Source organism: Mytilus edulis, chromosome 2 (genome assembly GCF_963676685.1).
Source record: "Mytilus edulis chromosome 2, xbMytEdul2.2, whole genome shotgun sequence".
NCBI classification, from domain to species: domain Eukaryota; kingdom Metazoa; phylum Mollusca; class Bivalvia; order Mytilida; family Mytilidae; genus Mytilus; species Mytilus edulis.
In genome coordinates, this window is record NC_092345.1 from 32143825 (window position 1) to 32255168 (window position 111344).

A 111344-nucleotide genomic window follows, 5' to 3' on the forward strand; every position below is an offset into this window, starting at 1 on the left:
ATACAGAAATGTAGCATATTATCTTATATTTCTTTTATAACACAAATTCAAAAGTAAAGTCACGCAAGCATTATAATATGAAACAAACTATACAAGTAAACAACACAAAAGCAAATCACACATTGTAGCACACACATCAGAAGTCCACCGTATATTAGTCTATTAAAGTTTATTAATTTATTCAACGTGAATCGCTGCATCGCTGCATCGCCAAACTGTACTGTTGTTACTTCTTGGTGGGGTATTAATGCTGCATAGTGAATCATGGTTGAGGCCTAGATTCCTCATGTTTCAGTAGTTTTATTTGTTTAAAGTGTTTGGTCGAGGGTGCTGGAATGTTTCGTCGACTTGCTTTGCCATCCCTTTAGATGATGTGTAGTCTCAGTCCCAGTATTGTGTAAAGATCCCATCAGTATTTTGTTTCATAGTCAGTATAAAAGGGCATGCAGTCTAATTAGTTGTGTAATATTTTTATTTGTTGCTTTGGCCCTACGAGGAAGAAGGGGCCTGGTAATTTTTAGAAAACAATATTCTGACCCTGATTTTGACTTAAAAAATCTGCTGCCTCAATATTTTGCCATACGAAAAAAAAAAAATTTCCTGTATAAACTGTAAAACGGAAAAGCAGGCGGCATTGATAACATACCACCAGAAGCTATAAAAGTCTTGGATGATACATCTGTCCTCAGCCTGTTACAACTCCTAAATAAGATCTGGGAAGAAGAAGAAATCCCAGATGATTGGAGTAAAGGACTTTTGGTAAAAATCCCTAAGAAAGGTAACAAGTGGCTTTGCAAAAACTGGAGAGGTATCATTTTATTGTCCATACCTAGTAAACTGCTCTGTAGCACCATCCTTAGCAGAATGAAAAATGAAGTCGACAAGATACTTAGAGATGAACAAGCTGGCTTTAGACAAGAAAGATCATGTGTAGACCAAATAGCCACATTGAGAATTATTATAGAACAGACAATAGAATGGCAGACGACACTATACCTAAATTTGGTGGATTTCCAGAGAGCTTTTGATAGCATTGACCATCAGGTTCTATGGGACATTCTGGCACACTATAAAATCACGCAAAAGATCATCAAAATGATAAAACTGATTTACGACCAATTTTCCTGTCAAGTTATACATGGTGGAACTATGACCGAATCATTCCCTGTTACAACTGGGGTACGTCAAGGTTGTCTTCTCTCTCCTCTCCTTTTCCTAATTGTAGTTGACTGGGTTGGTAAATCAGCCTACAAAGACCCAAAAGGCATCGGATGGACCCTCACAACACGTCTTGAAGATCTCGAATTTGCTGATGACATTTGTGCACTATCCCATCGCTTTCAAGATGCACAACATCAGACCAAAAGTCTTGAAACAGTAGCAAAACAAACAGGCCAATACATCAACGCACAGAAAACTAAATCAATGAGACTAAATACAAACCAGAAAGATTGTCTTAAGATCGACGACACTACTGTTAAAGATGTTCAACAATTCACCTATCTTGGAAGTATTGTCAGTACATCAGGAGGCACAGATGAAGACATATCGGCAAGAAAAAAGAAAGCTCAACAGGTATTTTCCATGCTTAAACCTGTTTGGAGGAGTAATGCTTTAAGAACTAGCACAAAGCTAAGGATATTTACCACCAATGTCAAATCTGTACTCTTATACGGATCAGAAACCTGGAGAGAAACAGCTGCATCCATCAAATCTATCCAGACTTTTGTCAATAAATGTTTGAGAAACATCCTCTACATCAGATGGCCAAACAAAATATCCAACAATGAATTATGGAGAAGAACCAAACAACAGCCAACAACCCAGACAATAAGAGCAAGAAAGTGGAAGTGGATCGGGCATACCCTCAGAAAAAAAGACACACACATTACCAAGCAAGCCCTAGAATGGAACCCCCAAGGACATCGAAAAAGGGAAAGGCCAAAAAACACCTGGCGCAGGGGACTAACAACCGAGCTGAGTAAAATTGGGATGACCTTGAAAGAAACAAAACGAATAGCCATGGACAGGAAGAAATGGAGAGAAAGTGTAGTCGCCCTATGTCGAAGTGAAGTGGATTAAGTCAAGTAAGTCATAAACTGTAATAGAAAACAGAGAGAATGTGTCTATGAGACACAGATACCCCCGCCAAACAGGAAGTAGACAAATTACAGACCTGACAAGGGGAGACACGGTGCAATTCACCTTGATAAAGCTTCAGACCAAATATCAAACCAATCCGACATACACAAGCCGATATATATTTGACAAAAATGTTATAGACCGGACGTACAGACGTACAGACAAGGGTAAATCTTAATGCCCCATCGCCTAAAGGCGGGGGCATACAAATCTGACCAGCGAAGCGGTTATTAAAATATTCTGAGATATATAACTATATACCCCCCCCCCCTCTTTTCCCCTCCTGAAAATCAAGTGTTTCGTGCCTTAGCAGATGTGTGTTAGCACTAAGTTGTTCAATTAACGCGGTTAAGCAGAAATGTATGTGTATTTCGACAAAAATTGGTAAATTAACACCAGACATTCCTTCGTTTGATCGAAGAGTTTTCTTGCTTCAAGCTGAATAATTCACACCGTTCTACATGAAAAAAAAAGATTTAAAAACCAAAGTTCCGGCGGGCTTTTTCACGTCCTAAATTTCGAGACCTGACAATCCGGGACATTAAAATTCCACTTTACCAACAAAAAGATAATCCCAGCTTTATTTTTTGATAAAGGGTCTCTGGTAATAATGATACGAAGTCGGAATTAACTCAGGTTTTAAGAAAAACATACGTGTACATTCTGGATTTCAAAAGTAAGAATTTTTGAAAACATATTTGGCCTTGGATAGTGCCTATGTTCAGAAAAGAAGGTCAGATGTTAAACTAAGCTGCCTAATGGCAATCGTCTTGGTTGAGGATCGAAGTCGCTAGATTCAACGTTTGAAGGAGACTAATCAAGGGTAATTTCAGCAGATATGTCGAGGTTTGGAAAATAGCTTAAACTAGAGGCTCTAAAGAGCCTGTGTTGCTCACCTTGGTCTATGTGCATATTAAACAAAGGACACAAATGGATTCATGACAAAATTGTATTTTGGTGATGGTGATGTGTTTGAAGTTCTTTCTTTACTGAACGATGTTGCTTCTTACAATTATATCTATAATGAACTTTGCCCATTAGTAACAGAGAACTATATTTGGTAAAAAATTACATAAATTTACCAAATTAATGAAAATTGTTAAAAATTGACTATAAAGGGCAATAACTCCTTAAGGGGTCAACTGACCATTTTGGTCATGTTGACTTATTTGTAGATCTTACTTTGCTGAACATTATTGCTGTTTACAATTTATCTCTATCTATAATAATATTCAAGATAATAACCAAAAACAGCAAAATTTCCTCAAAATTACCAACTCAGGGGCAGCAACCCAACAACCGATTGACCGATTCATCTGAAAATTTCAGGGCAGATAGATCTTGACCTGATAAACATTTTTATTCCATGTCAGATTTCCTCAAAATGCTTTGGTTTTTGAGTTATAAGCCAAAAACTGCATTTTACCCCTATGTTCTATTTTTAGCGGTGGCGGCCATCTTGGTTGGTTGACCAGGTCATGCCACACATTTTTTAAACTAGATACCCCAAAGATGATTGTGGCCAAGTTTGGATTAATTTGGCCCAGTAGTTTCAGAGGAGAAGATTTTTGTAAAAGATTACTTTAATTTACGAAAAATGGTTAAAAATTGACTATAAAGGGCAATAACTCCTAAACGGGTCAACTGACCATTTTGGTCATGTTGACTTATTTGTAGATCTTACTTTGCTGAACATTATTGCTGTTTACAGTTTATCTCTATCTATAATAATATTCAAGATAATAACCAAAAACAGCAAAATTTCCTCAAAATTACCAATTCAGGGGCAGCAACCCAACAACCGATTGACCGATTCATCTGAAAATTTCAGGGCAGATAGATCTTGACCTGATAAACATTTTTATCCCATGTCAGATTTCCTCAAAATGCTTTGGTTTTTGAGTTATAAGCCAAAAACTGCATTTTACCCATTTGTTCTATTTTTAGCCGTGGCGGCCATCTTGGTTGGTTGACCAATTCATGCCACACATTTTTTAAACTAGATACCCCAAAGATGATTGTGGCCAAGTTTGGATTAATTCGGCCCAGTAGTTTCAGAGGAGAAGATTTTTGTAAAAGATTACTTTAATTAACGAAAAATGGTTAAAAATTGACTATAAAGGGCAATAACTCCTAAACGGGTCAACTGACCATTTTTGTCATGTTGACTTATTTGTAGATCTTACTTTGCTGAACATTATTGCTGTTTACAGTTTACCTCTATCTATAATAATATTCAAGATAACAACCAAAAACAGCAAAATTTCCTCAAAATTACCAATTCAGGGGCAGCAACCCAACAACCGATTGACCGATTCATCTGAAAATTTCAGGGCAGATAGATCTTGACCTGATAAACATTTTTACCCCCATGTCAGATTTGCTCTAAATGCTTTGGTTTTTGAGTTATAAGCCAAAAACTGCATTTTACCCCTATGTTCTATTTTTAGCTGTGGCGGCCATCTTGGTTGGTTGACCGGGTCACGCCACACATTTTTTAAACTAGATACCCCAATGATGATTGTGGCCAAGTTTGGTTTGATTTGGCCCAGTAGTTTCAGAGGAGAAGATTTTTGTAAAAGTTAACGACGACGGACGACGGACGACGGACGACGACGGACGCCGGACGCAAAGTGATGGGAATAGCTCACTTGGCCCTTCGGGCCAGGTGAGCTAAAAAGGACTTTTGCAAAATTTTATTTTAGCGTGGCGACCAAACATTTTCAAGAACTCATTGGAAACGATCAAGATTCTATCAAAATTTGGTTCCTATTTGATTAGTTGTTTTATTTACACAAGCACGGTGGGCCGTGGAAGTATAAATGCAAAATGTTCACACTTCTTTGTCAGCTATACTAGAGTACATTTTTCTTTAGAAATACAGCGTCTAAAATGAATTAGTAGTACTCGATATACAATGCATTGAATTATTCCAAACATTTAACAAGTATTCATATCTGCAAAATTTTTGTGCATGAAAATACCAAACTGTATACTATTATTGAGAGGACTGCACTTGTTTAATGAAATACATGTTTTTGTTTGTAGCCAAAACTTCCTAGATCAAAGACATGGCAGTGCGATCCCCTGACACCTGTTTTTAAGCAATGAAAATGTTTCGTTCTAACGATATAGCTTTGATTATACGAATGTAAAGTTTGGTCTCCCCCACATGTACAGCTTTCCCCAGCCAATGCCAGTTTTCGTTCTCGTTCCTATTCTTGCCAATGAAAATCTGGTGTCAGTTTGCAATGCTAAATATGATTCATAAAAGTACAAGACCTAAATTTAGTATGCAAGACTCGCGTTTCTTTTATTTAAAACTGATCAAGACTCGTCAGTGACGCTCGAATCAAGATAATTGAAAAGGTTTTCCTACTGGGTAAAGTTTTTTAAGGTGTATTTGGTGTATTTACTTTTGTGATATACAATTGCGTGCAGTCAAACCATCCATGTATAAATGGATATTCAGTTAGAAATGAAAAATATTTGTTAAACCATATTTCCTTACCAAAAAGCAGATTGGGTGAAATTCTGTGTGATTTTTATAGTTCGTCTGTTACTGCTTTTGTTTTCATGGATTTTTCCTTTGACCACTTGTTGGGGAGGGTTGGCATACCACTAAACTAGTTCAACTCCACCACATGCATCTTGATTGTAGTCCGAAAAAATAAAGGACTTCATTCCTATCAAACACCTTTTTAATTGTTTACCAGTATATTTCTTTTAGTTTTGGGTAAAATTGTAAAGGAAATAATACTATTAAGACGTCAATAAATTGTTTTTTTCTGTTCTGACTTTGAAGAAATGACCACTTTTCGCCCAATCGAAATGGTGCATGGACATATTTTGTTTCATATTATTAGAATTATTTTGTAATATTATCGGTATTAAACTTGATTATCGACACATGAAAGTTTGTCAGCATTGTCAATCTTTTTAACGTTAAAGTACCAATAGTTCGGTCACTACTCAATTAAGTTTGTCGATAACGTAGCTAATTTTGACGGTAAAGAAACATCAATTCGATCACTTCTCTGTTACGGGCTGTACATTACGCAACTCATTCGGTATTCAAGAGTTTTCAGTTGCTACTTATACTTTATAAAACGTTACCAGTGTCTGATCAGAGAGTTGATGAACCAGGGTTATGTGAAAGAACGCCTTGTTATTTAAAAAAAAAAGCATCGAAAGATATCAAGAACTTTTCGACAAATATTCCGCATCAACTTCACAAGTAATATATGCTGGTATATAGATTTTCGGTAGTAACATTGTTTTCATCTTAATTACATGATATAGTGTTTTTTTTTCATTTGTCTTTGCAAATTATTGACCTTTACTGTTTTGAGTTTGACTGTCCCTCTGGTGTCTTTCGTCACTCTTTTAGTCTACTTTTGGTAATATCCTTTTGTAGTGGCTAGGAATTTAACGTCTTATATATTTTGCTTATGTGCTTTGTCTATATACCATTTTGTTTTTTTTAGTTGACATATTTGTTTGTTTTTATAGTGACTAGGAATAGTACATAATGTTGACTGCTATCCCTATATTTTTGATAATTTTACCTTTTATGTCTTTTTGATTTGTTCACAAATTGTTGTAATTATAAGGAAATTTTATGTGGCTGTCATACAAGTGAGAGGTTTATCTAGCTATAAAGCCAGGTTTTTCCACCATTTTCTACACAAGGAAATGCCTGTACCAAATCAGGAATATGACAGTTGTTCCATTTGTTTTATGTGTTTGATGTGTTTGAGCTTTTGTTTCTGCATATCTACTATCGGTTTAGCAGAAACTTTTTTCAGTGGAACAAACTTCCATATAATGCCTTGCAAATTGAAAAAAAAACTTGAAAACGGTTAAACTGATGCATAAATGAAGTACTGATCACCTTAAAGAGATTTAAATGTATTGTGTTAGGACATTATTTTGCATCGAATATTTGTTACATAGTTACTAAGGGACCACTTTGTTATTTGTTCCACGCGATGCGATATATTTTTTGGGGAAACATCATACTGATAAGGTCATTATCCAATGAAAAATAAACCCAGAAAACATTTCTTATATTTCTATATAATAAACCAATCTGTTTCTACACAGCTAATTTTGCATAGGTACTATTTCTGTACCAAAAATATGTAGTACTGGGAATCTGCTTTTAATATTCAGTACTATTTTGTTACTTTAAAATTATTGTAATATTTAGGTACTTGTATTTTACATTACTTGATTTGTACTTGAAATTTGGGTACTACAGATTTTTTGTTACACGGTTACATTTTTAGCATTTTGAAAGTTTGTCTTTTTCAAATATCATAAAGTTATGATGTTTAAACATGGAAAACTGTGATCATTGTTGGTATTTTTTCTGACCAATATTTTAAGTACAAATCAAGTACTGTAAAATACAAGTACCTAACTATTATAATAATTTTAAAGTATAGAAATAGTACTAAATATTAAAAGTAAATTTCCAGTACTACAGATTTTAAGTACAGAAATAGTACCTATGCACAAGTAGCTGTGTATGTTGCATGCAACCATAAAGGTTTTTACAGTGTAAGGTTTCATTTAATGTTGCTTAAAACAATATAAACTATACAGTAAATTGAATCTGGGTATGTTTTTGTAGGTTTTCTTGATAAAATAGAAAATGATATTCATTTATGTTTTAGTTTTTATTGCCAGCTGCGGTCATTTTGGAAAGGTGACATCTAACGGAAATGGTAAATATTTTTAAAAGTTTATAACATTTAAACCACGTAATCAGTATCTATACAGTTAACCATTTGACTTTAAATTTATGATTACTTGGGTTTTTTTTACATGCATTTTTGATGGAGTTAAGTCAAATGATTTTTCATAGTGTGTCTTTTTATGTTGTAATGTTACACTACTGTCTCAGGTTAGGGTGGATGGTTGCTAACTAAACGAATTGAAAACAACTGTCATATTTCTGACTTGGCACAGGCAATGTCCGAAAAAAAGAAAGTTAAACCTATAAGTTAGTTAGTTAAACCTCCCATTTTTATAACATTTGTTTAATAATCCGTTATATTGGCAAATTTGGATGAACTACCTAAATCTACATAAATCAAAGAGATACAACACAACTGACTAAACAATTCAAATATACCAATCAATATGACAAAGACGCCAACATTTTTTAGTCGTTAATACATACAGCAAATATTAACATAATGCCGTACTAGTATTCACTTTCCCGATAAAGTAAACACTGTAAAAAAAATGTCCAAATCGCACCTCTGGACCCACCTGCACCATGCAGGAAAAGCCAAAGTAAAAAACCTGATCGATGGATGCACAGATCAACCCCAAATCATAACAACCGACAAAGACGGACAATATATCGCATTTCATCTCCAATTCCAACCTGATACTCTTGGTGCTTGAAGATAAATAGCAAATTTTAACAAAAATGTGATGGTATGTCCTGTAAATACAAATAGGTGACTTGGATGGTGAGTTGTCCCTTATCTATGTGACCGACATCAACAGAAGGAGAAAGAAAACTCTTCATCCAAGTCACATATCCATATTTACAAGACATATCACCTCATATATGTTTAGATTAGCTATTTATCTATTAATAGAAATTTGGACATTATATTAGCTACAAGAATATAAAAACGTCTAAAAGTATTTGGTATTCCAAAGGGAAAGACAGGTCTTTTCTTGTCTATGCAATAATCATCTTAAAAACATTTCGTTTTAAAGCTGTCTGAACATTGTATCTTATAAAGATATTTTTGGTATGTACTTTTCAATGTACTTGGTGACGTCATATCTACATTTTGTTTATAATATTAAGAAGAAAACACAACAACAACTCCATTTCGTCTTTAGAATTGAAAACAATGTCTAAGAATACAGGTGAACAGATGCATTACTGAAGTTCCGATCATACCACGGGAAAAAATCACAAAAATACTGAGTTCCGAGGAAAATTAAAAAAGGAATGTCCCTAATCAAATGGCAAAATCAAAAGCTCAAACACATCACATGAATAAATAACAATTGTCATTTTCCTGTGCTGTAACAGACATTTTCTTATGTAGAAAATGGTTGTTCAAACCTGGTTAAATAGCTAGATAAACCTCTCACTTGTATGACAGTCGCATCAAATTCCTTTATATTGACAAGTGTTGGAAAGTTATTTCAATAGATGTTTATATTTTATGGAAATTGATTTGAATTAAAAAAAAAAAAATCTTCCACTTTCTTCTTTATGATTTGTTTGGCCTAGAGCTTTTATGACCTATAGAGGTCAAGGAGGTACGTCGTCCAATTAAACAAGATTCAAAAGAATACACATGTAATACTAGTATTGCAGTTTTCGCAAGGTGTCAGCTAAAACAAAATCCGTATAATTTTAGAAAGTAATGATTGTGACAATTTCTGATACTTGTATTTCAATACAATGAACAATATGTTACTGTGTTGCATGCAACCAAAAGGACATGTTAAGTGTATGGTTTCCTTTTAATGATATTTGAAAATATAAATATAAATTATAAAAAAAAATGTGGATATGAAAGTGTTCCTAGTTAACATCAAAATGGTATCTATCTATTTATTACTGTGTATTGGTATTTGTGGTCAGTTTGGAAAGGTGACATCAAACGAAAATGGTAAATATTTTTCAAACTGTACACCATATAAACCATATAAACCTTCAGTCACCCAGTTATTATCAAATCGGTGATTTACTATTTAACACTGTATTGTGTAGCGAAATCTGAAGCGCGAATTATGTTTATACTAACATGAGCAACACGACGGGTGCAATATTTTGAAGCAGGATCTGCATACCCTTCCAGAACACCTGAGATCACTCCCAGTGTTTGGTGGGGTTCGTGTTGCTAAGTCTTTAATTTTCCATGTGTTTTAGGCATGGCATTGTAAGCTCATTTTCGATTCATGATTTTAAATATCTCTCTGGTATCTTTCGCCACTCTTTTAATTTCGCAACATTTACAAAATTGATAGCACAGCATGTATTAAAGCATGTATAATGAAAAAAAATCTTTCAAAATATTCGGTTCAAACATCCAGTCTTTACTTATTTTTTTTTTCATTCAGACATTTACTTTTGTCTATAAATCAAATGATTTCTTGTTTTAATATTTATCTGATTATGTTGTAGACAAGAAGATTTGTGTATCCGAAGAATTTATGAGAAAGATGATGAAAGGATACTGTAAAAACCCCGCGCCCGGTAAGAAACAGAAAAAAATCACTTGTTTGGTAAATTTTTACTGCATGTGCTCAAATGAAATGCATCGGGTGAAATAATTCAAAAACTACAAAGAAAAACATGGCTTCATTGAAGTCTGCAAAACTTTATAAAACTTTTATATAATAGTTCGTTTCTATGTATGGTGCATTGTAGTTTTTTGTTGAACTTCAGTGTCTCAACTGTTTCCTTATTTTCCTCTTATAGTTGATGTGTAAGCCCTTGGTTTAATTTGTAACCAGGATTTGTTTTCTCTAAATCGATTTATGACTTTTGAACAGCAGTATAATACACTTGCCTTTATCTTGACACCTTCTGTAGCGATTTTTTTTATCCGAAATCTACAAGAAGTTTTTATTCCGTCAAATGAAGCCTGATATTCTCTAAATGCATATGGGTCCACAGACTTTCAGTGTTGTAATATAATTCTTATATGATTTGCATATTAGGGAATACGTTGATATGAATAGTCGTCGAGAGGACTTCCAGTAGTTGATCTTGACGTTGGTTATTTTTCGATAGACGACGTTGACCGAACTTCTTTTCGTAACCAATATAAACAAGATGGTAGCGATTATAACACTAGTCTGTTTCCCGGCCGTTATTGAAATTCTTGTTAATATTTGTATATTCCGAAGGCATACTGAATGTTTTACGGAGGGGACCAACCTATTATAACACCGACGTTAACAAAATCTATTTTCACTTCACGTTAATCGTTAAATTAAACAATAAAAACAAAAACATTCGTTTAAATGATAATAAGAGTTTTTGCAGTCTATTTTTTTTTTTTTATCAGATAGCAAATTTCATTGAGTACATATTTTTGTGTTAACCCGGCAACAAATATATTCGTGCGCCAGACCTATTCAATGACATAAATATACAATTTACGTGTGATAGAGGTAACGAGTGTGAAAAGTATATTCCTTATCTCCAATTTTAAAGAATTATAAGTATTAAAAGCCTTTTTAAAGGAATTTATTGGTGTATAAACTGGACCAAGTCACTCATGATTCATAAAAGTCCTTCGGACTGGTATTTGTTTGTAAGTGAATTGGTCGAGTTTTATACACAAATAAATTCCTTTGAAAAGGCGTTTAATCCTATAATAACGGTAAACGTGGTACTCATTGGAGGAATGCAGTAAAGATAAACGCAAAGGTATATTTTCCACGTGCAGAAAATGAAAGAGGACGATCTTTCATTTAGTATACAACTGTAAAAGAGAGACGACGAAAGAAATCAGAGGGATAGTCAAACTCATAAATCGAAAATAAACTGACCACGACATGGCTAAAAATGAAAAAGACAAACAGACAAACAATAGTACACATGCCACAACATGGAAAACTAAAGACTAAGCAACACGAAGCCCACCAAAAACTGGGGATGATCCCAGGTGCTCCGGAAGGGTAAGCAGATGCTGCTCCAAATGTGGCACCCGTCGTGTACTCATGTTATACCAAATCCAATAAATAGTCTAATTCGGTAGGTCACATTCATGGGAGTGGGATTGTAACTCACATGGGCATTAATGCATACACATTTGTTCACTTAAAAATACTACTTCGCATTATAACTACAAATCGCACTTCAACGTCCCGTTTGCATTTCTGAGTCCTACAAATTCATTTTGTTTACACTTTGCAGCGAATAGCTGTCATGACGAGCGCACTGTTGAAAAACCAACTCTGCTTTTTAAATTAATCTTAAATCGTGTTCATTAATAGTTTGTTAAATTTATTATTTTATGAAACCAATTATACATGTATAAGCTTCTTTATATTTTGCAGCTCATAAAGAAAGACCTGTATTTTTTGCATCCTTGAAAACGCACCCGTTTACTCTAAATGGTATAAATGATGTATTAAAGTTCGATGACGTCAGGATAAACAGGGGTGATGGATATAATCCTTCAAATGGCGTCTTTGCCGCACCGCGCAGTGGAATATATCAGATATCATGTATGCTCCTTGGAGAGAAATCAAACCGTGTACAGTACCAACTTATGAAAAATAATTCAGTTTATACCTATGGGTATGTTGGCAACCAAGACCATGATTCCCAGAGTATAAGTTCAATACTTGACCTTAAGCAAGGGGATCGTGTTTTTATACAACACAGAGTGAATGGAGTACAGAAGATTTATGGTGGCAATTACTCTACCTTCTCTGGCTACTTTTTGCAAGAATAAAAATATTCATCTTGAATTTTTGTGTCTGTTTTTATTTCAGTGCTTTAAATAACTTCTGTTGCGTGTTGATAGTGTTTGCGAACCATAAATTGTTCACTCGATATGTGCAAAAATATTCAGGGAATAACATATATACAAACCAAGAAACGGTTAATCAATGCGTTAGGTACAATGAATTTCCATTTTACCTTTTTATGAATTTTGGGTCCTAGGTGCTCTTCGGCTTCGTACTATATTATGCCCTTTTTTTTAAATTCAATCCTGGCATCTATGATGATTTTATTTGAATTAGAACTTCAAAAAATATTTTAGCTTGATTGTAGATGAAACAATTTCTTTAAATGCTAGGAAAAAGTAAAATCACAAAAATACTGAACTCCGAGGAAAATTCAAAAACGAAAAGTCCTGAATCAAATGGCAAAATCAAAGTATAAAACACATCAAACGAATGGACAACGACTGTCATATTCCTGACTTGGCACAGGCATTTTCAAATGTAGAAAATGGTGGATTGAACCTTGTTTTATAGCGCTAAGCCTCTCACTTTTATGACAATCACATCAAATCCGTTATTTTTACAATGATGCGTGAACAAAACAGACATAATCGGTAGAAAAAAGTCAAAATAGGGCTAAAGCAACAGTAATAAAAAATACAGCACTATTACTGTTGGTCCACATCTCTTTTTTAGAAAGTCTTCAAATATGCACCGAAATACATTGTGGGAATTGAGTTGACTAAACAGTTTTAAAAATGCGGTAATCAAACGATATAAATGTGAATAAGACAGTGGAAATGACAAAATAATTTATGCACAGGTTACAATGCAGTCCTCAATTATTTGGTATATTCAGGACTGTTTATATAGCACTGATCCTGGCATGTAATAGGTACCGTTCTGTTAAATTCTTAGGATGCCAGTGGACAAAACGTTCGGCTTTACAACCATGACGATTTTGCTCGCAGTGGCGTGCTTTGCATAACCCAATTCGTAATTGAGAGTATCGGAATCATGAACATGTCCACAGCACATACGAAAAGCGCATACACTTTACAATTCGTCACTGCCAAGCTGCTGACCAATAATGAAGTTATTAATGAGAAAGGTGTGACGAAAACCGTTAAGTTCATCAAACATTTTAAAAATTCTCAAAGTATCAAAACTATCTGACAGACGTGCGTGTGACTAAAATATCTCTTGGGTAAACGAACGGACAGACAGACAGACGATGGGACAAAGTAAATATATATGTATATCCCAATTTTAGCGTTGGGTGATTTGTATATCTTGATATATGCATATGTCAAGATCAACAGTCAAAATGAACAATCACGTATCCCATGCATTATTCAACTTTTTTTAAAACTTTACAACTATCTTTACAAGAAACAAGAGTGCACACGCCGAAATGTCTCGCCTTCTGTACTATCAATTGATATTATGTTGATTGTCCTAAATATAAAGCTTTACTACATCTATCACATAAAATTAACATGATCCAAGAACTAGAGGTTCTCAAGAGCCTGTGTCGCTCACCTGTTACTGTATTTACTGATGTCGGCCATCTTGGTTGGTAAGCGGGGTCATTAGACACTTTTTTGAAATAGATACCCTAGTAAAGATTGTGGCCAAGTTTGGTTAAATTTGGCCCATAGTTTTAGAAAAGAAGATTTTTGTACAAGTTACAAAAATGACGAAAAGTTGTTCAATATTGACTATAAAGGACAATAACTCCTTAAGGGGTCCTCTAACAATTTTGATCATGTTGACTTATTTGTAGATCTTACTTTGCTGAACATTATTGCTGTTTACAGTTTATCTCTATCTATAATAGTATTCAAGATAACCAAAAACTGTTAAATTTCCTTAAAATTACCAATTTTAGGGCAGCAACCCAACAACAGGTTGTCGGATTCATCTGAAAATTTGTGAGGGGATAGATCTGATTCTGATGGACATTTAAATCTTAAAAGATTTTCCCTAAATGTCTTAGTTTCAAAGATATAAAGCAACTAGAGGCTCTAAAGAGCCTGTGTCGTTCACCTTGGTCTATGTGAATATTAAACAATGGACACAGATTGATTCATGACAAAATTGTGTTTTGGTGATGGTGATGTGTTTGTAGATCTTACTTTACTAAACATTCTTGCTGCTTACAATTCTCTCTATCTATAACAGTACTTTCTGTGGAAAATGTTATTGAAAATCTTCAAATTTTAAGAAAATTGTTAAAAATTGACTATGAAGGGCAATAACTCCTTAGGGGGTCAATTGACTATTTTGGTCATACTGACTTATTTTTAGTTCTTACTTTGCTGTACATTATTGATGTTTACAGTTTATCTCTATCTATAATAATATTCAAGATAATAACAAAAAAAGAGCAACCTAACAACCGATTATCCGATTCATCTGAAAATTCCAGGGCAGATAGATCGTGACCTGATCAACAATTTTACTTCCTGTCAGATTTGCTCTTAATGCTTTGGTTTTTGAGTTATAAGCCAAAAACTGCATTTTACCCCCATGTTCTATTTTTAGCCATGGCGGCCATCTTGGTTTGTTGGCCGAGTTACAGGGCACATGTTTTTAACTAGATACCCCAATGATGATTATGGCTAAGTTTGGTTAAATTTGGCACAGTAGTTTCAGTGAAGAAGATTTTTCTAAAAGATTACTAAGATTTACGAAAAATGGTAAAAAATTGACTATAAAGGGCAATAACTCCTTAAGGGGTTGACTGACAATTTTGGTCAAGTTGACTTATTTGTAGGTCTTATTTTGCTGAACATTATTGCTGTTTACAGTTTATCTCTATCTATAATAGTATTCAAGATAATAACCAAAAACTGCAAAATTTCCTTAAAATAACCAACTCAGGGGCAGCAACCCAACAACAAGTTGTCCGATTCATCTGAAAATTTCAGGGCAGATAGATCTTGACCTGATCAACAATTTTACCCCTGTCAGATTTGCTTAAATGCTTTGGTTTTAAAGATATAAGCCAAAATATACATGTTACCCCTGTGTTCTATTTTTAGCCATGGTGGCCATCTTGGTTTGATGGCCAGGTCATTGGACACATTTTTTAAACTAGATACCCCAAGGATGATTGTGGCCATGTTTAGTTAAATTTGGCCCAGTAGTTTCAGAGAAGAAGATTTTTGTACAAGTTTACGGACGACGGACGACGGACGCAGGACGCCAAGTGATGAGAAAAGCTCACGTGACCTTTCAGGTCAGGTGAGCTAAAAAGAGGTCAAGGTCAGATATATCAAACTGGAATTACATGTATATCTTACAATCAATCCATACACCAAATATTCTTTAAATATAGTTGACCTAGTGAACATCTAAGAAACAAACTTAATAAGGAAAACTAAACATTGGTTAAATATGTTTTCCCAATCTTTTGACTCATGTTGATCCTAATTCAGATTTAAAATCAATTGATGTGACAGTATGTTGACTTGGCATAATCTGTGCAGGTCTGTTTGTTTAGAATTATATGGTTATATTCTAAATTCAAAGCACTTCAGAAAACAAAATTGTTCATCACAAACAAGTTTCTTAACGTACACACAGGTCTTCAAGACTTTACCACACAAAAGTCACTGTAACTAACAGATACATTTATAAGCTTTTCTCGATTTGTTATGGTTTGAGAGCTGTCTTCTTTTATGCCAAACATGTTTTTGAATCAAAGTTAAATGTTTCATACAAGGTTGATCTAATTATTACCTTTCCATATTAATTTTTTGGGGGGTTCTACACATAGTATAAATTATTAATGAACATTACTGTACAGAATTTTAAAATGTGATGTTTTTATCTGGAAAGGATTCATAATGGCAGATTCAGGGGTTGGTGTTTAAATCAGAGGCATGAAAAGAACAGTTACAAATGAATATAAAGTTAATCCACCACTAAAATCTTATGTCTATCAACCCTAGTCTACATATACAGCAACTATTTGTACTGAGTATTTAATATCACCAACTCAGTCTGAAAAATAGGGTTGACATAGCAAAATTCTAGTTTAACTCATTATCTTTCGGACAATTCAGTACTTTTTTTGGTACTGATAAACAGATTGTATTTGCCTGCAAGCAATGTGTCTGAACAGTACTGACTTAACTGCAGTGAATAAGTAAGTCTGAAATTGACTGAAAAAACTGAAATGACTGATTGATTTATTATTCAGTCTTTTTAAGTGTGTTCAGATTAAAATGACAATTTCAGTTCAAAACTGATTTACTGGGGGTTTAACTTTCAAAATTTTCTTCCACTTTTGATGGTTTGATCATTTCATACCTTATTTTGTATGGAGTTCCACACTTAACTTCTAGGAAGAAAGCAATGTATAGTACACATGTTTTTATTTATTGACTCTTTTACATGTTCATTAAAACAATTGACATCATATATAAATAAAATTTAACAGTTTAAACATGAGAATAGGTCATTAAGATGGTACCCAACACTTTCACTAAAATCAATTTAGCTCGTTTAATTTTCATAAAATTTTGACAAAGTATTTACTTTAACCCTTTAACCAAAATATATAAATTTTAAAAATTTTGAACCAACCATTTTATCAGAAAAATTAGACTGGTTATATATATCAGTTTGACAAACACCAATTTTGATCATTGAGAAGCTTAATATTCCCTTTACAACACAACATAATTAAAACGTTTAGCTGATTTTACAGAGGTATCTCCCTGTAGTGTTAGGTACCACCTTAATATATCTTTTGTAAAGAAATAATCTAGTAGTTATTCATTGTTGAACCAGGACATACAATGAATTTTCTATGGAATTTTGAAATATGTAAACCAAACGTGTCTACTCAGTTCATCAGGCATTTGGTTTCAAATTAATATGAAATATAGTTTTCTCATGGTTTTATCACATTTTGCAATCAAAACACACACAAAGAAGTGTATATTTAAAAAAAATGTTATTTGCCTTTTTAAGTTTTTAAATAAATGATCCCAAATTTAACACAATGATTTAGAAAAAAAATAATTTTGAGAACATTGAACTATCTTTAAACTGATAAATCAACCTCAGTTGAATAATATTGACAGAAATCTTGCTTCCAAGAATGAAGTTTTTGTTAAACTATGTGAAAATATGGGTATTCAGTCCTTCAGTGGCTTTTGATAAAAAAAAAAAAAAAAAAAAAAAAAGCCTGCAGATACAAACTGAATTTCTTTCTCACATGATTTTAAACAACAACAATGAAAACATTTCATTGCGTTTGAATTTAAATGAATGTTGATGAAATGAACCATCTATGGTAATGTATATGCACATTTTGAAATCCCACATAACTTGTAAGAACTTTTGCTATACATTTGACACGGGGAAAATATGCCAGCTGTAAAACAAAGTTATTTCAAAGTATCTTCCAAAAATGATGGTCCACAATTATATCACATTCTCTCTTCCTCTCCCAAGATGAATAAATAAATGATAAATGTCCTCACTTCAGTAATGACCACTTGATCTGTTCCTTGGCACTCTGTAGAACCTATAAAACAAAAATATATTGAAAGCTGGTTAAAGGGGAATAACTCAAACTTGTAAATCAAAGAACATTATTTTGTATTATCATTTAATTCAACCATTTAGGTGAGCAATATCTCATGAATAGAGAAGTTGTTAAATTAAATTAAATGTTTCCTCTTTAGCAAAAATAAATGTCATATAGAACCTATGACACCATCATTTAAATTAAACCTCAACTTCTAATTCCACATAAATTTTGGAACCTGCTAAGGACACCTACACTTTTAAAATAAATCTAGAATGTGTCTGATGCCCCTCTTGCATCAAACATTTAAAAGGGACATTAGTCAAGAACAGGTAACATGACACAATCAAAATCTGAACCTGCTTTGTGTTTGTAGTAATAGGCTTTGTGCATAAGTTGCATAACAATTGATTGAGACAAACTAAAGTTAGAGACAGCAATCTCATTTTATTACCTATGGAAGAACAGACGGACAAGGGTAAAAATCCTTTAGGACCAGTTATATGTACATTGAAGCAAATTATTTTTATTAATTTGTGTCTGTTTTTGCTGACTTTTTCAAATGTTATATCTTAGAATATTTTAGATTCTAATTGTACACGGAGAGATGATTTGTGTTCCCCCTTCAATTCAACTGAGCAGGGATATGATCAAGCATGCATATTTCCACCAAACTACTGTAAATCCAGAAGTCATTGCAAGGTTTTTATTAATGGAAATAATGGGACAGAGTGAGTTTCAAATTCATCTAGAACTCGCATTCTGACATCTGATACATATATCTGTATGCAGATTTACCTAAAATCCCAACAATTAATCTCACATTTTTGTCCATTCTTTCTAAGTATTGAAACAATAAATGCATGCAATAATTTCTTAAATTACACCAATTATCCTAAACATTTCAAAATACTTTTAAAGGAAGGTTTTATGCAAACCATGTTCAGATGCCACATATAATCATCATGTCGTATATATCATTACAACGTTCTTTTTCTAATTATGAAAGATGAATTCTAAGCTCTAAGATATCCCACGCTGGCTACTGTGAAATCTTTTATGTTACAAGAAAAACAGTTGTGCTACTAAGTACAGAATCATTTATTTTGAACGAAAATAACAGCATCAGTGATGGCAATATATACATGTAGAGGTATATAAATTGATGATATTTTAATCTTTTGTTAAGACATGAATATTGATAACAAGACAAAGAAAATAAACTTCAGTTTCCTAACCATTCTATAGCTACTTATCAGACCACAGATGGATTTTCACCTAATTGTGATTGGTTAAATGCTGTCACGTGGTGACCCCCTATGAGACTGTAGGGGTTAGTAAGTTTCATAGGGGGTTCATGACACGTTAATGGTGACGTCATCTATTGCTGTTGTTGTGTTTCATTGTTTATTTTTCAACATAACGCAGCAGAAAAAGTCCAGCGTCTGATAAATTTTTTATTCGGTTTACTACTGACCCGCTACGGATCCATAGAGGGTGAATAAAATTCATAAAGGGATTCGGCCAGCAAACTATATAACTTATATTATCCTATTTATCATGACTACTAAAACAAATGTTTGCAATTTTTTAGTAAAGCACAATTTACATGATTTAGGTCCCATGCAATTCCCTATCTATTCAAGGTAAAAAATTATTCAAAATAAATTCATTTTACCATTATACACTATATTTTCTTCAAGGAGGTATGGAGCTAGTAAATATGTGTTTACTTGCATACAAAACAAAATTCTACTTCCAATATAACATCAAAAATGTGTTGTCAAAAATTTACTTTAAAAGGATAACAAACATGTATGGATCAACAGTGGGTTAACATGAAACCGCCCTTAATAAGCTCAAAGTTTTAAAATATGCTAATAAAGATAAAGTTTAAGTTGCGTTTAAGACTAGTATGCATGTTAAGTTCTTAAAATGTGTAGGCAATTTGCGATTTTGACATCTAATAATGCTAAAAAATTACATAAAAATGTCCTAGATGTGCCTTTTGAAAACTGAGCTGCTTACTTGTGAAGTGCAAAGTGAAATATGAAATAACATTATCAAATACTTCCAATCTACTTGAAAACCAACATTTTTTTTAAAAGCAAAATGCTCAAAATACTAATACATGATTTTGAAGTATTGTAAATAACTCAATATTTCTCAATTTTTAAAAAATTACACTAGTTTCACAACTGTTTTTATGACGACAAAAGATTTTCACAGTATTTCCCTCATTATTATACACCAATATACCAATATGTGTCATCTTACCTCTAATTTTTTAGATAAGTGCTTTAAGAAAACACAGATATTTAATATACTATTTGTTATTAATAACACACAAGCATAAATAAAAGGAAATCTAAGAGAAGTAGATACAGTTTCAAGGAAGATGATAATTAATGTGCTAATGAACGTTCAATGTCCAGTTTTTAACTGAATCTTACAAAAGGCATTCAAATATGTCATTTAGGTATTTTAAAAGCAGAATTACCCAACAAATTTGTTGTCATTTTATAATAAAGCCAACTTTAAATTAATCAAAGAAAGTGTTAACAAATAACAAAATTTCTCAATTTTCAAACATCATTTTTATTGAAAACAAGCATTGAAGATTATTCTAAATTTTCCAAAAAATTATCTCAATCTTCAAGATATCTTTATTTTTCAAATCACAAAAAGGAAAATACTAAATGAAACAGTATCGACTCCCCTTCAGCATGTGTAAGTCATACAACACTGAAGTATAAACTAATAAAAAAAATTTTAAGTGCATTAGTTGGGGCTGTTATTTGCTGAACATCATAAATACTAAATAATATATCTTCTTACATCTATTTTCATATTTCTCATTCTTGCAATCGCAATGTTAACCATAATTTCAAAGTTCCATTAAAATCAAAATTTCAATATCACTAGAATTTCATAATAACACAATTTTGCAATTGGAAAGTTAAAGTTAAATAAATGAAATATCCACTACTTTAATAAATTAATATTAATATATATTATTCATGATTTGTACTCAAAATAATATTAAAACCATATTCCAATTGGTAAGTGATGCAACCTTTAGCTATGCATACATGCATGGACAAACACCTTATGATGTATGGCATAACATAGAACATGGTACAAGGGAGGTAACTCAGATGTTAACTTACTTGTGCCATAGTCTGTTCACCTATATTGAGATCATCTGTTCGTAATGATACTTTCTGTACTATTGATGTTGCATCTGAATCTAAAATTATCCTGCAAGTAAAAAATATACATAGAGTGGGGTGCTCATTTTCGCCATATCTTTCCATGTTTTCTACAGTTTATGTTCAGGTCTATATGTTTTTGAAGTATACTGATATTTCTTTATGAAGATAACTTCAAATGCAAAACATTCCTTAGCTTGAAAACATGTTTGTTTGAAAATAATCATCTGTAAAGTTAGATTAAAGGGTGTTTGAAATTTCCTGATGTTTTGTCAATGGGGGACACATATTCGCCGTTTTTACACATCTATTTAAAACCAAATAACTGCAGCTTAATATAATATTTATCAAATAAATTTCATTATAGATGAACAGCAGACATTTCAAAGGTGTAAAAAACAGAAATTTAGGCCAATCAGTCAAAAAAATTACTAAGAAAAAGTTCTTTGAAAATCCTGTTTTTCATTCAGGAAATTGACCGAAAATCGTTGCCCTTTTTTCAGCCCTTTTGCAGTAAGTGCCGTAATTTTGTTTAAGTTTAAAAAATAATCATATTTGTTATAAAATCATAATTTATCGGCATATTTCTTCCATTTCAGCCATCCTTTGAAGTTTTTACACCCCAAAATCATAAAACGGCGAAATTGTGTCCACGGCTAATATGAGCCCCCCACTCTACAAAATATCAAATAAACTGTTGACTAGAGATATGTTGAGCCTTTATGTAATGTTGATAGTTTAATGCAATTCCTGAAATCAAAATCACCCCTGTCTCGTACTCTCATTGATATGTACCTGCTCTTTGACTGGTTTTTTTCCCATTTTTACTGGACTTTACATTTTTTTGTGAGTCAGTTCAAAGTGTAGTAATTTTTAAATTTTAAAAACTTCACCACTGATTTTTTCACAGATAATATAAATATGAAAGGCTGAATGTGTCTTTTAGAATTTGAAATTTTAATACACATGCCTACAGCTCTTGTTTAAATCCTTACAACATGCAAACTGTAGAAGGGAGATAATTCTAAAGTAAAGATCAATTGAAAAAGGGGGAGATAACAAAATAAATACAATCATTACCCTCCATCACATATTTCATCTACAGCTAAGAACACAGCATCCATATTATCTAACAAAGCTCTCTTTTCTACATTCTTTCTCAAGATTTGACTAACTGATTCATATAAAGCATTTAAAACACTGGCTAATATCAACTGAAATGAAAAATAAAAATTTGAAATTATATATAGAAAGCAGTAAGATGTGTTATGGTGGACAGAGAATTAAAATCCCTTTTTTTTATTATAAGTTATATATATTATATGTTTTAAAAGTTATAAATTTATCAGTTAATTTGTAAATTCTTAGTTTTTTGGTAGAGTACAATTCTTACATGAAAGCTATTAATTGGAAAATTTAGTTTTTTTGTTGTTATTTCTATTTTCCCAATACCATTCTCAGTTTAGCTTTCCATTTTTATTAAACAGCTGTGAGTAACAACCCGTTTAAATGCTGATGGAAAGCAGGCATCACAATCTTAAATTGCCTTTTGTTATGGAAGTGATGTAGTAAAATATATTTGTTTTATACACTTTATAATGTTGAAAACAGTATGCTGACCTCTGTATGACTTTTGGTTTTTACATGGTTGGACTGCTGACTCGCTATAAATGTTTACCTTTTCTAATTTTACATGTATTCCTATTTTGTTATCATAAACTATAAATTGTTTACTGTATTCATCTAATATCCAGGATTGAAGATGCAGATGGGTTGATCTATAGGAATACTTTTCTGCTTAAAATAGTGTAAGCAACTTTTTTTTGACAAGCTCAACAACTTTAAAAGGGTTTGTACCTTGTTTTTTTTGTGCTATTACTGTAAAAATAAAATAAAATGTAAAGAATGGAACAAACCTCATTTTCCTGTGAGCTACCAACAACATAGAAGAACAGATCTACATTACTTCTATATACACAGGTCAAACCTTCAAACATTATTATTTCAGCTGAAAAATAAATGTACACATGTTATTTCCATAATTTTTACAGATGAATGGATTGATTTATATGATTACCACTAGCATGTGTAACGAAGATGTCAACATTCTGTTAAAAAAATTACCAAGAGGTCTATAGCAATGCTGTGATTCTGTTTAATTCCCATTGTTTAATGTTTACCACACATTAACTAAATATACATGAAATATTTGTAACTGGACATTTAGAAAACAACGTTCAATCAATCTCAATGTTACTAATAGAAAGGAGAATTTGTTTTTAGGCATTAAGAGTTTGAAATCTTAAAGAAGTTGATTGTATTTTGATTTTGAAAATAATTTTACTCATTTGGAAAATAAAGGGTAATGTCCCGGAAAACTACAGCACATTTCACTTTGAGAAAAAAACATAGCCACAAATACAAATACATATCATGGAACAACATTTTTCTACATTTTCAAACAAGTACTTAGGCCAATTAAAATATATGTGTGGTTCCAGTAACCCTACCGTCCCTACTTTTTCGGCTGAAAAATAGCCTACCCTAAAGATTTTATTGTCATTTTTCATTAAGCACTGTTAAAGTCAGAATGTTGTTCTGATAGACCCTATGTAAAAAAAAACCAAACATAAAATAAAAAAAAATCCCTACCTACCTACCCTAACTTTTTTTCAGATGTAACTGGAACCACACGTACTTTTTTATTTGGCCTTAATATGTATATTATAACTAATATGTATGGAGTAACATTGTTTGTTAACAACAAAACTTAGTACAGTATTGAGATTAAGACTTAATCTTTCAGTGTCAACCTAATCTTTAGCTATTACGATATACTATTATAATTTGGTGGTGGAAAAAAAAACGCTCTATATAGTATAATTGTATAATTTGTTGTAACAAAAAGTAAAATCACAAAAATACTAACTGAACTTATCGGAAAATCAATTTGGAAAGTCCATAATCACATGGCAAAATCAAATAACAATATGCATCAAAAACGAATGGACAAGAACTGTCATATTCCTGACTTGGTACAGGCATTTTTAAATGTAGAAAATGTAACTAATTTAAAATTTTATCCTCAACATATTTTTAATGCAATTCCCTGTTTAAAATAAACAAAACAGTACAAAAAGTAAATTAATCTGCAGATTCACACTATACAGATACTCACAGTTAGCTTTATGTGTTTTATTGAACAAGTTTTTCTCAAAAGCCTTCTGTTCTTTTGAGGTAGGAAATTGATCATCATAATACTGAAAACAAATCAAGTTAAGTTTGAAAATAAAATAATAAAAAGAGAAAGAAAATAAGTTATCATGGCTTAGGAATTTCATAACTTTCTTTGTTTATTTTTTCAATAGTTCAAAGCAGTTTTTATCCATATTTGTTCTGGGTTTTTTTATACAGATTTGCTCTGACCTTTTCATCCATATTTGTTCTAAATTTTTGTGTCCAGATTTGATCTGTCATGTCTGGACTTTTTTAATCTAGACTTAGTTTTCTTGTTTGAATTGTTTTTCATTTGTGATTTCAAGGTCTTTTTATAGCTGACTATGCGGTGTGGGATCTGGTCAATGTTGAAGGCCGTACAGTAACCTATAGCTGTTAATTTCATTTAGTCTCTTGTGATGAGTTGTCTCCTTCGTAATCATAATCACATCTTCTTTATTTATTGTTCTTGCTTTTTTATAAAGATTTGTTCTGTGTTTTTCTCAGTTTTGTTTTGTAGTTTTTCAACATCATTAAATAAATTTTTTTCACCAGAAATCTACAAAAATCAGCTGTTTTGTCATTCATTGAACACAAACAAGAATGTTTTTAACTGAATCCTCTTGTGTTAACTTTAGATGTACAAGTTTTATGCTAGTTACGATGAATTTTCTATACCATGTTTACTTTGATTGAAAAAATGGCATGCATTATACTACATGATGGTAATTATTGTCAAAGTGCTAGTGTAAAAACAAAGAAAATTTATCATGTTTATACATGTATGGAAATCTTTTTTTGTTGCAGTTTTTCATGTTTATAAGGGTTTGATAAGTCATCCCTGTGTGAATATAATATTGTTTGATTGAAACTTTGGTTGATTATATATACCTTTGTTACTAAACGGTTTCCATCGTTGTCTAGTATGGCAACAGCTTTTACCATATACAGAGATGGCTCCTAAATTTAAGAATAAATAAAGAAAAAGAAACATTAGCCAAAATATTTAAAAATCTCTATAGACAGAATTAATTGTAAGAAGGCAGTGCATCCAGTTTCGTCAAGACAAATATACACAATGCAAATTCTTCAAGTAAATATAAATTACTTGCACAAGCATGACAAGTAGCTATATAGTACCCTGTCATTAAGAAAAAAAATAATAAACATGACAATCATAAAACAAAAGAGTACAAGCTGAGTTGAAGTGTATGTAGCTGAAGCATAGTATTACTAAGGACTTCACGAACTTTTTGTACAATTTGAATTATGGTCTGCAAATTGTCAAAAAATGTCATGAGGATCTAAGAGCTACTCTTCCACAGCTTAAGGACATGCTGCTTGTAACAAAGATACTGAAACAGAACATTGTTGATAATGAAAAAGTTATCAAAAAACATTTGATAAACAAAAGTCAAAGTATTATGATGCAAAAAATTATTACGTATATATCAATACACCTTATTGCTTTTTGTCTACCATTACTGGATATCACACAGGTTCCCGTAAAATTTTGACCTCATAAAACAAAACATCTGATGCCACAATGGAAAAGTGATTGTTGTATGAGTCAAAAGTTCAAGCGGCCGGGTCAGCCGGGATAAGCGATTATGTATCAACACAGTACAAAATCAGGGTTTATTTTCTATTCTCGGTTTAAACAAATATGTTAATCAATCACAATATCTACATTGTGTATATTAGTACAAAATAAAGAGGCCGAATCGACTATGCCATATTTTTTAGACTAATCACCGAAGAAATTATGTGTGGCTAAATAGTGTCGTTAGCAGCTGTTTCCTATTGGTGTTTGGGGTTTTCCCTCTTCATAAACATTTTAAAGTGTTCATTAAATCAATGTGTATATAAGTTAACTTTTTTTACCAATATTCCACCGTCCATTGCTATTTCTTAGACAATAAATCAACAAAAAAAGATTGCCGACAATTGACGTGGAAGTGATTCAATGTAAATAATCATTTTTGTTTTATACGTTAAAAAGGTACAACTCCAAACGCTCAAACGACGTTATCTTCAGATGAATCGATGACAAATCGACCCACGAGAAATCGCCACACACCTAGGGAACCACTAATGACAGGACGATTGCCCGGATAGTGACAGGACGGTTGACCGGACGACATATAAATAGTCATAACTTTTTTGTTATCCGATAGATTTGTTTAATATTTGTAAACCTGAAAGATATTAAACTATATTTTATGAATATAAAAAAAAAAGAGGAAAAATAATTATTTTTGAGCAAAAAAAGTTGACCGGACGGTATTCACACTCGCCAATATACGCTAAATATATATTCAACTGGTTGACGACAAGTGTTAATATCTCTTTTGTTTTACAATATTTGTCCATGAAACTCAGGAATCTGTGAGATTTATAAATATATTATACGAAAATATAAACTTGATTGCAAAAACACGTGTTTTTCTCATAAAAAAGTTGACCGGACGGTATTCACCCTCGCTGATATACGCTATATAAAAATTGAAATGGTCGACGACAAGTGTTAATATCTCTTTTGTTTTACAATATTTGTCCATGAAAATCAGGAACCTGTGAGATTGAATAGTATATTACACGAAAATATAAACTTTAAAGTAAAAAAGAAAAAAAATCTGCAAAAAAAGTTGACCGGACGGTATTCACCCTCGCCGATGTACGCGTTGATTATATTGAAATGAGCGACAAAAAATGTAAATATTTTTTTTTTGTAAACAATATTTTTTCATAAAACTGAGATATGTGCGAGATAAATAAATATATGATATGAAAATATAAACTCTATGATAAAAAAAATATTTTTCTTAAAAAAAAAGTTGACCGGACAGCTAACATTCGCCGATATATGCCTTAATAATAATAAATTGATTGACATAAGTGTTAATATTATTTTTTTTACCATATCTGTCCCTGAAATTTATGAACATTGGAGATGAATAAATATATTATACGAAAAATTAAACTATATATTTAAATAATAAAAAAAAATTAAAAAAAATTGACCGGACGGATTTTACATTCAATCGATATATGCCTTAAATATATTGAACTGATCGACACAAGACTAAAATATCTCTTCTTTGGTTATAATATTGTTAAAAGCAATATTTTATGAAAAAATAACCTTTATAGCAAGGATTTGTATAGTTAGAAATCCTTGTTTATAGTTAATAGTTTATATTACTATCGAATAAATGAAATTGTTCAAATGGTAAAAATTGGCGGCAACAAATTGTTCAAAAGCTGTTTTGTTTTTGAAGTTGGAAGTACCTCCATTAAAGCAAAATTCAAGCAAATTTGCTATGGAGTAAACCCCACATTTTGGTGTTGACATAGTCTTCTGTTTTGATGGAGTATTTAACTTGGCTGGTGTTTTCAGCTTGGCTGGTGTCTTTACTGGAGGTGGACTACCAGTAACAAGTATCTGATGATCTTGACTATTACCATTATCAGCAAACCTCAATCTCTTAGTAGATTTTGGTGTTGACAAAGCCTTCTGTTTTGATGGTGTATTTAACTTGGCTGGTGTTTTCAGCTTGGGTGTTCTTGGAGACTGAGGTACCAGAGGAGGCTCAATTAATTGAGCTTCCTCAGAATCTGGAGCTGGTAGTATCTCTATATCACCATCATTCGGTCTTGGTTTTTTTCTACCAGACTTTTTATCATTTCTCTTTAAGTTTCTCTTCGAAAGCGCTTTAAGGTTGACTACAGGTTTTGAATCATCTGTATCCCCAATGTATAGATGTTTCAGGTTTAGTTAAAATATCTACTATTTCTGTTTGATGTAATACATCTGTATGCATATAGACAATAGACCCACTGTCCATTTTGATATTTTGTCTACTGGTAAGTTGTACTACTGGTAAGTTGTACTAATATGATGGCTATACAACTGTCTTTAAAAAGACATGCCTTTAAATACAGCAATATATAGTAGCACTAATATCAATCTGTTTACTTTTGTATTTATAAATATATGTTTGACAACTGTTTGACAACTGTCTTTAAAAAGACATGCTTTTGAATAAAGCAATATATATAGTAACACAATTATCAATCTATCTATATCAATAGTTCAATAATGAATATATATTGAAAATTGTCTTTAAAAAGACATGCTAAAAGCAAAATATAGTAGAAATATAATTTGTGTGATCTGAACTGGTTGAAAGTCAGAGCATAAATGACTGAACAATTGAATAGTTATTATTAGGTGAGTTAAATATTAATCTGAAATCCTGAACTTCATAAAATTTCTTCTTTAATTGGATTTTAATTACCAACTGATTATAAGGTAATTCAATTAAATGTATTTGATGTCTCAGGTGTGAAAACTTTAATGACATGTTATTTGGCTTGATTGGTGATTACAACAAGTGTCAAAATTAGATTAATACCGTCCGGTCAACTTTTTTTTTAGAAAAACACGTTTTTTTGCAATCAAGTTTATATTTTCGTATAATATATTTATAAATCTCACAGATTCCTGAGTTTCATGGACAAATATTGTAAAACAAAAGAGATATTAACACTTGTCGTCAACCAGTTGAATATATATTTAGCGTATATTGGCGAGTGTGAATACCGTCCGGTCAACTTTTTTTGCTCAAAAATAATTATTTTTCCTCTTTTTTTTTTATATTCATAAAATATAGTTTAATATCTTTCAGGTTTACAAATATTAAACAAATCTATCGAATAACAAAAAAGTTATGACTATTTATATGTCGTCCGGTCAACCGTCCTGTCACTATCCGGGCAATCATCCTGTCATTAGTGCAACCCACACACCTAATCGCCCCAATTTAAAAAAATCGCCCACTCTTGTTGACCAACTCGCCCCACTAATGAAAAAGGGTAAATTCAATCCTTGTATCTATGATGAGTTTATTTCCAATTGAAAATAGGTTGGATAACTCGTCCCACTAATGACCAATTCACGGATAAAAGTCGGACCAGTTGGTGTAAAAGTGGGGCGATTTGGTGTGGGGCGATTTTTCAATGAGGCGATTTGTCCTACTTCTATCTAAACCGCAGTTAAAATTATTAAATAAAAACAAATAATGTAAATGAAAAGATCGTTGATATACTAATAAATTTCAAAGATAAATAATATTCTATAAATAATATTTTCATATTTTTTCAAATTCAAAAATATATTAATTTCACAAATTCACTGCATATCCACTAACGCTGCCGGAAAATGGCGTTGCAAAGAAAGAAAGACGGCTCGCCGAACGTTAAGTTTTTCGAAGCCGTAGAGACAATTGCACAGTTTGATTCAGTCAGAACCTGGTTAAACAAAAACCACAAAAAGGTGATAAATATAATCATAGAAATTAAACTCGCTGTGCAACCATTACTGTCCTGTAAATTGTCCTCTGGATACCATAATTTCTTTCTTTGTTCTGATAATTTATGCCTTTAATACAGTACTGTGCCTCAGTGTCTGTACGCTTTATGACGGAAGATTCCCAAAATAAGTTATTTTAAACCACTTGTCATGAAGATTCGTTTGTATCACTATCAAAATATGGCTTTGCATGTTTGTTTACATTCTTTCCTGTGACTGAGCTGGGTATGGGTCCATTCACCCTAAGAACATGTTCGCCCTTGGTCCGTTCGCCCGTAGAGTCTGTTTGCCCATCTAAAATAATATTCAGGTCATTGAAGCTGGATAAACTTATTTAGATATGTGTATGGTACCGTATATATACTTATGGAAAGAAATATTTAAAAGTTTATGGCTTTTTTAGGATTTTTAATTGTTCAATGACATAATAATTCTCACTGATTGTTGTGATACTTGTCTTTTGATGGATTAAGGTTCATGTGAACCCTATGGCCATGATTGCTAAAATGGACGTATTTTCACCTCCAAATTTACTCTGAGTACAGGCTAACCTGTGCATCTGGAAAAGTTTTAAGGCATAGCATGCCCATGCTCTAAACTGTATACGACACCTGTTGTGTTATTTCTTTGTTTAGTTCGGTAATCAGTCAAGGGTCTAACTTAAATAAGTTATTAGAGAAAAATAACATGCATGTGTTATTACAGACACTTTCATGAGTTGTCTACTCTTTTTTCCTTAATCTGTAGTAACATATGTTTGTTATCAGTTAAATATATCATAAATATTTTATCTTTTGTGGGCACTTGGGAATACTTTAAACTTTGCGCAGTGGCTTAAGGCCTAAAAAAAAAATGTTGTGTTTCCGGTCACCCGACCGACCGTCCTTCAGACCCCCGACTCAAAAGTTTTTAAAGCTGATGTGGGAAAAAAAATAATTTGTATACCTACCGACCGTTTTTTCTGAAAGAAAATAATAAATTCTAAGTCCCCAAAAGAAAACAACGCTAATTTTAAACTCGAGGCTTATTTTTAGAATGTACTGGAAAGTGGATTCTTCTTGGCTAATTATATATGCGGGAGCATGCGCAGTAGTTATTTTCGTTTGTCAGTGTTTGAACATGGCAACACAATGCGTGCTATTCAATGTTCAACACGGAAAGTGTGACCATTTAGCGGAGAAAAAAAATATTTCTAAATTCTACAGAAAGTAACACCTTTTTTGACATTAGCAATGAAATTCATCCAATGTCTAACATCGATGAAAAAAAATACACAACACAAATTTTGTGCTCGGCCACCGGCAAAAATGACCGGAGAAAAATGACTGGGGATTGATGACAATAACGTACACAACTGTTGGAACAATGCAATCTTTTGGAATTAAATTTATCAAATTTTCATGCCAGACCCTTCTTCAAAATGAACATGATATTAATCCATCTGAAACTGGTCAGCCAATCAACGCTTAAGACATTCTGATGAAAAGCCACAGATGCTTTGCCAAAAGAAAGTGTCCTGCCAGGAACAGTGTATATAATATATTTGTCTATCTGTAGGTTTGGGATGATGTTTGGTTCATGTTCCTATAAATGAATCTGCCCCACCTCTTCTCAATTTCTTTCTCTGACAATCCCAAACTTTTGGTCCTGAAATAGGGGAATTGGGTTTAAAAAGCTAATTTCATAGGGGAAGTGCTGCCCACATTTTTTTTAGTTTTGGACTTAGTTTTTTTTTCAGGGGTATTTTAAAAGGGGGTAAACTAAAAGTTATTTCAGGGGGATTTTAAAAGGGGTAAACTAAAAGTTATCTCGGGGAGATTTCTAAAGTGGGTAATCAATCTCTTTCTATTAAATCCCAAACTAGTGTCCATGCCTTTAAACAAAACCGAGACAGCAATGAAGCATAATATTATAAAAAAAAAAAAATAAAAAAAAAAAAAAAAATCCCTACCTACCGTCCCTTCAAAACTTCAACGGGGTGATCGGAAACACAACATTATTTTTTTTAGGCCTAATATATTACCTTGATAACTAATTTTCTTATAATTTTTCTAATTTAATACAATTTTGATCAACCATAGTTAATCAATGAGACAAGGCCTTTAAGGGAAAATTAAGCTGTAATAACAAGGCTTAGTTTAGTTCTGATCTTCATTTCTTACAATGAATTGAAATACATTGTGATATATGTCTGAGCAAAGTCTGTAAAGAGATTTAAAGAAGCTGTAATAACACCCTTTAGTTATTGCAGGAATATATTTTCTGTAATAACATAGGTGTGCTATGCATGATTGGTAAACTATGAACTGCTATATCTTTACAAAGTTTAGTATACACAAAGAAAATTATAATATCAATAGAACTTGTGAAAAATTTAACAAAATAAAGTTTGTATATTGTCCCTTTGAAACATGTAACATACATATGTTATTACAGTATTTTTATATTTTAGCCCACAATAACGACATGCATGTTATTTTTCTCTAATTAACTTATTTGAGTTAGACCCTTGACTGGTAATGATGGAAGGTTTTTATGACTGAGGAAGAATATCAGATATGATTTCTGTCACACTTTTGTCATAATGGCCAATCAGATCAATTAAAATCATCATGTTTGTCATAAATTTTGGTATTTCACCTACCATCAGTAGTCATTTTGAGAAAAAGGTCTAAATATGAAGCAGATTTATCTGTGTCGGTAGTATCTTTAATTTCATGTTCACTTGGATATATTAAATGACTAAATCTATCATTATTAAGAGACCGTACATGAAAGGCTCATAGATGTTTCTTTTGTATTATTCACGCCCCAACCGGAAGTCTGCCATTTTTACACGTGTTTGGTTGTAAAATAAACAATCATGATATGTTTTTAGTTAATTTTATTGCATTCTTGCATATTAGCAATAACAGATACTTGTGATAGAAATTCAGATGACAGAAATCTAGAAATTTAATTATTTTGATTCACAATCCTCAAAATTTGATCGTTTGAAAATTATTTTTCAGAAATGAAAAAAAAAAGTTCTAGGGTCGGTTGGGTTACTGGAACCACACATACAATTACATAATTTTTATTTGGCCAAATAAAAGATTTGAAAGGCTGACCAAAATAGGAGGAGACATAACACAAACTATTGAATAGTTTGCTTATATCCACTTCATTTGAACTTTGGTGGATAGTTGTCTCATTATATCCACTTCATTTGAACTTTGGTGGATAGCTGTCTCATTGGTAATCATAACACATCTCTTTACTTGTTTATTTACATTGACAAGCATACATGTCACAATGAACATCTTTGGTTTTATTTAAAATAAGTGTAAACTGAACCTTGGTTTCCGTTTTGAAAATATCGTAGGAGCATAAGATATATACGAGCTACAGTTCCCAAGCTTAGCCACAAAAAGCAAACGATTAAAAAATTTTGTAACATCTCTAGTCATAGATATATATTCTGTTTAACCAAAGCGAATTTGAATGTTGCATGACATTCTAACCTATTCATGGTTTCACTGCTTTGAAGTTGAACAATGCATTTGAAACAAATTACAGTAATTTAAATTAAATGTAAAACATATTTTATGTTAATGAAGCACATACATGTTCTTTACCCTTTATTGACACATATTTATTATTGTACATTGTAGTATATACAGGCAGATCCACCAACAAATAAAAGTTTATCAAGTCTTGTCATCCAGTTGTTACAGTTCCAGGAAGAAACTTTTGGTAAACATGTCAAAAATCCAGCAATAACCAAATTACCTGTAAGTACTTGAAGAGGATTCTCTCTAACGTAACGTTTGGGAATAAATAATGAAGATAACAGATAAATGTATATTTATTTATAAAAATTATTTAAAAAAGAATAATTAATTGTTCAGTAATGAAAAAAAAAGTTTAGGTACACATGGTACATGTATGTAGACAAAGGAAAGACATCAATTTTGGAGAAAAATTTGAAATCGAGGTTTCCATACATCACTAATAACTGAGTTCCAGGGCAAAATTTAGTACTGTAAAAAGGCTTGTAAAGTCCGCAGTTTTATTGTCCAAAATTGAACCTGCCAGCAGGGGTGTGGACTATAGATTACAATAAGCAAGAAATAAAAGACCATATTCAAATTTTGTGAGGTGGTTGTTTTTGTTCCGCCATCTTTGTTATTGATATTGTAGAGGGCGCTCTTATCATTTTTCAAACAAATAATTTTACTGAAACTATATTAATAAGTTATTAAATTAATATTGATAAATTTGAAAATTAAACGCTTCATAACAAATTTCTTGTTTCTTTTCAATGCATTGTTTATAAAACAAACTGGTATCTGCTTGAATGAAACTGTACAAAAAAGTAATAAGCCAACCGTAAACCAGCTTGTGATGTGTAAATTGCAAAACGTAATTGGTTGATATCTTGTATGTCAATGTATGTACAGATTTCAACTTTCACAGTTTTTTTCTCTTTTTATTATGCCCCACCTACGATAGTAGAGGGGCATTATGTTTTCTGGTCTGTGCGTCCGTTTGTCCGTTTATTCGTCTGTGCATCCGTTTGTCCCGCTTCAGGTTAAAGTTTTTTGTCAAGGTAGTTTTTGATGAAGTTGAAGTCCAATCAACTTAAAAATTAGTACACATGTTCCCTATGATATGATCTTTCTAATTTTAATGCCAAATTAAAGTATTGATCCCAATTTCACGGTCCACTAAACATGTAAAAGGATAGTGCGAGTGGGGCATCCGTGTACTATGGACACATTCTTGTTACACATGTTACACAGGCGTTTCAAACTTCAGGTTAAAACATAAACAAGTTTTTAAATTGTTATGCCCCACCTACGATAGTAGAGGGGCATTATGTTTTCTGGTCTGTGCGTCCGTCCGTCCGTCCGTCTGTCCGTTCGTTCGTCCGTCCGTCTGTCCCGCTTCAGGTTAAAGTTTTTGGTCAAGGTAGTTTTTGATGAAGTTGAAGTCCAATCGACTTCAAACTTAGTATACATGTTCCCTATGATATGATCTTTTTAATTTTAATGCCAAATTAGAGGGTTTACCCCAATTTCACGGTCCACTGAACATAGAAAATTATAGTGCGAGTGGGGCATTCGTGTACTGGGGACACATTCTTGTTTTTTGTTGTGTTTTAAATTTATTTTAACAATTGTGAAGGGTTTTGGAATCATTTACAAGCAGTTTCAGCTTTTGTTTGATGATACAAAATAGGTTTTATCAAGAAAAAAACTGCATACGACCACACACGATTTGAAATTACCAGGGTTTCATTAAACCTTTTCTAACAGTTACAAAAAGGGTTTTCACCAAAAATTTGTGAGGAGAAGGGGTTGCGGACTATGTACCAGTGCGAACTATACAAGCCCAATTATGGTATCATTTAAATGAAAAAACATAAAATCAAAGTTTGTTTTTAATCTTTTTCAGATGAAATGTTTCCTTGACTTTAAAGCAGGTGGATCCTTATGTCATATTATAGCAGCAGTGTATAAATTTAAAAGTGATCAAGGATGGTGAGTTACATGTTCATGTACAGTGCTTTATTTTGAATCTTTAACCTTTTCACCCATAGCTGCCCAGACAGAAGCTACTCGGAGACGATGGCTACTATTACTCAAGTGGGAGATCTTCATAATAAATGTCAATAAAAACTTGTCTGTAGTTATTTTGTGTCTTTATTTCATTCACTAACACCATGTTCACAGTTTTGTTCATGTTTTGATAATTTTTTCTTCATATAAAATTCAAATTTTCGGCATTACCTACATTTTGTAGGTGAAATTCTCAAAATTCTGCTCTTTGACCCAAAATCGTAATTTTTTAACCCAAAATGGCAAAACTTTGAAAAAATTTAATGAGGCTGTACAAATTTCTTTAACTGAATGATGTCCATTCCAAGTGTTTTGTACATAAAACGACATTTTAAGTAAAAAAGTATACTAGTTTAGCTTCAATTCTTCCATATTCTTTCAAAAAAAATGTTCCCTCATTTCAAATTCTCGTAAATCCCGTAAATTTACTCATGATTTTGACACAGTTTTCAACAAGCGGAAGTGCCATGTTTTCACTGTTGCACTTTCATCAGGGTATTCAACAAAGAAAGCTAACTCGTGATTGCACTGTTTTGAGCGGGAAATATAAAAGAGGAATTCTGATCCCGGTAAAATGGGACTCATCGTCAGGTGTCTGAAGCGTGAATCCCTGTAAACCGGGACTCATCGGCAAAAGGGTTAATAATTAGATTTTAGTTAAGTAATTTTTGCCAAACATTCAAACAAGAAATTTCTTAATTTTCATCATATAAACTGGAACAGGATCATGAGGGGAAATCTTCAGCATTTTGTGATAACCTTATTGCCTTTATAGTGAAAATAGTTTGTTGCTTGTCAATTTACAACTTGATGTTATTTTTAATTGAATGTCATTTAATTTTAAAAGAGTAAACGGAAGTTGTTGACCCAATATTATAAAATTTCAAATGAGTAAATGTATTATTTCTGATAAGACCAGTATCTCACAGAGTCCAAATAAAATGAATTTAATGCATATCATCAAACAATGAGCAAAAGGTCCTGAAATGCAACTCCACAGGCATTTATTTTGAGAAAAACTCAATAGACACACTGAAAACATGGTTATAATATGCAAATTCAATACATAATTTTCTTTATGTTTACAATGTCACAAATTGTAGGAGAAGATTCGATTTCCAATCTCCGTCGAGAATGGAGAGAAATGTGGAGATGTTTTTACAGATAGAAAGGTCATTGGTGGCCAACAAATGTCTGACAATGCCAAGTATTTTCTTGAGTCCAGAATTAGACAAACAAATGATAGGAAGACTAAAAGACATAGCCAAACGCCATCAGGGAACTGTCACGGATGATGAAGATGATGCCACCCATATTGTAAATCCTGTCACAGAAGATCCTTCAGAGGGTAAAATATTAATGCAACAATTTCTGTTTAGGGTAACCCAACTGATTAAATATTTTTTCCCAATAAAAAAAGTATTTTTGGCATTCCATGTAGGTAAATTTGTATGTCCACTAATCATGACAGTATAAGGATAAGGTGGTGTGGTATGATTGCCAGTGAGACTACTTTTTACCAAAAACCAAATTACATGGAAGTCAGCAACTTCAAGGTATATGCCACTGTACTGCTTTCAACCATTGGCAAAACATAAATAACAGATGTATAACAATTCAAACTTGAAATTAAAAAAGTAGCTACTCATCTCACTGGTATCTTACTTGTTACTGAACATACAAACAAAACAATGATACAACAATACTATCCAGCCAGATTGCAGATTTTAAACATTTTTTATTTTTTTAGAGGAATATGTTCGTCTTGTTTCAAAGAGAGATAAATATGCTATGGTCCATTGGCTTAACTTTCCTGACAGGTATATATTTTACTTTAGTTCTGCTATAATAGTGACCAGCGATGTCTACATGTCTTCCATGAAAAATTTATCTGCACTATGTATTGTATTAATCATGACAGCTGATTTCAATTTATTGATACTTTAAAACTGCAAGTGGCTAGACAGAATTCAACCAAATTTGCACAGATTTGTTCTCAGAACATGAAGTTGTGCACCAGCTATATAAATAAAAATCTAACTGATTTTTGGGGTTCCCATACCAATAAAAAAGACTTGGCCATTCTGCTGATGTGTTTGACATTTATAACATGAATTTGTCCCACTCCAACAGGTTTAATGAAATAAAAGTATTCCATTGTAATAACTTGTGAATTGCAGAAGCCATTAGATGAAAAGTAATTCAATTAATTGTCTGTTCATATTTTCTACCTTTCCTTGTTATATTGTAACCCCTCTGGAGTTTTGCTAGACTCTGTTTTTGTAATTTATTTATAACTATTTATTATCACTTAAATTATGCTATTTCTATTTTTGTTTTTGAATTAATTTCTTTTGATATACTTGATATATGTTTCAAATGAAAAATCTAGAGACAACCCTCCCCCTTAAAATCAAATTCATATTAAAAAAAAAATAATCAAAGTATTTTCCTTTTGTTCCAAAAATTTAATCAAATTTCATTTGATTTAAATATCTCCTAAAAAATTAAAGGTAACATTTAAGATTTTATTAATTTTTCTGTAATACAAAAAATCTAATTATGAAAATCAAAGAAGAAAATTACCTTAACAGTGAGTTCTACCATTGTACAATAACAGCAATTTGATTCTTTGGTTAACAGCTGTTTTCACCTTTACCATTATTGATTTTCCAATCAATATCATTTCACACCAGTGTATATCCCTTATATTACAGGTGTTTTGTTCATTATATCATACTGACTGATGTCAAGTAACTTTGTATTTGAGCATTTTTTTTTTTTCAAGTGTTATAATTCACTGTAACCTAATCTATAAAAAAAAATTGTAAAATATTTTAGCTATGATGTTTGGGTTGCTGATTTGAACTTGGATATAGAACCAGAACCTTTACAACACCACGGTGGAAGTTGGGAGGTAAGGTTATAACAATTATATCAATTAACTGACAGTTTGGTTAATTATTTTTTATGGATTTTTTCATTTCAATGTATTAGATATTCAATCAAAATAATTTTACCATATTACCCTGCAAAAAAATCTATAGAGTTTATATCAAGAAAGTCTATTTAATTCATTTTTGTTTTTTTTAATATCCAGAGAACTAAAAAAAAAAGAGAAGAATGACATCACTCTATTTTAAAAGAAATGAAAATTGATCAGTAGAATTATGCTTAATCTCAGATAAAACTAGAAAATTAAATATTGAGTGTTATTTAACTTAAATGTTGGGTATCTTGTTACTGTAAGTGTCTCAACTCTGTAATGTTTTATTGTTAATGACAATTACTTTAAAAAAAAAAAAAGTCAAATCTTTATATTGTTGTAATAAAATAGATCACAAATTATTTTAATCACAGTAATAGTTATTGTGTTTATTCACAACTTCATTAATCAAATGCTGGGTTAATGTAAATGAGACTAAGACCTTATTGCCTTCAACGGTTAACACAAACATTTCAACCTTTGGTTTTCATTAGAAGGTAATATTGCATGGTTAAAATACCAAATAGTGTTTTTGCATAGTTTTTGTGCAATGTTTCTAATTCACCAATGATTTTCATACATGGATACCTCTTTTTTATGCTCTAGGTTACAGCAAAGTGGTTGTTAGATCTGGAAGAATACAACGAGTGGATGAATGAAGAGGATTATCTTATGGAGGAAGAGGTATGGACATCACATTTAAAACCTTGAAAAAATTAATAAGATGTGGTATGATTGCCAATGAGATAACTCTCTATCGAAGTCACAATTTGTAAAAATTTAAAAAAGTCTTGATGATGCACTGTGTATGTCTGTCTGTTTAAATTTATAATAATTTAAAAGTTCTTTGTTGCGCAGAAAATGACCGAGATTGTAGATATATTGTCCAATTGCATATGCTTTTGAATTGATTACTCTTGCAAATGGTCTTTTACAAGATTTATGTTGGTGAATATCATAGAGAACCTAGTAATATGAGGCCATTGAAATCTGAATAAATTACTGAAGAAGCCTATACTAATGCCAGAGTAGATGATTTACATGTCCTAATGAAAATAACAATAAAATTCCAAAAATCTTAAATTATTTGTAAATAAAATTAAGTTGTCTCCTTTGATTTACATCCACTGTGAAAATATGTCATGACATAGTTATATAACAAACAAAAATCATGAATGAGCAACGTTTACAAATTTTAATAACAGACTGCAACAATTATAGTTGGAAGGACTCACTCTCAAGTCAAGGTATCTTCAGTTCTGATCGTTATGTTAATTGTTCTTGTTTATCAATCACATACAGCACAAGGCTTTGAATCTGTCTTCATTTTGCAGACAATAATTTATAATTATAAAAATTTGTATGGCACAAAACTAAATAGTTTTCATACTGACATTTAAAATTTAGGAACTCTGTTCATAATTGTCTTGTCACAGCACCTTGTATTGACGATTATATGTTGTTGATGAGCCAAATTCAATGAATTTCTTTTTCAAAGGTATGCAATTAAAACTGTGTGCTATAAATTAAATTGACACCAAAACATTGCCGTGTTTTTTTACACCAATTCAATGAAATAAAGAAAATTTTTATTTTTTAAAACACCAATTCAATGAAATTGAAGAAATTTTGATTGATATCTTTAAACTTTATTGTAGCTTTATAATATTATAGTATGGTTATTTACATTTTTTCTCTACAAAAAGAACTTTGAGAGTCCTACAAATATAATTTATCAATACATCAATTTTGATGCTGCATAGTTTTGTAAAAAAAAAGGCAAATTTAAATGGCCACTTTTTTTTTAATATTTGGCCATTTCTTGAGATTATTTCACTTTGATCATTTCAAAGTTGTCTTTTACAGTCAGTCAGTTATTTTTCCTCTCTTTGAAATTGATTATCATATATTTTGACCATTGTTTGAATAATATTTGATAGCTCATACTTTTTCACACATTTTGCATGTGAATACCAAATTCATGATTATGGTGATGGTAATAACTTTAATTTCATGGTCTCAAATACACATTATGAAAAATAAATGAGAGTATGAAATGTTATAAGTGGATATACTTTCTGTGTAAGGTGAAATATGACTTCATAAATATCTTATTAACAAGAAGGAAAGATTCTTCATAAGCATTCTTAAAGATTATTTGATTTTTGCATTGTGTCTTGGGAGACTAGAAATTTTGTTAACAGAATCAGTGAGTACAGAATTTGTCTTGTTAATTGTGGTTATAAACGTGTTATTTTGGGGTTGCTGTTTTATTTCATGACAGTTTATCCAAATTTCCTTTTATTAATATACAGGTAATATTTTTTGTGATAACATCAAACACATAAATATACAATATTAGGTCAATGAAAGAAAAATATAAACTTTTTTGTAAGAGGCTGAGAAACTGGGGAAGAGCAAGGTTCTACCGAGCCCTTTCCCAGTTTTGCGCCGAGTACAAAAAAGTTTTTATTTTTATGACATTGACCTAATATTGTTTTTATACTGTAATATAAACAAATACATTGAGAACTTTTTAAATCGTAACACATGTCAAACTTATTTTCGTCCCTTAATAAACCTCTGATTGTTAGGGCCCCGCCTTTAGACGGGTCGCCCTATAGTGATCAGTCTGTCCGTCTGTCCGTAACACTTTAAATATGTGTCCGCTCCATATCTAGAGAACCATTATGATTTCATACTTTATACTTTACATGTTTATTAACCACCACCAGAGGGCGTGTCATGATGTATGTACAACTTCCTAGGTCAAAGGTCAAGGTAAAAAAACTTTGGTTTCAGTTGACAACCCTGTGTCCTGTGGTGAAGATCGTGTCCGCTCTATATCTTGAGAACCGTTACGATTTAAAAGTTTATACCTGACATCCATTTTAACCAACACCAGAGGGTGTGTTATGATGTATGTACAACTTCCTAGGTCAAAGGTCAAGGTCAAAAACTTTGGTTTCAGTTGACAACCCTGTGTCCTGTTGTGAAGATCGTGTCCGCTCCATATCTAGATAACCATTATGATTTTATACTTAATACTTAACATGTGTATTAACGAACACCAGATGGTGTGTCATGATGTATGTACAACTTCCTAGGTCAAAGGTCAAGGTCAAAAACTTTGGTTTCAGTTGACAACCCCGTGTCCTGTGGTGAAGATGTGTCCGCTCCATATCTAGATAACCGTTTTTATTTCAAAGTTATACTTGACATCCATTTTAACCACCACCAGAGGGCGTGTCATGATGTATGTACAACTTCCTAGGTCAAAGGTCAAGGTAAAAAAACTTTGGTTTCAGTTGACAACCCTGTGTCCTGTGGTGAAGATCGTGTCCACACTATATCTTGAGAACCGTTATGATTTCAAAGTTTATACTTGACATCAATTTTAACCACCACTAGAGAGCGTGTCATGATGTATGTACAACTTCCTAGGTCAAAGGTCAAGGTAAAAAAACTGGTTTCAGTTGACAACCCCATGTCCAATGATAAAGATACAAATTTTTTACCACACATTATTATCAGCGGGGCCCACAGAGATGGCTCCCATCGCAATGATATCTAGTTGAGAAAGTGTTCCATGATGAAATTGACATTATACAAAATATAGCTATGTTACTATATTTATGAAATAAACACAACTAGTTGCAGTATAAATATTGCTGAGTAGTTTGTTACAAATAATTCTATTTTCAGTATGAATCTAAGAAAGGAAAGAAACCTAAAAGTGTTAGGATGACAGTAGATGAGGTAAGAGCTAAGAATTTAATGACTGCAATCTTCACGATAAACTTTGAATCCACAAGTCTGAAGCTCAATTTTACGAAACTTTAATTAGGATTCTGTTGGCTTATACAGAAGAATTTAACAAACCAGAAAGCAATTTAACAAGCCTGGGCTGGTGGTTTTGTTGTTAAAGATAAAGACTGGACTTTTAATTTTAATGTTCCATTAACAGTGATCTGACACTTTGTTACATTCCAACTAAAAGTGTAGCGACTCAAATTGTTCAAAGTATTTTTATTATAAAATGTATAGAAAAAAAAGAGACTAAAGATAACAAAAAACTGATTAAATTCATAAATCCAAGTAAAAAACTGAAAGTGCCATTTAAAAGAACAGTCTCAAAACACATGTACAACTTAGAAAACAAGAAATGTAATAAATAAAAGTATTCTGTTCAATTTTCATGTTTGCCTTTGCCATTATTTCATTTTCTCTTACATTCTACTTGTTTGATATTCCCATCCCTTATCTTTGTGGCTGTACATTAACATAATTAAACATCCATGATCTTTCTTTATAATTTTCATTTCTGTTTACAGATGCTGGCCAACAATGATTCAGATAAGAAAGACAAGAAGGATAAGAAGAGTAAACGTAAGAGATCACCATCTCCCCCACCTGTTACAGAGAAGTTAAAGAAGAGAAAGAGGTATAAAACTGGATATATGCAATACATCCAAAATTTTTCTTTTTCATAAAAATATTTTTTTCATTTTTTTCATAACATAACTACCAATAGTATCTTTTACTGTAAGAATTGTTTTTCTACTACAAAACAGTTAAGTTTGTGTTAAAATTTTCAGCCTTGGAGAAAAAGGATGTAACTGATACAAGGATTTAAAATTGTAAAGACTTTAGAATGTTTTTTTTTTAGGTGTATACTTACAAAATGGTATCTATCAACTTTCGACTCTGCACTTTTTCAAAAATTGTCATGGTTTAATTTTCCATCAGAATTAATTTCTTATTCTGTTTAAGCAGAAATTTTTGTGGAGGATTTTATTTCGTTATTTCATGGAAAGATTATATCAACTAAATTAAAACCCCAATGAAAATGTAACCTTCATATGATATCACTTCTGTTTACTGGAAACCATGAAATTAAATCCCCATGATATCTTATATAGAGACAAAACCACAAAATTTTAACCCAACAAAAATTAATGTTTCCACAGTTTATAAACTATGATACTTTTCGTATATATATGTAATAATTGTATTCTATTTGTGTAGTGGTAGAAACTCCACAGCCCCTGGTTCCTCCAGTAAGAAACGTCCAAACAGAGATGAGGACGAAGATGACCTGACCAAAGATATGGATGATCCTTCTCCTGAGACGAATATTACTGAAGTTCAACTCTCAAAACAATGTAAGTTGGGTCAACACAACATTTGTAGAAGCTTGTCCTTTTTTTTTTTAATCAAAACTACTTTACATGGTACTTTAAAAAATATAAATTGCCATATATATTGTAAAGGTATTTTCTATTTTGTGGACGTAATGGTTAAAAATTTAAAAATTGAATCTGAAAAAATCCACAAAAACAACAACCTATCTAATTGTGCATCTATAAATGAAAGACTGTTCAAGGTATCTAAGAAAATCATATAAACAAAGAACTTTTTGTTATGAAAGACTTTAAACCAAGTTATTTGTTTGTTATATCTTTTTTAAATGGAACAAGTTTGTCATTGCACAGATAGATTGAAATCTTATATTTCTTGTATATTAAGTTGAGTTGAATTGCACAATTTTTAAGGATTTTTTTTGTTGCTTGTTAATGAAATAGGATATGGTAAAATTTTCAGTATTTTCCATTTAGACAATAATTATACTTTGGTATACAACATTTAATAACCTCAACTTTTTAAAGTAGTGCTCTAATATATAGTTCCAATGTAATTTATAGTTCATAGTTTTAGAATACATGTATATAATTTTTTTTTTTTTCATTTACTGTATACATTAGATACATTGTATTTGTTCACGAGGCAATGATCTTTAGAAAATGATTGTATATTTAACATGTTAAAACGAATATGTGTGGGAAGGTAAAAATAATTGTTTAATATTGGTGCTCCTATTAAGCGGCACTTGGCACATAAAGGACAAAATTCTTGGAAGAAATCTTATTTTAGAATAAAATATAAATACATCAGTGAATAAATACAATTTAAGCATATACAATTACATTTTCTCACAAATTACATTCATTTTCAATATTAACATACAAAAGTTTGACAGATTACTGAAACTATAATAAACTGAAATAAGTCGCTCAATTTACCTACAGAAAACTTACGGAAGAAAGAAAACAATAATGATTATACTTAAACAGGATAACCCATTAAAGCTAGCCATACTTTTTAAGCATTCTCTACAGATTTGTATTTCAGAAGCACACCAGTTGATCAAATCCTGCTTGTTAACCTTAACTTTTAACATTTTCAGGTTTTCTATAAAATAAAAAAAGGACCAATAAGGCCACCTTTTTGGTTCTTTGAATTAGAATTACAAAACATACTCTAGATTTATCATATTATATCCTTCAGACTGTTTTTGTTGTTGATATTTTTAATATTATTGATTATGAGCCAATGCCTTCCATCTTCCTTTCATATTTCTTTACTCTACATTAACCAAGTGAAATCATTAAGGACATGGGAATTTCACTCTTATCTATTTAATTTTTTCCTTACTTCATTTTTGCACTAATGAGGTTTGTGTCAAACCCTTATTTGGTGGAGGACCTACATTGATACAGGCACAAAATAGTTTGAAGTTTGTTCTAAAATTGTTTGACTCTAGTAGATATAAACTTTTCAGTGTTTTTTTTATACCCCCGCTTTGAAAAAGGGGGGTATACTGTTTTACCCCTGTCTGTCCGTCCGTGGTTTCAGCTATACCGTGTGATGCGTTTTCAGATTCATCACTCGACAACTTCCTGTTTACCGAACACTTACATATTTTTACACTATTAACATTATCCACTTGCGACGGGGGTATCATCAGTGAGCAGTAGCTCACAGTTACACTTGTTTTTTAACTATTAGGTGGGGCTTGGAAGGGGAAACATGGATCTGATATAATCTCCCCCTTTATACATTTGGCTTTAAACTAATACTGTTTAAGTTATGACATAAACTGCTTTGTAAAAAAAACCAGTGGCTATGCTAACCAATCTAAGCATTGCTGATTTGGCTGTTAAAAGATCTGTCTGAAGGAGTCATTGTTAATTTTGTAAAGTTCATCCATTTTATGTTGTTTGTCTCATTGATGTGAAATTAAAGCGGATAAAATTAGGAAATCTTGGTTGCAGGGTCGAATAAATATCTAAGTTTCCTGCAAGGGCGTGGTCAAAACTCCCAAAAGTCGAACCAGCCCAATGGTAAGTCAGTACAATAAGCAATTAACATTGCTACTGAAGACACGCCCCTTTGTCCCTGCTTTTTGCTTAAAATCAACATATCTGCTATTTGTCATGGTCAGCAATAAACATGGAGTCCTACTAGTAATTGCATGGAAGGTTGGATTAACATTTACATATCAAACCTACTTAGAACATTGATGGAAAGTGATTTAGTTAATGACCTGTGTTGAGCGATGTCATCACGAGGTGTCCATGTTATCAAACCAAAATTGAAACAAAATGTTTGCTTTTGTGTAATTGTATTCCAATTTGCAACAGCTTTTCATGAATAAGTACTCTTATAAGTTAAATTCCAGTATGTGCCAATTTAGTTAACTTTGATGTGGTATTTTTCAAAAATAACCTCTTAATTTTATATTAAAACATCTAAAGATGACTAGGACTTACTATGGAATGTTATTTACTTAAAACAGTTGGGAAAAGTATGGGAAAAAGTTTATACAGAAATTTTAAAACCCTAAGACCCTTTAGTAAATATGATCTACAGTTCAAGGATTTCTGTTGAATGTCCTTGAAATAGTTATGTAATGAGCAGTAATGATATAACTGGAGTCTCCAGTTGGCTGGTGTATCTCAAGAGTTATCAATTTAAAGATAATGCACCATATTTACAGAAGTGGCGTCTATATATATATGATATATGCATGATTTCTTTGTTTTTGTTAATTTTAATCCTATTCACAGAAAACAGCATTTTGTATTAGTGATAAATCATTTAAAGAATATGTCTCGTTGAATTTCATTTCTTGACAACCTTCTTGTGGTAAAAGCACACATTTCTAGAAATTATCACTGAATTTTTCCTTGATCATATTATTGATTTTATGAACTCGTTCTTTATTTTCAATTATAAAAATAAAAAGAACCTGAACTATGAATTTGATAGAAACTTTTTGTCAAAAATGCTGTTTTCAGTGTTATTATAAGCTTTAAAAAAGCACAACAATGTTACATTATTATATTATTAGTTTCTAGTTCTCTTTTTTCTGTGGTAGCTGGTTAATTGTTGAGCTTAAGTTATCTACTCCCTTTACTATATTAGCTTTGCTATTCCAGGTAATTGTCTTATTATTTACAATGTTTTTGTTTGAGTGAGAACAAAAAATAACATTCCTAGCTAACTACTGCACACTTATTACTTATTATCTTCAATCACATTGGGAAATAAAGCCACAATTATACCATACATTGTAAATTAAACTGCTTGGTGCCGGATCTGATAAAAAAATCAGTTCGATTCAAAATTATTACTTTTAAACTACCCCTGGTTTATAAGGGAATCCCTAACTTTACTGTTCGTTTTACCTGGGATAGCTATAACCACATTGCATGTCAAATCACACAGTTTCTTCAATTACAAAAAAAATCCTGGCACAGATTTATATTTATTGGTAAAGTGATTTATGTATGTATTTGTAGCAAGCAGAACTCAGAAGGACAGTGAAAATCAACCAATAAAAGGAGGAATGATGATGGATTTAGATGAGGAATCAGTGGATAAGGTTTGTAGAGTTTCTTTTTATGTGATTTGAGGTGCACAATAAATGCAAAAATAATGTGTAAGGACACAAAAACATAACAGATAGTTTTTATGGCCATTATGTTTTTCAGTCTGTTCGTCCGTCCATCCGTCTGTCCCGCTTCAGGTTAAGAGTTTTTGGTCAAGGTAGTTTTTTTTTAAGTTGAAGTCCAATCAACTTGAAACTTAGTAAACATGTTCTTTATGATATGAACTTTTTAATTTTAATGCCAAATTAGAGTTTTGACCACATTTTCATGTTCCACTGAACATAGAAAATGATAGTGTGAGTGGGGCATCTGTGTACTTTGGACACATTCTTGTTTTAAATATATTAGTTTTCTTTTTTTCTTTTTTGCAGTTTGTCGATGAAGGAAGAGCAGAGGAGGAAGTTGAAGAGACGAAAGTTGAGGATGACGATGATAATGTGACAGAACAGACCCACCATATTGTTGTACCAAGTTATGCTTCTTGGTTTGATTACAACGCTATTCATGCTATAGAGAAACGAGCCTTACCAGAATTCTTCAATGGTAGAAATAAATCTAAAACTCCTGAAATGTAAGTTAATCTGGATAACTACATCTTGTAGTGAAACAAATATTTAATATCTATTATGAAAACAATAATGGGTATTTATGTTTTAATTCAAGTTGATGTAACCAAAATGTCGATTAAAATTATGTAATCAACAGAAAATTTATGATTTTTCTTTGTGTTAAAGTAAATTCAAAGGCAGGACACAACATTGCTATGTTAAAAAAATTTAAAAAAAATTGTGAATGACTTCAGAGGAAGTTTTGATTTATTTGCCACTAATTAGTGACCTATATATGCAATTTAATTTCTGAATGGAAGAAAATAGAATATGGTTTTATCAACAGGTTTGCAATTTAGTTAAGGTTGACTGTATTTACCCTGATCCTGTCCATACTATAGCTGAAAATAAAGAAAGTATATTGAAATTTGTTTAACCAACAATTTTTGTTGCAGATTAATAGCATACAGAAACTTCATGATAGATACATACAGACTTAATCCAACAGAATACCTCACCAGTACTGCCTGTCGTAGAAACTTAGCCGGAGACGTTTGTGCAATAACTCGAGTCCATGCTTTCCTAGAGCAATGGGGACTTCTTAATTATCAAGTGGATGCTGAAAACAGGCCATCATCAATGGGACCACCACCAACATCACATTTCCACATCATGGCAGACACACCATCTGGTTTGCAACCTGTCAATCCACCAAAGATTAACCAGGTTTGTGCCATCTTATTGGCAATTTTGAAATAGGGCTATTCCAGAAAAAAATGTATGGGGGGGTTGAAAGGCACATTATATTAATAATACATGGGTGATGGGTATCAGAGCAGCTTTTCACACTGTAATGCACTATAATTCTCAATTACAATCGTCTCGGTGGCGGGTGCTGACAAAAACTGCCTTCCAACCCCCCCCCCCCCCCCCCCCCCCCCCTACATTTTTTTCTGGAATAGCCCATAGGAAAATTTATCTACATGTTCAAATATTGCAGTCCTTTCATTTACTTATACATTTTAATGAAGGGGAATGTAGGTTAAATTGAAAACTTGTACTTCTACCTAGGTCGAAGAGATAATTGAAAATGTATTTACAATAGTCTATAAACTTCAATTTGATTATATCCATGGTTTGAAAGATGGTGTTTATTGGTTTACTTCTGTCATTCTTTATGTCCATATATTGATAACATTATTCTGTAACATTTTTCTCAGCAGCTACAAGTCACTTTTTCTTATGAATGGCAAGAAATTCTTCATCTGGTTCTGTCCTACATGTGACATGTTTTCCTTCATTATTCCATTTCCTCCTATCCTAAACAGTATATTTTTAGAATGTCTCAATTGATTTCTTTGTAGCCATCAGCAGCTAAACAGATTGTAAACTTTGACGATAAAGAGAATGGTCGAGAGTTTGATGACAGGAAAGAGTTGTCTAACTTTAGTCTCAGAATGGATCAGTACAGTAAAAAGGCACTAAAGGTAATTACGATACACATTTTTTTTTGTCACTGTAAACTGTAACTTCTATTCATTACCTCTAATATTAGAACCTTGATGAACATGAAGCAACAGCTTCATTGGTACTTTAATTATATGATCTAGATAGTTCAATATTCAGTAAATATTTATAAAGATAACACTAAAAAAGTAAAGAATTATGTATCAAGTATTAATTTCTTATAAAATTTTAGGATAAAGGAGCAGCAACACGCTCCCGTGAGTGGACTGACCAAGAGGACTCTTTTGTTATTGGAGGCATTGGAGATGTTCAAAGATGACTGGAATAAAGTCAGTGAACATGTTGGCAGTCGTACACAAGATGAATGTATACTTCATTTCCTGAGACTGCCTATAGAAGATCCCTTCATGGAAGAAGACTTTGGTCATTTAGGTAATGTTAGATTGATTAAAGTAAAGAATATGAAATACATTTTTGGGGGAATAAATTATACAGGCAAATTTCATTTACATAACTTTGATGTCTTCTGATTTACTTAAAATTTAAAATTAAAAATTATTTCAATATTTTTTTATTGTAATGTTCAATAATTGTGTTTTTATATTTGATTACAGAAAAGGCTGACATTAAGAAACGGTGTTAGTTGTGTGATTTGGCATAACCTACCTTTTATATGTCAAATATTTGTTGATTACAGGTCCATTAGCATACCAACCTGTACCATTTTCACAAAGTGGTAACCCTATTATGTCAACAGTAGCTTTCTTAGCCTCAGTTGTGGATCCTAGAATAGCATCATCTGCAGCTAAAGCAGCTCTAGGTTGGTATTACTAACCAGTGTTTATTGTACAGGAATGTCACAGTTTTAAACTTGACGTCTCACTTTATTTTATTACTGAGAAAAGATGTCATTATATAAATTGGTTAAATGTATTGGAATAATTGCATTGAAAAAGAAAAGTGATATTGTGTATTAACTAATGACACGAATTGAAATGCAAGTGAGCAGTCCATTAATTGCTAGGATTGTATCCTCAAAATTAAAAAGTGAACTGAAATTAAAAAGGATGCAGCTCAACGTGTCAATCTTGTATAAAGCATGCTTCATAAACAAATCACATTGACATAGCCTCTTCCTGAAATAGGTTTACTTGCCTCTGAACATTTAAACAACCATAAAGCAATCAAATATGTAATTTAAAAGAACACTGCAAAATAGATAATTAAAATATTGATATACTGTAAATTCAGAAATGGTTTTGAGTTTTTTTTTATTGCGAAAAATGTGACATGGTTATTTATACTTGCATTTTGAAATATGTTAAATGAATTCAACAGGATTTTTCTAAAGATTGGAAAAATTTTAAATTGCAGTTAAGCCTAAAATGACCAAACTGCAATGATAAATGCACCCAAAAATTTCTGAATTTACAGTATTTACATTATCAACCAAATGGAATATAGCATTTAGATTTATATTGTTGTGTACCGGTAATGTATGTTTCAAAATAATTTTATTTTAATTCCATAGAACAATTTTCTAAGATGAAAGACGAAGTACCTCCAGCTTTAGTAGATGCCCATGTCAAGACTGTTGAAGAGGCAGTTAAAGAAGGAAAAGATGTTGACCAGAACTTTGGTCTGGAGAAAAGTGGCATTGCTGGAACTGCTCCAGAAAAAGAGGAAGGTTGGTAGTTTTTGTTTTGTCTTGCCTGTTGAAATTGCTATGAAGTGATCAGAAAATAATCAGGATACTGGTGTGAAGGTGGTTATGATTCGAGGTTAATCTACCGACATAAAATTATTTAGTTGTGGGTGTAGATAAAGTTGGTTGTTTGGGTTTGGTTGGGTTAATACTCATCTTGTGAAGAGCAACTTGAGCAGTATGTGCATTATCTGTTTAAGGTGTTTAAAAATTTAAGTCATCAAAGCAGTATGGGCTTTGCTCATTGTTGAAGGCCGTACGGTGACCTAGAGTTGTTAATGTCTGTGTCATTTTGGTCTTTTGTGGATAGTTGTCTCATTGGCAATCATACCACATCTTCTTTTTTATATGATATAAACTAAAATGGATAACAGGTAATGCCAAAAGTATAAAACAACCATCACATAACTTATAGAAAAAGATTAGATGTATTTTCAAAGGGAAAGAAAAAGTAACAACACATATTACAGATGGCCTGATTTGGTATAGCCAAAAAAGTGGCAGGGTAAAAAAAAAAAATCACAAATTTTAGTGAATTGTTTATGTGCTTGGATTTAAAAGAAAATTGATATGGAGATATGATATGCCAATCCAAATATATTCTTGATATTAAAAATAACTGTTAATGATAAAAATGTACTAACTTGTTCAATCACAAATGTCTAGAAACACCTTATTTTCTAGGATTTCAATGAAATTGATACTCAATTTTTAAATCACAAATGTTTAGAAACATCTCATTTGCTAGAATTTCAATGAACATAGATAATTAGGTATAATATGCTATTTCAAAATGATTACAATTTTTTTTTAAATAACCATCTGCCCCCATTTAACAGTTGCCCAAATTACATAACAAATGCAAAGGATTTTGATTTAAGGAAACTTTGTATCTATGTAAGACAATACCTGAATTATTAAAAAAATTGACATCCCTTGATCAGCTTTGTTTTCATCAGTATTCATTATTTTATACCATGTACCTAACAAACATCTGTAGGCAGATAGACATGTCAGTTTTCTAGTTATGCCCCACCTACGATAGTAGAGGGGCATTATGTTTTCTGGTCTATGCCTCCGTTCGTCCATCCGTGCGTCTGTTCGCTTCAGGTTAAAGTTTTTGGTCAAGGTAGTTTTTGATGAAGTTAAAGTTACATCAACTTGAAACTTAGTACACATGTTCCCTATAATATGATCTTTCTAATTTTAATTCCAAATTAAAGTTTTGACCCCAATTTCATGGTCCACTGAACATAGAAAATGATAGTGCGAGTGGGGCATCCGTGTACTATGGACACATTCTTGTTTTTATCTGTTTTGGAATTATTTAATAGTTTGTCCTCAACATTGCACTGAATTACTTGCTCTTTAAAGTTTTATCATATCGATGTATAAAATTATCATTGAGGTGCATGTATTACAGTGTAGGAAAACATTAAAAGACAATTACTCTCAAGTTACAATTATGCTAGATAGGTAAAATGTGTAACATGGAGCTTACTTTTTACAGAAGAAGCAGATAAGGACAAGGAAGGAAAAGCAGAAGAAAAGAAAGATGAAAGTAAAGAGGAAGGAAAAGAGAAAGAGGAAAAAGAAAAGGTTATTTTTAATACTAAATGCAACATTAAACAATCACCCCTTGACATTCACACATTTATATTTTATAAACTGCATTAAAACAAGATTATACTCAACAACTAAAGAAACACACTCCATTAATTTCTTCAAGAAATAAGTTATGGTTAATAATGGTTAATCTATAAAAATCTATTTTGGTAAAAAAAAGGTAGTTTGAAAAAAAAAGGGTACATAAATCTTATTTTTGTATCCACCACATACAGAATTGATGTTGTCAAGCAGTTAAGAATTTATCTATCTCGCTATTTATATGGGAAACAACAAATTGAAGTAAATAAAAGGAAATACTTTGTTAAGCAGTTAATTAAGACAGGCTTTAAATGGCTGGCTGATACAGAAATAGCTACAATGGAATGGAAGGAGTGCATTTTCTTGAAATATCTATATTTAGTTAAAGATGTCAAAAAAAAAGAATGTATGGTAAATGCATGGTTAAATAATTTCATTAATTGCTTAAAATATAATTTGTCCATACTTTTTAAAGAGAATGCTTTCATTTAATGTAAAATATTTTTCTTGATTAAAGTCTGAAGAATCCATGGTAACAGACCAGGAAAAAGCAGAGGACAAATCAGAAGAAAAGAAAGAAAAAGAAGAAGAAAGCAAGAAAGAGGATAAACAAGAAAAGGAAGAGGTGTGCAATCTTTATTTAAATTTAAAACTTTCAGCTCATCTATCAAATCAAGGAATTGTTTATCATATCTATTTGATTTACAGCTGATTTTTTTTCTCCAATATTGGTAAAAATGAATCATCAAAGCTTTTATGAAAACAGATAATAATGGTTTGTGTAACATAGTTTTCATTAAATAAAATCATATCTACTTTATAAGGGGGGGGAATCATAAATGGTTAGAATGTTACTTAAAACACATGTATTTCTCTACTGTCATCTTTTATGTTGAATGTTTAAATAGTTTCATAAAATTACATTACAATATAGTTTCATGAAAAGATTTATAATCTCAAATAAAGTCATTCAATATCAGTTTCTAGCACTATTATAATTCCTGAAGTTAAAAAATTAGTTAGTTCTCTTGTTTTAAGATCTGTAATATTGAGTTGCTTTTACAATAGTTGACTTATTTACATTGCAATTCAGACCAAAGCAGAAGGAGAACAAGAAAAGAAAACAGATGGTGAAGTGAAGACCGAGGAGAAGGAAGAAGAAAAGAAAGAAAAAACTGAAGTGGTTGCATGGAAACCAGATGGGAATATTGCAACTGCTGCTGCAGCAGCACTGTCATCAGCTGCGGTCAAGGCTAAGGTATATAGCTTTACCAAATAAAAAAGAAGAATGGAAATGGGGAATGTGTCAAAGAGACAACAACCCATCCAAAGCAGAAAACAGCAGAAGGCAACAAATGGGCCTTTAACACAGCAAGAACATCCTGCACCCAGATTGTGCTTTAGCTTAGGATAGCATTATCTGTATGAAGCAATTTTAGAAAAAGAAATAGTTTATACATGTATGACATAATTTTCAATTCGTAAAAATCTCAATAATAAATGCATGCAAAAAAATCTGAATTTACAATAGTAAAATATATCTTGGGGGAATTGTGTAGGCAAGTGGAATTAGAAATAGTGGGAAGTTTGAAGACATATTGAATTTAAGATATTGAGAATCATACTTCTATTTAATATATAGTATACTAATATAATACATTTCTGTTTTAATATTTTAGCATCTTGCAGCTGTTGAAGAAAGAAAAATCAAAAGTTTAGTTGCCCTGTTGGTAGAAACACAAATGAAGAAGTTAGAAATCAAACTACGACACTTTGAAGAGTTAGAAACTATTATGGACAGGGAAAGAGATGCTGTAAGGATTTATTAAGATGTGACATGTGTTCTTAAAAAAATTGTATTTGTAAACTATAGAAAAAATTATTAGAAAATATTATAACAAAACATTTTGCTTAATAAACTAATCTTTTTCATTAATTCACAGGAAGCTAATAGAAATGGAGAGCAAAATATGCATTTACAGTTATAAAAAATCATTGCAAATTATTTAGTAGTATCTTTAAGAATATAACATATGACATTCATATTTAAAAAAAAATTATGTATTTATAGATTATTGTTTATCATCTCAACAAGATTGATTTTCTCACTTGAGCGGTACGGTGAAAGTGAGAAAAGCAATTGAGTAGAGATGACCAATGATAATCTGTTTATCGCTATTTTACCTATGATGACATTGTCAATTTCATGTCAATTTCATTAGCAAGGCCACGTGCCCCCTTAGTTTCTTGCGATAATTTTTATATCACTTCGACTCCACTGAGAAAGGAAATTATCAGTCAGCAAGATCAAAGGAAAATTTCATAAAATAGCTATAATTAATAATGACGTGTAAAGCGGCTTACTAGTCACTGCTTCTGTTTCTTACATGATTTAACATTATTCTAAAATTGCCTGTCGATAATTTAAGAAATTATCATGAAACAAAGAATCAACTTCATCACTCAAAGTTAACCATAGATGAAATTAACATTTGCTCTTGAGGTTCCTGTCGGTCAAATAGCTTTGTACATTTCTATGTTTTTATACATCCCCTGCTTTCAAATATTCATGTTTAAGATTTCCTGATAAAGAAATTATTCAGAATTTTTTTTTCATAATTGATGTTTTCATTTTAAGCTTGAGTACCAAAGACAGCAGTTGTTACAAGAGAGACAACAGTTCCACATGGAACAAATCAAGGCTGCTGAACACAGAGCAAGACAGATGGCCATGCAACAGTTAGTCACAGAACAGAGAAGTCAAGGGTCAACATCAGATCAACCAGGTTAACTGATTTACTTTGTCAACAAAAAAGGGAGAAGACTACAGAAACAATAAAAACTGATAAAATTTTATGCTCTAAACCTTGATAGTTTTAATTTCATTCATCATTGACTCTCATTACAGTTTTATATGAGATTTTTTTTTTTTGCATGTAAAAAATCATACTTTACAATAAAAAGGAGAATTTGATCATTATTTGATTCAGGTGCATAGCCTTTGATATAGTAATATTTAGAAGATAGTTATTAATTTTTTGCTGTTCAAAATTCATATTACCTTATTTACTGACTCAAAAAATACTTTGTACTTTAAAATTATACAATATGTAAGACCTCATTATATAATCCAAGCATAACTTTTTACAAATGTTTTAACTTATTTCAACAAATTTCAGTTGAGTTGGTTAAGATTTTCCCTGATTTTGGCAGCATCTTGTAAGTCTGTAAAATTCTGCTACAGTAACAGGTTTTGTAAGTATATAATTTTGTATATTCAGGTTCATCAGCTCCATCTCCTTTACCTACAGCTTCAGCTAGCTTAGCAGCAGCAGTTAACTACCCAATGACAGGCTCGCCTATGGCTCCCATGCCTCCACCTGGCCCCCAGGCAGCACAACAGGCATCACAAGAATCTCCAGCACCCCCTACATCAGCATCACCAGCCCCTCTCATGCCATCAGAGACACCCACCCAACCTCAGACACAGAATGTTCCTTTACCAGCTTCAGCAGGAAATACAGATGTACCGCCAGAAGGTGCGTTTATTTTATGTTTTTAAGCAAAGAAATGTTTTGTATGTCTTTTGTTTGTTGTAGGGCAATATTTACATTACTGATCTTTTATAGGCTAAAAGAATAAATATTTTATTAAGTTATATATATTTTTCAATTTGTAATTTATTTTTTAAGACAATAGAATTATCAGCTTCACCAATCTAATTAATCAACATTTTTTTTTACATGTTTTTATCTTTATAGTGAACAACATGTTGATTAAGCTTTTTCTGAGATATGATTTTGAATTATTTCACTTGCAGCTTTCTTAGGGGGTAAACATATGTTCAGGATAAGGAAAAATGCTAAAAATACTTTTGTTACTTTAGATCAGAAGTCAAGTTTTCATTATTCATTTGAAAGGGAAATAGGGAAAAGTAAAAATATTAATTCTGTCATTAGATAAGAAGATGTTGTATGAGTGTGAATGCAACAACATATACTTACTAATAAAATATAAAAGTCTTGACTTATTTAAGGCAGATGTTTTATTTTTATAGTAATCAACAATAATTTATGTTGGTTTTTTTTATAAAAAAAATCTATAAATTTTAGTTGTATAAATATATTTGTATTTTTTAGGACTTTCCCAGAAACCTGAACAAATGCAGCTAGAACAGCCTGAACCAATGTCAGTTGACTCACAGCCTCCATCATTACCATCATCATCATGATAGATTATCTCCCTTTGTCTAATAAAGAATCTTATTGCTGAGATCTGACCATTGTAATTAATTCATTTCATCATGTCATTGTAACCATGTTCATAGCTCATATTGTATCAGACTGTCAGTGAAGCATTTATTTCGTCAACTTGAATTTTCAAAAATAATGTGTTCTTAAATAGGATAGGATACAGTGTAATATATTTGTACTTTTTTAGAACCTTATAATTGATGACCATGCTATGAAGAATTTAGGATAAATTGTTTTTCAAAGAAAATTGCAATTTGATGACATGAAAAATTAGTGAGAATTCATTAAAATATAGTTATAATAATTAGTTGTAATGTTGTGCACATTGTGTTTTATGTCATTGTAAATGTTTGGTGCTGCATCATAATGTAAATATAATTTTGTAATCATTAAAGACATGAAAACAAACTTGATTTTACAATTTTTCACACATTTGTGTTACATGTATTGTGCTTATTTTTTTAACTGGATGCATAAATTCACAATGATATTAATGGACATTTTTTTAGTTTATACATATGAAATGTCAGTATTGGTTTTTGTCGAGCCTTCGACTTTAGTCGAAAAAGCGAGACTAAGCGATCCTACATTCTGTCGGCGACGACGGCGTCCACAAATATTCACTCTGTGGTTAAAGTTTTTGAAATTTTAATAACTTTCTTAAACTATACTGAATTTCTACCAAACTTAGACAAAAGCTTGTTTCTGATCATAAGATATTATTCAGAAGTAAATTTTGTAAAAAAAAAATTCACTTTTTCCGTATTTTACTTATAAATGGACTTAGTTTTTCTTCCAGTTAACATTACATACAGTCTGCAGTTAAAGTTTATAAAACATTTATTAGATTCATAAACTATACTGGATATTTTACCAAACTTGGAAGCTTCTTTCAATCAAAAGACAGTATCGAGAGGGAAATTTTTATTGATGTTTTTCCTCATTTTTGTTGAGTCTGCGATTAACAGCAAAAGTAGGCGAGACACTGGGTTCCGTGAAACCCTTACGAATTTTTTAACTTGAAGCTGATTTCAAAAAAATTATATAAACTAAATAGGGCTGTTCCTGAATTGAATGCATCAGGTTTATTATTTAAGACCCCAACCACCCATTACACAGAAAGGTTTTTCCTCATTAACTGCTATAATTATTTATATACCCGGTACATGTAATTTGGGCAATCTAATGTAAAAGAAATGAATTCCTTTCCAACTTAACTGCACATTAAATGTGGTGGTACAAATGTACTAAATGATAAGGAATTTGTCGCATCTGTGAGGAAAGTCATGGAAAGTGAGACATAGGGATTGATTTTGTGTGGCTTCTGCATCAACAATTACTAAGTTTTCTGCTTAAGATAATTTGGTAGGAATTACTTGTGATAGATTGATTATATTAATAAAAGTTGCATTACTATCGGAACATACCAATTTGACGCCTATTTTGAGGCCCTACACTCTAGGACATGGATTTTATGCCTACGATGTTTAACTGATGGGGGAAAAATGCAAATGGGTTTAGGCATCCAAACTTACAAATGTCATTTTCATCCATTTAACTAAAACCAAAATAAAATTTTGTGATATTCAAATCTTGGAAGTAAAGGGATTTTATAGTTGTCACCTCTATAAAGTACATTTTATTGCATTGTACTTTTAAAGTTTTTTAAATAATATTTGTTGTGAATTTAAATAAAATGTAGTGAAACACTGATCAGAAAGTAAAGAAATAACAAAATAAATGTTGATAGATAATGTTGATGACATTTTTTTAGCCCTGACTTGGGAACATTTTTTTTATGCCCCTGCTGTTACAGAAATGGGCTTCTCTTGTCTGTTAATATGTTAAATTATTAGTTTAGTTTGCCTCAACCAAATGTTATATAACTTAGAAACAATGCCTATTACCACAAAGTACAGATCAAGTTCGAATATGGGTTGCATCACTTTACGCTTCTTGAGTTGTGTCCCTTAACAATGTTGTATTCAAGTGGGGGTATATATATTCACTCAAAGACATTGAGGGGATAGAACAAAGACTTGTAAACTAAGAGTCTGGGTACTGTGACATGACCTCCCTCTGACTTGCGTTGTGGATATTAACTTTAATGCTGCTCATGGTTTCTTCACATATATTGTAATAAATCATTTAAAATGTTGGGTAGTATTTTTTTTGCCCTCAAAATTTCCATATTAAATTTTTATACTTTTCATTTTTAAATCTCTAGTATATATATTTATAAGATTCAGACAATAATATGAATTATAACATGTTATATTCATTTAAATGTGTGTGGTGGCAACATATGTTGTCAAAAAATTTCTATTTGTGATCCAGGTAATCAGATGTATGTACATGCATAAACAAAACTCACCAAAAGATACCAGGCTTATAATTTTCCATCCCATAAGCATGTTTCAAGTATATATTTGTTTAGGGGCCAGCTGAAGGACGCCTCTGGGTGCGAGAATTTCTCGTTGCATTGAAGACCTGTTGGTGACCTTCTGCTGTTGTCTGCTCTATGGTCGGGTTGTTGTCTCTTTGACACATTCCCCATTTCCATTCTCAATTTTATTCGAGTACAAATGACTTATCTGTGAAGCACAAATAAGAAAACTTTAAAGGCCAAATAAAATACTCGGGTGACGAGTATTCAGAACCTATAACCCCAAAAGGTTTTACAAACTATAACTGATGTAATGTTTCCAGGGGTGGGAAGATTATATGTCCCCTTTTTATTTGAATTTTTGATTGTTCTGTTTTATCTTAACTTAAACCTTCAAAAAGTACATTTAAGCCAAAATATATTTTACTGCATATTTTACATCTTGGAGCTAATTTCCTAATGATTGTAGAGTAATACTTTGCTTGCTTGCTTTGTTTGTATTAATGTTAGCTTTATATCTGCATACAATATAGACAGGCATAGTTAAACCTTTATATAATATATTTAAATTTGATTTAATGTTAACCCAATTACAATTGTATAATACAAAAACAAAGTAAGCAAGCTAACCAAAGTTTTACTCTACATGCATTAGGAAGTTAGCTATAATATGATGAAATCTCTACATTATGTAAATAAGAATTAGGTCATAGAGGAGATAATTCAAAAACTTAAATAAGATATTTGCATAGCAATTCAAAAATCACTGCCTTACCTTTTAAGTGACTTATTGCAATATGTTTGTATACAAATTAAATGTGTTTTTTTAAGGGCATTTTTATGACCCACCTACGTTAGTAGAGTGGCATTATGTTTTCTGGTCTGTGCGTCTGTTCGTTTGTTCTTCCGTTCATTCATCCGTCTGTCCCGCTTCATTTTTTGGTCAAGGTAGTTTTTGATGAAGTCCAATGAACTTGAAACTTAGTACACATGTTCCTTATGATATGATCTTTCTAATTTTAAAGCCAAATTAGACTTTTTAACCCAATTTCATGGTCCATTGAACATAGAAAATGAAAGTGAGAGTTTCAGGTTCAAATTTTTGGTCAAGGTAGTTTTTGATGAAGTTGAAGTCGAATGAACTTGAAACTTGGTACACATATTCCTTATGATATGACCTTTCTAATTTTAAAGCCAAATTAGATTTTTTACCCAATTTCACGGTGCATTGAACATGGAAAATGATTGTGCGAGTGGGGCATCTGTGTTCTTTGGACACATTCTTGTTTTATTCTGAATATCGTTCATATCAGTAATCAGTATAATATTTCTTAATTCTTTAAGTCCCCACAGTTATTCCTTCTACGTTTACACCCCATTATTCTCTTTTCTTTATATTTTTTGCTCTTCTCTATTTCTTTTTATAGTATTTTCTATTCTGTAAACTCCACCCAGACCCTCTTAGTAGGGCAATAAATAGGTTTCCCAGTTTGTCCAGTGTCAACATATGTATGGTAGTTAACCATACATATGTGACCAAATCAACGGTAAACAGTCATAAGCCTTTTATAGCTTTAGGGACTATGCTTCAGGGCTTTGCTCATTATTGAAGGCCGAGCAATGACCTATAGATGTTAATTTCTGTGTCATTTGATCCCTTTTGGAGAGTTGTCTTATTGGCAACCCTACCACATCTTTTTTATATGATTTTTTTAAAAATATATGCCAAATTAAAAAATTTCCAATATTTCGTTTGTTAATTGATTTGTTTTGGAAATGTCAGGGAGCAAGGTGTCCTATGGACACACTCTTAGAGATGATTAAAAAAGATAGTTTGAATAGTTTTATGCCATCATTATAAATGTTTCTAAACAAGAACTGATTATTTTAGCTGCTGTAGTACTAACAATAATACTAGTGTCATTTTCATGTCTTATGTGACCTCATATACAAGAGCTATTTGTCCTTCTAGTGTAAATTCGGCGTTGCAAGAACAATGAGACAATATAAGGTCAACCAAACCAGTACAGTTTGCGTGTAGTTGGGACATAATACATTGTTAGCATAATAGTCCTACTAAACTGGAGAAATCTCATTATAAAGGTCACTATAAACACATTTCTTCATTAATAGTTCTGGAGAAATGAAGTGTAAAGTCCCTTTAATATTTGAACTTTTATGAAATACTTTCCACTGAACACGTGTTCAATACTCAGCAGCGTTTCATTGTTCTTATCCAATATCTGTTTTCGTCACTGAAACTAATAACAATAATGATAATCGGATGTATTCATTCAAACTAAATATAGATCTATTATACAACAATCAAAATATCCTCTCACAATTATAAAGAAGACTTTGAATTGTATTGTTAATCGCTGACATGTAACAGTCACGGTGAAGAGAAATACGGTCATATATTGCCGAGTCCTTTAAGGCAATATTTTTGTTGTCATTTATTTGACCTAGATGTAGGCTTATGTTATTTTAAACATGTAAATAAACGTTGGACCCAATAAAAATTGAAGTACTTTGATAACGGAAACGGTGTCAAGAACTATAGAGCAGTTTAATAGTACGATTTCGTTTACATACATTCTTTTGTTTAACTTTTTGATTATTGCAGAGTCAGCTCATTACCGAATCGGATAACCACAGGATCCTTTTCTGACCTTTTAAAGACTGCTCTAACGAATAAGTAAAATGTGACCTGCGTTTTGTCTGCTCTAAGGACTTCACTAACTAGAAATTCATTATGGGTAAGTAAATCTAATGAAATGTAACGCAGGTGAAATTGATCATTGAAATGAATTTATGACATTATGAATTATGGTATATATATCTCATCATTGTGACACGAATATGACAGAGTCGTAACATACCTGAGACAATTTTATGTTAACCTGTACTTGTAGTCCACATCGTATTTTAACCTTGGTTGTTAAGTTGTGTTTTACATTATGATTAGAAAGGAAAACGAAAGACTAAGCTTCCGAATTTCATTTTCAAGTAAGTTCTTTTATATATTTGAATTATATAACATGCTCGGGATACTTGGTAAAGATAAGTTCGTTAGTTCGGACATAGTCGTGCATTTTGTTGACCATACGGTCTGTCTGGACGAACCAAATTTTTGTACATAACTTTGTAGTGATAGCATCTTTCCAATCTGACAGTTGACTACTTGCATATAAAAACAAGAAGAGGTGGTAGGATAGCCAATGAGGCAACTCTCCACCAGAGAACAAACGACATAGAGAGCAATTATAGTTCACCAGTACCGCTTTCAACAATGAGCAAACGACATAGAGAGCAATTATAGTTCACCAGTACGGCTTTCAACAATGAGCAAACTCTCATAAAGGGTATGCATCCGGTAAAGAAAGCGACAACGAGTAAAGAAAACACAAGAAAATGTTAAAAGCGTTAAGGAGAACTGTAAGACCTTTTAGATCTTGTTATACAGCTGACTAAACTATATTATAATTGCTTACATTCCCTTACTTTGAACTGTGGTGGATAGTTGTCTGGTTGGTAATCATATCTGTTGTATTTTCCGATGTCATAACACGGATGGGAAAAAAATTTAGAAAATCTCTCAATATTCTAAAGACTCTCACAATAAACGTAGCACAAAGTCTGCGAATTGTTATAATGGACATATGAATGTGACTCGATATGGGCTTGGGTGATCGCAAACTACTCTGTTACTAGCCTGTAAACCGACTTATGTTGTGAGTTGCAGGTGCGCTCGACTCCAATCTTAATTGACTTTATTTTCCGACCGAAGGTAGATGGGTATCTCCGGGCATCCGACTTCCTCAACCAATAAAAACTGACCGCCACGGAATATGACAATAGTGCTGAAGATGGCTTAAACACCATTCAATCGGCCAACTATCTCGATATCATCCCTAATATAACAGACAAATATTCTAACGATCTCATCCACTATATCACTGACAAATTTTCTATCGATTTGTGCTTATTCAATGATTTAAACAAACGTAAATAATTTATGTAGAAAACTCAATATTGATTTTGTATATCACCACATACATGCTTTAAGTAAACAAATACACATGTCCCGAGTAACCCTTATAAATACATATCTCATCTATATCGATCTCATTCATGGACAATATTGAACGGACAAAAGAACTTAGTTTAATTTTACCGTGAGAACGAGTGACCAAGAATGATCAACAATACAACGAATTCTAAAAACTCAATGGTATTTTTTAACACTGTGTATTTGCACTGTAGCTTCGGAGTAGATACCGCCCCAGGCTGGTTAAATTGGAAATCAGACGAGGAAAATAAAAAGTATCAATACAACCAAGGAAAGTCGCTCGCAATAAAATCTTGAAGGGGTTTAAGCCGGGTATTCTGCAAGGAAAAGCATAGTTGTAGCCCTATAGATGATAACTGGTTTACGGATCAGTGTTTATTTGCAGATTTTCGTTGACAATACTGCACTTGTAAAAACACCATTTTAAACCTGTTCAGATATAAAAATACCGTTTATTTGCTCATGTATTTATTACTGTATGCACCAGAAAGAGGTTAATCATGCTTAAGAGATAACACAATTCAATCTTCAAACATTTCTAAAAATGTAATTTAAAAGAGGATATTTGATGTGCATTCGGTCTATTATACCTGCGTTGAATCATAATGTGATTAGTAATAATTCATAGCATTTTTGTTTAAATAAATCGAATAACCTTGGTACATATAGATTAGTTTTATTTCTCTATTTTTGGTGTTTTGACTGCTTTAAAGGGTCATTATCTGTCAAAGTCATGATCACCGAATTGACTCAAATTCTCATATTTGATTAAAGACATAAAAAATCGGATATCAAATTTTAAGTTTAGTCTAAATTAACCAATTAACAATGCATGGACTCGATAATATGTATCATTTCGTTTGTATCCTATCTCTAGCTTAGAATTAAAACGAAGGTCACACGAATACGCATTGAATGAGTTTAAATTTTGACTTGCAAGTCAATAATATACCAGTCATGTAATCTTTTAAGGCTTATTTTGACAAATTTTGGCTATACTGACTGATTATAACGAAATATTTTTTTTAAAATTTGGGTGTTATATATATATTCTTGAAACAAAAATAATCGTATTTTTAATTTTTTGTCCAATACGTAGTTTATGCACCTTCTAAATGCTAAATGACAAAAAAATGAAATTAAAGTTGCTATATATTTAATATACACACTGAGAAAGGGAAACTATTTGTCTTCTTTTTTTTTTTTTTTTTTTTTTTGGTGTACCAGATTGCGGTTTTCCCCATTCATAAACAGAAACAATCACAAATACAAAATAATAATATGTTGAATTATATGGAGAGAAAAAACAACAATTATCCTTGTAAATGCCCAGACAATTGATATCAACTACAGTGAAGCGGTTAAAATTTTCGTTGCTTTAAAAGGACGACCATTTTGATTTTATGGGGAGTGGGGGAAAGCTTTAATTGCCGTTTTTTTGTGTTAATCCTTTTATTGTCTACTCTAAGCGGACAATTAAGCTTACATCGCGTGAATCGGTGCTTATAAATGCTGACAATTACTAGTAATCTCTTAATAGTTTTTTTTAATACTTTGACAGTATGTTTAACCCTATTGTTGTTTGTTGCAAAGTGTTTAATTATAAAAGTATGTTTTATGAAATGAATTGAAACCGGTGACATATCGAAATTAAAATCAAAAGTTTCGTCGACATCTAATCCTATTCTTTTATCACTGTGGTCTCCTTTAGCTCGTAGTTGATTAGTTAATTAAGATGATACACTTTGTCACAGACTTCATGCCAGACCACCAATTCGCCCACTCAAATTTAGAACACAATAGTAGCTATACTCTGGCAACACATACTAGCAGTGCTGTTGATGCCACTGTTAACCTAAACTTACAAAGTAATTTGATAAATGAAACTTTTTCTTGAAAGAGAAATATATTTAGACTATTTGAGTAAAAAAAAATCTTGGATTTACAAAGTTATGTACATACGTACGGCTGGAGGTAAAAAAAACATTCCTCTGTTTTGTATAGCTTTTGCGAATACCCATGCATATATTTCATAGAAAAAACCTAGCCCATTCATACATTTCACAGCTTTCAGCTAGGCCAACAATGTGTATGTGAAAACTTAGTTTGATAATAACAAACGTACGGAATGATTAACTGTAATTTCATTATAGAATCAGTACAGTTTGTAAATACATCTTAGCACGAGATAAACCTCTGTGATCCATTGACGTATGAATGACTACCCATTGTTACATTCTTCGTGAAAATGCACCCCATTGATAAATTTGCAAATCCGAAAAAAGTTACCAATGCCAGCGGCACGTCTATACATACGTATTTATAAGCAGAGACCCCTCCCCCTGTAAATAGTATATTTATTTGAGATTTTCCGAAAACTAAGATTTTTTTTGATAGATGGGTCATTTTCAAAAAATGTCGAATTTTGAAATTGAAATAATTATTTAAAGTTACTTATTCAAACAACCCTCTACATAAGCAAATCAAAACAAACAGTACTTTAAGATCAACATATTAAAAGATGCAATCTTAATGATGTCATACCAGAATATTTTGAAACATTTTTTGATCGGTGGTACAATTTTTTGTCCATCCTGTTACCATTTTCAAAAGAAATTTTGGGTTATTAAGAAAAGGTTTAGATAAAATCTTAAGCTTGTTTTACGTAGCCAATTAGATGGTTTTCAAGAGAATAAACTTCTATATATATTCATTCTGTAAAATAAAAGATTGTTTGCCAATTTTCCAGGTTGTACTGAAAAATGCCTCTGAAAATTGGTTTTCAAAGGTTGTAAAAACTACCACCAGTAATGCAAGTCTAAGATAGCAATTTATAGTGTTCGGCATTTTTTCACCCTTTCAAATAAACCCAACATCAAGTAAATCCCTCATAAGTTAGTTTACTTTTCTCTTTATTTCATTGGTAACAGGAACGTACGTTTCTGATATATATCACTATATAAAAGTCTATCCTGTTACCTTTTTGTCTATCCTGTTACCGATATCAGTATTGCACCTGCATTAATTGGGAAGATTAAGACGTTATAACCTTAAGATGAGTTCAAACAACGAAATATTTCATTCCTTTTGCACCTATATGTTTTAAAGATTAAAAAAATAACGACTATCCTGTTACTGTATCCATAGCAACCATAGTAACAGTATAGACATAACAGGATAGGCAAATTTCTTCGTTTTTGATTGCTGTTGTGAAAGAACTACTCCCTTTGTTGAAGTGATTATTGTTTTCTATTGTGAATTTGGTTTCCAACACGTTATTGCACTTTTTACAAGCATACTGTTGATGTAATTAATCAAAATTGTTGGTAACAGCATAGACACGAAAAAATGTACACTCTATTTTTTTCACTAAATGTCTTGAAATTTCTTTTCTCTACACTGTCGTTCAAGAAACGAGGCGTTTTAAATGTAAAGATTACTTTGCACTTTTGAAATCAACCCTGACTGATTCAATATTCATAGGGAGAATAATTTAACGGTTGATTTAAGTAGCGGTAACAAGATGGACATGAACCTCCCTTACGCTGATTGAATTTAGTTTATAGATAATATGTTACATACAATGATAAAGAAGCTACGATTTTTCGTTAGAGTATTTATAAACGATCTTTAAGTCCCTTTTGCAGATATCAAGGCGATCAGAAAATCGGAAAAAAATCATTTGAAATGTGTTTTTCTGACACTGTACGCACACAAATACCCCCCAAATCGGACTTAAATGCAGTTTAATCTTATCAAAATAGATGTAAGGTGTGTATTATTTATGTTCTGAATCACAAATCCGACAAGCTTTTATTTAAACCATTACAACTGAAATTTCCAGTAGAAAAGAAAAAAAAATAGCATGGGTTTACTGAAAATTCGACATTTTTTTTAAAAGACCCAGTTGTTGACTTCCGTGCTTCACTACAAGACTTTATAAACATGGTTAAAAGTTGGCACATGGAAAAATAATGAATGTACTATTCAGGATATAGCTGTTTCTTTGAAGTTTAATTTGAGGTAGAATATTTTGAAGAAAAAAACATTGACAAATTTTATAGAGTCACGATATAGTTGGTTTGCCACCCACCACAGGCTTATCATAACGGATAGCGATATATGCTTTTATTTCTCGCCTCGCTATTTTGAAAATGTATGTTCCTCAGTATGATCACTAAAAATTGCTACTTATTTTTTAGGTGACAGATAATGGCTTTAACAGAAGAGAGGGCAGCATGTCTATTTTGGTCAGGAACGATTTGCGCTTTTTTATTCACCATACTTTATTCATCGTTGTGCATTCTTAAAATGTAAGGTTAATTCTCATTTACTTTATAAATTATAAAGGTCCGTAGTCATGTTTGTTTCAAATTATAAAATATCAAATGGCGAAATCCGCCCTAGCGAATAAGTTATTGACTGTGGCATAAAACACAATACTGCTGATTTGTTTTTGTTATTTGTAGTTGACAATTTAACAATAACATCTCATTATTATAATGACAATTGAATTAATTATCGTCATGACATATTTAGTGTTTATAAAATGTCCTGTCATAACATAAAAGTTTATTTATGTATGCAATTTTTATTTACATAAAATGTATATAACAAGAGACAAGCTTAAACAATAGACATACATGTAGGTCAAATACGATGTCTAATTGTTTATTGCGCAACTCAAGAATAGTATTCTCTTTCCCTTTGAGACGTGGAGGAATGGAGAAAAAGGTTGTACACAATAAACAGCACACAAAAGAACACTTAAAAAAATGCCGGCCACCAGCCTCCAATGATGCATTTTGCCTTTCACGAAAGTCAACACAAAGAATAATCTCCGTTCAGCACCATAATCCGCTCGGAAGATTTATAACACGATGTACGAATATATTCCTTATTTGTTAAAAGGTCAAATACTTGGGTGTATAGTTAAGTTCTAAAAACTTGATACACAATTTATACTGCAGTTGGTGTTATCCTAATTGAAATGTTTGGATCTTACTACACCAGTATATTCATTTTCAAAATCCTCCTCCATAAATGATCGTCACTTAGTTTTGTTAATCACTTTTAATCATAACATGTATTTATTTTCAGAGGTGTAGTTAGTTCAGAAACATGTGCGTTCTTAGAGATATCGACGGTAGCGTCAGTGCTAGCCTTTATCATTGGAATGGCTTATTATTGCTACAAACAAAAGGTAAGCCGGTATCATAAATGTTCGTTCCTTGTATTTAGATTATTCCACAATCTGAATTAATAATTGTACGTATACTTGCGTGCTCGTAGGGGGTAACCAAATCAGAGATCTATGTTTTAAATAGATTTATTTTACCATTATTAAAAAAATCATGTTAGATTTGATCAGTGGAAAGGTCATGTTAAATTTTACCATTGAAAAGGTCATGTCAGATTTTACCATGGGAAAGGTCATGTTAGATTTTACCATTGGAAAGGTCATATTAGATTTTATCATTGGAAAATTCATGTTAGAATTTACCATTGTAAAGATTAATGATTTCATTACCATTGGAAGCGTCGTGTTAGATTTTACCATTGAAAAGGCCATGATAGATTTTTCCATTTGAAAGGTGATGATTGATAGCAGGCGCGTAGCTCCCTATACGCTAACACGCAGTTGCGTGCACATCGATTCGGCAAGCAAAAAAAAATGCCAAAATAGAAATTTATAAATAAATTATGGTTAAAGGAAACACATATGTTGTCACTTTTTTAATTGATAAACTGTATTAAATAACGGCATTTCAAAATAAACGTTTTATTGGAGATCATGTAAAAATCGGAAGTACTAACTTGTATCTTTTACCAGATTTGAATTTATTATACTCAGTCTAAGACGTGTAGTTTCGGAGCACATTTTACAGAGTACGGCTTATCTGTTTGCGATGAGATGTACCAATCGACCATTAGATTTATCGAAACCCTTTGATATTATTGAAAATATGCCGAGGCGATGTATTCGACAGACTACCAGAGCCAATCACCCTAAAAACACGCCAAAACAGCATTGGAAAGTCTCATTATATTTTGCGTTCACACACGTAGACCATATGATAATGGAACTAGCTAGAAGAAAACGATGTGCAAGCAACTACCGCCGACCGGAGCGAGGCGAAAAAATTTTGGGACCCTTTAATGCAGAAATATTTTTTTTCGGTTTTCGGTCATAGGACGGTTTAAAGAGGAGCTACATGTAGATAGGACTTATAAGCAATTTATGAACGTAAAACTATTAATACTTGAATCTTCTGAATAGAGTAAATCATTGTTAATCTAATACATAAACAACACATTTTTGAATTACAGAATTTACTCAACATTGACCAAAATCTGCTCTTTGGGTCTAAGCAGAAACGAACTTCTCTATTACTTTGTCAACATTCACACTGAAATCCCGATCAATATGCAGTAATGCTAGCGATGATATTACCTGTCGTTGTTCATTGTTGATCGTACATTTGTTTTCAACAGACTTAATACACTGATAGATCTGCATGGTAGCACTCGCGAGATGTTATAAACCAGCGTACGTGTTCTCCATCGAGCGACCTCCCGATTGAAATTGTCCACCAAGTACATGCCAGGTCATTTTGTATGTCTTAGACAATGTTGAGAATTATTCGTTGGTTATATTTCCTACAACACGAGGAAGCAGATACGACACAAAGAAGCTATTTTCTGATAATACCACTGACAGACACCCTCTACTCTCCAATTCCATTATCATATGGTCTATACGTATGTGAACGCAAAATATAATGAGACTTTCCAATGCTGTTTTGGCGTGTTTTTAGTGTGATTGGCTCTGGTAGTCTGTCGAATACATCGCCTCGGCATATTTTCAATAATATCAAAGGGTTTCGATAAAACGTTTATTTTGAAATGCCGTTATTTAATTACAGTTCATCAATTAAAAAAGTGACAACATATGTGTTTCCTTCAACCATAATTAATTTATAAATTTCTATTTTGGCATTTTATTTTTGCTTGTCGAATCGACGTGCACGCAACTGCGTGTTAGCGTATAGGGAGCTACGCGCCTGGCAAGAATCTGAGAACACACCTTGCAATATCTATACAATTGAAGGTATATACATGAAATGTGTAAGCTTTACTCGCAGTAATATGTTGATTTGCTAACTTTACAGGTTGGACTGTCTGATTCCAATGATATTTACACACATTGGACTATATCAAGACGACATCATATCACGCATAAACCAAGAGATACTGAGGTCATGACACCCATTCCTGATGAGGATGTGCCACTTGGTATGTTTTATAACATGTATAATGTACAGTTCTTGGTACAGTGACACATGTAACGATGTCAATGGTTACAGGTTTGCACATACAAATGTTAGGAATTTGATTTAAAGTAGGGACTAGAATGAAATTTGAAAAGAAAGACAGGACAGGAGTTTTGAGTAAAAAAAAAGGCAGGATGAATAATTTGGCAAATAAAGGCAGAATGACAAGTAATTAAAAAAATATATGACAGGATACACTAATAAAAAAGGCAGGGCCGAATATAGTGAAAAATAAAGAGACAGTCCCTCTAATAAAAAATAAATTGTAGCTCCTTTATCCGATTTTCCTCACTTTTCTTAACAAAGCCTTTGTAAACACTTTTATTTATTTAGTTAAGCTGCTTTAGGGAAAGGAAACGATAGGAATCAGTTTATTTGAAAAGAAATTACAGGAATGTGTATATAACAATGTTTCTGGAAACTTGTTTCACCATTATTCTTCTTTAAAAGTGTGTCATTGTATTCTATTTGCCTGTGTTTCAAACAATCTCAAAACTATAGGAAACACATTTTTATTCTTGACTTTGTTTGGAGAGCCCCGAGTACCGAGATCACAAAGGGTCAATTTCTGTAGTATAAAAGTGTATTACGTGTTGTGCCAGTTGTATTATTTTGATCATTATGTTTATAGTATGTTGTGTTTTGCAGATTTTGAGTGTTGTAGTATAAAAGTGTATTACGTGTTGTGCCAGTTGTATTATTTTGATCATTATGTTTATAGTATGTTGTGTTTTGCAGATTTTGAGTGTTCTATATGTAGCGAAGGGAAAGACGAGTTTCTTATTATTCAGCTTAAATGCTCACATTGTAAGTATACCCACATTTATTCTCATTGATGCAATGCAATAGGTAACATCATAGCTCTTCATTACCACGTGATTGACTAATTTGTAATATGAGGTTTGAGAAATTCAAATCTATAATTTTTTGTTTTTGTCATTTCGGTGCCTTTTATATCTTGCTTTGCGGTATGGGTTGTCTCTTATTGAAGACCGTTCGTTGACCTATAGTTTCACGTCAGTTGGTCTCTGGCATAGACTTGTCTCGATGACAATGAAACCACATCTTCTCATTTTCATATTCGCTTATGTCAAACCTGGTAGATAGTACCCACAAAACTGAAATAAAATTAGAAATGACCAGTGAACATCAATGAGAAAGTTACTTATACTAAAGACACAAAACCCGAGGGAAATCTAGACGTTAACATTGACTTTCACAATTATAGTTGTTCTGAAACTGCAAAGTTGAGATAGTACAACTTTAATATACACTTTTTGTTTGTACCAACTGGAAAATATCAATAAGAAGAACACTGTTATAAACATACATTTTAAATTCATCATCAGTGTATTTATTTGTAGATTTTCACAAAGTATGTATACAACAGTGGTTTAAAGCAGATCATCAGATGAGTTGTCCTTTATGTAGAACTTCTCAACTAAGAAGAGAGCGATTAGTAGTGCTAACTATCATACCAGCACTACAGCCTCCTGTTGCGTCACAAGTTTGTATTTATCATGATAACATCAAATTCAAAGTATTTAAAAAAAAACTATCATATTTTAGACCTTACTTTGAAAATCTGTTTCAAACTATGCCTCAACACAATGGTTGGCTCCGGTACATACATATGGTAGTCACAGGTATTGTTACCGTCATGCAGTAAAATGAAACGTACGTCCGACTGTGTTGAACTTCTAATTTGATCGGCTGTTGGTTGCATACCGTCCAAATGTCCGCCCTTTGTCCCGAACTAGAGTGTGGCCATAAGTATTCGTCACTTGAAATTTAGGTGACGAATACTTTTGGCCAGGTACTGTACCTATATTATCAATTTCATAAATTGTTCGTGTGTTCTTGCTCCGAAAGTGCACGATAAAATTGCCGCTTGGCGTTTTGCAAAACAACCAATCGATCAAATTTGAATCTCCACAACGTTACACCCCATATAATGGGAAAACATTAAATGAACTAAATGGAACAATGGAGAGTCAGTTGATCTACCTGCATACGTTTTCTTTGTAGAAAATTAAGTTGCTACCGTTAATTTATTTGCAGTCTGTATTTCTCATTTAGGTTGATGATGCAAATTGTATTTAAAAAAAATTCAACTCTGACAACAAAATGTGGACCTATATATACTACCTACAATTGTTCCCTTCTTATTTCACAAACTATCAGAATACGAATGGTTACAGGTAATTACAAAATCTGTTAAATATAAAATAATTATCTATTTTATGCTTTTCAGGTATAAAACAGTTTTCATTGATGTTGGTGAATTGGAATTGATGCACAGAAAGATTTTGGATGTGTCCGTTATATTTATCAGTTCATGGTGATAGTCAAGTCGATCATTATGAACGTAGTCAATAAAATGTCTTTCGCAATGTTTTTTTTTTAAATGCAATAAATTTTATAGTTGTATCTAAGATACGTTTATGTATATAGATGTCATTTACTGTTGTCAATTATTATTATTATACATGATATGTAAAGCAAGGTTGTTAGAATAAACAATTAAACACAAATATTATTGTTATTTTAAGCAATTGGGTGAAAGATACATATAGACCTATATGCGTTATTGCCATCACTCAGTATAACCCCATTTGGACGATGCACTCGACACAACCTTAAAAAGATGAGAGTTAAACAGAAACTTAACCAAAAAGCAATCTTAAAAAAATGATAGTTGTTAAAAAATTTACAAAAAAAAAACGCACCAAAGAATCAATGATAACCCTAAACTCTTGGGCGTTTTTATAATAAACCTTTAGTGCCAGATCGATGTACTTCAGTATAGTCAGTTTCACAAAAAAAAACTATGTCTAAGATTGATCGTAAGCCGTGCACAATTCAATATACTTATGATCAATCTTAGTCGTAAGTTTTTTTTTTGTGAAATCGACTCCAATCCTATACTCTTTAAGTTGAAATCTTTACAAGTGCAGTTATTTTTCATGCTATCGCTCTATAATATAAGATATTCGTAAAAATACCAATGTGCATAAATCCATATAGACATTTCACTTATGTTATTTAAATATTGTGAAAATCACACGTGAATGTTAGCGTGTGTGCACATTTCAGTCCAGCCTGGTCTATTTAACTTGAAAATCACCCAACCTGCAACTCGACTGAAGTTTTTTTTAGGGAAATAGGAATAACATGTATGTGTTTTAAAGACAAATTGATGAAAACTAGCTAGTAAGGAATGAAGAAAAACAGTTATCTCTGGTACACACTGGATGGAAAAAAGATATTTAACTTTATCTTGTTTTCATATTACCGGTATGTGTTCCTGTGGTTAAATGTAAAAATATTAAAAGAGCATTAGCTGTCAAATTCTTGTTCACCGATTTGACTCAAATTATAAAAAGTCTAACATAAATGATTTACAATGCATGGACTCGGTAATATCTATCAGCGTTTCGTGTGTTAGTAATTAAAGGTAATTAATCATCAAGGTGACCTCTGAAAACTTGCAAGTGCATAATAATCAAACTATGGGGTGTACGGCGATTGTTGGGCGTTCAGGCAGTTAGCTTCATCGTTTTTGTGCAATAGCTTATAAAACCATTAAAACAATGCTTATCAAAAATTAACATGTTGTTATTGATGAATAAAGAGGTCAAGCTCGATATTGATGATTTTTCACATTTGCCCTTCGATTAAGAGCGATGGTCTTCATTGATTGGAAAATGGCATTTATGTCGTTTGAAATCGTGTAATAAATGGCGAACCGTTTAACCGATATTTTTCAACTTTTTGTATGTTACAGCCGATTGCATTGGGTGTAGGTAAAGGAAATAATGACTTCACGGTTCAGCTAGCTAGCAAGCAAGCTAAGCAAAGATATTTCCTTTACCTACCTACTCAATGCAATCGGCTGTAATTGTTGCAAATTATTTTTTTTCAATTTGGAAATTGCTGCCCGAAAAGTTTAACATCTGTCTCTCCGGAGTATTGGGAGTATTTGATAATATGAATATAGCACTGCATGTGATTATTGTTTCCGTGCAATAAGATGAGAACTTTTCAACTATTGTTTTCTTCTTCATCAAATTTTATATGACTTTTGTTATTACTGTTGTCAAAATAAAAGCAATTTTCAATTTTGTCGTTCAGGCCATGATTTAGGACCCTTAGAGCCTTTAACAATGACACTTATAATGGTAATAAGATAACTCGGTTTGTTGTCATTTTAACAGCCTCTTGAAGTTAATTTTGTAAGTTTATGGTCAATAAATATGTAAAAGTTGATAAAGCCAACAAAACTCATAATTCCACAATTTAAGTTTGGTAGTGGTTTTATGGAGAATAACGCTTTAAATTTTTCTTACATAAGAAACCTACTTTAACTTTATCTCCACCAAATATTTGCGCGGCCGACGAAAGTCAAGAACTCTGTAAGTGCTCGTCTTTATACTGAAATTAAACTTAATGTTGGTTGCTTCAATGATTGAATTATTCAAAGCTTAGTGACTATGCAGAGCGCATCTATCCGATCAACTCGAAATAAAGGATACAACAGGATATACCCCATATATCATTGATTTTATTTTTGCTGGTCATATCTGAAAAGGTTTATTAAATAAGACAAAATAATAAGATGTAATTTTATTATTTTACAGTTGCGTAATGTTCAGCGGCAAATGTTTCGTGCGATCATTGAATCTACGGCACAGAACAACTGCAACGCTATTACTTGCATCAAACTATGATGCTGTCTACTGAAGTTTAGGATGCATAAAACTAGTCGTTCTATCAGATTTATAAATTTTCATGATGAGATCTGCAATTGTTAAAGTAAACACCGACAAGTTCGACTAAGGTTGTGGACAGCACAGCACTACATACATAGACACAAGTCAGGTCATCCAAAAATGACAACTGCTTCATGCGAATCAGATACGAATCGCTACCACACACACGTGCTAAAGAAATTAAGTGTGTAGTCATTGGGTACAAGACTCAGATACAGGCATTATATCTGGGTACTTTAAGATGGATACGTTTTGGATACTGTGGTTTATTTAGTTTAGTTTAATTTAAATAAAATGTTATTCAAATAAATTGAATTGGTTTGTTTGCATAACATATTGTTTAAATTAAACTAAACTAATAAGTAACTGTAAAATGATTATTTTGTCTGACACTGTATTAAATGTGGATACTTTATGGATACTGTTAGTTGGATACTTTCTGGATACTGTTAGTTGAATACTTTCTGGATACTGTTAGTTGGATACTTTCTGGATACTGTTAGTTGGATACTTTCTGGATACTGTTAGTTGGATACTTTCTAGATACTGTAAGGTGGACTTTTTAAATACTGTAAAGTGTCTACTTTCTGAATACTTTCTAGATACTGTAAGGTAGATTCTTTCTAGATACTTTCTGGATTCTGTAAGGTGGATGCTTTCTGGACTCTGTAAGGTGGATACTTTTTGATACTGTAATTTAAGGTGGATACTTTTTAATACTGTAATGTGGATACTTTGTAGGGACTGTAAGGTGGATACTTTCTAGATACTGTAGGGTTGACACTTTCTGGATACTGTAGGGATGACACTTTCTGGATATTGTAAGGTTGACACTTTCTAGATACTGTAAGGTTGACACTTTCTATATATTGTAAGGTTGACACTTTCTAGATACTGTAAGGTTGACACTTTCTAGGTACTGTAAGGTGGATATTTTCGCGAAGTCATGATTTCTTTTCATAAATGGTTGGCTTTGAGCGTTCCTGATGAAAGTAAATCCAGAAAAGCGGTGTTTTGCTTTTGCGCCAATTAGTATTTCATTTGCGCCAAAAAAATCTTTCATTTGCGCCACAAACAATATTTCATTTGCCCCAAAATAAAACCTTTTGATTGCGCCAATATTACAGGTAAATACATATAAATAGCATAAAACATATATTTAAAAAAAGACTTTTGATAATAAAAGCTTTTGTTTGCAAAATTAAATATATTCCTCAGAAATCAGTCGACATTAAACCAAACAAGTATTGTTAAACCTTAATGAAACAGAGTTCTGTTATTAATAAACGTTATCATAACACCTACTATGAAATATGAAAGACAACAGTTTACACTGGAGTTAATCTAAGCATGAAACACTATTGTAAAGTTATACGTCTACCCTGGCACCAAACTTGTAAGCGACGGCCTTGATGTATTCATGTCTGGAAAGTTCCTCCTCTCAAGTGCATACCATATTGATAAAAAAGATAGACCGTTTTTTTTTCATGAACTGCAGTCCATTTCAATTGTTATACTGGTTTTGCAAGGTTTTATTTATTTGGGATCCCAATAAACGACTTGGTCTTCATTTTTCAGAACGTATGATCTGAAAAAAAGTGTGGTCATCAAATTTTACACACTTAATTCTCCGCCTGTTTTATGTCTAAATAGAAAATGTCCATTTTGACACCTCGAACATGTGAACACTATATACAATTGTACACCTTAGTGACTCTCAACTTCAGAATTGAGTGTGGCATTGAACTCATCCCGTTATCCAGAGAAATACTGTAAAGACAAACCTTTTAGAGCAATGAATATTTAACGTTTCCGTTATTGCTTGCCCGAATTACCTGAAAATGGCGCAAATGAGGTTTTTATTTTTTGGCGCAAATGAAATATAACCTTGTGGCGCAAATGAAAGATTGTCATTTTCAAAAATTGGCGCAAATGCAATGCACCCCCAGAAAAGCGTCTGACTCATGAAATTATTAAACTTGTTATTTTCAACTTTGTAAACCAGTACTAGCTATAGTATATAAGCGATGTGCCACCAGTATATACCGCTTTTATGTCTAAATGAAACACTTAGAGGTTTAGCTAGCTATAAAACCAGGTTCAATCCACCATTTTCTATATTTGAAAATGGCATCCGTTTGAAAATGCCTGTACCAAGTCAGGAATATGACAGTTCTTGTCCATTCGTTTTTGATGCGTTTTGTTATTTGATTTTGCCATGTGATTATGGACTTTCCGAATTGATTTTCCTCTGAGTTCAGTATTTTTGTAGTTTTACTTTTTAAACTCAAAACAACTTTATAGACTACTGCATGAGTTCATACTAAATTTCTCAGTTTTATATGAAATGTATTTTTGATACGAAATAACCATTGGTCATCTACTTGTGTACACAAACGATAAAATGTATTTTAAATACTGTATACAGCTTGATTGAAACTACGCCTATAAATATATTGTCTTAATTTTTTTTCTGTCATTTTCTAATGGTTTATTTGACATTTATAGCTTTATCATTTTTTGGGAAAATGGAATCGAATAAAGTGTTGATGGCAGTTTTTCTGTTTAATTCAAACTTATATATACTGGATGTTGCCAACTAGATTTCTCTTGATTATTTTCATCTTTGGTTTGCTATAAATTTACTAACGGCAAAGATGACAAAAGAATTGATAAGACTGAAACATGTCAAAGTGGCTTGGTTCTTCATGGTGCCAAGAAATATATCCTTTACATTATTAAAATTTAGTAAATCTTTACTACACTCAAGGATTTGTATAATAACACTATACAAATCCTTGCTACACTGAAAAATAACTATATGTAATAAAAAGTAAATATTTCGAGACCTAATTTCTCTTATATATATTAAAAAATTATCAACAAATTGTTTGTGACTTTCTGTCCGTTTACCTTGGATAATAATGGGCCATTCTAATATTTAACCTAGTTATAGTTCAGAGACATTTTATTATTTTTAAGCCTTACACAACGAAATCGAGAACGAAATATAAAGCGCTGCATGATAACACTAAATTATACAAATGTAATGTACTTTTAAATAATTCCATAGAAATAATCCAAATCCAATCAAATCTTCCTTTTTGATTTGTTTTCCTTATTCAAAACAGAAATATAGTATTGTTGGATACGCCATGCAGTTCATAAGTGATCCTCCGTCTATCCATTTATTTTGGTCCGTTCCTATACTATATATATATTATATTTTTGTTTGGTCTTGAACTATTTCTGTCCACTTATTACTTCCCTTGGATAAAATACCGACATGGCGACACAACAAATCGACATCGCCCAGTTGCCAATTGAACAACTTAACCAATTGGCTAAACAATTAGACCAGGTTCAAACTTAGCATTACTAAAGTTTCACATTTATGTAACCCGCACACCAAAATTCGAAATAGAAATTACAATAGAATAAGCTTTTTGATCATTGTCATCGACATCGTGCTATTACATGAAATATTTTAAATAATTATATATAATCCTTTTCAGAATTCTATCGGGACCGATTTCCCATTTAACTGACCACATATTACATTATCAAGCCCATGGATCTCCTGTAGTTGGTGATCGCAATACTGGTATAAAAATTTTGTACCAGTATTGTCACTTTTAAAAAAACCCAGCAATACTGGTACATTACTGATGTACCAGTATTACCTGTAAGATACCTGTAAGATCGTTGTGGGGCTCATATGGAAGGATCCTATCCTTTTTAGCCCACCCTATTTTGGTACACTTTCAAAACTGATACAATCATCAATCCTGCATGATTTGGTGCAATATTTCACACAATTCTCAGATCCGGACATCCTGGCATTTAAATTTTTCAAGGGGTGATGCAGATAGGATTCCTCTAGATTTTTCATCTATTTGAAGGTGTTAACTGATTATTTATATTGTTGATTATTTTTTAACCAAAGGATATAGTATGATAAAAATCAAAATGGAGATATTATATAGTGTCTTTAACAATATTAAGTGGGTAAAATTACTAGATTCAACTGGTGTCAATATATATCAGTTAAATTAATTACATTGAAGTGTATGGAAAATCTAGAGGATTCTTATCCGCATCACCTCTCAGCATTGTTTATGTAACACATATATGCTAATCATTGATTGGTCAGTTACATGTTGTGATGTCACTGCAGATCTGAGAATTAAAAAGTTATATAGAAAACTATTTGTGTCCTCATCAATTTCTTAACTGATACATGACTGACTCCCAATGACAGTCTATACTAATTTTAAAGGCTTCCACAGTTTTTGATGAAATAACTTCAACTGGTAGGTTATTCCAATCATTAATAATTCGTTGTGAGAAATGTCTTAATCGAAAAGAAGTGTTACATCAAGGTTTTGCTAATTTCCAATTATGCCCACGGGTATTTGTACTGATGACAGTAAAAAATCTTTCATAAGATATATCTTCGAATCCTTTTAATATTTTGAAAGCTTGTATCATATCACCTCTTCGCCTTCTGTGAGTTAGGGAAGGTAGTTTAAGTACTTTTAATCTGTCTTCATAGCTTAAATGTCGTATATCAGGAATTAATTTAGTTGCTCTCATCTGCACTTTTTCTACAGCATTAATATCTTTCTTTAAATGCGGATACCATATTGTATTTCCGTATTCCACGTGTGGTCGTACCAACGCAACGTATAGTCTTAAAAATGTATATTGATCTTTAAAGATAAAAGTTCGGTTAATTAGCCCAAGTATACTATTGGCTTTATTTATTTTACTTGATATATGTTGAGTTGTATTATTGTAGTTGTATTATTGACTATACTTAAAGATTTAAAATGAAAAATGAATTTTGAAGCAAAATTGGATATTGAAGATCAAAGGGAGGTTAAATGAACTTGAAAAGATTGTAGAGGATAATCGTGAAATCTATTAACAACCAATTAAAATTAATTAAAATATATACTTGTACAAATAAACAAAGGATTATTGTTATTAACTCATATTATTCAAATAATTGTTAATTATAATATAAATATTTGCTAAAAAATTTATGATATTTCTATAATTTATTTAATTCAATTTAGATAGAAAATAAAAAATAAAAGCTTATTATCAGAGTTATTATTTTTAATAAATTCAAGCAAATAATTACACTTTAAGGTTCTCATTACTTGACGTTCAATTGAAAATGAAAGTAATAATCTTATTATTCATTTTATGTATTAAAAGACAAAATAAATCAAAGAACTATTTCATGTGGAAGTTTATAAAATGAATGTAGAAAAGGCTTGAATTGATGGGTCTCTGTGAAAATTGTCCAAACATGAGTAATTAAGGCCACAATAAAAAATATTTCAGTTTGCCCAAACCCGACAAATGATGACTGGGAGTGGGTAGGTAGGTAGGCAAATTCCTTTTTTTTTATCAGAATTTGCATGAAAATGTTAAAACAGTACAAATTCAATGTATATCTTTTTTTCCGTCAAACAATCAAAAACCAGAATTTAACACCTCTATAAATTAGTCTACTATATAGAATTAAATCACTCAACAATAAACTGAACTTTATTTATAATGTGTAGACTTAAACACAACATATAAACGTTAACACTGAGACTAAAATAAAAAATCAACATTTTTGTCCATATACTGAGACTTAGAATAAAAAATCAACATTTGAAAGGTATTTTTTTTTTTACAGTAAAAGTAGCAAACTTAAGTTTATTGTCAAATTCCTATACAACCTCAATAGGTTCACTCATGTCAGGCCCGAAAGTTTGTAGCCACTGTTGTTGGATACAGTAACAACTACGTCATCAGTTTTCTGCATGTCCATCTCATCAGGATCGGCATCCTCATCAAAAACATCATTCCAGGTTTTCCTTTTGTTAAAGCGGTGAAGCCTTTTAGACACAATAGTCTTTATTTTTTGGTTAATTTTAAGAAGTACAGACGACGACAGCGTAAAAAAACTGCCATGACACATGTTTTGCTTCTTTACTTAAATGTACGTTCATTAAATCAGAAGATAAATACCCAGAACATTGAATATCGATTAACTGCGTCTTTTACACGCTTTCTTTTAATCTTAGTCACAGTTACTTTCAAACGCAAAGACGACGATCATTAAGTTTTATACGATGACGGAGTGGACACCAAAAAATCTGAAGAAAAGAAAAAAAACGGCAAAAAAAGAATTTGAGTCAGCGTTGTTTTTATTTTAAGACAGTCAGATTTGGGCAAACATACAATATTTTTATTTTGGCCTAAAGGGTTGCAGGTACATGACACTTACAAAAATCAATTTTGAATTAAAAAAAAGTGATCATACTGAATTAAAGATTGAATATTATATTGTATAGATGTAGATAATTGTTGAAGAAAGACAATATTTTGACATCTAAAAGTTTCTTCTGTTTTGTATTGTTTGTTTGCTGTAGTCTCCTTAGTTGTGCTGTGCATGTGCTTTTATCATTAATATAGGATTAACTTAATGTTATATATGTTTGTTTTACTATATTTTCAGGAAATTGAATTATTCTCAAGTTCCATGAACCAGCTGAAGCATGCACAAAATAAGTTTGTAGAATCTCAAGAGAGTCTGAACAAAATTTCACCAGAAAGCTTGAGCAAAGATATACTGGTTCCTCTGACTGGTTCTGTATCCTATTGTCAAACTCAAAAGTTATTTTTATTTATAAAAAAAAAGTTTATTCAGTATTTAATTGCAAAATATTTTTTTGAAGATTGTCAAGGGAATACTGACTGTCCTTTGGCTTTGGAAGGGATTTGACAAAGGATTTAAACAAACTTCAATAGGTGTGCTTATAGTTTGTGTAGGACATTCTCACAGATATTTTACAGAAAGTTTAAATTAAACTAAGATTTCTTAATCATTCACATTAATACATGTATCAGTGTTTAAGAAAACTTAATTTTCAATAAAGCCAATAATTTAGCCACCATAAACATTTATCTTAACTTAATAAAGATATATGTACCAGGACAGCTGAGTGATGTACAAAATGTCATGGTTGATATAGGGACAGGATATTATGTAGATATGGTAAGTCTTTGTATTTCATGTACAAAATGTAATGGTTGATATAAGGACAGGATATTATGTAGATATGGTAAGTCTTTGTATTTCATGTACAAAATGTAATGGTTGATATAGGGATAGGATATTATGTAGATATGGTAAGTCTTCATGTACAAAATGTAATGGTGGATATAGGGACAGGATATTATGTAGATATGGTAAGTCTTCATGTACAAAATGTAATGGTGGATATAGGGAAATGATACTATGTAGATATGGTAAGTCTTCATGTACAAAATGTAATGGTGGATATAGGGACAGGATATTATGTAGATATGGTAAGTCTTTGTATTTCATGTACAAAATGTAATGGTGGATATAGGGATGGATATTATGTAGATATGGTAAGTGTTTTTATTTCATGTACAAAATGTAATGGTTGATATCGGGACAGGATATTATGTAGATATGGTAAGTCTTTGCATTTCATGTACAAAATGTAATGGTGGATATAGGGACAGGATATTATGTAGATATGATAAGTCTTTGCATTTCATGTATTATGTAAGCACAGTTACACACACACTATGTAGACACTGTGGCTCGGGTATTACGTGGATTGGTGATTATATTTCAAATATTGTATTATCATGATTATTAAAAGATTTTAAAAACTAAAAACTTTTTGGCAAAACATTTGCTTTTAAAGAACATTGCCTACCTCAACCTATATGCTTGATACATGTATGTTGAATAGAACAAATGGTATACTTTTGAGGTTACAGTAAAATCATGTAAAGGAATTAAAATAGAAGCCATAAATTTCTTGTCACCTACAAATGTATGCACATTAGTGTGCTTTTGATTCATGTCACTAATTTAAACTCATATCAATGACAGTGCTGGGAAGTTACTCATTTAAAATTTTAAGCACATTGAATCAAAAGTTAGGGTCACAGCATATTTGAATCGTTATTAAAAATATATGACAGCAAACAATGACAACAACTGAAGTTACTGAATTACAGGCTCGCTGCTCCTGATTTAGGATAAGCAAATACCATGAATATAGAATATTGTGGGAATAAATATGTTTGGAAGTGCTTATTCCTCACCTTTACATTGGACAGTGGTGTACAATCACAACATAAGAATAAACTAAAGAAATCAGTTGAAAAATTGCATGACTTATCAGATTGGCATGAAGCACCAAAAAAAAAACCCACAATAAACAAGACAAACAGTCAACTTTCCTGGTATTAAAGCATTACTGTTTGCCATTAATCTTGAACTTTTTTGAAGGATTATTCAGTAGAAATCCTTTATATTAAATTATAAAAGCTCAGATATCTTTTGTTATCCATGTTATCGTTTTACTCAGTTGTTTATTACCTTATTTGGTTTTTTTTCACAGGATGTTAAAAAAGGGAAAGAACATTTTAAACGAAAGATTGAGTACATAACTAAACAGATAGAAAAAGTACAACCCTTACTGCAGGAAAAGTATAGGATGAAACAAGGTAATAGTAACACAAGGCTGTCAGACTAATACTACTGATTGTATCAGAATTATTTCTGTCTGAGGTTTAAGAGTAGGATATTGAAAATAAAATTTGATATTTTAACATGATTGAAGTTAGTTTTTAGAAAAAACAGTCATGAAATCCATTTGATTTTTCATTAATGAACTTTTTTTTAATTATTTTCAGTTGTTATGGAGATTTTATAGAAAAAATATTAAAGAAATCCATTTTATTATAACCCTTTCTTTTTCAGTTGTTATGGAGATTTTACAGTACAAAGTTCAGCAAGCTTCTTTACAACAGGCAGCTGCTGCCAATGGAAGTACAGTTGCCACTAGATAAAGTGTTCAGTGACAATGATTTATGTTTGTCAATGACTTTTTATACCATTTTTCATTGTACTCCATCTAAATTATATGATTAAACAGTCTCAGATACTTTTGTTTTACATGTACAAACTCTTGAAGAACCTTAGTGATATATACTGATCAATGCCAAAACTTACTACTAGCTTGGGTTCATAAATCAGTCATATCTTGGAGACTATTATATTTTCCTGGTTGAATTGTCCACTGAAATTTCATTGATGCAGAACATGTTTTTAGTTAAAGGAAAAAGTTGAGTTTAACACTATCTTTTTGAAATGATCAACTTTTGTTGCAGGAGTTGAAATTGAAATTTTATGGAAAATTGCAATATAAGCAATAAATCTGCTACATTTTTGTACAATATTTGTCTTGGGTGTGTTGAAGTTGCACAATGTGAGACATACATATTACAAATAGGTGGTGGCAGCAACAGTGTAAACTGTTGAAAAAAAAAAGCATTCTATTTAAGGTAGAAGACCAAGATGCTTCATACCTTGTATGCAGATACCTTATGTTACTAAGTTTTTATCTGTCATATGTTCACTTTTCTTGACCTTATTTTCATGGTTAAAGTTACAATGTCATGTCTGTATCTAAAATACTATAAGCAATAGGTCAAATATATATGGTGTCTGGCAGGTTCATAAGACCTTGACCTCATTGTCATGGTTCATTGGTCAATGATAAGTTTTCTTGATTTTTTCAGTTTATATTAGATACTATAAGCAAAACGACATGTTTAGTGTATGGAATGATTATACTTAAGGTGTGCATGTCTGCTTGGCAGGGAACATTACCTTGACCTCATCTCAATGGCTCAATGGGTAGAGATGGGGTTTAATCTGTTTCTTGGGTTTTATAAGTGGTAGGATTACTATATGAGGGTAGTAATGGGGGTACATTCATGAAAGATAACAGTACAATTCTTGCCAAATGACGTTAGCGGTAATATTTGGTGAACAACAATGAAATGTACAATTTCTTTTAGACAATTAAAAAAATCAGCTGATTTTGACGCATCACATTAAATTTTACCCAAAAATGATGCTAATGATAAATATTTGAGACCTCCGAAGAATATTATGACCAATCATGTAATTAGTGTTATGGCTAGGGTAAGAGTTAAATTAAAATATACAAGTAAGATTAAAATTGAATGAGGGCTACAATAGGGTTTGCCTTAGGATAACAAAATAACAACAATAAACAGCATAAGTCAAAACATAAACACTCAGCATTACAATAAGGGTTATGGTTAGTGTTAGGGTTGTGGTTAAATTGAAATTCAAATAGGATTAAAATTGAGTGAGGGATGCAATTGGATTTGCCTGAGGATAGCAAGTTGACAACAACAAACAGCATGATTCAAAATATAAACACTCGGCGTTACAATTAGGGTAATGGTTATGGTTATATTAGAATTTACAAAAAAAATAAAATTGAGTGAGTGCTACATTAGGGTTTGCCTTAGGTTAAAAAATTGACAATACCAAACATCATAAGTCCAAACATAAACACTTAGTGTTACCATAACGGTTATGGCTAAGGTTACTGTAAGGGTTATATACATCATTATGGTTAAGGTTACAGACATCATTGAAGTTAGGGTTATCTACATCATTTATGTCAGGGTTATAGACAGCATTAGGTTTAGGGTTATACACATCAAAAGGGTTGGGTTATTGACATCAAAAGGGTGAGGGTTATCTACATTATTAGGGTTAGGGTTAAAGACATCATTAGGGTTAGTGTTATAGACATCATTAGGGTTAGGGTTATAGACATCATTAGGGTTAGGGTTATAGACAGCATTAGGGTTAGGGTTAAAGACATCATTAGGGTTAGTGTTATAGACATCATTAGGGTTAGGGTTATAGACATCAATAGGGTTAGGGTTATAGACAGCATTAGGGTTAGGGTTATAGACAGCATTAGGGTTAGGGTTATCTACTGCATTAGGGTAAGGGTTAGAGACAGCATTAGGGTTAGGGTTATAGACATCATTAGGGTTATAGTTATAGACAGCATTAGGGTTAGGGTTATAGACATCATTAGGGTTAGGGTTATAGACATTATTAGGGTAGGGTTATAGACAGCATTAGGGTTAGGGTTATAGACAGCATTAGGGTTAGGGTTATTGACATCAATAGGGTTAGGGTTATCTACTGCATTAGGGTAAGGGTTATAGACATCATTAGGGTTAGGGTTATAGACATCATTAGGGTTAGGGTTATAGACATCAATAGGGTTAGGGTTATAGACATCATTAGGGTTAGGGTTATAGACATCATTAGGGTTAGGGTTATAGACATCATTAGGGTTTGGGTTATAGAGATCATTAGTGTTAGGGTTATAGACATCATTAGGGTTTGGGTTATAGAGATCATTTAGGTTAGGGTTATAGACAGAATTAGGGTTAGGGTTATAGACAGCATTAGGGTTAGGGTTATAGACAGAATTAGGGTTAGGGTTATAGACAGCATTAGGGTTAGGGTTATAGACATCATTAGGGTTACAGCATTAGGGTTAGGGTTATAGACCACATTAGTGTTAGGGGTATAGACAGCATTAGGGTTAGGGTTATGACATCATTAGGGTTAGGGTTATAGACATCATTAGGGCTAGGGTTATAGACATCATTAGGGTTTGGGTTATAGAGATCATTTAGGTTAGGGTTATAGACAGAATTAGGGTTAGGGTTATAGACAGCATTAGGGTTAGGGTTATAGACATCATTAGGGTTACAGCATTAGGGTTAGGGTTATAGACCACATTAGTGTTAGGGGTATAGACAGCATTAGGGTTAGGGTTATAGACATCATTAGGGTTAGGGTTATAGACAGCATTAGGGTTAGGGTTATAGACATCATTAGGGTTAGGGTTATAGACATCATTAGGGTTAGGGTTATAGACATCATTAGGGTTAGGGTTATAGACAGTATTACGGTTAGGGTTATAGACATCATTAGGGTTAGGGTTATAGTCAGCATTAGGGTTAGGGTTATAGACAGCATTAGTGTTAGGGTTATAGACATCATTAGGGCTAGGGTTATAGACATCATTAGGGTTTGGGTTATAGAGATCATTTAGGTTAGGGTTATAGACAGAATTAGGGTTAGGGTTATAGACAGCATTAGGGTTAGGGTTATAGACATCACTAGGGTTACAGCATTAGGGTTAGGGTTATAGACATCATTAGGGTTAGGGTTATAGACATTATTAGGGTTAGGGTTATAGACATCATTAGGGTTAGGGTTATAGACATTATTAGGGTAGGGTTATAGACAGCATTAGGGTTAGGGTTATAGACAGCATTAGGGTTAGGGTTATTGACATCAATAGGGTTAGGGTTATCTACTGCATTAGGGTAAGGGTTAGAGACAGCATTAGGGTTAGGGTTATAGACAGCATTAGTGTTAGGGTTATAGACATCATTAGGGTTAAGGTTATAGACATCATTAGGGTTATAGTTATAGACAGCATTAGGGTTAGGGTTATAGACATCATTAGGGTTACAGCATTAGGGTTAGGTTATAGACATCATTAGGGTTAGGGTTATAGACATTATTAGGGTTAGGGTTATTGACATCAATAGGGTTAGGGTTATCTACTGCATTAGGGTAAGGGTTATAGACATCATTAGGGTTATAGTTATAGACAGCATTAGGGTTAGGGTTATAGACATCATTAGGGTTAAGGTTATAGACATCATTAGGGTTAGAGTTATAGACATCATTGGTGTTAGGGTTATAGACATCATTGGTGTTAGGGTTATAGACACCATTAGGGTAAGGGCTATAGACATCATTAGGGCTAGGGTTATAGACATCATTAGGGTTAGGGTTATAGACAGCATTAGGGTTAGGGTTATAGACATCATTAGGGTTAGGGTTATAGACAGCATTAGGGTTAGGGTCATAGACATCATTGGTGTTAGGGTTATAGACAACATTAGGGTTAGGGTTATAGACAGCATTAGGGTTAGGGTTATAGACATCAATAGGGTTAGGGTTATAGACAGCATTAGGGTTAGGGTTATAGACAGCATTAGGGTTAGGGTTATAGACATCATTAGGGTTAGGGTTATAGACATCATTAGGGTTAGGGTTATAGTCAGCATTAGGGTTAGGGTTATAGACAGCATTAGGGTAAGGGTTATAGACAGCATTAGGGTTAGGGTTATAGACAGCATTAGGGTTAGGGTTATAGACAGCATTAGGGTAAGGGTTATAGACAGCATTAGGGTTAGGGTTATAGACATCAATAGGGTTAGGGTTATAGACAGCATTAGGGTTAGGGTTATAGACAGCATTAGGGTTAGGGTTATAGACATCATTAGGGTTAGGGTTATAGTCAGCATTAGGGTTAGGGTTATAGACAGCATTAGGGTTAGGGTTATAGACATCATTAGGGCTAGGGTTATAGACATCATTAGGGTTTGGGTTATAGAGATCATTTAGGTTAGGGTTATAGACAGCATTAGGGTAAGGGTTATAGACAGTATTAGGGTTAGGGTTATAGACATCATTAGGGTTACAGCACTAGGGTTAGGGTTATAGACATCATTAGGGTTAGGGTTATAGACATTATTAGGGTTAGGGTTATAGACATCATTAGGGTTAGGGTTATAGACATCATTAGGGTTAGGGTTATAGACAGCATTAGGGTTAGGGTTATAGACAGCATTAGGGTAAGGGTTATAGACAGCATTAGGGTTAGGGTTATAGACATCAATAGGGTTAGGGTTATAGACATCATTAGGGTTAGGGTTATAGACATCATTAGGGTTAGGGTTAAAGACATTATTAGGGTTAGGGTTATAGACAGCATTAAGGTTAGGGTTATAGACATCATTAGGGTTAGGGTTATAGACATCATTAGGGTTAGGGTTATAGACATCATTAGGATTAGGGTTATAGACAGCATTAGGGTTAGGGTTATAGACAGTATTAGGGTTAGGGTTATAGACATCATTAGGGTTATGGTTATAGACATCAATAGGGTTAGGGTTCTAGACAGCATTAGGGTTAGGTTTATAGACATCAATAGGGTAGGGTTATCTACAGCATTAGGGTTAGGGTTATAGACATCATTAGGGTTAGGGTTATAGCCAGCATTATGGTTAGGGTTATAGACATCAATAGGGTTAGGGTTATCTACTGCATTAGGGTTAGGGTTAAAGACAACATTAGGGTTAGGGTTATAGACAGCATTAGGGTTAGGGTTATAGACATCATTAGGGTTAGGGTTATAGACAGCATTAGGGTTAAGGTTATAGACATCATTAGGGTTAGGGTTATCTACTGCATTAGGGTAAGGGTTAGAGACAGCATTAGGGTTAGGGTTATAGACATCATTAGGGTTATAGTTATAGACAGCATTAGGGTTAGGGTTATAGACATCATTAGGGTTAGGGTTATAGACAGCATTAATGTTAGGGTTATAGACATCATTAGGGTTAAGGTTATAGACATCATTAGGGTTAGAGTTATAGACATCATTGGTGTTAGGGTTATAAACATCATTGGTGTTAGGGTTATAGACATCATTAGGGCTAGGGTTATAGACATCATTAGGGTTAGGGTTATAGACAGCATTAGGGCTAGGGTTATAGACATCATTAGGGTTAGGGTTATAGACAGCATTAGGGTTAGGGTTATAGACATCATTGGTGTTAGGGTTATAGACAGCATTAGGGTTAGGGTTATAGACATCATTAGGGTTAGGGTTATAGACAGCATTAGGGTTAGGGTTATAGACAGCATTAGGGTTAGGGTTATAGACATCAATAGGGTTAGGGTTATAGACAGCATTAGGGTTAGGGTTATAGACAGCATTAGGGTTAGGGTTATAGACATCATTAGGGTTAGGGTTATAGACATCATTAGGGTTAGGGTTATAGTCAGCATTAGGGTTAGGGTTATAGACAGCATTAGGGTAAGGGTTATAGACAGCATTAGGGTTAGGGTTATAGACAGCATTAGGGTTAGGGTTATAGACAGCATTAGGGTAAGGGTTATAGACAGCATTAGGGTTAGGGTTATAGACATTAATAGGGTTAGGGTTATAGACAGCATTAGGGTTAGGGTTATAGACAGCATTAGGGTTAGGGTTATAGACATCATTAGGGTTAGGGTTATAGTCAGCATTAGGGTTAGGGTTATAGACAGCATTAGGGTTAGGGTTATAGACATCATTAGGGCTAGGGTTATAGACATCATTAGGGTTTGGGTTATAGAGATCATTTAGGTTAGGGTTATAGACAGCATTAGGGTAAGGGTTATAGACAGCATTAGGGTTAGGGTTATAGACATCATTAGGGTTACAGCATTAGGGTTAGGGTTATAGACATCATTAGGGTTAGGGTTATAGACATTATTAGGGTTAGGGTTATAGACATCATTAGGGTTAGGGTTATAGACATCATTAGGGTTAGGGTTATAGACAGCATTATGGTTAGGGTTATAGACAGCATTAGGGTAAGGGTTATAGACAGCATTAGGGTTAGGGTTATAGACATCAATAGGGTTAGGGTTATAGACATCATTAGGGTTAGGGTTATAGACATCATTAGGGTTAGGGTTATAGACATTATTAGGGTTAGGGTTATAGACAGCATTAAGGTTAGGGTTATAGACATCATTAGGGTTAGGGTTATAGACATCATTAGGGTTAGGGTTATAGACATCATTAGGATTAGGGTTATAGAAAGCATTAGGGTTAGGGTTATAGACAGTATTAGGGTTAGGGTTATAGACATCATTAGGGTTATGGTTATAGACATCAATAGGGTTAGGGTTCTAGACAGCATTAGGGTTAGGTTTATAGACATCAATAGGGTAGGGTTATAGACATCATTAGGGTTAGGGTTATAGACATCATTAGGGTTAGGGTTATAGACATTATTAGGGTTAGGGTTATAGACATCATTAGGGCTAGGGTTATAGACATCATTAGGGTTTGGGTTATAGAGATCATTTAGGTTAGGGTTATAGACAGAATTAGGGTTAGGGTTATAGACAGCATTAGGGTTAGGGTTATAGACATCATTAGGGTTACAGCATTAGGGTTAGGGTTATAGACCACATTAGTGTTAGGGGTATAGACAGCATTAGGGTTAGGGTTATAGACATCATTAGGGTTAGGGTTATAGACAGCATTAGGGTTAGGGTTATAGACATCATTAGGGTTAGGGTTATAGACATCATTAGGGTTAGGGTTATAGACATCATTAGGGTTAGGGTTATAGACAGTATTACGGTTAGGGTTATAGACATCATTAGGGTTAGGGTTATAGTCAGCATTAGGGTTAGGGTTATAGACAGCATTAGTGTTAGGGTTATAGACATCATTAGGGCTAGGGTTATAGACATCATTAGGGTTTGGGTTATAGAGATCATTTAGGTTAGGGTTATAGACAGAATTAGGGTTAGGGTTATAGACAGCATTAGGGTTAGGGTTATAGACATCACTAGGGTTACAGCATTAGGGTTAGGGTTATAGACATCATTAGGGTTAGGGTTATAGACATTATTAGGGTTAGGGTTATAGACATCATTAGGGTTAGGGTTATAGACATTATTAGGGTAGGGTTATAGACAGCATTAGGGTTAGGGTTATAGACAGCATTAGGGTTAGGGTTATTGACATCAATAGGGTTAGGGTTATCTACTGCATTAGGGTAAGGGTTAGAGACAGCATTAGGGTTAGGGTTATAGACAGCATTAGTGTTAGGGTTATAGACATCATTAGGGTTAAGGTTATAGACATCATTAGGGTTATAGTTATAGACAGCATTAGGGTTAGGGTTATAGACATCATTAGGGTTACAGCATTAGGGTTAGGTTATAGACATCATTAGGGTTAGGGTTATAGACATTATTAGGGTTAGGGTTATTGACATCAATAGGGTTAGGGTTATCAACTGCATTAGGGTAAGGGTTATAGACATCATTAGGGTTATAGTTATAGACAGCATTAGGGTTAGGGTTATAGACATCATTAGGGTTAAGGTTATAGACATCATTAGGGTTAGAGTTATAGACATCATTGGTGTTAGGGTTATAGACATCATTGGTGTTAGGGTTATAGACACCATTAGGGTAAGGGCTATAGACATCATTAGGGCTAGGGTTATAGACATCATTAGGGTTAGGGTTATAGACAGCATTAGGGTTAGGGTTATAGACATCATTAGGGTTAGGGTTATAGACAGCATTAGGGTTAGGGTCATAGACATCATTGGTGTTAGGGTTATAGACAGCATTAGGGTTAGGGTTATAGACAGCATTAGGGTTAGGGTTATAGACATCAATAGGGTTAGGGTTATAGACAGCATTAGGGTTAGGGTTATAGACAGCATTAGGGTTAGGGTTATAGACATCATTAGGGTTAGGGTTATAGACATCATTAGGGTTAGGGTTATAGTCAGCATTAGGGTTAGGGTTATAGACAGCATTAGGGTAAGGGTTATAGACAGCATTAGGGTTAGGGTTATAGACAGCATTAGGGTTAGGGTTATAGACAGCATTAGGGTAAGGGTTATAGACAGCATTAGGGTTAGGGTTATAGACATCAATAGGGTTAGGGTTATAGACAGCATTAGGGTTAGGGTTATAGACAGCATTAGGGTTAGGGTTATAGACATCATTAGGGTTAGGGTTATAGTCAGCATTAGGGTTAGGGTTATAGACAGCATTAGGGTTAGGGTTATAGACATCATTAGGGCTAGGGTTATAGACATCATTAGGGTTTGGGTTATAGAGATCATTTAGGTTAGGGTTATAGACAGCATTAGGGTAAGGGTTATAGACAGTATTAGGGTTAGGGTTATAGACATCATTAGGGTTACAGCACTAGGGTTAGGGTTATAGACATCATTAGGGTTAGGGTTATAGACATTATTAGGGTTAGGGTTATAGACATCATTAGGGTTAGGGTTATAGACATCATTAGGGTTAGGGTTATAGACAGCATTAGGGTTAGGGTTATAGACAGCATTAGGGTAAGGGTTATAGACAGCATTAGGGTTAGGGTTATAGACATCAATAGGGTTAGGGTTATAGACATCATTAGGGTTAGGGTTATAGACATCATTAGGGTTAGGGTTAAAGACATTATTAGGGTTAGGGTTATAGACAGCATTAAGGTTAGGGTTATAGACATCATTAGGGTTAGGGTTATAGACATCATTAGGGTTAGGGTTATAGACATCATTAGGATTAGGGTTATAGACAGCATTAGGGTTAGGGTTATAGACAGTATTAGGGTTAGGGTTATAGACATCATTAGGGTTATGGTTATAGACATCAATAGGGTTAGGGTTCTAGACAGCATTAGGGTTAGGTTTATAGACATCAATAGGGTAGGGTTATCTACAGCATTAGGGTTAGGGTTATAGACATCATTAGGGTTAGGGTTATAGCCAGCATTATGGTTAGGGTTATAGACATCAATAGGGTTAGGGTTATCTACTGCATTAGGGTTAGGGTTAAAGACAACATTAGGGTTAGGGTTATAGACAGCATTAGGGTTAGGGTTATAGACATCATTAGGGTTAGGGTTATAGACAGCATTAGGGTTAAGGTTATAGACATCATAAGGGTTAGGGTTATCTACTGCATTAGGGTAAGGGTTAGAGACAGCATTAGGGTTAGGGTTATAGACATCATTAGGGTTATAGTTATAGACAGCATTAGGGTTAGGGTTATAGACATCATTAGGGTTAGGGTTATAGACAGCATTAATGTTAGGGTTATAGACATCATTAGGGTTAAGGTTATAGACATCATTAGGGTTAGAGTTATAGACATCATTGGTGTTAGGGTTATAGACATCATTGGTGTTAGGGTTATAGACATCATTAGGGCTAGGGTTATAGACATCATTAGGGTTAGGGTTATAGACAGCATTAGGGTTAGGGTTATAGACATCATTAGGGTTAGGGTTATAGACAGCATTAGGGTTAGGGTTATAGACATCATTGGTGTTAGGGTTATAGACAGCATTAGGGTTAGGGTTATAGACATCATTAGGGTTAGGGTTATAGACAGCATTAGGGTTAGGGTTATAGACAGCATTAGGGTTAGGGTTATAGACATCAATAGGGTTAGGGTTATAGACAGCATTAGGGTTAGGGTTATAGACAGCATTAGGGTTAGGGTTATAGACATCATTAGGGTTAGGGTTATAGACATCATTAGGGTTAGGGTTATAGTCAGCATTAGGGTTAGGGTTATAGACAGCATTAGGGTAAGGGTTATAGACAGCATTAGGGTTAGGGTTATAGACAGCATTAGGGTTAGGGTTATAGACAGCATTAGGGTAAGGGTTATAGACAGCATTAGGGTTAGGGTTATAGACATTAATAGGGTTAGGGTTATAGACAGCATTAGGGTTAGGGTTATAGACAGCATTAGGGTTAGGGTTATAGACATCATTAGGGTTAGGGTTATAGTCAGCATTAGGGTTAGGGTTATAGACAGCATTAGGGTTAGGGTTATAGACATCATTAGGGCTAGGGTTATAGACATCATTAGGGTTTGGGTTATAGAGATCATTTAGGTTAGGGTTATAGACAGCATTAGGGTAAGGGTTATAGACAGCATTAGGGTTAGGGTTATAGACATCATTAGGGTTACAGCATTAGGGTTAGGGTTATAGACATTATTAGGGTTAGGGTTATAGACATTATTAGGGTTAGGGTTATAGACATCATTAGGGTTAGGGTTATAGACATCATTAGGGTTAGGGTTATAGACAGCATTATGGTTAGGGTTATAGACAGCATTAGGGTAAGGGTTATAGACAGCATTAGGGTTAGGGTTATAGACATCAATAGGGTTAGGGTTATAGACATCATTAGGGTTAGGGTTATAGACATCATTAGGGTTAGGGTTATAGACATTATTAGGGTTAGGGTTATAGACAGCATTAAGGTTAGGGTTATAGACATCATTAGGGTTAGGGTTATAGACATCATTAGGGTTAGGGTTATAGACATCATTAGGATTAGGGTTATAGAAAGCATTAGGGTTAGGGTTATAGACAGTATTAGGGTTAGGGTTATAGACATCATTAGGGTTATGGTTATAGACATCAATAGGGTTAGGGTTCTAGACAGCATTAGGGTTAGGTTTATAGACATCAATAGGGTAGGGTTATCTACAGCATTAGGGTTAGGGTTATAGACATCATTAGGGTTAGGGTTATAGCCAGCATTATGGTTAGGGTTATAGACATCAATAGGGTTCGGGTTATCTACTGCATTAGGGTTAGGGTTAAAGACAACATTAGGGTTAGGGTTATAGACAGCATTAGGGTTAGGGTTATAGACATCATTAGGGTTAGGGTTATAGACATCATTAGGGTTACAGCATTAGGGTTAGGGTTAGGGTTAGGGTTATGGTTAGGGTTATAGACATGAATAGGGTTAGGGTTATAGACATCATTAGGGTTAGGGTTATAGACATCATTAGGGTTAGGGTTATAGACATCATTAGGGTTAGGGTTATAGACATTATTAGGGTTAGGGTTATAGACATCATTAGGGTTAGGGTTATAGACAACATTAAGGTTAGGGTTATAGACATCATTAGGGTTAGGGTTATAGACATTATTAGGGTTAGGGTTATAAACATCATTAGGGTTAGGGTTATAGACATCATTAGGGTTAGGGTTATAGACAGCATTAGGGTTAGGGTTATAGACATCATTGGTGTTAGGGTTATAGACAGCATTAGGGTTAGGGTTATAGACATCATTAGGGTTAGGGTTATAGACAGCATTAGGGTTAGGGTTATAGACAGCATTAGGGTTAGGGTTATAGACATCAATAGGGTTAGGGTTATAGACAGCATTAGGGTTAGGGTTATAGACAGCATTAGGGTTAGGGTTATAGACATCATTAGGGTTAGGGTTATAGACATCATTAGGGTTAGGGTTATAGTCAGCATTAGGGTTAGGGTTATAGACAGCATTAGGGTAAGGGTTATAGACAGCATTAGGGTTAGGGTTATAGACAGCATTAGGGTTAGGGTTATAGACAGCATTAGGGTAAGGGTTATTATGTAAGATGCTATGATGCTAGGGTTAGTACTTCGCTTTTGTAGGCAATAAAAAGACGTTGTGTTGCTTTCAATTCTATAATTCAGATCCCATACAAGTTTGCGTTACAATAACGTTACGTCAACAATAGTAACGTTGGGTACGTTTGGACAAGGTCGTGAATCTTTGACACTCCGGGCGCCGAAAGTGAAATATAAATAGAAATGAAATGAAAATTTGACTAAATTGAAGACATAAATCATAATTCATCACTTAACTTTAAAGTCTATGTATCATAAAAGAAAGAATTAATCACTGAATTTGAACAGTTATTTTGTCCACTCGTGAATCTTTTGTACGGCATCTGACTTCGCCTGACGGAACATCTTGGGTCGTGTAACATCCTCCGGTTCAGATTCAATACAGTTCACTTCGATCGGGTATAATTTCGTGATTGGGCGGTTGGTGGTTCCGTTTTTAGTGCGAAGTTTTACAGTTCTGATAAGATTATCCTCTCCTTTTACGAGTTCTTCGACAACGGCGAGTTTCCATGAATTTCTTAAAGTTTCGTCATGTATTTGAACAACATCACCAATAGCTATCGATTGTTCGTTATTTCCTACACTTCTGTGATGTTCCCGTAATGAGGTCAAATACTCATATTTCCATCGCTGTTGAAAGTGGTTTAGAATGTCTCTTTGTAATTGAACACGTTTGTTAAAGTTAATTGGTTCAAAATGTCCATTGTTTTCACTAGCTGGATACGGAAGTCGCGTAATTTTTCGACCATACAAAAGATGTGATGGTGTCAATGGTTCTGGATCCGTAAGATCGGATGAAACATACGTTAGAGGTCTATCATTGAGAGTTGCTTCGATCTCTGTTAACACAGTTTGTAAAGTCTCTAAATCGACACAGTTACTTCCTAATACTTTCTTTAAACACATTTTCGTTAACCCAATCAACCGTTCATAGAAACCACCAAACCACGGAGCTTTCTTTGTAATAAATTTCCACTTTGTTCCTGTAGAGCTTAGACTTTCGCGCACTGAATTTGAGTTTGTAAGATGTTTGATTTCTCGACTGGCAGCTTCAAAAGTTAGTGCATTGTCAGATATTAGTAACTTCGGTAAGGATCTCCTGCTTGCGAATCTTCTGAAGGCTAACATAAATGTAGGTTCTGATAAGTTATTCACAAGTTCTAAATGAACAGCTCTCGTCGACGCACATGTAAACAAACATAAATATACCTTTGATTTTGTATCATCTGTATTTCGCACATACATAGGACCAGCAAAGTCTACGCCTGTAACAGTAAACGGTATATCCTCGTGTAACCTCTCTTTGGGCAGTGGCGGTGGATCAGGTTGTTGGTAAGCATGCCCTGTTACTTTCCGACAGTTAACGCATTTTCTAAGAATAACTTTGACTCGTTGACGAATTCGAGGTATCCAGTATACTTGTCGCAAGTGTGTTACGGTAGAGTTGACGCCTTCATGTAAATGATTGATATGAGCATCCATAATAATGAGTGAAGTGAGTCTATGTAACGGAGGTAACAAGTATGGATGTTTAGCTGATTCCTCCAAAGGTGCATGTTGAATTCTCCCGCGGCAACGAAGTGCATTTTCTTCATCAAAATACAAGTTCAATTGTCTTACAATAGACGGCTTGACTGTCACAGATTTGTTGAAATAATTAAACACTTCATGATATTCTGATTTCTGAACCGTTTGTATCCATGTCAATGTAGCATGCTGTATTTCATTCACGGTTAATTCCGACAATGTTCTATCACTCCGTGCTAACTTACAGTTTTGTATAAATCTTATTACATAGGCTGTAACACGTATTAATGTCTTCAAACTGCTATAACGTTCGATATCCATAATCTTATGTATGCCAAATTCTTGACGTTTCTGAGATGTGAGTAAGACGTGCTGTTTTTCTGAGGTTTCATTAGTGGGAATCTCCATTATATTCTCGTTTTCAACAATTTCGTTTCCGCTCCATGTTGGCCATTGTGTTTTGTCTGTTATCCACTCGGGTCCATGAAACCATAATCTGTTGTTTATGAATTTCGTTCCTGTTATGCCTCTAGTTAATAAATCTGCAGGATTTGCATCCGTCGGACAATAACGCCATTTTTGATTTTCATTTGACTCCTTAATTTCCTTGACTCTGTTTGCGACAAACTTTTTGAGTGGTTTTGTTGACTGAAGCCATTTCAAAACGATCTGACTGTCACACCAGAAGTTGATTTGTAAGTTTCCAATATGTAGATTTTGAATAAGATGTTTCGCAAGTCGAGCCCCTAAAAGGGCAGCCATCAGTTCAAGATTAGGTAGAGTGACACTTTTCAGTGGGGCAACTCGATTCTTTGCCATTACTAATGCAGACTCCTTTTCTGTGACAAGATACGCACAGGTTCCATAAGCTAGTTGACTTGAATCTGTGAAAATATGTAATTCTGCTGTTTCAATGTCCGTTATTCCTGAACACTCAAAATAACATCTAGGAATCTCAATGTTCATTGCAAATTGTAAATCTTTGGTCAAATCACTCCATGTTGATTCGATTTCTTTTGGTAAAGGGCAGTCCCATGCAAACTTTTCTTTCCACAACAATTGCATTAACATCTTTGTTCTGACGGTGACGGGGCTAAGCAGACCTAGCGGATCATAAATGTTTGAAGATTGTTTTAAGATCTCACGTTTTGTTATTATCCTTTCCGTTGTTGTATTCATGTTGTTTTGAAACGAGATTTGATCGTTGTTCACATTCCAACGGAGACCAAGTATTTTGATGTTCGTATCTCTTTCTATGCATTTTTCAGATTGGGCTAAGCGGAGTAATTCTGTGCTATTTGACATCCATGATCTCAGATTGAATCCTCCTCTTGCCAATAAATCTCGTGATTCTCTGTAGAATTTCAACATTTCTTTCTCATCCCAGAAGCTTGACAAAACATTGTCAACATACAGGTCGCTTTTCAGTATCTCGGCTGTTTTACAAGAATTGAGTTTGAAGTGCTTCATAAGGGTGGCATTCAAGATGTAAGGTGAGCATGTAGTTCCAAATAGAACGACTCTAAAACGGTAAGTTATCAGTGGACTGTCTGGGTCAGATGGATCACTCAACCAAAAAAATCTTGTGACGTCCCTATCTTCTTTATCCAGTTCGACATTCAAAAACTCTTTCTCTATGTCGGTAGTCACTGCGTGCTTGTGTAATCTGAATCTAGCTAAAATTCCCGTCAAATCGTTTAACATCGGCGGAACTGACATAAGACAATCGTTTAAACTAGCCTTGTGAGGTGATTCGTGACAACTACAATCATAGACTATACGTATAGGAGTCGTAGATGAGTCCTTTTTTACTGCATGGTGAGGAATGTAGTGAATTCTGTTTGACTGGTTTCCATTTTCTGTTACCCGCTCAATGAACCCTCGGCGTTTTTGGTCCTTAATTATGTCGCCATACATTTTCAGCATGTTGGTATCCTTTTTGAGTCTATCGATCATATTACAAGTTCTGCGTAAAGTGACATTATAGTTCGTAGGTAACTCATTGAAATCATTTCTCCATGGCAGTTTTGCGGTATAGCGATTATCTTGGTAAGTTATGCATTTTGTTTCGTATTCATCATTGAAGTCTTTCATGGTGGTTGTTTCTAATTCGTCTGCTTTGACACCAATAGATTCTAAATCCCAAAACATTTCCAGGCTGCTTTCCTCTTGCTGATGTTGAATCAGTACATTAAACATTCCTGTTGATGATTGTTCTCCTGTAAAAGTATGCATCGGTCCTGACAACAAGTATCCCAAACGGGATTTTACGGCCGTTGGCCCATCTCCTCTGATCACGTGATCCTGCACAATACTCCAATAGTAGTCCGCTCCAATTAAAAGAGAAAGCTCAAATTTCCTATCCTCTGTGACTGGGTTAGCTAATCGTAATCCTTTGAGATATGGCAGTTTTGAAGCGATGACATTTGTAACATTACTGAGGGGTGCGGCAATGCGCGGTACTATCAGTACATCCATAGGAATAAATCCACCAGTTTCAATTTCTAAAGTAATCTGAGCCTTATCCATGTGTCTCACGTTCTGGTTGGCGTTTCCAAAAGTTGATAAACTAATTGTAGAATTTCCACAAGGTTTAAGTTGTAATTGTGCTGCTAAATCTTCTGAAATAAATGATTTCTGAGACCCTTCATCTAGTAAAATGTTAGACATCACGCTCCGATCCTCGAACCATACAGGTGCTACTGCTGTCTTAAGAAGTATCTCGGTATGTGCCTGTGCTTGTGGTGTTGACGTGTAAAACGTTGACATAGGGTTACTTTCTTCTCCATTAACATTTACTGTATTGACGGCGGCGGCATCAGCGGGAGGTACAGGTGCTTGAGTTTCCTGATTACATAGAGCAGTGTGATGTCTCTTGTCACATTTACGACATTTATATCGTGATCTACATTCTGATATCTTATGTTTACCAAAACAGTTGAAACAAAGTTGTTTTTTCTTGACTATTTCGTAACGACTGGCATTATCTTTAATCTCTGAACAATCAACAGCTGAATGGGATTTGTTGCAAAATATGCATGGCTTGGGTTTATTCCGCGATTCAGTGTTGTTCCTGGAGTTTGTGTGTACTCTATTGACTTGTCTATAATTTCCTTTCATTGTAGCCTTTGTTACAAACGATGCGGTAGGGGTTAATTTATCTGTGTTCATAGCGTGGCCAGCTTGTTGAGCGCGCAGCTCCTTACCTATAGCCTTCCGTAGTAAGTCTATGGTCCATGTACTTGTATCATGCTCTCTTGTCAATGTAGTTCTCAATTCCGGTGGTAGTTTTCTAAAGATGATGGGTGTAAGTACTGTTCCAAAATTTGTTTGACACTGTCCTAGCGATTCTAGGCCTCTAATACTAGTTTCAACTTTGTCATAGAATGTTCTGAGACTGTTTAATGACATTGTGGGGTTTGGCAAATCGACTAGTTTTTGCATATGTGCATCAATAATGATTCCTTGTTGACCATATCGCGCTTGTAGTAATGAAATTGCTTGCTCATAGTTTGCGTGTGTAAGTGACAATCCCAATATGCAACTTTCCGCTTCTCCGTGAAGCTGGGCCTTCAAGTATGTGAAACGTTGTACGTTTGTCAATGATGGGTTTGTATGGACAGTAGTTTCGTACGATTCCCAGAAAGTTTGCCATAGAAGTAAATCTCCCGAAAAAGTCGGCAAATCTAGTTTTGGAAGTTTGTGATAGAACTTATAAGTTTCATTTAATGGCGGATCTCTGTTGATCTCATATTCTCCTTGTGAGTTTGTACTTGCCGATGTTTGCATGTGCTGATTTGTATTCTGATTGAAATTATTTGAAGATGAATGCGTTGTACTAGTATTTTGTACGATACTTGAGGTTAATTGACTCACCGAGTCCTGAGGTGTACTTGATCTCAACTCCAAATCACATTCTTTGTAGCGGCGAATATTAATGTCTATATGCTGATTAAATTCGTCTGCATCCAAAATTTCCTGTTCCACACTTTCTGCATCCAAGGAATCCAATATTTCAGCGTCTTGTTTCTGCAAAAGTTCATGTTTCCGTTCAAGGTTTTCAATGGCACTATGAATGTCCCGTCGGGTGATCTCTCCTTCGTTGATTTTCTCGTCAGTTTTGTGAATCTGTCTGGTTACGGCGCTTCTGTGGCCTCCTCTCACTGCTTTCAGCTTATCCATCGGTCACGGTACCAATATGTAAGATGCTATGATGCTAGGGTTAGTACTTCGCTTTTGTAGGCAATAAAAAGACGTTGTGTTGCTTTCAATTCTATAATTCAGATCCCATACAAGTTTGCGTTACAATAACGTTACGTCAACAATAGTAACGTTGGGTACGTTTGGACAAGGTCGTGAATCTTTGACAGTTATAGACAGCATTAGGGTTAGGGTTATAGGCATCAATAGGGTTAGGGTTATAGACAGCATTAGGGTTAGGGTTATAGACAGCATTAGGGTTAGGGTTATAGACATCATTAGGGTTACAGCATTAGGGTTAGGGTTATAGACATCATTAGGGTTAGGGTTATAGACATTATTAGGGTTAGGGTTATAGACATCATTAGGGTTAGGGTTATAGACATCATTATGGTTAGGGTTATAGACAGCATTAGGGTAAGGGTTATAGACAGCATTAGGGTTAGGGTTATAGACATCAATAGGGTTAGGGTTATAGACATCATTAGGGTTAGGGTTATAGACATCATTAGGGTTAGGGTTATAGACATTATTAGGGTTAGGGTTATAGACAGCATTAAGGTTAGGGTTATAGACATCATTAGGGTTAGGGTTATAGACATCATTAGGGTTAGGGTTATAGACATCATTAGGATTAGGGTCATAGACAGCATTAGGGTTAGGGTTATAGACAGTATTAGGGTTAGGGTTATAGACATCATTAGGGTTATGGTTATAGACATCAATAGGGTTAGGGTTCTAGACAGCATTAGGGTTAGGTTTATAGACATCAATAGGGTAGGGTTATCTACAGCATTAGGGTTAGGGTTATAGACATCATTAGGGTTAGGGTTATAGCCAGCATTATGGTTAGGGTTATAGACATCAATAGGGTTCGGGTTATCTACTGCATTAGGGTTAGGGTTAAAGACAACATTAGGGTTAGGGTTATAGACAGCATTAGGGTTAGGGTTATAGACATCATTAGGGTTAGGGTTATAGACATCATTAGGGTTACAGCATTAGGGTTAGGGTTAGGGTTAGGGTTATGGTTAGGGTTATAGACATGAATAGGGTTAGGGTTATAGACATCATTAGGGTTAGGGTTATAGACATCATTAGGGTTAGGGTTATAGACATCATTAGGGTTAGGGTTATAGACATTATTAGGGTTAGGGTTATAGACATCATTAGGGTTAGGGTTATAGACAACATTAAGGTTAGGGTTATAGACATCATTAGGGTTAGGGTTATAGACATTATTAGGGTTAGGGTTATAAACATCATTAGGGTTAGGGTTATAGACATCATTAGGGTTAGGGTTATAGACAGCATTAGGGTTAGGGTTATAGACATCATTGGTGTTAGGGTTATAGACAGCATTAGGGTTAGGGTTATAGACATCATTAGGGTTAGGGTTATAGACAGCATTAGGGTTAGGGTTATAGACAGCATTAGGGTTAGGGTTATAGACATCAATAGGGTTAGGGTTATAGACAGCATTAGGGTTAGGGTTATAGACAGCATTAGGGTTAGGGTTATAGACATCATTAGGGTTAGGGTTATAGACATCATTAGGGTTAGGGTTATAGTCAGCATTAGGGTTAGGGTTATAGACAGCATTAGGGTAAGGGTTATAGACAGCATTAGGGTTAGGGTTATAGACAGCATTAGGGTTAGGGTTATAGACAGCATTAGGGTAAGGGTTATAGACAGCATTAGGGTTAGGGTTATAGACATCAATAGGGTTAGGGTTATAGACAGCATTAGGGATGGGTTATAGACAGCATTAGGGTTAGGGTTATAGACATCATTAGGGTTAGGGTTATAGTCAGCATTAGGGTTAGGGTTATAGACAGCATTAGGGTTAGGGTTATAGACATCATTAGGGCTAGGGTTATAGACATCATTAGGGTTTGGGTTATAGAGATCATTTAGGTTAGGGTTATAGACAGCATTAGGGTAAGGGTTATAGACAGCATTAGGGTTAGGGTTATAGACATCATTAGGGTTACAGCATTAGGGTTAGGGTTATAGACATCATTAGGGTTAGGGTTATAGACATTATTAGGGTTAGGGTTATAGACATCATTAGGGTTAGGGTTATAGACATCATTAGGGTTAGGGTTATAGACAGCATTATGGTTAGGGTTATAGACAGCATTAGGGTAAGGGTTATAGACAGCATTAGGGTTAGGGTTATAGACATCAATAGGGTTAGGGTTATAGACATCATTAGGGTTAGGGTTATAGACATCATTAGGGTTAGGGTTATAGACATTATTAGGGTTAGGGTTATAGAGAGCATTAAGGTTAGGGTTATAGACATCATTAGGGTTAGGGTTATAGACATCATTATGGTTAGGGTTATAGACATCATTAGGATTAGGGTTATAGACAGCATTATGGTTAGGGTTATAGACAGTATTAGGGTTAGGGTTATAGACATCATTAGGGTTATGGTTATAGACATCAATAGGGTTAGGGTTCTAGACAGCATTAGGGTTAGGTTTATAGACATCAATAGGGTAGGGTTATCTACAGCATTAGGGTTAGGGTTATAGACATCATTAGGGTTAGGGTTATAGCCAGCATTATGGTTAGGGTTATAGACATCAATAGGGTTCGGGTTATCTACTGCATTAGGGTTAGGGTTAAAGACAACATTAGGGTTAGGGTTATAGACAGCATTAGGGTTAGGGTTATAGACATCATTAGGGTTAGGGTTATAGACATCATTAGGGTTACAGCATTAGGGTTAGGGTTAGGGTTAGGGTTATGGTTAGGGTTATAGACATGAATAGGGTTAGGGTTATAGACATCATTAGGGTTAGGGTTATAGACATCATTAGGGTTAGGGTTATAGACATCATTAGGGTTAGGGTTATAGACATTATTAGGGTTAGGGTTATAGACATCATTAGGGTTAGGGTTATAGACAACATTAAGGTTAGGGTTATAGACATCATTAGGGTTAGGGTTATAGACATTATTAGGGTTAGGGTTATAAACATCATTAGGGTTAGGGTTATAGACATCATTAGGGTTAGGGTTATAGACAGCATTAGGGTTAGGGTTATAGACATCATTGGTGTTAGGGTTATAGACAGCATTAGGGTTAGGGTTATAGACATCATTAGGGTTAGGGTTATAGACAGCATTAGGGTTAGGGTTATAGAAAGCATTAGGGTTAGGGTTATAGACATCAATAGGGTTAGGGTTATAGACAGCATTAGGGTTAGGGTTATAGACAGCATTAGGGTTAGGGTTATAGACATCATTAGGGTTAGGGTTATAGACATCATTAGGGTTAGGGTTATAGTCAGCATTAGGGTTAGGGTTATAGACAGCATTAGGGTAAGGGTTATAGACAGCATTAGGGTTAGGGTTATAGACAGCATTAGGGTTAGGGTTATAGACAGCATTAGGGTAAGGGTTATAGACAGCATTAGGGTTAGGGTTATAGACATCAATAGGGTTAGGGTTATAGACAGCATTAGGGTTAGGGTTATAGACAGCATTAGGGTTAGGGTTATAGACATCATTAGGGTTAGGGTTATAGTCAGCATTAGGGTTAGGGTTATAGACAGCATTAAGGTTAGGGTTATAGACATCATTAGGGCTAGGGTTATAGACATCATTAGGGTTTGGGTTATAGAGATCATTTAGGTTAGGGTTATAGACAGCATTAGGGTAAGGGTTATAGACAGCATTAGGGTTAGGGTTATAGACATCATTAGGGTTACAGCATTAGGGTTAGGGTTATAGACATCATTAGGGTTAGGGTTATAGACATTATTAGGGTTAGGGTTATAGACATCATTAGGGTTAGGGTTATAGACATCATTAGGGTTAGGGTTATAGACAGCATTATGGTTAGGGTTATAGACAGCATTAGGGTAAGGGTTATAGACAGCATTAGGGTTAGGGTTATAGACATCAATAGGGTTAGGGTTATAGACATCATTAGGGTTAGGGTTATAGACATCATTAGGGTTAGGGTTATAGACATTATTAGGGTTAGGGTTATAGACAGCATTAAGGTTAGGGTTATAGACATCATTAGGGTTAGGGTTATAGACATCATTAGGGTTAGGGTTATAGACATCATTAGGATTAGGGTTATAGACAGCATTAGGGTTAGGGTTATAGACAGTATTAGGGTTAGGGTTATAGACATCATTAGGGTTATGGTTATAGACATCAATAGGGTTAGGGTTCTAGACAGCATTTGGGTTAGGTTTATAGACATCAATAGGGTAGGGTTATCTACAGCATTAGGGTTAGGGTTATAGACATCATTAGGGTTAGGGTTATAGCCAGCATTATGGTTAGGGTTATAGACATCAATAGGGTTCGGGTTATCTACTGCATTAGGGTTAGGGTTAAAGACAACATTAGGGTTAGGGTTATAGACAGCATTAGGGTTAGGGTTATAGACATCATTAGGGTTAGGGTTATAGACATCATTAGGGTTACAGCATTAGGGTTAGGGTTAGGTTTAGGGTTATGGTTAGGGTTATAGACATGAATAGGGTTAGGGTTATAGACATCATTAGGGTTAGGGTTATAGACATCATTAGGGTTAGGGTTATAGACATCATTAGGGTTAGGGTTATAGACATTATTAGGGTTAGGGTTATAGACATCATTAGGGTTAGGGTTATAGACAGCATTAAGGTTAGGGTTATAGACATCATTAGGGTTAGGGTTATAGACATTATTAGGGTTAGGGTTATAAACATCATTAGGGTTAGGGTTATAGACATTATTAGGGTTAGCGTTATAGACAGAATTAGGGTTAGGGTTATAGACAGCATTAGGGTTAAGGTTATAGACATCATTAGGGTTATAGACATCATTAGGGTTATAGACATCATTAGGGTTAGGGTTATAGACATCAATAGGGTTATAGACATCATTAGGGTTAGGGTTATAGACATCATTAGGGTTAGGGTTATAGTCAGCATTAGGGTTAGGGTTATAGACAGCATTAGGGTTAGGGTTATAGACATCATTAGGGCTAGGGTTATAGACATCATTAGGGTTTGGGTTATAGAGATCATTTAGGTTAGGGTTATAGACAGCATTAGGGTAAGGGTTATAGACAGCATTAGGGTTAGGGTTATAGACATCATTAGGGTTACAGCATTAGGGTTAGGGTTATAGACATCATTAGGGTTAGGGTTATAGACATTATTAGGGTTAGGGTTATAGACATCATTAGGGTTAGGGTTATAGACATCATTAGGGTTAGGGTTATAGACAGCATTAGGGTTAGGGTTATAGACAGCATTAGGGTAAGGGTTATAGACAGCATTAGGGTTAGGGTTATAGACATCAATAGGGTTAGGGTTATAGACATCATTAGGGTTAGGGTTATAGACATCATTAGGGTTAGGGTTATAGACATTATTAGGGTTAGGGTTATAGACAGCATTAAGGTTAGGGTTATAGACATCATTAGGGTTAGGGTTATAGACATCATTAGGGTTAGGGTTATAGACATCATTAGGATTAGGGTTATAGACAGCATTAGGGTTAGGGTTATAGACAGTATTAGGGTTAGGGTTATAGACATCATTAGGGTTATGGTTATAAACATCAATAGGGTTAGGGTTCTAGACAGCATTAGGGTTAGGTTAATAGACATCAATAGGGTAGGGTTATCTACAGCATTAGGGTTAGGGTTATAGACATCATTAGGGTTAGGGTTATAGCCAGCATTATGGTTAGGGTTATAGACATCAATAGGGTTCGGGTTATCTACTGCATTAGGGTTAGGGTTAAAGACAACATTAGGGTTAGGGTTATAGACAGCATTAGGGTTAGGGTTATAGACATCATTAGGGTTAGGGTTATAGACATCATTAGGGTTACAGCATTAGGGTTAGGGTTAGGGTTAGGGTTATGGTTAGGGTTATAGACATGAATAGGGTTAGGGTTATAGACATCATTAGGGTTAGGGTTATAGACATCATTAGGGTTAGGGTTATAGACATCATTAGGGTTAGGGTTATAGACATTATTAGGGTTAGGGTTATAGACATCATTAGGGTTACAGCATTAGGGTTAGGGTTATAGACAGCATTAAGGTTAGGGTTATAGACATCATTAGGGTTAGGGTTATAGACATTATTAGGGTTAGGGTTATAGACATCATTAGGGTTAGGGTTATAGACATCATTAGGGTTAGCGTTATAGACAGAATTAGGGTTAGGGTTATAGACAGCATTAGGGTTAAGGTTATAGACATCATTAGGGTTATAGACATCATTAGGGTTATAGACATCATTAGGGTTAGGGTTATAGACATCAATAGGGTTATAGACATCATTAGGGTTAGGGTTATAGACATCATTAGGGTTAGGGTTATAGTCAGCATTAGGGTTAGGGTTATAGACAGCATTAGTGTTAGGGTTATAGACATCATTAGGGCTAGGGTTATAGACATCATTAGGGTTTGGGTTATAGAGATCATTCAGGTTAGGGTTATAGACAGCATTAGGGTAAGGGTTATACACAGCATTAGGGTTAGGGTTCTAGACATCATTAGGGTTACAGTATTGGCGTTAGGGTTGTAGACATCATTAGGGTTAAGGTTATAGACATTATTAGGGTTAGGGTTATAGACATCATTAGGGTTATCTACAGCATTAGGGTTAGGGTTATAGACAGCATTAGGGTAAGGGTTATAGACAGCATTAGGGTTAGGGTTATAGACATCAATAGGGTTAGGGTTATAGACATTATTAGGGTTAGGGTTATAGACATCATTAGGGTTATCTACAGCATTAGGGTTAGGGTTATAGACAGCATTAGGGTAAGGGTTATAGACAGCATTAGGGTTAGGGTTATAGACATCAATAGGGTTAGGGTTATAGACATCATTAGGGTTAGGGTTATAGACATCATTAGGGTTAGGGTTATAGACATTATTAGGGTTAGGGTTATAGACAGCATTAAGGTTAGGGTTATAGACATCATTAGGGTTAGGGTTATAGACATCATTAGGGTTAGGGTTATAGACATCATTAGGATTAGGGTTATAGACAGCATTAGGGTTAGGGTTATAGACAGTATTAGGGTTAGGGTTATAGACATCATTAGGGTTATGGTTATAAACATCAATAGGGTTAGGGTTCTAGACAGCATTAGGGTTAGGTTAATAGACATCAATAGGGTAGGGTTATCTACAGCATTAGGGTTAGGGTTATAGACATCATTAGGTTTAGGGTTATAGCCAGCATTATGGTTAGGGTTATAGACATCAATAGGGTTCGGGTTATCTACTGCATTAGGGTTAGGGTTAAAGACAACATTAGGGTTAGGGTTATAGACAGCATTAGGGTTAGGGTTATAGACATCATTAGGGTTAGGGTTATAGACATCATTAGGGTTACAGCATTAGGGTTAGGGTTAGGGTTAGGGTTATGGTTAGGGTTATAGACATGAATAGGGTTAGGGTTATAGACATCATTAGGGTTAGGGTTATAGACATCATTAGGGTTAGGGTTATAGACATCATTAGGGTTAGGGTTATAGACATTATTAGGGTTAGGGTTATAGACATCATTAGGGTTACAGCATTAGGGTTAGGGTTATAGACAGCATTAAGGTTAGGGTTATAGACATCATTAGGGTTAGGGTTATAGACATTATTAGGGTTAGGGTTATAGACATCATTAGGGTTAGGGTTATAGACATCATTAGGGTTAGCGTTATAGACAGAATTAGGGTTAGGGTTATAGACAGCATTAGGGTTAAGGTTATAGACATCATTAGGGTTATAGACATCATTAGGGTTATAGACATCATTAGGGTTAGGGTTATAGACATCAATAGGGTTATAGACATCATTAGGGTTAGGGTTATAGACATCATTAGGGTTAGGGTTATAGTCAGCATTAGGGTTAGGGTTATAGACAGCATTAGTGTTAGGGTTATAGACATCATTAGGGCTAGGGTTATAGACATCATTAGGGTTTGGGTTATAGAGATCATTCAGGTTAGGGTTATAGACAGCATTAGGGTAAGGGTTATACACAGCATTAGGGCTAGGGTTATAGACATCATTAGGGTTACAGTATTGGCGTTAGGGTTGTAGACATCATTAGGGTTAAGGTTATAGACATTATTAGGGTTAGGGTTATAGACAGCATTAGGGTTAGGGTTATAGACAGCATTAGGATAAGGGTTATAGACAGCATTAGGGTTAGGGTTATAGACATCAATAGGGTTAGGGTTAAAGACAGCATTAGGGTTAGGGTTATAGACAGCATTAGGGTTAGGATTATAGACATCATTAGGGTTAGGGTTATAGTCAGCATTAGGGTTAGGGTTATAGACAGCATTAGTGTTAGGGTTATAGACATCATTAGGGCTAGGGTTATAGACATCATTAGGGTTTGGGTTATAGAGATCATTCAGGTTAGGGTTATAGACAGCATTAGGGAAAGGGTCATACACAGCATTAGGGTTAGGGTTATAGACATCATTAGGGTTACAGCATTAGCGTTAGGGTTATAGACATCATTAGGGTTAGGGTTATAGACATTATTAGGGTTAGGGTTATAGACATCATTAGGGTTAGGGTTATAGACATCATTAGGGTTAGGGTTATAGACAGCATTAGGGTTAGGGTTATAGACAGCATTAGGGTTAGGGTTATAGACATGAATAGGGTTAGGGTTATAGACATCATTAGGGTTAGGGTTATAGACATCATTAGGGTTAGGGTTATAGACATTATTAGGGTTAGGGTTATAGACATCATTAGGGTTAGGGTTATAGACATTATTAGGGTTAGTGTGATCGACATCATTAGGGTTATCCACAGCATGAGGGTTAGGGTTATAGACAGCATTAGGGTTAGGGTTATAGAGATCATTCAGGTTAGGGTTATAGACAGCATTAGGGAAAGGGTCATACACAGCATTAGGGTTAGGGTTATAGACATCATTAGGGTTACAGCATTAGCGTTAGGGTTATAGACATCATTAGGGTTAGGGTTATAGACATTATTAGGGTTAGGGTTATAGACATCATTAGGGTTAGGGTTATAGACATCATTAGGGTTAGGGTTATGGACATCATAAGGGTTAGGGTTATAGACATCATTAGGGTTAGGGTTATAGACATCAATAGGGTTATAGACATCATTAGGG

At 33.4% G+C, this 111344-nt stretch overlaps 7 protein-coding genes across 10 annotated transcripts; 4 read left to right on the plus strand and 3 right to left on the minus strand.

Moving 5' to 3' along the window:
• Positions 1–9710: 9710 nt before the first annotated feature.
• Positions 9711–12618, plus strand: LOC139510543 (heavy metal-binding protein HIP-like). The gene is made up of 3 exons (XM_071297108.1): positions 9711–9800; positions 10316–10387; positions 12202–12618. Exons 1-3 carry the CDS (start codon positions 9728–9730, stop codon positions 12600–12602), a joined length of 546 nt encoding a protein of 181 aa, XP_071153209.1. The 5' UTR covers positions 9711–9727; the 3' UTR covers positions 12603–12618.
• Positions 12619–16965: 4347 nt separating this feature from the next.
• LOC139511979 (coatomer subunit zeta-1-like) lies at positions 16966–26601 on the minus strand. Of its 2 annotated transcripts, XM_071299221.1 has the most exons (8): positions 26458–26601; positions 25465–25533; positions 24536–24617; positions 23274–23365; positions 22438–22571; positions 21316–21406; positions 20423–20443; positions 16966–18142 (listed from the first exon to the last, which is right to left on the minus strand). In XM_071299221.1, exons 1-8 carry the CDS (start codon positions 26473–26475, stop codon positions 18095–18097), a joined length of 555 nt encoding a protein of 184 aa, XP_071155322.1. In that variant the 5' UTR covers positions 26476–26601; the 3' UTR covers positions 16966–18094. The 2 variants fall into 2 exon arrangements, with proteins under 2 accessions (XP_071155322.1, XP_071155323.1); XM_071299222.1 differs by lacking the exon at positions 20423–20443 and having other exon boundaries at positions 26458–26600.
• Positions 26602–29776: 3175 nt separating this feature from the next.
• Positions 29777–57299, plus strand: LOC139511968 (SWI/SNF complex subunit SMARCC2-like). Its single transcript, XM_071299209.1, is given in 27 exon segments — positions 29777–29911; positions 33601–33720; positions 35387–35472; positions 36654–36898; positions 37301–37370; positions 38392–38467; positions 39143–39220; positions 39742–39783; positions 42242–42295; positions 42871–42980; positions 43565–43701; positions 45652–45720; positions 47182–47264; positions 47643–47842; positions 48275–48545; positions 49184–49306; positions 49519–49563; positions 49565–49718; positions 49984–50106; positions 50818–50973; positions 52502–52590; positions 53156–53263; positions 53732–53896; positions 54318–54452; positions 55277–55424; positions 55920–56177; positions 56778–57299. Coding segments are annotated over 27 exon segments (3351 nt in total). The 5' UTR covers positions 29777–29797; the 3' UTR covers positions 56870–57299.
• Positions 57300–61776: 4477 nt separating this feature from the next.
• LOC139511969 (uncharacterized) lies at positions 61777–73217 on the plus strand. Of its 2 annotated transcripts, none has more exons than XM_071299210.1 (7): positions 61777–62036; positions 67552–67662; positions 68450–68552; positions 70522–70645; positions 71422–71490; positions 72048–72190; positions 72938–73217. In XM_071299210.1, the coding sequence occupies exons 2-7, from the start codon at positions 67562–67564 to the stop codon at positions 72941–72943; spliced, it is 546 nt and encodes a 181-aa protein (XP_071155311.1). In that variant the 5' UTR covers positions 61777–62036; positions 67552–67561; the 3' UTR covers positions 72944–73217. The 2 variants fall into 2 exon arrangements, with proteins under 2 accessions (XP_071155311.1, XP_071155312.1); XM_071299211.1 differs by lacking the exon at positions 61777–62036 and adding an exon at positions 62135–62286.
• Positions 73218–78697: 5480 nt separating this feature from the next.
• LOC139511970 (prefoldin subunit 5-like) lies at positions 78698–84454 on the plus strand. Of its 2 annotated transcripts, none has more exons than XM_071299212.1 (5): positions 78698–78816; positions 81979–82113; positions 82444–82518; positions 83909–84014; positions 84271–84454. In XM_071299212.1, the coding sequence occupies exons 1-5, from the start codon at positions 78742–78744 to the stop codon at positions 84357–84359; spliced, it is 480 nt and encodes a 159-aa protein (XP_071155313.1). In that variant the 5' UTR covers positions 78698–78741; the 3' UTR covers positions 84360–84454. The 2 variants fall into 2 exon arrangements, with proteins under 2 accessions (XP_071155313.1, XP_071155314.1); XM_071299213.1 differs by lacking the exon at positions 84271–84454 and adding an exon at positions 84204–84232.
• Positions 84455–96759: 12305 nt separating this feature from the next.
• LOC139510811 (uncharacterized) lies at positions 96760–98964 on the minus strand. The gene has a single exon (XM_071297343.1). It carries the CDS (start codon positions 98962–98964, stop codon positions 96760–96762), a length of 2205 nt encoding a protein of 734 aa, XP_071153444.1.
• A 98-nt stretch (positions 98965–99062) lies between these two features.
• On the minus strand, positions 99063–102180 carry LOC139510812 (uncharacterized). Its single transcript, XM_071297344.1, has 2 exons — positions 99211–102180; positions 99063–99101 (listed from the first exon to the last, which is right to left on the minus strand). The coding sequence occupies exons 1-2, from the start codon at positions 102178–102180 to the stop codon at positions 99063–99065; spliced, it is 3009 nt and encodes a 1002-aa protein (XP_071153445.1).
• Between the last annotated feature and the right edge of the window lie 9164 nt (positions 102181–111344).

Bases quoted from the DNA above. Each gene is read 5' to 3' on its own strand.
- LOC139510812 (XM_071297344.1), bottom strand. From the start codon at position 102,180: ATGGATAAGCTGAAAGCAGTGAGAGGAGGCCACAGAAGCGCCGTAACC. The intron at 99,102-99,210 runs GTGAACAACGAT...ATGATCCGCTAG, and splicing joins TACTTGGTCTCCGTTGGAAT to GTCTGCTTAGCCCCGTCACC.
- LOC139510811 (XM_071297343.1), bottom strand. From the start codon at position 98,964: ATGAACATTGAGATTCCTAGATGTTATTTTGAGTGTTCAGGAATAACG.
- LOC139511969 (XM_071299210.1), top strand. From the start codon at position 67,562: ATGGCTTTAACAGAAGAGAGGGCAGCATGTCTATTTTGGTCAGGAACG. The intron at 70,646-71,421 runs GTATGTTTTATA...TGTGTTTTGCAG, and splicing joins TGATGAGGATGTGCCACTTG to ATTTTGAGTGTTCTATATGT. The intron at 71,491-72,047 runs GTAAGTATACCC...ATTTATTTGTAG, and splicing joins TCAGCTTAAATGCTCACATT to ATTTTCACAAAGTATGTATA.
- LOC139510543 (XM_071297108.1), top strand. From the start codon at position 9,728: ATGGTATCTATCTATTTATTACTGTGTATTGGTATTTGTGGTCAGTTT. The intron at 9,801-10,315 runs GTAAATATTTTT...ATTATGTTGTAG, and splicing joins GGTGACATCAAACGAAAATG to ACAAGAAGATTTGTGTATCC. The intron at 10,388-12,201 runs GTAAGAAACAGA...TATATTTTGCAG, and splicing joins CTGTAAAAACCCCGCGCCCG to CTCATAAAGAAAGACCTGTA.
- LOC139511979 (XM_071299221.1), bottom strand. The intron at 24,618-25,464 runs GTATATATAATC...ATTTGTTTTCAG, and splicing joins GAAACCGTTTAGTAACAAAG to TATTATGATGATCAATTTCC. The intron at 21,407-22,437 runs GTAATGATTGTA...TTTTACTTGCAG, and splicing joins GATGAAATATGTGATGGAGG to GATAATTTTAGATTCAGATG.
- LOC139511970 (XM_071299212.1), top strand. From the start codon at position 78,742: ATGGCGACACAACAAATCGACATCGCCCAGTTGCCAATTGAACAACTT. The intron at 82,519-83,908 runs GTAAGTCTTTGT...TTTTTTTCACAG, and splicing joins CAGGATATTATGTAGATATG to GATGTTAAAAAAGGGAAAGA. The intron at 84,015-84,270 runs GTAATAGTAACA...TTTCTTTTTCAG, and splicing joins AAAGTATAGGATGAAACAAG to TTGTTATGGAGATTTTACAG.